General features: G+C 38.6%; 2 protein-coding genes across 3 annotated transcripts; both read left to right on the top strand.

Moving 5' to 3' along the window:
• Nucleotides 1-6,163: 6,163 nt before the first annotated feature.
• PEX7 (peroxisomal biogenesis factor 7) lies at nucleotides 6,164-74,295 on the top strand. 2 transcript variants are annotated; one of them, XR_012919270.1, is made up of 10 exons: nucleotides 6,164-6,398; nucleotides 7,920-7,977; nucleotides 8,886-9,036; nucleotides 21,101-21,178; nucleotides 21,750-21,858; nucleotides 33,145-33,251; nucleotides 35,738-35,851; nucleotides 37,324-37,374; nucleotides 57,600-57,699; nucleotides 74,145-74,295. XR_012919270.1 is itself a non-coding variant. In XM_012739432.3 (10 exons), exons 1-10 carry the CDS (start codon nucleotides 6,269-6,271, stop codon nucleotides 74,211-74,213), a joined length of 972 nt encoding a protein of 323 aa, XP_012594886.1. In that variant the 5' UTR covers nucleotides 6,165-6,268; the 3' UTR covers nucleotides 74,214-74,295. The 2 variants fall into 2 exon arrangements, 1 of the variants encoding a protein (XP_012594886.1); XM_012739432.3 differs by having other exon boundaries at nucleotides 6,165-6,398; nucleotides 37,324-37,379.
• Nucleotides 74,296-80,751: 6,456 nt separating this feature from the next.
• SLC35D3 (solute carrier family 35 member D3) lies at nucleotides 80,752-83,928 on the top strand. Its single transcript, XM_012739430.2, has 2 exons — nucleotides 80,752-81,190; nucleotides 82,210-83,928. The coding sequence occupies exons 1-2, from the start codon at nucleotides 80,752-80,754 to the stop codon at nucleotides 83,019-83,021; spliced, it is 1,251 nt and encodes a 416-aa protein (XP_012594884.2). The 3' UTR covers nucleotides 83,022-83,928.
• The last annotated feature ends 37,968 nt before the right edge of the window (nucleotides 83,929-121,896 follow it).

The raw sequence follows: 121,896 nt of genomic DNA, 5'->3' as shown, positions 1-121,896 counted from the left end.
AGTTGTGTTTTTCCCTGTGCATCACATTGGCAGGCATAGTATGTTGATTTGTCCCTTTATTGGTGATGTTTAATCTCTTGGTGAAGGTGGTGTTGCGCAGGTTTCTTCATTATAAAGTTAGTGTTTTTCCCTTTGTAACTAATAAGAATCTTGTGGGGAGACACTTAGAGACTATGTAAATTATAAACAGCCAGTTTCTTTTTATACCTCCTCCCACTAGTTTTCTTCTTTCTTCTTCTTGTCCTCCTCCTCTCCCTCTCCATTCTCCTTCTCCTTCTTCTACTTATTTATTTATTTTTTTAAGACAGAGTCTTGCTCTGTCACCCAGGCTTGAGTGCAGTGTCATGATCATAGGTCACTGCAGCCTCAAACTCCTGGGCTCAAGTGACCCTCCTGCCTCAGCCTCCTGAGTAGCTAGAACTACAGACATGCACCACCACAACTAATTTTTGTGTTTTTTATGGAGATGGGGTTTTGCTGTGTTGCCCAGGCTGCTCTTGAACTCCTGGGTCAAGTGATCCTCCTGTCTCAAAGTACTGGGATTAAGGGCATGAGCCACCGTGCTGGACCCCTCCCACTAGTTTTAACAACTACTGATGATTTTTGCCTGACACAATTATTACTATGGTGATTGCCAAATGATCATCTTGTAATTTCATTGTTTCTTCTGCTTTTATTAACATGAATTCTACTATAAGGAAAAATTTGCCTTCTCTCTCATTATTCATTTCAGTAGGGTCTCAGACTCTTATTTTACTTAGTAGATTATAATCTGTAACTATCAATGCTAGCATTTTCCCAGGGAGAGCCCCCTCCAACAGGTTCCTGTGTCCTTTTGACAGTCTGTTATTTTGTGTGTGTGTGTGTGTGTGTGTGTGTGTGTGTGTGTGTGTGTGTGTGTGCACTTTCTTACTTTCTGGCACAGATATTCCAGGCTCTGTCATTATGTGTTAACATCTTTAAATGAAATGAGAACTTTTCTTAAGCTTATAAAGTACTTATTTAACTCCAATGTTGAAGATTTCATTATGATTAAAACATTTTTTAAAAATGGTCACATCTTGGAGAGGTGCATCCATCCCAAGGCTTTTCCTTTGTAGTGCCTATTCCTAGAAAGACAGTTGGGGATCAGTTTATTAGTTACCTTTTCATTTGCAAGTGTAGGTGCTTGTGGTGGGCCAGCTATTTGCTGCTGTGGTCTTGCTCTGATACTATGAGCTCAAAGAATGTGGGTGCTCCTGCTCTGCCTTTATTTAGCCAGGATAATGTCATTTCAATTGGAATTTAACTTGCCTGTGTCTGCAAAACTGAGTGACTGCAGCCTTCGTGCTGACACTGATTCAGGGGCTCATGAGCCATCTTGTATCATCTTTGAAAACACAACACATGGAGGATGTAAGTGAAGTGACATCAAGTGCAAAGGACCTGAAGGAAAACAAAAAACAAACAAACAAGCAAGCATACATACAAACTGCCCCCTGTGAATAAAAATTCCTAGGATGGTCGAAGTAAGTCTTGCCTTCTTAATATTTACAGGCTAATAAAAAAAAAGAGTATATAACTGAAAGTCAATTCTCAGCCTTAATCTATAGAGTTGGAGGTAAGAACTAAACATGAGCCTGGTACAGAGTCTGTACTCTTGACCACATTGCCACGTAATTCAGTTCTGCTAGTCTCCTCTGGGTTCAGGAGGAAGACGTCATGCAATTCGTAGGTCTTCCTAGAAGGTGTCAATACTGCACAAATGATACCCCTCTTTGAACATGTTGAGAATCCCAGCTTGCTCGGCCTGGAGCATATTCTTTCTCCCTTTAGCCACCAGTGTTTGTTTTTGGCTTCCATTGCCCAGGTCCTTGTTGGTGCTAAGCACTTTCTCCCGAAGTGTTTTTTTTTTTTTCTCTCTCTGTGCTTTAGCCAGCATGTGAGAATCACTCAGAGGAGCTTGTTAAAATACAGATTTCTAGGCCCACCCCCAGGGATTTTGAATATGTCTACAGTGTGCCCTAAGAATCTATATTATTATAATCATCACCCTATGAGTTTCTGAGGCAGGGGTTGGAAATATGAGGAATGCTGCCTGGGTGATGAGACACATATGTCATGTCTCAGGTTCACAGGGGAGGTAAGAACTTGGGGCTTGTGTGGTTTGGGGGTGAGGGGAGGCATACGTACCATTCTGTCTGCTTCTACACGTTGATGTTGTTACTGCCAATTGTTATTAATTAATGCTATTAATGGTTGATACCATTTATTTTTTATTTTTATTTATTTTTAATTTTTTTTCTATTTTTTATTTCAGGGTATTATGAGGGTACAAACATTTTGGTTATATTTTATGTCTTTGCCTTACCCAAGTGAAGGTTAGAGGCATGCCCTTCCCCTCTACAATGCTCACCATGACCTTTAGTTGTGAGTTTACCCCCCATGACTCCCTAATCCCTGGAGAATTACTACCATGTGAGCACCATAGTGATAATCAGTCAGTACCAATTTGATGGTGAGTACAAGTGGAGTCTATTTTTCCGATCTTGTGATACCTCACTTCGGATAATGGGCTCAAGCTCAATCCAGGAATATATAAGAGGCACTAGATCACTGTCATTTCTTACAATTGAGTAATATTCCATTGTATACATATACCAAATTTTAATAATCCACTCATGAACTGATGGGCACTTGGGTTGTTTCCACATCCTTGCAATAGTAAATTGTGCTGCCATAATTGTGCTGCACATTCAGGTGCAGATGTCTTTATTATAGAGTATCTTTTGCTCTTTTGGGTAGATGCCTAATAGTGCTATTGCTGGATTGAATGATATTTCTATTTTTAGCCCTTTGAAGTATCTCCAATTCTTTTCCACAGAGGTTGCACTAATTTGCAGCCCCACCAGCAGTGTAAGAGTGTTCCTGTCTCTCCGCATCCTCATCAGCATTTGTTGTTTTGGGATTTTTTGATAGAGGCCAATCTCACTGGAGCTAGGTGATATCTCACTGTGGTTTTGATTTGCATTTCTGTAATGATTAGAGATGTTGAGCATTTTTTATATGTTTGCTGGTCATTATTCTGTCTTCTTTGATGCCATTTATTATTGATCATTTGTTTTATTAAGGTATTAATTTGTGTTTTGCTATAGTTTTTTTTCTTTCCGCCATTCCAGTTAGATAGCCAGACCCTTTGTGATCCCTGGCCTTAGGGCACTTAAAGGACAGCATAGAAGCGATTCATAATCTTTGATGAAAGCCTGAACTCACTGACCAGAGTTTTGATGTGTCTTTCAGGAAGGAGAGGCAAGAGCTGACTGTGTGGTGGCAGTGAGGGAGCAGAGGTTGACAGGGGACATTCCGAGGTATGGAGAAGTGATAGTGATATGGCCCCATTCCCTGGCAGGAATGGTTTCATGGGGCCATCAGGAAAGTGGTTGCTCAACTCTGAAAGGAAGCTTGGGCCACACCTGTATTCAAGCATGGCATGGAAATGCACATTCATATACCCATTCAGACTTTTGCAGGGAGCTATCTAAAGATTAGAGACTTTTCACCATTTGCCAGGCACTGTTTCAGGCGCTGGAGATACACAGGTTAATAAAACAATCATCCTGCCTTTATGGACTTTACATTCTAGTGTTAGATTCTAATATGGCCCTAGGGAGTTCTAGGAAGCCCCAAATATAATGGGATTAAATATTCTAACAGCATGGGGAGATGGAGATTTAAGTTAGCTGAAGAAAATAAATGCTGTCTTTCCAGCATACTTGAGTTTGTGCTAGCAAATTCTTGTCTGCTACCATAGTAATGATTGCTTCCCCCCTTCATGTTTACTTGTGCTAGGCACTGTAACAGATGTTTTATTTCCTTCAATACTCTTAGAGAACTGTGTTGAGTCATTTTCATCATAGAGGGTCAACCCACTAATCCATCCACCTAAGTATGCATCAGATGGTAGTGTGCAAATCCTCCCAACTTGAGTTATATTCTTAAACAGATTAATTAATTACTAGGATCAATTTAGTGGGTCTCTCCCTACCTCCTCTTCCTCTGCCAAGCCTTACATCCTGATGTTTCCCCCCAAATTCTATCTTAGGCCTTCTTCTCTTTTTATAGCACTATCTTTCTGAGTGAAGGTAATCATTCCCATGGCTTAAATATTATCTGCATGTAAATAAGAAAACTTGCCTGAGTCCCAACTGGTGTGCCCAACAGCCCATAAAAATTTCACACTCAACATGTTAAAACTGGAGCTCGTTGTCTTTCCAAATTTTCTCTTCCTTCCATAGTCCCTATTTCAGTGAATAATCCCTGCATCCATGCAAGTACCCAAGTCAGAAACTTGTAAGTCATTTTGACTCCTCCCTCAAGAACCAGATATTATGAGTTATTGCCTTACAATTTTATCTGACCCTTATTCTCCATTTCCATTACCATAATCTTGGTTCAAAATTTTATCTATTGCTTGAACTATTGCTAAAGTCTTTTTAACTAGCCTCCCCATCTCCAATCTCTAGCCTCCAGATTAGTGTCACCAGATCTTTTAAAATGAAAACTTGGCCATTTAATTTTTCACACTAGAAACTTCTACCCTTGTCTATTGTTTAAACCACAGTAGAATTCCAATTTCCTTGGTATGGCATACAAGTTTCTTCATGATCCAGCCCCAGTACAACACTCTAGTTCCTCCACCCAATATGCCTTCATCATATGCCTTCCATCTGGCCAGGCTGGAAGCCACAGTGCCCTAAGGATCATGCTAGTTTACGCCTCTTGGGTTGCCCATGTTATTCCTCCTCCTTCAATGACCTCCACCCCTTTGTCTACTTAAAGAAAACCTACTCATCTGTGAGCACTCACCACAATCACTACCTCCTTTCTGAAGCTTTTCTTGCCATCTCCTCACCTCTAGCACTGACAATATCCTTTTGAAAATATTATATTTCTATATTTATATTTCTCATATTTCCCATAGATATTTCCCATCTATATTTCTCATAGCCCTACAGTATTTTGATTACACTTAATTTTCCATGTCTTCTCTTTACTAGATTCTAATCTCTTGAGGCTGTGGAGCATATCTTACTGCTTTGAATCCCAAGTGCCTAGCACTGTGCTTGGTGTATAGTTAAGGTGATAATATGACTAGGTTTGTGCCTGTTGACCTGGCTTAATTATTATATTAACTACACCCTCTTCCACTTTCAAAAGTGTCTTGGTTTGGCAAATAAATTATATATGCTCATCCTCCACACAGTACATGCTTGGCAAATGTTTGAATGAATAAGCCTTAGTTTTCCTTAATTAGCCCTGGGGGAGCACTTATTACTATACAATATGTATAGCGATTTTTTAAAAAGGCCAGAGCATGGTGGCTCATGCCTGTAATCCCAGCACTTTGGGAGGTTGAAGTGGGAGCATCACTTGAAGCCAGGAGTTCAAAACCAGCCTCGGCAGCGTAGGAAGATCCCATCTTAAAAAAAAAAAAAAAAAAAAAAAATTAGCCAGGAGTCCCAGCTACTCGAGAGGCTGAGGCAAGAGGATCATTTGAGCGCCCCGGAGTTCCAGGCTGCAGTGAGATATGATGGCGTCACTTCACTCCAGCCTGGTCGACAGAGAAAGACTTCAAGCCTTAAAAAAAGACAAAGTTGCTTTAGTTGCTTATGATGATATCTTTTTTTCTTAGCTTCACTAGAACTAGCCAGCTCCCCTTTCCTCGTTTGGCAAGCGTGGGGAGTTGGTCTGGAAATGATGTCCCACCTTTTCCAGTTATAATGTGTAAGTAGACTAATAGCGCACACCCTTGCTTCTTAAGACCGCACTGACTCCACTGGCTTAGGTTAACATTTCTCCAAGTTACCTTGTGCAACACAGCACTGAGTTGGACTCGCTGCATGGATTCACAGTTTGCCATAACTTGTCTAATTTTGCAATCATCAGAAAAATTTCCTGATGCCAGTCTTTCAAAGCTAATAAAAACCAGGTGGTCCAGAAGAGGAGGCTGAGATGCAACAACAAAAGTCGTCAGAATTACCACTTAACCTAGCTCGCTTGCCTGTTGAGAAGTCAGTTTTGTTTTGCCCAAAACAAAAATGGCCTATTTCGGAGTCAATGCCCTTTCTCCCCTGGACCAATCAGGATCTACAGTTCGGGACATAGGCGCCTCACTTCCGCCTGGTCTTCCTGGGTATCTCTAACTTTTCTCTCGGAGTCGTGGTCACAGGCTTCTGACTTGGAACTGCTTCCGCGGCCAGGGCGGCGAGGCGCGGCGGCGGCGGGTGGGATGAGCACGGCGCGCGGTGGAGCGGCGCGGACGCTGCGGGTGCCGGGCCGCCACGGCTACGCCGCCGAGTTCTCCCCGTACCTGCCGGGCCGCCTGGCCTGCGCCGCCTCGCAGCACTACGGCATCGCGGGTGAGGCCGGGCCGGGCCGCGCCGCCGGGGCGGGGACGGGGGCCAGCCGAGCCTCAGCTTCTCTAGCTCTTGGGAAAGCACTTCCGAGAGCAGACGGTGCCGCTAGTCAACGCCAGGGGGAAGCAGAGGCACTGGCCGGCTGCGCTTTCCTCTGCCAAGCGTGGGAAGTTGGTGTGGAGATGGTGCCAATCATCTTTTCCATTCACTTGTGGGAGTAGCATGTGGATGTAGCCTAGTAGCCCATGTCCTTGTTCCTTGAGGCCCTATGGTCTCCACCGCCGCCTCTCTCTCTCTCAGACACACCCAGGTACATGCCCGCGTGGCCGGTCCGACCGGCGGAACAGCACTTGGAGGACGGTCTGCAGAGTCACTCCATGCCCTGCTAACTGGTCCAGGTGTATCCCACAGTCTGCATTCGAGCCCTGAGCCAAAACATGTGGGCTGTCCCTCGTAAGAAGGATGCTCCTGAGCAGACTTCTTAGAGTTTCCCCACGATGGCCGTCATGAAATGTGGTCATGAAATGTGTCAAGTTCTGTCCTCACCTTTTGTCGTCTCTTGGAGAATACATATATTTGCAAGCACTTGTTAGAGGTTCAAGTTAATTGTCTCTGGCGGTAGACTAGATGGAAAGGCATGGGTCCATTCTAGATTTTGCTTTCTTTTAATGCATATCCTAGCGATTTACACACTGAAGCAATATGCAACAAATCATTGCATGATGTCAGTGCTCTGTTGTATTTGGGCCTACAGCAGAAAAAAAAAACAATGTGATTTCTAAAACTTGGAGAGAAATACTTTCTGTATTTTCACCATTAGCACTTAGCGATTCCACATTCAGATTTACAGTACTTGCCCACCAGTTAGGTTGAAGACTCATGAGTCTGTAATGATACTTTGGTATTAAAAAAACAATCAGTCATGTTTAGATAGAATTTTCCCCTTGGTCTTTATAAAAATAAATATGACTTTTTAAAAACATTGATCTTTTAGTAAAATAATTCACCTTTTGTAGATAACTGATGCTAATACTGTTTTCAGCACTTCACTGTCAAGTATGTGGTAAATTCTAGGTATTTCCACATTCATATGTTTTAAAATTCTGTGTTAGATGTATTTTAGATTTATTTGGAGAGGCAAGGTGTTTTAGACGGAGCACAGTTCCTGGTGTCTGTGAGCTTGCAGTTTGTCATCTGTCAATAGGGGTGGTAACACCAACTTAGAAGGTTTGTGTCCCTGGTGACTAGCCCTAGCCGCAGAGTAGGCCTTTAAGTATCTCTACCCTCCGTTAGGTCTGTATGTGGATTTCAGTCATAGGTGAGATGGTAAGTTGAATATTTAATGATTGAAGCACAATATGGAAAAACAAAAACAGAGAACACAATCCTGATCATTTTGTATTCATGGTTCCAATAACTTTTGTGGTAGTAAAATCAGGTACTCAGTTCTTGATTCTACCTTGACCTTAGATGTTACCCTGGTAGGTTCAACTGCATGATTTTGATTTTTTTTTCTCTCTTTAGGCGGTGGAACCCTGCTAATCGTGGATCAAATTGAATCTGGGCTTAGGCTTTTTAGAAGGTAAAGTGTCTCTAATTATTAAACTTACATATATTCTGTTACTACTAAAGCCTTAATAGAATTAGGTTTTGACTTTTTGATGAATAAGTTGTTTTAATTTGCAATGTAAAAGGAACTTCAGCATTTGCATAGTTTAGAATTTATTTTTGCTATTAAGTTATGATTATACTACTTTTCTTTTAAAGCATACTTCTCAGTGTCTTCTCTTACTGTCTTTTCTAAAGCATACCTCTTAGTGTCCATTTATAAATTATAAAACTTAAAAGATGTGAACTGGTATAATATGTGATGTTGCCTCTCTTTGCTTTCTTCTTAATATAGTTTAGCTTTATACATGCAGGAGCTTATTATCCATTTTGTGAATTATCCAGCACCTGCTATCCTTTCCATCCATTCCTGTCTTGCCTGTGAGACTGTTGGTCTTATTAACACTCCCATCAGTGTTAGTCAAAGGTAGAGAAAATTCTATTAGAAAATAACTACCTGTTCATGGCTCAGGTGACAGATGTAAAAGACAAGTTGAAATTATTGTCCTAAATTGGTATTTTGAAGTACGTGCTGGCCCATCCTAAAAACCACAAAAAACAGTGAGCAGCCAGGTATGGCATCATGCCCTCTTGTAAATAGTTCCATTTTTGTCATTGGGAGGCCTAATATTAATCCAGGTGGGCAGTTTTCTACCTGTATGATATAAGCTGTTTGCTTAACCTTTCTGAATTTGTTTCTCTATATGTTAAGTGCCTGCTCTATTTATCTCCTATAGTTGTGAAGATTACACCAGATAATGTGTGTTAAAATGTGTGACAAACTATAAGAAAAAAACTCCATAACTGTAAAATTGTGATGGCTATTCTTTTTTGTTTAGCTGCCTATGTAAGTGCTTTTGTTTTTTTGTTTTCCTGGTGTAGCTTTGACTGGAATGATGGTTTATTTGATGTGACGTGGAGTGAGAACAATGAACATGTCCTTGTCACCGGTAGTGGTGATGGGTCACTGCAGCTCTGGGATACAGCCAAAGCTGCAGGGCCACTACAGGTCTATAAAGAACACACTCAGGAGGTAGGAGGGGAATCTTTCTGGGCTGACCATTTTTCTTTTTTAAGTTTGGTTGAAATCCATTTGGGGATGGACACGTGGAGAAATGTCTTCAGGGGACAAGTTTAAACTTTAGTGTTCCTTATACATATTAGATGTCATTTATTATTTGATTATTCAAACATAAAGTACCTCTTGGCCTAAGGAGCTAGGAAAGAAAAGAAAAGGTCAAGCTTCTCATTAGTCAGAAAAAAATGCCTCCAGTAGTGTGCTATGGCATCATTTCCTCTAGAAAGTCCCATCACTTTCTTCATGCTATAAGAATATGCCTGTCATGCAGTGCCTCAAGATAGACGTAGGTGGACTTTTCACAAAGACTTCACAAGATTGCCTTTAGGGCTTCAGTAAGATTCTTGAGGATTTGCAAAATATAATATATTGGAGCAAGAGCATTAAATACTGATTATGAGGTAGAGCTTACTGAAGGATTTTTATATCTAAATCTGATTCATGTGTCTAGATTTGGTGTGTATGTATAGTATAGAAAATAGTTTGGACTTTAGTCATACTAAAATATATATATTTTTTTTAATGAACATGATGGTAAAGACATTCTTGTTTGGTATTTTACCTTAAATGTTTTAAAATTTTCCTCAAGGTAGCAGTAGATTCTTCAAATGAAAACTTGGAAATTTACTTTTATTTTTTTATTTTTTGAGACAGAATCTTGCTTTGTTGCCCAGGCGAGAGTGAGTGCCATGGCGTCAGCCTAGCTCCCAGCAACCTCAAACTCCTGGGCTCAAACAATCCTGCTGCCTCAGCTTCCCGCATAGCTGGGATTACAGGCATGTGCCACCATGCCTGGCTAATTTTTCCTATATATAGTATTTGGCCAATTAATTTCTTTCTATTTATAGTATAGACGGGTCTCGCCCTTGCTCAGGCTAGTTTTTGAACTCCTGACCTCGAGCAATCCGCCCGCCTTGGCCTCCCAGAATGCTAGGATTACAGGTGTGAGCCACCGCGCCCGGCCACAAATTTACTTTTAAATTTGTATCTACTGCAGTGCCTGGCCCATAGAAGGCCCTCAGTAAATGCTTATTAGATGCAAGAATATTAGTCTTTTGTAATAAAAGATTAGTTATATGAGAAGTCCAGACTTTTTATAGCTACAGCTATTAACAATCAAGATTTCTAAGATTAGAAGTGAGATAATGAAAAATTTTAATTCTCATTTTATTGTGATTGCTCTTTGAATAAATGTCGTTGTAAATTACCATGTTTTCAGAGAATCTGTGAATACTAAGATAACTTTAGTAAAGGAGGAACTTTAGTTTCAGGTTGTTCAATGCAAGAATGTTAAAAATTCAGACATTTTTGTGGTACTTCATGATTTTTGACATTTTTTATACTACTTATATAATAATAATTATTATTATAATAATTAATAATTATAACTAACTTAATGGTTTTCTTTATTTTTTTAAAAATATTTTTTTTAGAGAAGTTTTTCCCCTTAAATATTTGGTGCCTTTTATTGCTTATCTATATAAATTCTAGGGCAGTAACTAACATCATATAATAATATATTAATATCTAGTTAAGTTAAATGGGATATATTGATTTAATGTTTTTCTTTAAGTCAACTTTAAATTGTTACTTCATTTATCCTCAAACAGTAAGATTCATGAAACCATGAGATTAATGGCTACTTAGAATGTACATTTTGAATCTGCATGTTAAAATAAATACCTAATAAATAAAATAAGTGTATGTGCCAGTTGAAACCATCTCTTGTACAACCAGTGGTGTAAGTACTGCTCTCTGGGAAATACTGCTCTAGTGTCTCTGACAGATGGTCACTTAGTCTTCATCTCAGTGAGAGTGAATTTCACTATCTCACAAGATAACGTATTTGAGTTTTAGATTGCTCTAATAATTAGAAAATTGCTTTTCTTAAGCTCGAATCTACCTTCTATAGCAACCAGCTGTTGTTCTAATGCTTTTCTCTGCAGTGGTGAGACTAAGTCCAGTCCTTTTTTTCCAGGAGAATCCTTGAAAATAGCCATCATATCCTATTCAGTCTTCCCTCTTCCACACTGTGCACCTGTCATTTCTTCAGCCTGTCTTCAGATTACGTGGTCTCTACATCTTTCACGCACCTGGAAACCCTCTTTTGATAACTCTTCTGTTTTTCAATGTCCCTTTTAATGTAGTATACCTAATTTATTCCAGAAATAATATGATCAGTGCTGAACTTTGTAAGATTTTGCCACCATAAACTTGAGCAGCTACCTCTAATAAGGTTACCTAAAATGGCTTTACATTGTCCTCAGCCATGTTGTGGTGTTAGGTTACTTTGTGTCCACTAGTTAAGCACTTAGATCTTTGGTGTTTGAACTGCTGTTAACCCAGGTTTACTTCATTTTATAATTCTGCAACTAGTTTTTTAAACTGAAGACTCATTATGGGTTTTTTTTCTTTATTTGTTTGCAGACTATTATTCTAGATTTTCCTTTCTCGTTTTCTTTTCAAGTGCTACTGTTGGTAAGCATTTATATTAGTTAGGATGCCTTGGATGTTAGTGTAATAGAAAACCCAACTAAAAGTGGCTTCAGTAATCAGTTTATCATGTCACATATTTTACTTGGTTATGTGAAATAACAAATGAAAATAACCTTTTTTGGTATTTGTTAAAGCATCACCCTCACTTCGTGGCATCAATTTCTTTATTTTTTTCGAGACAGTCTCACTTTGTTGCCCAGGCTAACGTGAGTGCCGTGGCGTCAGCCTAGCTCACAGCAACCTCGAACTCCTGGGCTCAAGCGATCCTACTGCCTCAGCCTCCCGAGTAGCTGGGACTACAGGCATGTGCCACCATGCCCGGCTAATTTTTTCTATATATATTAGTTGGCCAATGCATTTCTTTGTATTTATAGTAGAGACAGGGTCTCGTTCTTGCTCAGGCTTGTTTTGAACTCCTGACTTTGAGCAATCCGCCTGCCTCGGCCTCCCAGAGTGCTAAGATTACAGGCGTGAGCCACCGCGCCCGGCCCTTGGCACCAATTTCTGTCTTGGTCTGTTTGGGCTGCTATAACAAAGTAGCATAGACTGGTGGCTTATAAACAATAGAAATTTATTTCTCACATTTCTGGAGGCTGGAAGTCCAAGATCAGGGTACCAAGTGTTTCTTATACTTTAAGAAACACTTAAAAAGATTTAAGGTCAAATGAGAGTTTTGAGGAGCTAATAAATATTTGTTGAATAAATTAATAAGTGAATGAACATGGCCAATTTCTATGTTTTTTCACCAGTATGTTCAGAGAAGCTATATCATGACATAGAATAGAAAATAATTGGTCATTTTCTCCCATGAAAGAGAGTATACAATTAGAATACACTGCATGGTTCCAGTTGACCTTGGGTTTGAATTCAGCTTTGTCACTTACACCTGCCGTGAGACCTTGAATAAGTTATTTATTTTTCCTAAACCTTAGTTTTTTCATTTGCAAACTGAGGGTATGTCATAGGGTTGTTGTAAGTGCTTGGACCAGAGCCGACACTGAAAAAATATGAGCTATTTATATTATATTGTTCTTATTATAATAGGGTTAGAAAAACATAAAACAGGGTAGAATTCCTCTAGTTACCCATTTTACCCTTTGATCACTATGTGAGAAATGTCCAACAATCAATTTTCAGATTGTCAGATGAAGCAAAAAAGAGAAATCCAACATTTAGATATATTTTAGGCCTTGAGGAATGAAGGTCTCGGTGAAATGAAAAGACATAAAAACATGGTTATTATCTCTGTGCATGGCTGCTAAACTTAGCATCAAAGCAGGAATCAGAGTCTTCTCTATGTTGTTCAACTGGTGTCTGCAGGGGCCATTATGTCTTTCGAGCCCCATAAAATGCCATTGGCTTAGCCCATAGCCGAATATATAATAGAAAGGGGAGAATATAAACATTTTTAAAAATTCAGTGAAAAGGAGAAAAAAAAGAGAGGGTGAGTTGAGAATTTTGTTTCTCTACTTTGTGACTTACAACTCTGTGCTACTAACAGTGAGTTATAGTGACTTTAAAGATGACATAGAATCAATTTAATATTTCAGTTTCTAATTTTTAGTTTATTCACAATTTTTAAAAATAGTTAAAATTTGTTCTTATTTTTCAAATAGCAAGGCTTATCAATGCTGAATTTTTAATAAGATATTTGATCTGTTAAAGTTTTTGAGCATTGCTTATAAAAACTTATTTTTTGAATTAAGTAGGCAGCTATTAGTATCTTGTTGGGGAGAAAATGTATTTAATTACATATTTTATAGTAAAGATGTGCCATATGGTTAAAATCTTGTTTAATTTACAAAATGAATCAATTGTTTACATTTTGATAATGATAGAAGCTGAGAAGTCTGTAATGATGGGTACCAATAAAAAATATTAATGCAGAATGACAACCAGTCTTGCATGTAACACCAGTGTGAGACTTCAGAAATGCATTTATTTTTAAAACTCCACAACAGATTTGTCAACTAAAGGAATTATTTTGTCTTTCATTTTTTTTTAAAGTGAGGAAACAATTGGACTTTATATATTTCCTTTTGCATATTTAGTCATGCTCATTCATTTTTATTATAATTTAAAATAGCAGTTTAAAGCTTTCCCTCCTAAAAATTGTGATTGTAGAAAAAAATAGTTTATAATTAGGTGTCAGTTGAATCAATTCTTTATTTTTGGATTTATCTGCCAATAAGATGTAGTATTTGTCATCACTTTTCAATCCTATGTTTTCAAAGCATTGACTTTGGGTCAGTTGTGGTGGCTCACACCTGTAATCCTAGCACTTTGGGAGGCTAAGGTGGGAGGATAACCTGAGCTCAGAAGTTCAAGACCAGCCTGAGAAAGAGTAAGACCCCATCTCTACAAAAAATAGAAAAATTAGCCAGGCATAATGGTGTGTACCTGTAGTCCCAGCTACTTGGGAAGCTGAGGCAGGAGGATCACTTGAGCCCAGGAGTTTGAGGTTGCCGTGAGCTAGGCTGATGCCATGGCAGTCTATCGAGACTCTGTATCCAAAAAAAAAAAAAAAAAATTTAAAAAGTGTGCAAATGCTTGTCTTAACTCAGTGGCTCTTAAACTTTACAACACATTAGCATCACCTTGGGAGCTTTTAAAAATCTTCACGCCCAGGTCACGATGTCTGGGGGATGTAGCTAGGCATCAATATTATTCAAAGATTCCCAGATAATTCCAATGTGCAACAGTATTTGGAAGCCACTCTCTTTTCTTAATAAGCATTTGGTTCTAATGACCTTGATATCTGTACTATGTAATATTTTTTGAAATATAGATTTAAAAAATATTTAATAAAAGGAGTGATTTGATTGACCTTGCAAAGTCATTATTCACAGTCCATTTATCTAACCCTCAAAGATTTCAAAAATTTTTTAAAGAAGGGAAAATATACTTTTACGTAGATGGAAACTGTAATAGAATGTGTTCAGATAGAGAAGAACTTTGAAGCACAACTACTGCTACTATATCTGTAGTTTCTCTTGTATACTCAGTGTAGGAGTTGCCACTATGCCTGTCTCCAAAGTGAGTTAGTGAGTGAATTGTAGCTAGAAATTAGAACCTCTTACCTCCTATTATAGAATCTATTAGGAAAGATATGTAGGAGAATTATGCAATCTTATTTGATAATTTTAAATTATATGAAACTAGAAATTATTTCTAGTTTTGCTGCAAGCTAATATGAAGGGAAATTAGTGGCGGAGCTGTTTAAATATATGTAAAATTTATATTTTTATGTAAACAGATGAATACAAGCATATATATTTAAATATATTTATATTACATATGTTTTATATATATAAATTCTACAAAGAAACAATGAAAAAATAATTTAAAAACTAATAAAAATGATTGCCTTTAAAGGGGGTGGGGAAAAAAGTAAGGGAGAGAAAACAAGGATGGAAATAAGATTTCTCCAAATATAACTTATAGTTTTGACCTTGGAACCATTGAATTCTATAATTAAACTTCATAAGTTAATTCAGAAAGAAAAAGTAATCTCTAAAAATTAAAAACAACAAAAACAAATTAGTGGCCTGTCAAATTGGTGCCATAATGAGATACTCAAAATAATTATTTCAAGTGGCTTTAAAAACATAGTAATTAGCCAGGCATGCAGTGGCTCAGCCTGTAATCCCAGCACTTTGGGAGGCCAAAGCAGGAGGAGTGCTTGAGGCAGAGTTCAAGACCAGCCTGGGCAATGTAGTGAGACCTCATCTCTACAAAAGATTAAAAAAAAATTAGCTGGACATATAGTCCTAGCTACTGGGGAGTTGGGGGCTGGGGGTTGAGGCAGGAGTTTGAGGTTGCAGTGAGCTATGATTACACCACTGCACTCTGTATCCAGGGTGACAGAGCAGCGAGACTGTCTCAAAGAAGCAAAATGAGAATAATGAATTGAAACAACACACACACAAACATATATTTTCACTCTGTACATGGAACTGTGATGATTAGAAAATAAAACGGTAAAGATTCAAGGCATTGATTCTGCCTTTCCTGTATGTATTTTATTATGGAGTAATCAAACAGTTGATAAGGAAAATTATTTATAACAGAATTATAGCTAATAAATGCAGAAGGAGTAACAGAATTCAGTAGCCCCTAATGAAATAATGACTCTTGGCAAGGATCATCTGCGGATGCTAAAACCATTAATTTAAAATTGAAACTTTTTCTTAACAATCATAGGACTGCTAAAAGTGGGTCAACCAAAAATTATATGCCTCCTAATACAATAGGAAGCTAAAAAAAATTGAATAGAATCTCATTAAGCCTCCCGATCTAACTTCCAATTTAAAGGAAATAGGAATGGTAGAAGAAAAAGTTAAATACCACCATGAGAAAACAATTAGCCTAATCCAGAATGTGGGACATTCTATAGGACCAATAGTTTAGTTTCTTCAGTAAATGGATGTAATGGAAAAGGGGGCAGGAAAAACAGATTTGGGGAGGATGAAGATTGTCTTAGATTAGAAGAGACTTAAGAGCCATAACACCTAAATATAATATGTGGGTCTTGCTTGAATACCAGTTCAAATAAACCAACTGTAAAAAGACATTTTTGTGACAATCAGGGAAATATGAGTATGGACTGAATATTAGATGTTATTAAGTAGCTGTTGTTTATCTTGTTAGGGGTAAAAATGGCCTTGTGCTTCTATGAAAAAGACTAACCTTTCTTATCTGCTGAAGTATTTATGAGTGCAATGGTCTGACGTTAAAATACTCCAGCAGTCAGTCATTCAGTCAATAATGGGACAGATTAAATAAGAAGGGCAAAATGCTGATAATTATAAAAGGTGTGTAATGGGTGCCTGGGGATTTATTACACTATTCTTTCTACTTTTATGCATGTTTCAAAATTTCCATAATGAAAAAAATTTTGAAAATTTTAAGTTTCACCTTAAAAAGAAATATGTAGCCCTTTCTAATCGCTCTGTAATTAAAAGTCACTGTCCCTTTCCTTTGTATTGATATAAGTAGAATTCTGGACATAGTTTTTATTTGACAATTTTTAATTAAATAGACCAACTTAAAAAGGGCAATACTTTACAGTAGATTAAAAATGAGCTCTTTGGGAATTGGTTCCGGTAATAAAATCTGTCCTCTCAAACTGTGGTTTTGATAAGGTTCAGATTTCATAAAGCAGCATAAAACATTGTTCAGTGGGGTTTTTTTTTTTCTTTTTCCATTTCCCCAATTAATTTTCTTCACCACTGCCAGGAGTAATTTTATAAGATAGGTCTTTAGAGGACCCTGCTTTTAAAGCATAAAGGCAGGTACTGCATATCTCTCTTCCTTTTTTTATTTAACTTGACTATTTGTCGTGTCCACTGTTTGAGTGGGAGTGGAGGAGGAAATTGGGAATAGGGAAGGGAAGGAAGGGTACACTAATATGAGATGTGCTTTCCATTCAGATTCGTTTTTCTGTCCCTTCATGCATTCCAAAAACTTTTATTAACTCTACTGTGTGCAATAGTACTATACTAGACCTAGCTGGAAAAATGAACATATCAGGCATGTTCTTGCCCTTCTGATGTCCTTGCACTCTCTCAGGAGAGAGATTTAGGATGCTGGTGATCCAGTTTATAATGTGATAAGTGTTGTGAATGTATAAAATGCTCCAAGAGGGGAGAGTCTTGCCTGGGGAAGGGGCAAGGAGGCCATCCTTGAGTCTACAGGGAGAGTCAGAATGAACTATTCAGATGGAGAGGCCAGAGTAGTAATGTCAGAGGTATAGGGAAGAACACACTTGAAGGGTAAGGATAGAGCCTGTGGGCCTAGAGCAGTCAATGTTTGGCCATTGTGCTAAGATCAGTGGAAAGACATTGCAGATTTTTAAAAAAATCTGTGAAATATTTCATACATATAAAATATACAAAGATACAAAAATGATGTATTGAACACTTACATGTTTACCATCTAGCTTAAGAAATGAAACATTACCTGGTACCATTGGAAGTCCTGTGGTTACTCCTTTCCATTCCTAGCCTTCCTTTCCCTCCTTTTTTCCTTCCCCCCTTCTTCTCAGGAGTAACCACTATTCTGAATTTTCTATTCATATATTTTTAAATTGTATTTCTATTTATGCGGCATATGTATGCATCCCTAAATCATGCATAGTTTTGCACAGTTTTGACTGTTGGGTAATAAGAATCAACATGGAGGAATCTCACATAGTGTTGAGTGAAGATAGTTAAGTTGCAGGAGCCACATGGTATGAAACCGTTGAAAGGCTTTGTGCAGAGGAGTGACATTTAATGTGTATTTTATACAGATTATTTTTTATGCAGTGTGGATAATGGATTGGAAGTGAATAAGAGTGGAGGGGGAGAGCAGTTAGAAGGATGTTATAATCTAAGTGGCAGCTTATGGTTGATGGTTGTAACCTCTTAAGGGAAATTATACACAGACTCTTTGCCATGGCCTTTTAGGGTCTTATCCCTCCTAACTCTTGACTTTGCTGTTCCTCAGACATGGCCAGCTTGGTTACTGTTTCAGGGTCTTTCCCTGTTCTCTCTGACGTGTACCTATCCTCTCAGACCTGCAGAGTTCACTCTTACTGCACTCAAGTCTCTGCTCAGAAAGGTCTTCCCCGACCATTCTATTGAAAAGTGACCTTCCCTTGTCATTGTTTTCTAGTCTCCTTTCTCTGCTTTATTTTTCTTTGTATTTCTTTTTAATCACAACCTGGAATTACACATTTATTTATAGCTTGTCTTCCTCTGCTAAAATATAAGATCCATGGGGGCTCGTCTTGTCTAACATTGTAACCTCCTGCTCCCCAATGCCTTTTTTATAGTGAATGCTTACTATTTGTTGAGTAGCCAGGTGAATTGAGTTGAGGTTGACATAATGAAATCTAGTCTTCTCTTTTCAGCTGTCTCCAAAACATCTCTCTGGCTGTGTCCTTTTTTCAGAGCTTTAGGTTGATGCCCAGACCCTGTTCATACTAGACATTTGATCTTGGCTGTCTTACTGTCACCTTAAACTTAGTATATGTAAAATTATACATTATCTCCCTTCCTCCAGTCTTCCACTTTTTTAAACGCCACCATCACTAACAATCCTCAGGCACAAAACTTTGCGTTATCTTGTAGTGGTCAGTAGCCCTGATCCCTAGGGTGCTTGCTGTATGGCCCCGTTTATGTCGTTAGGGGAGTTCTTGGTTACTGTTTCACCTCTGCTTTCTGCCTGTTGACATTTTAGCCAGCCCTCAAGGTCCTGCTTGGATCTTTCTTTTCTGGACATCAGAGCAGGCCAGATTTGGTCCTAGCCCACAAGTTATAATTTGCCAACCCCTGCTCTAGGTTGTCCTAAAGAGTCAAATATAACAATAGCAAACCTTTATTGAATTCTCTGTGTGCTAGATATGGTCATAACCACTTAATGTATTTTATCTCAATTTCTTTGAAGTAAATACTATGCCAAGGCCCAGAGAGGTTTCTGATCTGGCTATAAATTAATAATTAGCTTAGCATTGATTATTTTGGCTCCTTAGATACCATCTTGCTTTATAGAAAAATAGATCTTAAAAATCCTTATTTTATATATATATATATACATTTTATTTTATATACATATATATATGGCCTGCTATTTGATTTGTAAGTAAAGTTTTATTGGAACACAATCATGCCCATTTATTAACTGTTGACTATGACTCCTTTTGTGTGCTACAAGGGCTTAGTTTAGTAGCTGTGACAGTGACTAAATGACCTATAATAGCCCCTTATAGAAGAACCTTTATTGAAGAAATTTATCATTTAGTATGATCCTTTGCAGGAAAAATTTAGAGGATAAAGTCAGACTCTTTAGCTTTCAAGATCTTCAGTGACTACTTCCAAACCTATCTTTTTCCATCCATAACTAACAGACGGCCGCAGCAGCTCTTTGGTATTTGCTGCCCCTTCCTCTTTACTTCTTTGCTGCTCTCTGTTGCTGGATTGTGGTTCCTTTAGTTTTCCAACTGCTCTTCTCTCTTTGTATGAATATGGCAGTCCCAGGGCCAGGACTGGGTGTGCGTGTGTGAGGCGCTTACCTTGGGTACACAACTTAAGGAACCCCCCCAAAAAAAACTTGGTATTCAAGATAAATAATCTGTTAATGCATTATTTTTTAAAACAAAAATTAATGCAAAAAAGTCCATGATGAACAAAATATTAATATTTATTTTATTTTGGTTTCTTCTTTTTTTGGAATCTTAATATAACATTAAAAATAAATAGGTCTGATTGACAAAAAAATTATATGTACTATAGAACATAGTGGTTTCTTTTAAGCCTACAGAACTGTAGTGTTTTGGTACAAGTTTACCTTGAGTAATGATTCCCACAATCAAATTAACATATCCATCACCTGATACGGTTACAATTTTTTATGTGTGAGATGAGAACATTTAATATCTACTCTTTTAGCAAATTCCAAGTATATGTTACATTATTACTAATCATAGTTACCATGCTGTATATTGGATTGCTAGAATTTATTCATATTAAAACTGAAAGTTTGTACCCTTTGACCAAAATCTCCCCCAGCCCCTGGCAACCATAATTCTACTCTGTTTCTCTAAGTTTAACTTTTTTAGATTACACATATAAGTGACAAAACATCAAAATTTTAAATAAAGACAAGACCAGTATTACTGATTTTTTTCCCTACAGGCTCCAACATAGCTCAGCATAGTCCTGGTCAGCAGAGAACAAGTAACCTGTGCGTAAGCTCCAGCAAACCCCAGACACTCACGCTTCCTACAGAGAGCAGGAGTTAGGGTTGTAAGATGGAGGCTAACCTGCTGCCTGATGACATTTAATGGCGTTCACCAAGGTCCATGTCAGGACACTCTCACAAGGGATAATTATGCTCATATTTTGTTGAACTTAGCTTGCAGTAGTGATCTGTGTATAATCTGTTGTATAAAATGACAGAATGAAAAATATTTCCATAAAGTTTTCAAATGATTCATTTGAAATTGTTCACTGAGAGCAGTGAAGCGTAAATTAGATTAGCCAGCATCGGATAACTAAAGCTGTTTACCAAGAGATCTGAAAGGATCACCTGGTTCCTGTAAGCTTTTTCTAAAGAAAGGCCAGATAGGAATATTAATTGAATTTTAGTGCTTTATGATAAACATTGACCCGGCAAGGTTTTTTTTTTTTAGATGACTAACTTTCTAATCTGCTTTGACATTTCTTCATGGTGCTGCAAACAGTGATTTGTTGGTAGGTTTAAAAATATGTAAAATTTGTTTTAGTGAAGAAGGTTTGGAAATATTCTGTAGAATCTATTAAAGCAGAATGGAGTCTTATCTGTAAGGAATGAGTCTGGAGGAATGCACAAGATCACCTCTCCATTTCTCAGATACCTTATTGAGATGAGTAGGGCTTTATTTGATGTATTTCACACAGTAAAATAGTTTTTCTAACTGGCTATGACTGTTATAAAGAGATAAAATATAATATTTAGCTTGATACTCATTTCCTTTCTAAACTCTTTAAAATATTTTTAGGTGTATAGTGTTGATTGGAGCCAAACCAGAGGTGAACAGCTTGTGGTATCTGGTTCATGGGATCAAACTGTCAAATTGGTATGTCAGCATTACTATATTTAAAAACAAGACAAATACTCCCTTCTCTAGAGCAGGGGTCCTCAAACTTTTTAAACAGGGGGTCAGTTCACTGTCCCTCAGACCATTGGAGGGCCGGACTATAGTTTAAAAAAAACTATGAACAAATTCCTATGCACACCACACATATCTTATTTTGAAGTAAAAAAACAAATGGGCAAAACATTGCATGTGTCCCGAGGGCCATAGTTTAAGGACGCCTGCTCTAGAGTTTCCACTGAATTTTTTTTTCTTTTCTAAAACATACTTCTGTAGCTTTACAATTGAACAGTTAATTTTCTTTTTGAAAAATATATTAAAACACTTATTAGGATTTAAAAATTTTTGATCTGGCTATAAATGAATAATTAGCTTAGTGTTGATTATTTTGGATCCTTAGATACCATCTTGCTTTATAGAAAAATAGATCTTAAAAATCCTTATTATATATGTATATATAAATATATAGTTTATTGATGTATATAGAGTATATATAAAAGCATATATTTGAATTTAGTTCTGTTAAGTAATTGATCTATTCATTTATTTGTAGTGGGATCCAACTGTTGGAAAATCTCTGTGCACCTTTAGAGGCCATGAAAGTGTCATTTATAGCACAATCTGGTCCCCCCACATCCCTGGTTGTTTTGCTTCAGCCTCAGGTAAATAATTCTATATTTACCAAAAGCCTTACTTGTAGTGAATGGTGGCCTTGTTTTCCCCATTAGGTGGCACTGTGTCCCCTACATTCCAAGAGAAAATGGGAGTATATTACTATTCTTTTGTGCTCTTGAGACAGTTTCATTCTTTACCAGCCTCTTGGCAAGAATTAGCTGGGTCCCAGATTACTGATTTTCAATGATTTGAACTCCTAAAAAATAACTCCTAGTTTCCTGGCAAGGACAAATTCACAGATAGTATCACTGGAGGTAGAAATTATGTTTGAAAGAAAAGATCTTGAGTTTTGTTTTAGAATACTGTTGAACCTATAAGACATACTTGTGGGCTTGCCAATGGGCAGATTGAGTTTGGAGTTGAGAAGTCTGGCCTTGTGAATAAAAATCATATCATTGGCTTATAATTGGAAGCCATTGCAGTAAATCAGAGCACCCAAGAAAGAAAGAAACCTGGAATAGAGCACTGGTTGGCACACTAGTACCCTCAGATCAAAATGACCCACTGACAGGTTTTGTAAATAAAGTTTTATTGGAACACAGTCACATCCATTCATTTAGATATTGTCTGTGGCTGCTTTCTTACCATAGTGGTGGAGTTGAGTAGTTGTGACAGAGACTGTATGGCCCTTTCCAGAAAATGTTTGCTGACTCCTTGTATAAAGCCTGGAGGGGAGATAAAGAAATAGGTCTTTTGCACAGTTGTTTAGGGAAGGAGAAAGACAATGGCTAGAGAATGCAGTATACTTCTAGTATTGTCTCATCGTTTAATTATTCACATTCCAAAGATAGGCAATAGGTAGAATAATTGTTCCTTTCTTGCTAATAAACTATATCAATGCCCTGAGTTGTTGAATCATGGTTAGTGGCTTCCATAGGAAATATAATGTCACAAATCTTTTCTATTAGCTTATTTTCTTATTATGTTTTAATTCTAAAAATTAAAAATGACCAAATTTCCCTGAATTCTGTAAGTATTATTAGGTTGAAAACACTCAGAAATGGAAACCTTCAGTTAAATTGTATATAGACAAATACATCCATTTAGATAATATAATTTTTTTACACTAATAGTGAATAATAGTAACATCTATGTATAGAGGCATTATTAATTTAAGAAAAGTAGTATTTTTCTCAGGGAAAAATGAATAGCATTTTCTAGAATGAAGAGCAGTACACCATGTCAACTTATAAAATTATTACTCTAGGGGGCATGGTGGCTTACCCCTATAATCCCAGCACTTTGGGAGGCCGAGGTGGGAGGACTGCTTGAGGCCAGGAGTTCAAGACTAACCTGGGCAACAGAGAGACCCTGTCTCTACAAAAAATAAAAATATTAGCTGGGTGTAGCAGTGCACACCTTTAGTCCCAGCTACTTTGGAGGCTGAGGCAGGAGGATCACTTGAGCCCAGGAGTTTGAGGCAGCAGTGAGCTATGAGCACACCACTGCATTCCAGCCTAGGGCTACAGAGTGAGCCCCTGTCTCTTTATTAAATAAATAAATAGAAATTTAAAAAAATTATTACCATTATTTTTTTAAGTGTCTAAGTTGTCTAAGCTTTCCCTGTCCATAGTCTGAATTTAATCTTTTTCAACATGTCGAGTCTTTTGAGATGAGACCAGTAATATATTATTCCTTGTCTTGGTTCCTTTTCCAGGCCTGAATTTCTTCTTTGATCTTTTATCTTTCTGTAACGCAGCTAACCATAAAACTGGGTGTGTATTAAGTAAATTGTAGCAATATTAATACATTTAATTTGAATTAACCCTTTAACCTATATATATAACTTGAATCAATCATCTTTTATGATTTTAATTTAGTATAAATGGTAATGAGTGTCATGCTTACAGTAAATCAGATCCACAAGATGACCACAGTTTGTTCAGTTTAATGGTTATAATTTTACCATTTTGTAATTTTACCTTTGGTGAAAGGCTCTAACACAGAGAGTATTAGTCCATGTTGAATTAAAGTTCTTGTAAAGATGTGAATTAGGTTTACATTACCATTATTTTCTTAGGGGAGGGATGCCCTTTGGCCTTATATCCTACAGTTTCAAAGGAGTCATTTCAAACTCTGGATTGAATTAGTGGTGTAGAGTAGATCCACCTCAGAAATGAACTGAAACATGCTTCTCTTTCAGTGAAGCAGTGAAGATTTCAGTGGAGGGAGCTCTAATTGGCAATATTTACAGTAAACTAGAATTAATAATGAGTATGTAATTTTACATATTTAGAAAAGTATTAATAAAATTCCTTGAACAACTGATAGGTTTTTAAAATTTTTTTACCCTACTGTCGTATGCAGTCTTATTAGTCTGTATTATTAAGGTTCTAAAATTGCCTTCATTTGTTTTTAATCATTGTTCTTTTTATGCCCATGACCAAATGCAGATCTACAGGGACAGAATCGTGAACTAATACAGCTGCATTTGTTTAGATAGAATTGTGTGTAATTAGCCCTTCATTTGGGCTGAGTCACACACACATCTTCCTTTTACACTGGTCTTTGTGTAGCATGGTATATATATGATTGACTCTGGATATGGCATGTAGAATATTCAGTGTATGAGTCTGAATAGCAGAAGAAAATTAATTATTTATAGCAAGTTAGCAGCATAATCACAATGCTTTTTAAGCTATTTGTACAGTATAAATGGGTTTTACTGAATACAAAAACCATCTTTTATCAACAGAATGACCATTTGGTTTCATAGAAGAGAATACTAGCTGTTTAAATACATCACCTTCATGTATTATGTTAGAAATTAATATAAATAGTGGTCATGTCAGCCAGGACTTCTTTGGTTGAAAGTGAAAAATTTCCAATCCAAACTGCCTTAAAGAAGAGGATGATTTATTTGCTCACATAGGTGAAAAGTCCAGAATTAGATCTGGTTTTATAGGCATGGCTGGATGCAGTGCTCTGTCTTCTATTGTGTTGGTTTCAATATCAGGTACCACATGATGGCAAGATGGTAGTAGTTCCAACCCCTACATCCTTTCTGGTTTCTGTCTAGTAGAAAAAAGAAAAAGATTCCTACTCATACATCCAGGAAGTTTCATTTGCTGTCATTGGCTCTGATGGGTCCATTCGAATATTCCTGAACTAATAACTGTGCCTGGGATAAGGGGATGTAATGTGTTGATTGGCTTAGGTTTAGCCTCTGAAGTCGGGAATGGAAAATGCAAGACGCTGGTACCAAAACTACATACAAGGAGGATGGAAAGAGTGAATCCAGATTAGGTGGATAGATTCTAAGAGGCCAGTATTCACTAAATTGGCTACACATCTAAAGCTTAAGATAAATCAGGGGATTTGATGAAAATCAGCTACTGGACCCATAAGGTATAAAATATGTTCCTTAAAACAAAACAACCTTTAAAAACTTCTCCTGGGAAATGGATACAGTAAAGCTGTTTTCTGCCAGCTTTTATGATCTTGGGAACTCACTGGAAGGCTGATATATCAAAAGTTTGCCATTTTCCTGAAATAATCCTTTGTGATGATTTACAAATATTAGCCTATTTAGTAAATTTAAAAAGAATTAAAGTTTCTCTTCCACTTTGCAAAAATATTGGAAGTGTTGTGGTATAGTAAAAAGTTAGGGCAAACTCTAAAACTCTCATTGTGCCTTAGCCATTTCAGGGGAGACAAGCAGGTTTGCCTACTGAGCTATGTACAATGCAGTAGTAGGCAAGTGAACTACTTAGCAGATTTTCCTTGCTTCGCTTGTTTTCATACATTTCCTATGGTACTTATTTATTCTTTTACATAGCTGGATGCCTTACACAGCCAAATACTAAAATATTTTTGAGTATTATTATATAAGATATTAGAGTAACCATCTTATTGGAATTTTTAATCATATCTAAGTTTCATTTGGTTGTTGAAAGGAACCTTGCCAGTGAGTGAGATATTTATTGAATATCCACCATTTGCTGGGCACTGGAGATTCAGTGAGGAAGCGGACAGACAGGGTTCCTGCCCGCATAGAGCATATAGTCAAGTGGGAATGAGATGCCAAGACAAATAATAATAATAAAGACTGAAATTCTTTGAAGGAGAGGTGATACAGCACAGTAGTCAGGAACAACGTGGATTCTAGAGTGCCTGGGAATTCTCCTTTCCCTGCTGTTGTGAGACTTTGGTTGTGCTATTTATCCTCTGTCTCCTCATTCCTCATTTCTAAAATAAGGGTGATAGTAGTACCCACATCAGGGAGTTTTGAGGAGGATTGAGTACACAAAAGGCTTAGTTAGAACAGTGCCCAGCACAGAATAAGAGCTCTATAAATGGTACCTCTTATTATTAACACATGTGCCCAGAATTTTGTGAAAACATATAAATGGATTCCTGAGCTTGTCAGGGTTTGCTGGTCAGGGATGCTCCCCTGAGGTAATAGTGTCTAAGCTGCTATGAACAAGTAAGAGTTGGAGAATGAGAAGTGGGAGGCAAAGTATGGGATGTGGGGAAAACAGAGCATATTTGAGGACCGTCAGAATGGCCTTTGCAGCGCATATGTGCTGTAAGAATGAACAGTCAGTACTTATCTGAGAACTAAAACTGAGAGCAGAGCTCTAAAGTAACTTGCTCTAGGTAGAATCTGGAAGGCATGGGTGTGTTGTAACATACTAGTCTAGTGATTCTGGCTAATCATCAGACTCATTGGGGAAGCTTTATAAAACAGCAACAGAATTCTGGGCTCTATATTAGTCCTACTGAATCAAAATACCTCTTGGAGGTGTATTTTTTAATCTCAGCTGAATCTAGTGATCAGCCCAATTTGGGAAGCACTGTACTAGTCTATGGACTAACTCTATTTGAAATGCCAAATTAATAGCTTATTTTTGTTGAGGTAATGGGAATTGCATGTTTGTTTTCAAAAGTACATACTCAACTCTTTTTTAAAAAAAAAAACCTATAGAATGCTTCAGTGCTGAATTCACAGAGGAATGGTTCTTTTAGTTTGAGAACTCCTTAGTTTTTTCTTAGTTTTGTTAATGAGTTATGTTATGGTCCTTAACAATTAATTCTCTTGCTTTATCTTCTTGCTTACAGATGAGCACTTGCTATAAAACATATTATCTTTCTATAAAAATATCTTAACTGCAAAGTTTGTGGTATGAAACCTAAAGTTGTAAAACACTTGTTTTTAATGGTAGAAGCTTATGCGATAGGCAGTCAAGATGTATTTTTATGTCTCATCCTGTCACACACATGCAGTTAATTGTATCATTCAACTGCTTACAACAATTTATATTGTAAGATAATATATGAGAATATAACATTTAGGCTACTCCAAGAATTTAGTCACCTTCGAGGTTGTATAGTATTTATAAATCTAGAATCAAATTTGTTGTCATTAGCTAGCTAAAACAGGTCAAAAAAGGGGCAGCGATTCTACAGCTCTTGACTGAGGAAAAAGAATAAAAAAAAAAAAAAAAAAAAGGGGCAGCTTTTAAAGACTTAGATTTACCTTCCATAGCAGAGTTCTCTAAGGACATTGTATTTTGTCTAGTTCATGATAGTTGTGTTAGTACAGAATTCACATTTCTCAATTACATGAGATAGAAGGGAAGAATATTTGAGCTCTGTACATAAAGAGGATTAATATGAAGTACACTTTCTTTTGAATTATGAAAACTAAATTATTGCTGTTACAGATTCCATATAATTATATAAGTCATAGCCATGCCTAAATATGTGGAGTTCCATAGTTAAAACAAACCTCATTCTACTGTAAGAAAAAGTCAGATGACATCTGATAGGCATCTGGCATTTCAATTAAATTATTTGGGCCTGAAAGTACCCTTTGCTATTCAGCTCACTTCATAGTTTTAGACTCTATCTTTACACTTTTTTTTACTCAACTTCCTCTTACCTGCTGCAGTTTGAAATTAGGCATAGTAACAGTCAGCACTTTCATTCCATTTTGTGCATTTAAACTCACTTATTCTGCTGCCAGTGGCAGGTCTGCAACTGATAAGAGACACTGGTAATTCAGGTAGGTCTATGGCACCATCACAGGGACCTGACAAACGTCTGGCTGACAATGAAAGCCAGTTGTCTGGAAAATTTAATTAAAAAAAACAACATAAATTCAGATGTCCTGATGGCTAAAGAGTTGAGTGAGTCATTGTACCATTTGGCCAGAAGGTCTCTTTCCTACCTGGAAGGCAAAGTGACAAGGACAAAGTGCCAAATATGTACAGCAGGAGACTGTCAAGGAGGTAGGATTCTTAGCTCCTGCTCAACAATCTTCACATTTTTGTGTCCCTTAAGTTAACTGTAAGATGGAGCAGCCTAAGCCATGGCTTTTTTAAAAAAAGTTGCTTGAATGTCATAGTGCAGATCCAAACTCTTGTGCCAAACTTTTTCTAGGAATAGCCAGAGGAATACGGAATAATCATTCACCCAACCTTTACTGTTGCTGTGTTGTGTAATCTTTTATTGAAGAATACACAATACACATAAGAATACACATAAGAACAATACATACTCTTAAGTGTACAATTTGATGAATTTTTACAGTGAACTTGTCTGTGTAACCAGCACCCAGATCAAGAAGTAAATTGTTACTAGAGGGCTCCCTTCCCCGCCCCCCACTCCCTCATGTGCCCAGGGTGACAACTGTCTTACCTTCTAAGACTGTAGATTATTGTTGCCTATTTTTATACCTTTGGGTCTGGTTTCTTTTGCTAACCATATTTTGTAAGACTCAAACATATTATTGCTAAAATAACAGTTACTTCTTAATCTCCAGTCCACATTAATTGTAGTGTTTTGGTACTTTAAATCAGTTCACATACTCATGTAATTATTAGGGTGAACACAAGCTCATTGAACTTTAGACAATGTTTTACTTATGGCTATAGCAGAATTTATAATTTCAGACCTAGTATTAAATATAAGTTTTTGAAAGCTAGTGTACATCATTTAGCCATTTCATGTTTTAGTGGAAGCCTTGTGCCAAGTCAAATGTTCTTCTTTGAGTCTACACTTTTGTTTAGGGGACTGTAGCTTCAGGAGAATACCATTTACTCCCTCCATGATGGTAAGTCATTTCCTTTGCCTGCCAGTGATAGAATTGAAACTCTCTTAGTTCTTTGTGAATGTTATTGAAAAGCATACCCTAGAAAGAGAAGGGGTGCTTGAATGATCCAGGGTGCATTCTCTCTCATCTGGACTTTTTCCTGCCTGTTGACTCGTCTCTGTAGACTGGCTTTCACAGACACATGGCTGCTAATAGCTCCTGACTTTTATAACTTGTAAATTCTACCATGAGAGAGGACTGATTATTTTTTCAGTTATAGTTCAGAAAAATCCCAGTACCTACCTTTTACCTGTCAGCTATAGTCAGAGCAGGGAATGAGGGACTGTGGCTGGCTGTGCTTGGGCCTGCCCCTGGTTGGTCAGCTGTGTTGAGCTGTAGGTCTTCTTATGATCACTTGGTGAGAAGGCGATGTGCTATTCCTAGAAAAAGGGTGGTGTTGCTGGGCAGACCAAACACTAGACGTCCACATCACCCTGCTTCATACACTGGAGGCTGGGAAAGTCATGAAAGATTGTTTCATCAAAGCTGTTTGGAATTCTGGAAACAAATTCTACTGACCAGTGGCTAGACCACAGACAGTGATTATAATCAGTGTCCCTGAAGATATTTGAAGCTCTAACCTGTACCAATTCTGAACAATTTCCATTTGATACTTTCGAACTTATCATTCCCTTTCATCCTTACCCATCCTTAACTAGATCCAAAAAGGTTATTCTCGTCCATCAGAGTGGTTTTCAACCTTTTTTAAAGTGGCAGGACAGTATTTTTAAATTAAAAAAGAAAAAAATCACACACACAAAGCAAAAGTTCATATTTATGGATTCATGAAAATGTAATAACAGTATTACCAAAACCCAGACTAAATGGCTGCATACCAAATTCACATTTGTGGTGGTCTCTGAGCAGGGACGATGGGAAATCGGATTGGAGATACAATAAAGATTTCAACTTTATCTGTAGTGTTTTATTTTATTTCTAAAATAAGTAGGGCAAAATGACAAAATGTCATGCATGTGTGTGTGTGTAAGAGAGAGAATATTTTTTCTCCAATTTATAGAAAAAGTAACAGAAATAAAAGAATAATTCCTCAAGAATCAGCCAACATGGGCTGTATGTCATTTGTCCTCCAGCACCTTCAGGAGGCAGCAGCATGGTGTCGTTGTGCAGTGTACATACTGGGGACCCAGGCTACCAGGGTTCTGGTCCTGTCATTTACCATCCTGGGCAAGTTATTTATCTCCATTCGCTTGCGTTTCCTCATTTGCAAAGGACTATAGAAATTATTTTTTATGTTATCAAAATTCCTACTTTATAGTGTTGTCGTGTTGTTTTTTTTGAAAGTTAGTAGATATCAAATGCCTTAGATCAGCATCTGGCACATTGGAAACACTCAATAAATATTAGTTATTGTTCATGTTATTATTAGTAGTAGGAATAGAAATAACCTCTATGCATGGGTATTTTTTCTCATTTTATTTTTCTGAACATTTTTGGGGGGCTTACACCATATTTGGCACCATAATAAGCCCCACTACCTTATCTCATTTCAACCTTATAAGGCAGGTAATTTTATTATAGGTAAGGAAACTGAGGATTAGTAACTTGATTAAACCTCTTATAGCTACCAAGTTATTGAGCTGGTTTAGAACTAAGTTCTGGAAATCCAAAGTCTCTATTCTTAACCTTAACATTTTATTACTGCCAGGAAACTTATTATTTTTCTTAAGCAACTTTCAAGGAATGGAGGGAAAAAAAAGTTGTCTAAAATAGCTAAATTTAGCTCAATTGACATGTGATTTAGAATTGGGAATATAGGAAAATTTATGTAGGTGAGTGTCTTAGTCCATTTTTATGTTGCTGTAGAGGTATACCTGAGGCTGGGTAATTTATAAAGAAAAGAAGTTTATTTAGTTCACAGTTCTGCAGGCTGTACAAGAAGCATGGTAGTGGCACCTGCTTCTGGGGAGAGCTTCAGGCTACTTCCACTAATGACAGAAGGGGAAGGGGAGCCAGCACGCGCAGATCACATGATGAGAGTAAGCAAGAGAGAGGGAAAGGAGGTGCCGGGCTGTTTTTAACAACCAGCTCTCATTACCATGAGGACAGTACTAAGCCATTCACTAGCGATCTGCCCTCATTACTCACCAGGGCTGACCTCCAACATTGGGGATCAGATTTCAACATGAGGTTTGGAGGGTCAAACGTCCAAAGTATAGCAGTTAGTAAAGAATACTTTTAAATGTAGCATTTTTAGATAACATTTGTGATAGTGTCTGCTAGATGCTAGAGACCATGCCTGGAGTTTTATAGACCTAAAAGCTTTATAGACCTATAGCTTTATAAACCTTGTGTTAAATTCTTGGACAGCCCTGCCTGGTAGGCATTCTGTTCTTTTTTAGAAATGAGGTATCAATTTCAGAGGTATTACACACCCTGTAAAGGGTCATGCAATGACAAAATGGGATTTAAGACCCTGCCTGTCATCATACCAGAGAGCACATGCTTTTCATCGCGGGGAACTTGCTTTCTCCCTCTATCAGTTGTTTGTATTTTTTTTGTTTTATTTTTTATTTTTAATTATTATGGGTATATAATAGTTGCATATCTTTATAGGGTGCATGTAATGTTTCGATACAGGCATACAATGTGAATTAATCAAATCAAGGTAACTGGGGTATCTATCACCTCAGGCATTTAACATTTTTGTGTTAGGAACATTCCAATTCTACTCTTTTAGTCATTTTAAAGTATACCCTAACTTATTGATGATTATAGTCACTTTGTTGTGCTGTCAAATATTGTTCATTCTATCTAAGTATATTTTTGTTCCCATTAGCCATCCCCACTTTATCCCCCTCTACCCGATACCCTTTATAGCCTTTGGTAACCATTATTCTACTCTCTGTCTCCATAAGATCTATTGTTTTAATGTTTAGCTCCCTCATGTGAGAGAGAACATGCAAGACTTGTCTTTCTGTGCTTGGCTTATTTCACTTAACATGTTCTCTAGTTCCATCCATGTTGCTGCAAATGGCAGGATTTCATTCTTCTTTATGGCTATATAGTGTTTCATTGTGTATATGTACCACAAGTTCTTTATTCATCCACTGATGGACACTAAGCTTGATCTGATCCCATTTGTCCAATTTTGCTTTGATTGCCTATGCTTTGGGGGTATTACTGAAGAGACCTTTGCCCAGACCAATGTCTTGAAGCATTTCCCCAATGTTTTCTTTTAGTGATTTCATAGTTTCAGGTCTTAGATTTAAGTCTTTAATCCATTTTGATTTGATTTTTGTATATGGTGAGAGATACGGGTCTAGTTTCACTCTTTTGCTTATGGATATCCAGTTTTCCCATCAGCATTTATGGAAGAGACTGTCCTTTCCCCACTGTACATTCTTGGCACGTTTGTCGAAGATAAGTTCACTATAGTTGTGTAGATTTATTTCTGGGTTCTCTCTTCTGTTCCATTGTTCTATGTGTCTGTTTTTATGCCGGTACCATGCTGTTTTGGTTACTATAGCTTGTATTTTACTTTTGAGGTAGATGTATATATTCTAGATTTTATTCATTATATTATTTTTTAAATTTCCTCATAGTTTAGAAAAATTAGAAGCAAACAGCATATAAGCCATTTAATCAGGGATGACTTTGTGCAGTTAAGCAATGCAGATTATTTTTTTAATAATGTAAAATATAATCCTTAAATTTTTTTAGCTTGTTTTTTCCAAGGAGAACAATATGCATCTAGCTAGCCCATTAAAATGTAGTGTACATAAAAACTAAAAGTAAAAACTTCTCCATTTTGGCTTAGAGAGTAAAACTGCTACCATATTGTTTCTTTCTTATAGAATATCCTGGTACAGAGTGCTAGCTTTATTTCCTAGACATGAGAATTTCCAGGTCCTTTTCCTGCCCTAAATAAAAACATACTGGGTGTGTATTTAGTCATATTGTGCTTGTCTCAGTGTGAGATTGAAATTTTCCTCTTTAAGTAGATCTAAAAGTATTAACTTGGTACATACAGCATTACTTCTGGTATTACTTCACTTTGAGTAGTTATTATGCATTATTATGGTTTAAAAAATATATAAAGATGATAGCAGTAAAAAGCATTTGATTTATCATTTATTTGATTTATCATTATGAGTACATTGTCACTGAGCATATAAGTGGTGTGATGGAAAGTGATCAAGTCTTCGTTTCTTACCAGGTGATCAGACTCTGAGAATTTGGGATGCGAAGGCAACAGGAGTCAGAATTGTGATTCCAGCGCATCAGGCAGAGATTTTGAGTTGTGACTGGTGTAAATACAATGAGGTATAGTGTATGGCTCTACCCTGAGCTATTGTCCTTCCTAATGTTAAAATGTTCTAGATTTTATTTATCTTTGTTTATGTGGATTTGGGTGGTGTTCCTGGACCATTAAGTTAAATTCAGTCCCTTTCATTTCTAATTAATAATTGTGACTGACCTGCATGAGCATTAATTGGATTTAAGTGGTCGTAAAACAGGCAGAATAACAAACAGAAATCCTCAAAGTTCAACAGTGCAACCTTACTTGTTTGTTTTGGGAAATTGCTTCACAATTTATGTAATTTTTTTTTCTCTATTGCTCTTAACCCTGCCACTTTGTATCATCTTTTGCTTTCAGTTCTTTTTCACTTTGCTAGTCAGGCTGCTGAACTATTTGTAACTTCATTTTTAATTTGACAGTCCATCAGTTTTTAAAATTTTCTGTTTCATCCTCCTTTTTAAGCTTAACCAATTTTCATGCTTCTATAAGATAGCAATGTGCATGTGGAACTTTTTTAAAAGCTTCATCTAACCACATGAGCATATGAATTAGAGATAGAAATGGATTAAATATGTGCTAATATACTACAGTCATGCTCCACATAATGATGCTTTGGTCAGTGACCACCAAATGTATAAGTGGGTTTCATAAGATTATAATGGAGCTAAAAAAAATCCTATTGTCCGTGAGGACTTTTCAGTGGGAAAACACTTTTCAGTGTTTTCAGTGGGGTGGAAAACAGTGATATTGGTGATTCTGACCGTGTGTAAGGTTAGGCTAATGTGTGTGTCCATGTCTTAGTTTTTAACCAAAAAGTTGAAAAAGTAAAAAAAAAAAAAAAAAAAAATTACAAATAGAAAAAACCTTATTAGAGTAAGAATATAAAGAAATAAATTTTTGTACAGCTGTACATTGTGTTTGTGTTTTAAGATAAGTGCTATTATAAGAGTCAAAAGTTAAAAAAATAAAAAAGTTAATAAGGCAAAAACATTACAGTAATCTAAGGTTAATTTATTATTGAGGAAAGAATTTTTTTTAATAAATTTAGTGTTGCCTAAGTGTACGGTGTTTATAAAGTCTGCAGTAGTGTACAGTAATAGCCTAGACCTTCACATTCATTCACCACTCACTCACCCACAGCAACTTCCAGTCTTGTAAGCCCCATGCATGTGTAAGTGTCCTACATAGGTGTACCATTTTTTATCTTTTATACCGTATTTTTATGGTACCTTTTCTGTTTCTATATTTTTAGATACACTACTACTTATTACCATTGTGTTACAGTTGCCTAAAGTATTTGGTTCACCTGCTGTACAGGTTTGTAGCGTAGGTGCAATATGCTATAGCCTAGGTATAGACTGGGCTATATCATCTAGGTTTGTGTAGGTACATTGTATGATGTATACACAACAATGAAATCACCTAATGCTGCATTCCTCAGAACATATTCCCATTATTAAATGATGCATGACTATTTATGTGTCTGAAGTAGTCTGTTGCCTGTGACAAATAGGTAAAATGTATGCCTTTTCTTTTCTCAGCTTTAAATTAATTAATGAAAATAAAGAGAACCTTGTATTGGCAGAGTTCTTTAAATAAAAAGAAAATAAAAGAAAATATAGTACATATTCAATAATAATTCTTAATGTAAATAAAAAATTCAATGCTAATGACTGCAGTTTCAGTCTCTCTCACCATAAATGAATTATCCATATTGGAAAATTAAATCGTGACTTATATGTTTTACATTTGGGAATTCTAAAAAGAGGTGCTGATATGCATTTGAGAGTGGCTTTAAAAATTATCTAATCATTGAAACTCTTCTCCAGAGGAGCTTATACTAAAGCCCAACATGTTCAGACAATGAGTTACTGCTGTGGTTGGTATGGGGTGGACTGAGTGTGGACTCATCTCTCAGGGACTCTGGTTTCACTTAGAGCTCTAGATAGCAGAATTTGTAAAGCCTGACTAGGTAGGAGGCTCATCACTATTTGCACAAATGCTCAGATATGATTAAATATTATATTAAGACTTGGTCCAAGAGAGTTGGGAACAGTGATTGATTTAGATTTAGAAAAACGTAAAAATTTAGTTTATACCCTTTGCTTTTTCAAGTATTACTGAATTAACAGGCTTCTTGCCTTTCAATGCTTGGTAAAAGCTCAGAGTGTGTTAAAACCCTTTTGAAGAGAAAGCTGGGCTCATTTGTCATATATAATTTTTAATCGTTTGTGACTAATTTGGAGCTATATGCCTTTTTCTGTTGTGTGTAATGTTCCATCATGTACATAAAGCATGTTGAGTTCCTTTTTTCTCAAGTCATATTAATTTTTGCCATTTAATGTCTATTTTGATTCCTGTTTATACTTGTTATACAGTTTCTCAAGAATGACTCCTGGGTTTGGTATTAAACTATTATCAGAAAATACATATCATTTCTAGTAGGAAAGCCTGTGTACTGCTTAATTGCAAAGATGTCACAGTTTACTTTTTTCTAAATTGTTTTTAGAATTTGCTGGTGACAGGGGCAGTTGACTGTAGTTTGAGAGGCTGGGACTTAAGAAATGTACGACAACCAGTGTTTGAACTTCTTGGTCACACCTATGCTATTAGGAGGGTGAAAGTAAGTTTTTTTCTTTTCTTTTTATATGTAGCATAAAAATTTAAATATAATCAATGAAACATATATAAAAGAATGTTTTGATGTTTATGGATTGGAGTTGTTGATCCTTTTTTATGTGTGTTTTTGTTATCCAATTAATGATAATGAATATTGAAAGCTAAACTTAGGAAAAATATTTGAATAATTATTAAATGAATTGGGACAATGTAGACATTCAGTATGTAAGGTTAAGTAAAAATATTTTTCTCGTTGTTTCAACCCCAATCTATTATTTCTTTTAATGTTATTTTTTAACTACAATAATTTACTTTTAGTTTTATATTCATCATAATTTCCATTTAGTGAGAGTCTCTTTACTTTGTTAACACCAGTATAAAGAGATGGTTAATTCTTTCTTTTCCCTAACATGATAATATAGATGAATGTTCACGAATGTTTGGGATATAGAAAGTTTTCTACTCTGTAAGCAACAGAAGATGAGGTAGCTTTTTGTGTTGTTTCCAAGAAATTTGTCTGTGTTATAAGGTGACCTAAATTAGTTTCCTAGCTTTTGTTTAGGCAGGTCCTGCTAAATTACTGTGGAATGCATCTTATTAAATGCATCTCCCAATTTCATTCTTTGGTTTTTATATTAAAAGAATACTTTATTGATTTTTTAAGAAGATAATTACATGTCATTTCTATTTTTAAAATTCTAAATTTTCAGTTAAATGCCCTATTTTATTTTTTATTAGTGATCATATGTGAACAGGTTTTAGTAGTTGAAAAATATTCTCTATGTATATTTCAGAGTGCTTCTGAGAATGAAATAAGGTATTGTAGTGAAAGTACTTTACAAAATGAAGTGCTGTTCAAATGTAGTTATATATGTATATATAGCTATTAAAGTGCTGTCAAGACAAACACTGAAGAAATATTGCAAAGGGCAGCCTATTAAACTGTGTTTATTACTTATATAGGAGGCATTACTTACTTTAAATTTGCAGTTTTTATCCTTGGTATCATTTTTCATTAGCTTTAATATACAAATAACATAAAAATTCTTTTAAAAGTAGTTAACATTAAATGTTTATTTTGGTATGTGTGATTATAGAAATCATAATACGTATTTGTAAAATTGGTAAATTATATGATTACATATTTATTCTGTCATGCACTTAAATCCATTATATTTTTAAGATTCATTTTTGAGTAGCCAATATGAAATTGTGTTTAATTTTTCCAGAATAGCAACAGAGATGACTTTGCTGATGATTTTCTTTGAAGAATGTAAAAATAAATATTTTTCCTATAGATGGATACTTAGGGGCCAAATTTTTGCCTCAAATTAAAGCATGTAAGGTTTGGGACAGCATAATTTTAAGTGATGCCTCTGATTAACTTAAATTTATTATAATGTTTATGGAATGACTATAGGAACTATGTTATAATTGCAGCTAACCTCCAAAAGGTTTTTTGTTTTTTTTTTGTAGTTTTCGCCATTTCATGCTTCTGTGCTGGCCTCTTGCTCCTATGATTTTACTGTAAGGTACAGTGATTTTTGACATGTTTCATTGTGAAATACCAAGTGGCATTTGCATATTTACAATTTTTGTGAAAGATAATGTGTTTCTCTTACTAATATGAAAATAATCTGAGGTAGGCACATTTAAATATTTACCACTAGGATTAATATTATATTTTATATTTTTCATCAAGTAATGTTTTCATGATCTAGCCAATATATGAGTGAATTCTTTCTATTCAAAAATTAGCCTGGCTGTTCTGCTTAAAAGCCTTTTTTTCCTTATAGTTGTTCTTATTGGTAACACTCTTCTACTCTATAGATTGCATAGCCAGTATCTTTTAAATTTAGGTTTAGAAATTGGGAAATTTTATTTCTTCAGGTGTAATTATATGACTCTTACAGCTGAGATTGTTTACATGGGAAAACACTCAGCATGAGAATATGTATGTTTGTGAATGTACATATATAATTTGTGTGTTTGTGTGTGTGCATGTGTATCTAGGTATGAGAATGTGTGTGTTTGTGTGTGTGTGTGTATGTCCATCCATTTACAATTCCACACCATACAAGGGTTCATTCTCTCTTTCCTAATTGTAACTCCTGACTTTTGTTATCCACAATATATTCACTTATGTGCTAAACCCTAGAATGTTGACAAAGTAATTCGAGAATTTCAAAGCCATGCCTTTGCTTGAAAGAATCTTACTAATTAGAGCTCAGCATTTGTTTAGAGTTGGCTTTTTTGTCTTTAGTCCAAATACTGTTTTCAAAAGATACTTGGGTTGATTAGCCTCTTCTCTTTTAGAGTGTGGTTATGTTATTTATTTGAAACATTGTTTGATTCATTTGTTTCTGTTTATATTCAATTTTAGGATTTTCCTCCCATCCTTGTTGGTTTTGTCTATTTTTCTAAACAGACAAAACATTAACATGGTTCCAAAAGTTAATATTTATATATAAAGATATATTCAGAAGGGTATCATTTCCCCCCTTCTATTTCCTCTTTCTATTGCATTCTGTCCCATAACCTGTAGGTAACCAATCTTTTTGAAACACATGTATATTTTCTTAGTTCCCCCTTTTTTATGCAAAGAGTGGAGTACTCTCTAAAATTTTGCTTTTTTCACTTAAAATACATCCCAGTAATCTCTCTATATCTGAGAGGTCATTCTTATTATGTGGAGGTACTGTAGTTTATTCAGTTACTCTCCTATGTATGAGCATTTAGCTTGTTTTCAATGTTTTGTAAATAGACAATGCCACAATGAATAATAGCCTTATGTGTATGTATGGTCACATTATGAGGGAATTAATGTCAAGGTATATTCCTGGAATTGGGATTGCTAGATTAAAATGTAAACACATGTACTTTTGTTGGATATTACCAAGTTTCCATCCATAAGGAATATACCAATTTCCATATTAGCAGCACTATTTGAAAGTGCCTGTTTCTCTGCCATTTAAAGATAATTGATTCTTTAGGGTTTTCCAGGTGAGTGATCATGTCATCTGCAAATAAAGATAGTTCTACATCTTCATTTCCAATTCTGCTGCCTTTAATTGATTTTTCTTGTAAAATAGCCTTGGCAAATACCTCTAATATACTGTTAGATAGTTTATAGAGAATGTTTGATTTCTGATATTAGCGAAAATACCTCTGGTGTTTCTTTGTTAAAAATAAGATTCTGGCTCTAAGACAAAATATGTATGTTTGTCATGCTAAGAAAGTAAGTATCAATTCCTATTTCTTGAGTTTTTTAAAATCAGGAATGGGTCTTAAGTTTTGTTGAAGACTTTTTTCCAGCATTTTTGGAGATATTCATGATTTTTGTTCTTAGAGCTATGGGTGTGATGTATTATATTAATGGGTTGAACCCACCTTGCATTGCTGGACTAAATCCCACGTGTTCTTTGTGTTTCATTTCTTACTATGGTGTTGGATTCCATTTGCTAATATTTTATTTAAAGCTTCTGTGTCAGTATTCATAGGTGATATTAGTCTGTCATTTTCTTTCTCTCTTTTTATTTATGCTTTATGTGTAAATGTTTTACTTGCTTCATAAGAAAGAATTAAATTGTCCTTCATTTTCAAGGCTCTGGAACGATTTATACTGCATCTAGGCTATTTGGTCTTTCAAGCCTTGGTAGAATTACCTTGTAAAACTATCTGGGCATAGTGCTTTTTGTGGAGTACTTTCTTGATAACTTTATTCTTTTATTTCTTTTATGGGAATTAGATTGTTTAAACTTTCTATCTCTAGTTGGATCAATTTTAGAAATTATCCCTTGCATGTAGTTTTTCAAATTTATTTGTAGACATGTCTGTAAAGTAATGTCTTAGAATTTCTTCTGTTTCAATGGTTATTTCACTCTTGTCATCTCTGATTTTGTATCTTTGTAAGTTCCCCTTAAGTTATCTAGTGGTATGGTTATTTTGTTATTTTTCTTCAGCAAGTAGGATTTTGATTTATTAATTAGAACTACTGTTTTTCAGTCCTCTACCATATTAATTGCTGCTTTTATCTTTATCATTTCCTTCTTGGTACTTTCTTTTGGTTTACTTTGTTATTGCTGGGTTTCTTTTCAGTTTTTTGGTTGTATTCCTTGTCTTCAATGCCCTTATGTTTCTGTGTGAATCTTTTCTTCTCTGGGCACCACCTAATTTTGTCTTTATTTGTGATATGATTTTGCCTTTTTTCTTCTGTTTCTTTCTTGAGTTCATTCAGTTCTGTTTCACTTTTTTCTGTTTTTGTCTACTACTTTGTTTTTGAATTCCTGATCAAATTGGTTTTTTTTTTTTTTCATGTCTCCAAATGCTTGCTTGAAGATATTTGATTCAATTTAGAATGATATGTTACTGGTTTCCACTTTGCTATCTGTTTTTTTGAGGAAAATATTTGTTAGATGAGTTGTTTGAATTCTTGTAACCATGTATTTTGGTGGTGTTTTTTTGTTTCTGTTTTTAATAAATGAGGACTTTGTGTATCTCTGCATATACATAGACAGGGTTGATGGTTTGAGGTTAGTACCTTTCCTTCCTTTTAATCCTCTTCCCTCCACCTCCCATATTGACTTTATAAACCCCCTCTTTGTATACTATGTACTTGAAAATTCATACTCTAATCTGTATTATGCTTTTCCATTATTAACACTTACAGGATAGACTTTCTCTTTCTGGAGGTAGTTTTAGATCAGTGTTAGATATGATCTTAACTCCTCTCTTCTCTGTTCCATTCAGTGTTTCCTAAACTGCCCTCGCTGTTTGCAAAGGCTTACAGCTGGAACATGGGAGCTAGCTCATAGGGATTCTGTTTTGATTTTTCTCCTTGCAGTTCATTTGTAGTTTGAATGTGTTGAAGACATAGGTTTGTATCATTTTATTTGTTCTCCTTATTGTTCTGTATTGGTTTTTCTGAGGATACACCAAATGTTTTAGATTTATATGGCCTTATTGCCTGGTCTACCCAAATCTCCTCTCTTTACTGCTGAGTCACTATTTTATATAGCACAATCTATATAACTTTGTGTAAAATGTACTTCTAATAGAATAAATTACAACAATGCCTTGAAAGAAATCACATGTCCTAACTTGATTTTCTTGAGCGATTCAGGACAAACAGACAGACAGACTGGGAAACATAATCACACTGAGGCTTCTGGCTCTCAAAAAGATACTGTAACTAGGCTTTTTGTTTGTTTTTAATATTATATAAAATATAATATTTATATTATATAAATTATAAATATATAAAATATATTATAATAAATATATTTTATATATTTATATATAAATAACATATATAAATATAATATTAATACTATATAAAATATAATATTAATATAAAATAGTAAGGAGTAATTATAGACTTTTTAGCTTGGGAGCCAAAAAGTGGCAACAGGACAGACAGGAAGAAAACTTGCCAGTTGCTCACCATCCACCCCAAACGTTTCCAGACTGGAACTGTGGAGCTAGATTATTGGCTGGAGGCTAGAGCTGTGCATGCGGATTTGAATTCCATTAACTTACGGATCCAGTCATAAGGATGAATAAGCCAAAGGAGATAAATAAGCGTAGAGAAAGAAGAGCAAAAAGACAGTGTCTTCAGGAGGGAATTCATGTCAGAAGGAAGAAAGGAAGAGCTCACCAGAAAAAGGAGGAAACCCTGGAGCATGCAGTATTTCACAGACACTGTGGGAGGAGAGGCTTTCAACAAGCTGGGGATGGCCAGTAACATCAGATCCTCCAGAGTGGTTGAGCAGGACGAAGAGGGAAGTTTGAATCTTCTCTCTCACATGGGGTCATTTGTGGGATTTCCAGATATAGAATCTAGTTCTTAGAATTCAAAGATTCTTTTTGGTATTTGAAATAGGAAGGCATAACCAACTGAAATGAGGCATTAATCATTTGATGATCTTGTATTTTGTATCCTTAACAGTTTTAATTGGGTTTTTCTAACTTTTAGACCCTATCAGTCAAGGACTATCTTAAATCAATTTTAATGTTTTGTTTCTGATTAAAGGAGGAGACTTAATAACTACTGATATTTTCTTTTTAGAATTGTCATTATGATCTTAATCCTACTGACCACTAACTCCCTGTTTTTTCCATATATTTAAGTACCCCTAAACACCCAGTTGGGAAAAACCTTACTTTTTTAGATGTAGATTTGTCTCAGGAATATTTGTTATGATAATTCTTAATCACTCATCCCAACCTTTGCCTCTCTTCTCAAGCCATCTTCCCAACCCTGTTCCCTGCACTTTCAGCAAAAGACCTTACCTGAAAAAAGAAAAAAAAAGAAAAAAAAATTGTAGGGCTCAAGCACAAATTATCTCAATTTCCAACCCAAGCCTGCAAATTTATCTAAATCCCTACCCCCTCATTCCTCCTCTTATTTGGAACCCATAGACATGAGCACTTTTGATCCTTTTTACTTGTTTCCTTCAGGACTTCACCGTATGAAATGAACTCTTCTCCCTCCTGTACCAGCAGTCTTCAGCTCTACTGACTTTCTCTACTACTGACTTTTAGCCTATAATTTCTTCCTTTATCCTGTATTTTCCTTGAACTCCTCTCTTACATTTCTCTTTCTTTTTTTTTTTTTTTTTTTATTTTCTTTTTTTTTTTTTTACCTCCAAGGTTCTGCTTGAAACATTTCTCTTTCTTAGCCAAGCTTTTAGTGTCCCTTTAAGCTTCCACTCACCAGGGCCATTTTAAGCCTTCACAGTCCCAGGGTACTGTACTTCGAGGGTCTTACCCCATGTCATTTAAACCTAGAAAAAGGATCCACATCATTGATTAAACAGGGTTAATTATATTGAAAAGATTTTTGTGCTTTTGCTTTTGAAGTGATTTGGCAACGAGTGACGCACTTAAGATTGATTGTGATTTCCTAGCAATTGTTATGCTTACTAAGGAACTCATATGAAATAAAAACTCTAACCTAGAAATTGTTTCCAAATGGAATGAAATGTCTCTGAATACCAGATTTATCAGTTAATAATGTCAATTATTAATTTTAAATTTAATTAATTTAAAAGTTAATTTAAATTTTCAGCTCTCAAGCATTTTTGTATACCCTTAAAAGCTTGTAGGTAGAGGCACCTATGACTATATGTTTATTTCTTCTTATACCCACAACTGCCTTCAGCCTCTACTGCTTTACTGAAATTGCTCTGGGAAAAGCCACTAGTGACCTCTATAATACCAACCAGATCAGTGCACTTGTCAGCACTTGTCATGCTGAACTTGGCTGCTGTATTTTACACTGTTGAGCAGACCTTCCTTCTGGAAGCTCCTTTTCCTAGAGTTTCCATGGTCTGTTTTGTTTGTTTTTCTTACTCTCCTCTGACCCTTCTTTTTAATGCGTCATCATCAAACCTCCATCTCTCCCCCTTACACTTTGTAGTCTACCTTTGGCTTAGTATTCTTTTTATGTATCCACTCCACTGTTTTTTAAATTATTTTTTTCTTTTTTCTCAGATTCTGGTTTTGAAGAAACATATCCATTCTAAATAATAATTCTTAACCCCCTTATGCTAGATCTGCTGTCTCTTGAGAGTGTTAGGCCTGCATATTCAGCTGTTATCTGGACATGGGCACCTGAGTATCCAAACAGGCATCTCGCACTGAACTCTATTTCTTCCTCTCCTTCCCTCTGCTGCTCTTGCTTATCTACATTATTTGTCTCCGTTAATAAGAACATTATCCCTAGTTAAACCCGAAGCCTGAAATTCTCCTTTTTCTTGAAAAATCAGTAAATGTTTTCCCACAGTGAAGTGGAATAAATAACTTAAACCTGTGGTCCCCTACCCCCAGCCTGTGGACTGGTACCAGTCTGTGGCCTTAGGGACCAGGCCACAGCACTCTTTCTGTACCCCTCCACCACCACCCATCCCCGGCTATGGAAAAATTGTCTTCCATGAAACTTAGGAAATGGAGTGTGAGTCTAGTCTGTCATTATTTGTGTATGGTGACCACTCATTGGAAAGGTCAGAAAAGGTGCATTTTTTGGGTAGATTTTCACTTCATGTGATAAGAATTAAATTTATCCTCTGAAGAATTTTAAATTTGATTGGATAGATGATATTTTTAGGGCCATAAAAATCATTTTAACAAGAAGAAAAAGATTTAAGATATAAGACCAGCAGTAACCTGTTTAATCTTTAGCACTAATAACTATACAGATGCCACCTCTAGATTCGAGATGGCTAATCCTTGTAACATAAACTCTTCAAATATATGTTTTTATTTAAGTTGCTTACTGTTATATTTTGTTTAGTTTTTTAAACTTTTAAAATAGTTCATATAGTAGGTGTTATATCAAAACTGATGATATGATGGGTATCTTAGTATTATGAAATGTAAAGTTTCATATTTTGTTTTCTGTTGCTGTATATCATATCTAATAGAAGTTAAAGTAGTTCACTATGTTTCACTGAATAACTAATAAAGATCTAAAAAGTAATATATAACAATGTTTTAAATTATTTATTATGGTTTAGGTTAAATAAAAACTTCAACCTTTATGAAAACTATCAGAACTCCCTTCAGCTAATGGGCAATATACTCTATAAAAATGCACATTGGTTCTTTCTAAACTTCATTCAAGATAACACTAAATTTAAAATGTTTCATAGTAAGTTATTTCCATTCTGCTATGAATGTTATCATCATAGATTTTAGCATATTATCTTTCTCCTGGTATACTTTTCCTTAAGTTACTTTTTTTCCTGCCAAGCCATGTTTGCTATGCCAACAATGCATAAGCACTATTTGAGCTCTGAATGCTTGTTTTTGGTTTCATACCAAGTAGATCATTTCATGAACAATTAGAAATCAGCAAACCAGGTATATGTAACAACAAAAGTTAAAAGTTGCTGTAATTATGTTTTCTTCCTTCTACATTATAGCGAATTCTTCTCAGATATGTGAAGATGTAACTTTCATAAATTGATAAAGCTAAAATGATCAGTTTAGCTTCAGAAAACATTTTTCATCAGTGGTCTTTGATAATAATAAACCAAACCAAGCACTTATTTTGATGTATGGATTTTTGGGCAAGAAATATATTTAGTGAATTTTAATTTCAATGTTATCAAACTGTATTCATGTACAATTTGTGTGATATGATCCTCTTTCTGTCTATACCAGCAACATTAATGTTTCCAACTCAGCTATTAAACTACTTTTCAGTTACAAAATTGTGCAGCTGTATTCTGATTTGAAATTCAGGCATGTATATAGAATGTTTGTTGTCTGCCAGCCATTGTAATAGACAGTTTGGAATATCTTGCTGAGGAGATCATAAAAATGAAGGTTTAGAGAGAAGTAGAAGCACACTTATGGGAACCTTAAGCTTGTCAGTTTTGTTGGTGTAATGGGAGATATATAGTCACAAATATAGTCACAAATGGAAGATACATACTCACTGGAGTAATTACGAGTTGGCACATTCCCGTAATGCAGTACTTAGCACTATAGGCTGTGGAGCCAGACTGCCTTCTCCTAGCTATATATTTTAAAACTTTATGGCTCAATTTCCTCATCTGTAAAATGGAGATAATAATAGAACCTACCACATAGGAATGTTGTGATGATTAGAAGAGTTAATATACACAAATGTTGGGCACATGGTATATGCTACTTTTCTCATTATTAATGCTGGAATGGATAGTGACAAAAGACTATCTCATTGTGCTTAAGGACTGTTTCAGCTCTAGTCTTCAAGGGTGAGATAATTTTTATTTTACAGAAGTGAAAGCAAGCAGCATTAACCAGGCCTTTTGTTGTCCTCTGTTACCTGGAGGTGGAAGAGAAGTACAAAGTGGGGATAGGAGGTTATCTGAAATTAGCCTGTCCCTCCACATCCATTGCTCTTTGGAGACACTTAGGAAAGTTCTGTGGGTTAGACATGTTACTGTGTGTTAACGTGAACATGTGGACCTTTGAGTGAGTCAGAGCTGAGGTGGAAAGCTGACACTTTCATTTACTAGCTATAAAATATGGGAAATGATACTCTTATCTACCTTGCTGGGATGTTCAGAGGATTAAATGAGGTTGTATCAGTAAATGCTATTGGCACATATAAGAGCTCAAAAAAAAAAAACTGATATTTTTAAATGAAAATAGTAATAATGTTTCCTATTTTAATATGTAAGTACCTTAGGGAGAGTTAAGGTATTAATCATTCATACCTTACCTATTATATAATAATTATATTATTATATAATAATACTTGTTATATTAACAAGATAATTGTATTGCTTAAAACCACAGAGGAGCTTTGTGAATAGGAATTTTTATTGCACTGTGAAGGTGAGGTAGGAGAAGTGAACCTAGTGAAAATGGTGCAGCGTGAACCAAAACAATGGTTACACTGTACAAAGTTGAATATGTATGGGACATTTGAGTCAAATCCATAGCCAGGTGACCACTTCTATTTCTACCTATTAAAATATTTGCCCCTAAATTACTATATATTATCTACATATTTGTTTAAAAATTATTTCATAGGGAGGCAGCATGATATAATAGAAAAAGACATATAATTTAAAATCCTAGATTTGCCATTAGCTATATTATATAATATATAATTTAATTTAGTTATATTTAATCTCTTTTAACTTGAACCTTCCTTAGCTTTTGTTTCCTCAGTCATAAAATGTATTATTATGTGATTTAAATATCAATATATGCAAAGCTGTTTGCATTCTGCCTGGCCCATATCTGGCACTCAGTGAATTCCAATTTTTTTTCTTGTTTCATTCCTATATATATTCTTCAAACTTTGTACTTAGTACCATATCACTATGAATATATGTTCTGAAGTTTCTGATCAAAATTTTTAAAAACCAGCAAAATCAGAAAAACGGTTAAGTCATGATATCTGCAATTTATATTTAAATAGTTCATCAAAATATTGTGTTATATGTGTATATGTACACATATACACATATAAGATAAGAGAAATGTGGCAAAATTTTAACAGTTGATGAACCATGAGTGTTCATTATATTAATATTATTCTTTGACTTTTTCTGTGGGTTAGTAATTTTCAAAACAAAAACATTCGAGAAAAAAGGCAAACGGTATTTACTCATGCAAAATAAGACACTGAAATGCCTTCTAATAAATGTGATTATTAATGATATTTGTTTAATTTTAAGACAAGATAAATAGCTCTGTTATATTGCATAAACATGAAAGTGATCTTTAATTTGGATTGTAGTAAACTTAGAATCTTGACAAAGCAGCAGATACAGAAATACCTTTTATCTTTGTCACATTTACTCTCATGAGATTTGCCTTTATATAGTAAGTGTCTTAACTTTGGTATGGTTGATGGGCTTTTTTGATCCTTGTGTTTATTAGCACAGAGATTTCCACAGGCAGATACTTCTCTTTCTTCCCCTTCCCCATAAAAAAAAGGTCAGCTAAAGTAAACAGATAGTATAGCTGAATATGTACTCTGTCTCACAAACCTTTCCTTTCAACTTTACCTAGTCCCCCTTACCCACAAAAAAGGTCAGTCAAAGCAAACAGATAAGAAATGTGGCTGAATGTGAGCTGCCATGCAGCTTCAAATGATCATTTTACCTCATCTTTTAAGATAGTTGTTTTTAATTCCTTTACATTTGTTCATCAAACAACAAGAAATCATGTGGCTAATGATATGATACTAATTGTTAACATTTGTAAGAACTACAATTGAATTCTTAGGATGATCAAAGATTTTTTTAATGTTCTATGCCTTTCAGATATTCCTAAATATAAATGTCTTTGTAGCCCTGTCACAGTTTTTGCTTTGTGGCAAAGGTTCACCAGACCTTACTACTGACATTCGGAAAGCATCTCAATATAGTTGTCTTTGGTTTCCTTTTTAAGAATGGGAATATTTGCATTCTGATATTTGTGTAATTCTTGGAAGGAAATTTTAGTGTTGAATATATTTTGTGTTAATAAAGCATTGCCTGATTACAAGGTAGGACTGGTTTATTTTATTGTTTTGTCTCTAGCACATGGCGTGTGGATATGCTAAATAAATGTTTACAAATGCAAATTAAATTATGTGAAAAATTATTATAACTTTTGGTCACACTTGGACTATAAAAGCTTGCAAACAATTGTATTTTAATATGGTTTTCACTTAAATTTTTTTTGAAGTGGTCATTAAAATACTGAATTTAAAGTGGAAAGCCCTGTTTGGAGGAGAAATATTTTCCAAGGAGAAAGCTTGCTGTTCTATTGTGTTTAAGTCAGTACTAACTAGATTGAGACTGTTAACTATTTTTAACAAATTTCGAACCATCATATTGGTATCCTGAAGTGATAGATAAGTCAGACATGGTGGCTTATTCTTGTAATCCCAGCACTCTGGGAGGCTGAGGCAGGAGAATCACTTGCAGCCAGGAGTTCGAGACCAGCCTGGGCAATGCAATGAAACCTCGTCTCTACATTCAAACAATCAATCAATAAATAGTGACATATGAATATTTTCATTTTTTTCTACAAGCAGTTGTAATATGCAGTACACTGATAAATTTCTGAGCTTTTATATACCTCAGGGTTAAGATGCATATTTTTATGTATGAAGCAACAACTCCTAAGTTTGTTAATATATTGGTTTTTTTTATATGTACCAAAGAGTTTTTCTATTTGACTTATTTAAATTAGAAAATTCTTGTGTTAATTGTTGTCAGACTGGAAAGATCTCTTCATGAAGTGAAGTATAATTTTTTAGGCTAAATGCCAGGTAAAAAATGAAAATAATTTACTATAAAATGAAACAACATATATAAATTAGAAAGGAACTTGTAAGACTTTTGATTTTAAATAGCGTGATTTATAACTGCAGACCATTTTCAGAATTATTTATTTCTAACATTTTTCTTTAGGAATCAAACCAAATCCATGTCTAATTCATAACCTAATGCAAGCACATGAATAAATAGATAGATCTAAAAGGAGTGAGGAATGTTAAGCCTTAGCTTAATGCAGTGTAAGTCACTGCTTTGAACTTTGAATTGTGCTGATTAGTTCCAACAGAAAATTTATGGATTTTTGTCAGTTAATTTGCACTATAATTTTTTAAAAATCCTATTGGGCAGTTTCAGTAAGGTAACTGAATAGATTTTGTTGCATATATTTGTATTTTTTAATGTAGACATTGCTTTGCCTAATTTTCTGTAGTAGAAAGTCAAAAGATATTATCTGAAAATGAAAAACCAGTGAATTTTGTGAGCATATTATTTGGAAATATGAGAAGAAACAACTAAAAGAATTTAGAGTGATTGCCTTTGAGGTAAAAGATTGACAGGGTGCAGCAGGAAGCTACTGTTTTTGTTATAAACCTTGTAGGATGAGTTGACTCTAATCTGTGCAATTACAGCTTTTAAGAAAAAGATAATCAAGCAGAAAACCTGAGTCTTTCCCTCGTAGTTGTTTGCACACATGGTAAGCTTGTTTATTTAGATCAGCTGGGTACTACCAGTCAGCTGATGGTAGATTTACTCTGTTCCCAAAGAACTCAGGGATAAATAATTCAACCTTGAAGTCTGTGCTGAAATCCCAACTTAGGATGTGACACCACTTAATTTTCTAATATTAAATTTTTAGAGATTCGACCATACAGAGAATTGAAAAACAGTAATTATTCATCTGTTTTCATCTTAAATAAAATTCAGCAGAGTCCCTTATCTTTCTCCACTGTATCATTTGGGGGAGAGGTGTGCTTGTGTCGCACATGCACATGTGTGTAAAACAGAAACCATCCTTAGCTGGCTGAAATAGAAAGGGGGAAATGTTTCTCAGAATATGGGGTCCCTCAGAACCCAAGGCAGAAGTGTGCAGCAGGGCCCAATGAAGGTACTGAAACTCCTGTCCTCTGAGTGCCCACTTCATTATTCATCTTCTTCCTGCAGACTGATTTCCCCCCCTTTTTCCCTCAAGTCTTCATGTCCAGTCACCAGAAAATGAACAGTTATTTGATCAGCTCTGTCTCCATTTTTCTCTGTCCATCTTTGTCAGTATCTGTCTCCTCCCCACCCACCCCAGCATCACTCTAGCCATCATTTGCTGAGGGAAGAGTTGTTAAATAAAGGAGGTCATTGTAGGCAGTGTAGATATTCCACAACCTGATAGCTTGAGTGGGTTTATTCATAAATGCTTAGCTGCAGAGATGAGGGCATTGAGTATCTCATGGTGATATAACTAATAAATGAGCAAAGCACAGACAGACAGCTGCTATAAGTTTAATGATTTTCAACATTTAGGTGTGGAGTGACATTCTAATGCAACCTCACCTATTGCATTAGCCATCTGTACTTCTGTGAAATGTTCCTTTGCCCTAGGTAGCCATATTTTGGTGCTACAGATTGCACTTCAAATGTACACATGTAGATTGCTCTTATCCCTGAGATATTAATACTATTTCATGAGTTCTTACAATTTTATTTCTTTTTAAGTCAAATATTTATTTGAAACTATATTGCAAAAAAAATATTTCATGATTATTTGATTTATACTCGTAAGCAATAAACAAATCCTATAGGAATTTTTCTCTTTTTCCTTCATCTCCTCTTATTGAGTTGTGGCATCTTCAGAAAGTCATCCTGCTTCCCTGTGGGTTTCGGCCGTAAATACTCTCAGAGCAAGCCTTCTATCAGCCTAAAGGTTTTCTTTAATTTGTCAAAGTACTCTAGGCTTTATGGTATGTGGTTCCTGGGCTTAATGTTTATTGTGATGAAGTGGACTCTGCCCCTCTAAAATACTGATCTGATTAAAATTTTAATTGCAATGTAATTAATTTATTTTGGTAGGGAAGCTTAAGTCTAGAATTTTATCATTTTTAATGTTCAGAGTTTGTAAATATGTGGTTTCTGGATATTAGTGATTGAGTATTCTAAAAGTCATCTTTGAATATTGTTCAGTAATTTTTTTAAATTAATCATATATTCTTCACTTAGCAATTAGTTTTTTTCTATTTTAAGATTTTAGTTTTGTTATTACAAGTTCCAAAAATGAGAAAACCCAAACAACTCTTCAGTCTAATCATACAAAGAAATGAAGGTTAGCACTCAGTATTTTTGAGTTGAATAAAAATTTAGCTCTTTACAAAATTGTTTTGCTAGCCAACAACTTCTATTTTTTAATCCTCTTCAAAAGTGATACAGATAATAAAACAATAGGCCTATGATTCCATGTGTTCTACTCGGGGAAGATTCTCTACAAAAGAATGGGAATCAGGGTGGTTACAGAAAGGGATGGGTATACAAACACAATGAATAAGATGTGCAACGCTTGGGGGATGGACACACTTGAAGCTCTTACTCGAGGGGGAGAGGGGGCATGGGCAACATACGTAACTTTAACAATTGTACCCCCATAATATGCTAAAATTAAAAAAAAGTATTTTTAGTATCAAGTTTTTAGTATAGCGAAAATATGTTATAGAAATGTGTAAAAATGAAGCTGTGGATCCATAAGTCATGGTGTATACATACAGTGAAATTTTGTGCAGCTACTAAAATGATTCTTTCCAAGTTTTCAATGATAAATGGAGGTGCCTAAGTAGAAAACAAGTGCTATATACGTGATATATCCAACTAAAAGAATGTGATCAATATATATGTGTTGATATGGACCCATCTTCAAGACCGATGATGTCACAGATTTTTATTGTCACAAGGTTTGTTGAGCAAAAATACAATTTTATTTTTTTATTAAAAAAAATGAAAGGGCTGATAGTTGAGTGATACCTAAGTTAGAAAGAGACAGCAAAGTAGTTTAGAGGATGAAGTGCATATAAAAATAGTAGAAGAGAGAAAAGAAAATTTCTAAACTCCTTGCCTTGGTAGTTCAGATGTATATTGGCTCGCAATTTCCTTCTGGTCTTGGTTTTGAATGTAGGTCTGCTGACTAATGGATACCTGGCATAGGCTTTGGCTTATGGAATTTTTTATGCACTTTGAGGAGTTTGGGGGAAACCTGACTTGGTCCAGGCCCATTTAAACTTTCAGGATGTTAATCAAAACTGCCTGAAGTATTCCAGATCCTGCCCCTCTGTATTCAAAATTCCCTGGCATGGCCCAGGCCTAGAGAAAAAGTGAATAGCAGTATTTTTTAGTAGAAAAAGTACTGGGCATGGTGTCAAGAGAATGCTGTGCTTTGGGGCTGCCATTTATTAGCTACATAACTATGGATTGCTTAATTTCTTTGAGCCTATTCTCATTTCTGAAATGAGAATAATTACACCTCTTATATATTTATTTGTTAATTCATTGACAAGTATCTGTAAATTTTTTGAGTGTCCTTGTGTCAGACACTTTTATACATGTAAGAGAAATGAAGAATAAGACACTGTTTCTGAATTCAAGGAGCTTAGGGGCCGTTAAAGGAAGATAAATCTGTAAATAAATAAATACATGGAAGTATTATAAGTCCTGTGAAAGAAGCCAGGAACATAGGAATCCTTTTTTATTTCTTCTGTTCCACTATTCACCAGGTCCTGTTAATTCTTCTTTGTAAATAATCTCCAGTCCATCAGCCTTTCTTCATCATCACTGTCACCACCTTAAGTCCAAGACGTTGTCATCTTGTTTTGGACCATTGATGTCCCCACACCCACTCTTGAGCCCTCGAGTCTATTCTTCTCACAGTGGTCAGAGACACCTGCAAAGGCAAAGCTGACCACACTAAGATATTAACAGTAGGGAAACTGGCTGTTTAGGTGTGCAGGGCTCCTCTGTACTAGCTTCACAATTTTTCTGTAAATCTAAAACTTTTCTAAAAGAAAAAAGTTTATTAAAAAAATATTAAATCAGGCAAACTGACCATATGAATTTAAATTGCTGCTTAAAATCCATCAGTTGTTTGTAGTTTTTTAACTTGTAAGAGAAAATTCCAAATTCTCCAAATGGCCTACAAGACCTGTGTGACCTGGTTCTGCTTACCTCCTGGAACATTATTCCCTTCCCTGCCTCAGCCTCATGGACCTTCTCAGTCATACTGTCAGACTCCTCTGACAAGGGCAAGCTGCTCCTCTGCTCTCCACCTGGCTCATCCCCCAACCTTCACATTGCAGCTCAGTGTCACTTCCTCAGGTTGTCCTCTTACATCATCCTGTGTTGCCTTTTGTGCACTTGTCAATTGTAAATTCATTTGTGTTTGGTGGTTTTTGAAAACTTATGTAACTTTTGAAAACTTATGTAACTTTTGAAAACTGGTCCCTCTGAACTATGAGCCAGAGGAATGCTGAGGCCATGTCTCTCTTACTTATGGTGCTTATCGCTATACTTGCCACATAGCAGGGCTCATAAGTTGTTGGATGAATGAGTAATTCAATGAAGAGAAAAGAAATGTGACATTTTTGCTCATTGCTCTAGAGACTACTAGATCCAAGCAATGCAAATGGAGGAGATTATAATTGTGTAGTTTGCTTAAAATTATAAAAACACAACTAAAATTAATGTACATGTAAAGCATCATAAAAAAGCCAAAACAGGCCAGGCGTGGTGGCTCACGCCTGTAATCCTAGCACTCTGGGAGGCCGAGGTGGGAGGATTGTTTGAGGTCAAGAGTTTGAAACCAGCCTGAGCGAGACCCTGTCTCTACTAAAAATAGAAAGAAATTAATTGGCCAACTAAAAATATATATACAAAAAATTAGTCAGGCATGGTGGCACATGCCTGTAGTCCCAGCTACTCAGGAGGCTGAGGCAGCAGGATTGCGTAAGCCCAGGAGTTTGAGGTTGCTGTGAGCTAGGCTGACACCATGGCACTCACTCTAGCCTAGGCAACAAAATGAGACTCTGGCTCCATAAATAAATAAATAAATAAATAAAATTAAAAAGCCAAAACATTGACCCTTTTTCATAATTAGGAAAAACTCAAAGAATTAATGACTAACTTGTAAGTTGAGAACAAGAAAGAAAAAGAAAGAACTTTTTAAAATATTTTAAACCTGCTGAATTCATTTATTGGCTAAATTTCAAAAGTATTAGTATAGACATTTCAAATTTTATTGTATTAAAGTAGAAAGTAGTTTCAGCTTAAATTTTGACGTAGTTTTAATATTTTATTTAATATAGTACTGCATACTTGCTTTGTTAAAGAATTATAGAGTCAGAAGGCAAAAAGTAACTCAACCAAGATGCATTGTGATATACAATTTAAATGAAAAATGTCCCTACAGTTCTGTAATATTTTTAATCACTGGAGGCCTGTCCAGTATATTTACTTCCCATGAGGGAGCTTAAGTAGTCAGTGATTTAATCAGCAAAGAGACAAAAAGGCACCAAGTAGTATGTATGCTGGATCAAAACAAACATTTTACTTAAAAATAATGTGCCTTATTTGACCACTTAATGATCTATCATAATAATACAGCCTGACTTCTTCTAGTAAAAAGAAGCTCATTTTATTTGTGTGATAGGTACAAGAAGACCTTCAGATATATAGCTCTTATGGGACCCTTGAATCCAAGAGAAGTTTGCAGGGAGAGACCTTGCCCATTTCTTTAATTGCAAACATGAGATAACTTGGAGAAATGTTCACTTTCTTCCTGTCAGCTCCTCCTCACAATTCACCCCTTCCTGGTGGAACTTAATAGAGGTACAAGAAAAAATTCTGGAAGGGTGCATACTCATGGAACTGTTACTGGTGGTTGTCATTACAGAGTGGGAATATGAAAAGAAATACATGTATTTCTTTTGTTATTAAAAAGCCATTAGCAATTTAAAAATAAATTACATCAACATACTACTTGCTTTTGGTTTTATCAGCTTATTTAACATATAATTTAGTGTATTTAACAATATTTTTGATAAGATATTTTAGTGAAAATAATTTTTAAATTATGCATATTAATATTGATTTTTTTTTTAATTTTCTTGACTCCTGATATCCATGAGATTAAGAAATTTCAAGCTTAGGTTCTCTTCGTTTAGCAAATTCTCTCAAGGCAAAAGCTGTCTTCATTATTCTATTTTTTCCTCTGTGTTCTAGTCTTCACTTAGTTTTTACCTTGGTGTTACTTTATAAAGTTTTTGTGGTGATTGTCATTTGTTTGTTTTTATGTTTTATCTAGGATTTTTAGTTGTTTAAAAATGTTGGTCTAATACCTAGTCAGCTATTCTGCTGGAAGTGAACCTCTCATAATTTTTGTACCAAAATGTATAAACTTTTCATATTACATAATTTCTGTCAGAGCTGTGAAATGGTATAATTGCCAGTAGTGCTTTTATGCTATTTGGTAGACTAACCCTTCCTCCACCAGAGTATCCTTAGAGTTTTAGCATGCATTTTGCATTTTGTTTGATTATTTTTTTGCAAAATGCCGATAAATACTTGTTAGTTTTTCCCAGGTTAGAATTGTGATGTTTGTGACTGTGGGGTGTAGAACTCTATGAGGCCTTAACTGCCTATTTAGCTGCATTATTAGAGAAAATTTAGGTGGATTTTTTAATAGAATCTCAGTCCTCCCTAATGTGTAACTCCTCTCATCACACTTTCAGGCTGACGTTGGATGGCTTCACACATGTATCTATGTTAGGCTTTTTTTTTTTTTTTTTAAGAGAAGGTGGTCTAGCTGTGTTGCCTATACTGGACTCAAATTCCTGGACTTGAGGATCTTCCTGCCTCAGCCTCTGGAGTAGCTGGGACTACAGACACATGCCACTGTGCCTGGCTTAGGCATCTTAATTTTCATAAGACTCGCCTGTCTTTATCTCAGTGCAGCTTTGTGTCCTTAACTGGCCCAAAACAACAACAATAACAACAGAAACTCTATTCCAGGAACTTATCAGAAGGGTATAAATGAATTCTTGTTGCTGTTTATTATTCTTAAAAAGTCCTGAAAGAAACCAATTTTTTTTATGGTTTACCTAAAGAATATTTAGCCTGTTCATTCTATTGAGATAAAATTTAAATTTCAAATGAAGTCAGAGAACTAAATACCTAAATTATATCAAATTGACCTTCTCATGGAACAATTTCATGAAACCGCCCTTTAGGGTGATGCCATTGACTCATAAGTAGCAGCTGGTGAAACATCTCTGTGTTTACGTAAGAGGTGTTGAGGATGTTCTTCATTATATAAGCACAGGATTTCTTGTCTAAGGGAGAATTTTCTTCTAAACTTTCCAGGAGCAATTTGGTTGTGGATGCCTAGAGTTTGGTGTCTCCCTTTTTCCTTTGGCTGCTGGAAAGTTTAATGTCTTGAGGTCCTTCCCTGTCAAGCACATACCACTTCATGGGAGGCATTTTTATTTACCAGTCTCATTGCAGCTTCTAACTTACTTTAAGTCATTTTTTTGCCATATTAAATACATATTTTAAAAACCATTTTGAGTATTTTTTGGAATATAGTGGGTATATGCAAAATCATTTGATTATTGTTTCAGATAATGCAAATCAGTGAATAACCATGTTTTAGAAATGAAATTACACAATTATATGTTTACTTTTGCTTTTATAAATATTATCAAGATCCAGAAAATTAGGTTTCAGTACAGTTCACTGTCTCTAATTCCGAAGGAACAAATATGCAAAGATAGTGGAGACCACTATTAAGGTCTCTGAGAAGGTTGCTCCCTCATTTGAACAGGCAAATTTTCAAAAGTAAAATCACTCTCCCTAAATATTTTGTAGATTGCAGTAACCTGATAAATGACTTGTTTATTCATTGTCTCTCTAGTACCCACACAGTGGATTATCCATAGCAACAATCCTTTTCAAAACTTATTAGGGCCAACTCTATATTTATTGGGGAAATAAAACCACCAGCTTAAACAAACTGCCGGTTGGTTTTGTGTATTTACTCTCTTTCAAAGGGATCTGTTAAACCTTCAGTGTTCCATGTTGTATAGATCATTAGAGAAGCTGAATTAGGGTATGACTCTATGATTCTGAATGTACCATTTTTGTTGTATGTTTAAAGTCAAATAAAAAAGATGATGAGCAAATAAAGCTTTAGAAATAAAGTACTATTTTGTGTATTGAAAATAGGGCCAAATTCTCTGCACAGAAGAAATCAGAGCTATATTCTGGTAAATATTGTCACTCCTAGTCTATAGAGGTTAAATAGAATACATAACATTGGCCCAGTAAAACACATTTTCTGTTTTACTTGGCTCTAGAAATTACATTGATGTAGAATCTATAAGAAGGGCTGTGCCTCAAAAAAATATGTAGTTTCAAAATTATAGAGATTTTCATAAGAGAACAGACTTTTCAAAGAATTTGAATTGCTGTTGAAATGTAAATTAAACCTAAGATCTTTTCATGTCATTTGTTGAGAAATTAAGTACTATTTAAAAATCACAAAATGTTAGAGTTCATCTAACCAAGATTCTTATTTTACAGCCGTGAATGCTTTTAGAAATTGCTACAAAAGCACAGTGTCTCTCATCGCAAATGTCCTTGTACAATATAAAAAAATTTTTTTTAACTAAAACTTGTTAAGCTTTCACTCTATAAAGTATACTAATGGGAATACAGTAATCTTTTACAAGGGTAGATTGATGAATAATTCTGTTTTGGTTTTTGATATAATAGGATGAAGTATATTTTTTCCTTCTTAGATTTTTGAATGTAGATCAATAGTGGGGCTCTGCATTTATGAATTGGTTGAGCTGGTTTTGGTAAAACCTTTGCTATGTCAAACATATTAGTTTTTCTTGCTATAAGTTTTTTTTGGGGGGGGTAGTTTTAGCATTTATTTTCTTTTGTTTATCTTCACAGATTCTGGAACTTTTCAAAGCCTGACCCTCTTCTTGAAACAGTGGAGCATCACACAGAGTTCACTTGTGGTTTGGATTTAAGTCTTCAGAGCCCTACTCAGGTAATGGTGTGTGACCTCATGTTGTTTTATTCTACCTGTACAGTTCATAGCTAACTGTGTGGCATGTGTTGCTTGTACGAATAAAATTGTTGCCTTTAGGTAGAACTAAGTACATTTACTTAATTAACCTGATCACTTTTGCTGTACAACTTGAGTATTTGAGCATTGAACTGCTAGGGAATAAGAGGTATCCAGAAACCTGGCATACCTCTCTCCTATTAAAAGACTGATTTCTCTGAGAGGAAAAGGAACTTTTCCAATAGATACTGTGCCTAACATGTTGAAGGCTTTGACTAGGCCTCTGCTGCTGGAAAGAGTGACAAGAGAAAGATTGGAGTAGGGCAGGCTTGTTCCCAGAGGTTGGTGGAAATCAGAAGCATGTGGTCCCTGGCTCAGCGGTCCCACTAATCAGTTGAGACCATGAGCAGGTCATTTCCCACTCAGGACTGTCACCCTGGTCTCCATGTCCCATGTTGAATGGGAGGCTGGCTTGCTTGCTTGCTTTCTTTCTTTCTTTCTTTCTTTCTTTCTTTCTTTCTTTCTTTCTTTCTTTCTTTCTTTCTTTCTGTCTGTCTGTCTGTCTGTCTTTCTGTCTGTCTTTCTGTCTGTCTTTCTGTCTGTCTTTCTGTCTGTCTTTCTTTCTGTCTTTCTGTCTTTCTTTCTGTCTTTCTTTCTGTCTTTCTGTCTTTCTTTCTTGTCCGTCTCACTTTGTTGCCCAGGCTAGAGTGCCATAGCATCAGCCTAGCTCATAGCAACCTCAAACTCCTGGGCTCAGGCAATCCTGCTGCCTCAGCCTCCTGAGTACCTGGGACTACAGGCATGAGCCACCATGCCCGGCTAATTTTTTCTATATATATTTAGTTGGCCAATTAATTTCTTTCTATTTTTAATAGAGACGGGGTCTCGCTCTTGCTCAGGATGGTTTCAAACTCCTGACCTTGAGCGATCCGCTTGCCGCAGCCTTCCAGAGTGCTAGGATTACAGGTGTGAGCCACCGAGCCACCGCGCCTGGCCAAATGGGAGGCATTAGGTGGGGAACAAAGTAAAGGAGAATGTCTAGTGTTTTAATTACTAAATATTATATTTTCCTTTTATTGTTCGCTTGAGACTTGAGAGTGAATATTTTGGACTTCACATATTCTTCAGGGTGTTTTTTAGGAATTTTTTTTTTTTTTTTTTTTTTTTTTTTTTTTTTTTTTTTTTTTTTTTTTTTGAGACAGAGTCTCGCTTTCTTGCCTAGGCTAGAGTGAGTGCCGTGGCGTCAGCCTAGCTCACAGCAACCTCAAACTCCTGGGCTCAAGCGATCCTTCTGCCTCAGCCTCCCGAATAGCTGGGACTACAGGCACGCGCCACCATGCCCGGCTGATTTTTATATTATATATATTAGTTGGCCAATTAATTTCTTTCTATTTTTATGGTAGAGACGGGGTCTCGCTCAGGCTGGTTTCGAACTCCTGACCTTGAGCAATCCGCCCGCCTCGGCCTCCCAGAGTGCTAGGATTACAGGCGTGAGCCACCGCGCCCGGCCTCTTCAGGGTGTTTTTGAAAGCTGTTTCAGTTTCAGATATTGTAAAGTCAGGTTAGAAACACTACAGTCTGTTGAGTGATAAGGCACTTTATAATACAGGCTGTGAAAGAACCAACATATCAAAGAAACACAATATGTAGAAGTTCTAGAGTATGACTAAGGAATTATGCTTTTATGATAATTTTAGAAGTTAAACAAAATGAAAATTCTACTTTACATTACTCTGTTCTTAAAGTTAAATAAACACACAGATTTCATTTTAAGAATTTAAGACATAATTCTGAGTTAGAAATATTCTCATTAAAATTATACTGTTCGCATTAATATTAGCATAATTATTTTTAAATGATGTAAGAAGAGAAGAAACCGAAATAGTGATGAGTGAAATGGCATTATCTTTTATGTAAATACAATGTGCTTCAAATAAACTAGTTCCTTTTCTGAGAAATACATTTATTATAGATGATTTTTAATAAAACAATTGTACCTGTTTTCTTAGTTTAAAATATTATAATGTGCATATTGAAACATTGTACTACCAAACAAAGCATCCTAAGTAAATATTCATTAAATATTCATTCTTACATATTTCTGTTAACTGTATCCTGTGAGACCCAGACTAGACCTGTGGCTCCTCCATTTCCTTGGTTATGGCAGTTCCTCACCCAGGTCTGAAGAATACCAAATGTTTTCTGAGTCTTCCACACATAGGCCCACCTTATTAAAGGGAACTTTGTGATCAGAGGACTTATTAATCAGATGATATACATCCTTAAATAATAAGAGATTTTATTGCAAGGCCATATATCTTGTTTGTAGCCTGGCGACTGCCACCTTTCTCTTCCTGTTAACTAACCAAATTCCATTTGTACTAAGGAAGTAGTTGCTGGTGAGAGCAAGTAAGAGTGGGGAAGCAGGCGTCTTCAAGCTCTAATAAGCAGCGGGGTTCAATGGTACGATGCACCCCTGAGTTAATTCATCGTGGGACGAAATTCTGGGATTGGGGAGGACCTTACAGTACTTGTCAGATGTGGTGGCTCATGTCTGTAGTCCCAGCATTTTGGGGGGCAGAGGCAGGAGGATTGCTTGAGGAGTTCAAGACCGGCCTGGGCAACATAGTGAGACCCCATCTCTACAAAAAAATAAAAAATAAAAAAATTAGCTGAGTGTGGTGGCTTGCACCTATAGTCCCAGCTACTCAAGAGATTAAGGCAGGAGGATTGCTTGACCCAGGAGTTCAAGGTTGTAGTGAGCTATGATCACACCACTGCACTCCAGCCTGGGTTAGACAGAGTAAGACCTCATCTCTTGAAAAAAAAGAAAAAAGAAAAGGAAGAAATAAGAGTACTCCCTCTCATTAATTTATTCTTTCCACAAATACTTTCATATGACAGACTTTGTGCTAAGTATAGGGGATTCAGTGGGGAACAAAGATAAACATGGCCCCTGCCTTCATAAATCACTTATTCCAGTGTTACATCACACCATCTCACAATGCATGTAAATGGACAGCTCTGGAAACTTCTATGAAGAAGTGCATTGTGCCCCAAAAGTTTGTCATCTGGATAGGTATTTGACCTATTTAAGCAATCCATAAGGAAGTGAGGCTCATCTGAGACCTGACAAATGAGCAGGTATTCAGTGTGAAGTGAGAGAAGGAAGATCATGAGTTGGCAAAAGTAACAAGGGTATGCCAAAACCCTGTGACAGGAGGGAGCACGGCCGGTGCTTGAGGGAAAGAATTTATTTCTTCCTTAGTTATGATTTATTAGTCAACATTAGAATTTTTTAAATATATATTGTTCTGTTTTTAAAAATTGAGTATTGAAATTATTAACTAAATTTTATGTTTCTCCCTATAGTAGTCTACTCAGGCTAGCCATAACAACATACCACAGAATGGGTGGCTTAAGCAACAGAAATTTATTTTCTCATACTTCTAGAACAGTCGTCCTCAAACTACGGCCCGAGGGCCACATGCTGCCCATCGAGGACATTTATCCGGCCCTCCGGGTGTTTTTGCCACCGCTGCCTGTCCTGCTTAGCAGCTGACTTGTCCCGGGCCCACAGTGCGCACTCTCTAACAGTCTGAGGGACACTGAATTGGCCCCCTGTTTAAAAAGTTTGAGCACCCCTGTCCTAGAGGCTAGAAATCTCAGATCAAGGTCGAACAGAGTCAGTTTCTGGTAAGAGCTCTCTTCCTGGCTTGTAGATAAAGGCCCTCTTGCTGGGTCTTTACATGGCAGATAGAGAGAATTCTGGTTTCTCTTCTTATGAGGACACTAATCCTATGGGATCTGGGCCCCACCCATATGACCTCATTTAATCTTAACCGTCTCCTTATAGGCCTTATCTCCAAATACAGTCACATTGAGAGTTAGGGATTCAACATAAGAATTTTTAGAGAGGCACAATTCAGTTCATAGCATTTCATATTTTTCAGTGTTAATCAGTTTTTCTTTATATAATTTTTGCTATACATTACAGGTCATTTAATAAATGAAATGTTGAAGGGTTTTTATTATTAAATACATCTTTTATTGATATATTTTTAATCTTTTAAAAATATTATTACATAGTGACTGTTTCTCTTAATGCTTTTTTTGTTTTTTAAGAGACTGGGTCTCACTCTGTCACCAAGGCTAGCTGGAGTGCAGTGGTGCAATCATAGCTCACTGTAACCTTGAACTCCTGGGCTCAAGCAATCCTCCTGCCTCACCCTGCCATGCAGCTGGGACTATAGGCATGTGCCACTATGCCCAGCTATTTTTTAATTTTTTTTTTTCTTCGTAGAGATGGGGTCTTTCTATGTTGCTGAGGCTGGTCTTGAACTCCTGACCTCAAGCAGTTCTCCTGCCTCAGCCTCCTACAGTTCTGGGATTACAGGCATGAGCCACCATGCCAGGCTTTAATGCTTTTTCAACATTCATTGATTCACTCTTTCATTCTGTCATATTTATTGAGCATCTACTACAACTGAATAGGACAGGTAATTACAGTATAGTATAACAAATTCTAAAATATAGGGAAGCAAAGGATGCTTGGGAAAACATTCATTTAATAAATATTTGTCAAGTGCATACTAAGTGCTGAGTACTGTCTTAGACACTTAGGGAAAAAACAGCGAACAAAACAGACTAGATTCCAGCTCTCATGGAGCTTGCATATTATGACAGAAACATAAAAGCAAATAAATAAGATGATTTCATGTGTAGTTAGTAGGAAGTGCTATTTAGAACTGGGGCAGTTTGTTAGAGAATGATATGGGAGGGATACTTTTGCTTGAATGGTCTGTCAAAGGGTCTCTGAGAAAGTGAAATTTGAGCTGAAAACTGACTAATGAAATGGATCCAACATCCAAAAATCTAAGGGAAGAATGTTTTTCACAGAAGTAACAGTAGATGTCAAGTCCTTGAGATGATATAAGTTTGGTATGATTAAGGGACTGGAAGAAGGTCATTGTGGTTGAAACCTAGAGAATGAGGGGAAGAGTGATAAAAATGAGGTCAGGGTCAGGTTGCGAAGGGCCTTGTAGGCCATACTATGTTTGATTTTCACTGTAATTGTAAAAGTAATTACATAATTAATTAAAATCTGATTTTTCTCTTTAAAAGACCATTCTGGTAGTTATGGAAGAACATCGGTAAGAGTAGAAACTAGGATGCCAGTTTGGAGCCTCTTGAAGTAATCCAGGCAAAGGAAGATGGTGACTTAACGTAGAGTCCTAGAGATAGAAAGATGGAATCATTCAGAATGTATTAGGTTGAACTATATGTGATTGCTGGAATTTTCAATGGTTCAGTCTAGCATTTTGAAGATAGCAACACTAGAATTTAGTGATGGATTGAAAGTGGGCTATGAAAGTAGCAAAAGAATCAAGTTTTGCTTCTAGTATTTGGACCTAGGAGACAAGGTGGACAGTGGTTTAATTTACTGAGGTGTAGGGGAAGAGGAGGAGGTTTGGGACAGGAGCAATCAAGAGTTAATGTTTGAGGCCGGGCGCGGTGGCTCACGCCTGTAATCCTAGCACTCTGGGAGGCCGAGGCGGGCGGATTGCTCAAGGTCAGGAGTTCGAAACCACCCTGAGCAAGAGCGAGACCCCGTCTCTACTATAAATAGAAAGAAATTAATTGGCCAACTAATATATATACAAAAAATTAGCTGGGCATGGTGGCGCATGCCTGTAGTCCCAGCTACATGGGAGGCTGAGGCAGGAGGATTGCTTGAGCCCAGGAGTTTGAGGTTGCTGTGAGCTAGGCTGACGCCATGGCACTCACTCTAGCCTGGGCAACAAAGCGAGACTCTGTCTCAAAAAAAAAAAAAAAAAAAAAAGAGTTAATGTTTGCAGTATCTCCTGTTAAACATGTAAATGGAGATGTCTGGTAGGCAGTTCGATATAGGCTTGACACTTTAGAGGACAGTTTATATGCAGAAGTAAAGTATGACAGAAATAGAATAAGGAAGTAAAGGAAAAATTGGAAGTATAGTTGACCCTTGAAAAACACAGGGTAGAGGTGCCAGCAGAGTTGCAAAGCCACATATAACCTTTGATCCCCAAAGACTTAACTACTAATAGCCTACTGTTGACCAGTAGCCTTACCAAACACATAAACAGTCAATTAACACATATTTTATATATGTATTATATGTCATATTCCTGTAATAAAGTAAGCTAGAGAAAAGAAAATGTTATTGGGAAAATCATAAGGAAGAGAAAATATATTTCCTGTTCATTAAGTAGAAGAGGATCATCATAAAGTTCTTTATCCTCGTCATGTGCAGTCTGAGTCTGTCTGAGGAGGAGGAGGAAGAGGAGGAGGGGTTGGTCTTGTTTTCTCAAGTGGCAGAAGCAGAGGAGGTAGAAGGGAGAGGCAGGAAAGGCAAACACACTTGGCTTAATTTTTATTGAAAAAAATCCACATATAAGTGGATGTGTACAGTTCAAACCCATGTTGTTCAAGGGTCAATTGTATACTGTTATAAAGTTCTTATTGTCACATGTTGAGTAATATAGTATTATTTGAGGGTAGATTGTGATAAATTCAATGTGTGTATTATAAACTTTATGGTAACCTTTAAGAAGTTTTAGAAAAAGAGGTATAATGAATAAGCCAGTAGTGGAGATAAAATGGAATTATAAAAAGCAATCAATTACCTCATAAATGCCATATATGAAAAACCCCCAGCCAAACATCACACTCAGTGGTCAAAGACTGAAAGCTTTTCCTCTAAGATTACGAATAAGACAAGGATGTATACCTTTGCCACTTCTATTCAACATAATGCTGGAAGTTTTAGCCAGAGCAGTTAGGCCAGAAAAAGAAATAAGGCATAGAAATTGGCAAGGAAGAAGTAAAATTACCTCTGTTCACAGATGACATCATCTTATATATAGAAACCCTTTAAACCTGGGTTCACTCATGTGGGTCCAGGCATTTGGTGGCATAACTAGGGCTAGACGGTCTTAGATGGCCTCGTTCACATGCCTGGTGGGTAGAGCTGGCTGTCTTCTGCCCTCTGTGCCTCCAAGTGAGCCCAGGCTTCTTCACTTAGCAGTTATATGTTTCCAAGAGGGCAAGAGCAAAAGCTTCAAGCCATCCTGAGGACAAGATTTGGAAGTCACATATTTCTTCTTTTGCAAAACAAGTGATAAGGCCAGCCCAGATTCAAAGAGTGGGAAATAGACTCCACCTCTTGATGGGAGAACCTGTGAAGAATTTGTAGTTGTTTAAAATTTTATCATGCAGTTTAAAAACTCGGCTCATGTTTTGGTTCAAATCTCTGCTCCCACCATCTTTAATATCAGGTTTAAAGGTTGACAGTAGATAAAAATATTTTTAAATTCTCAATAGGAGTGTGTTGGTGCAGTTAGTGGTTTAAATTATTTCTAACATATTATACTTATTCTTGATTCTCACAATACATGTCAAGTTTATTGACTACCAGTTAATTTGATTTTATCCTTTGTTCATATTTCATTCTCTTAGAAAGTATCTTTCTCTTGCCTTAGTATCTTTCCATCTGCTTTCAGAAACCTGTTGTCTCTTATGATCTTAGCAGCTGTAGGACCTTGCTGACGTTACTTTAGTGCTCTGTGTTTTGCTATATTCTCTGTCATAAAAGAGATTTATACGAGTTCTTATATGTATAATTCTTTTTCTTTTTAGCTTCTCCCTTCTTAGAGATCTGAAAAATGAGGTCCAAAGGCATTCTTATATTATACCACCTTTCTTTTTGACAGAATGTAAGATCTTATCTTTAAAGGTTTAAAACTTGACAAATAAGTGTCTGGGGTCATTCTTTAAGGATAATTGCTGAGACATACTCCACGCCCTCTCTTGTTAACCAGGCTGAAGTTATTTTTTACTTGAGAAAATTTTGTCTTTGATTTTTTTTCTCTCTGATCATGATTTATACAGTTCTAGCATTTTCTCTTTTCTTTTTTATCCTTATTATTTCTAAATTGGATATTCTTTTTCTGTTTTTACATTTGTGATTCTAGACCTGTAATATGATTTATATCATTAGAATTTCTGTATCAATTTATCTTTAGAACTCCTGACTTTGTCCTCTCAGTATCAATTCTGCTCTTTTGAATGCTCAATGATATTTAATTTAGTATTTATAAGCTGGGTGCGGGTTTACATATCTTTACACATTCCTTTTATAGTATAGTTATTTCTCTCTTTAATCTCTTTTTAAGTAGACATTATCCATTTATTCCAAGATGTCACCTCTATAAGCTTAATAAAGTTTAACTTTTTTCTCATGATGAAATGTGGGAAATTACATTTAGAAGAAAGAGGAAAGATTACCCATGGTCCCCTCACTCCTGAAAGAATCTCTGTTATACCATATTATTATGTTTCTTTGCAGTACTTTTTCATTAAAAAAAACAGCTTTTTAATTGAAGTGTAACATTCATATTAAAAGATGCCCATATTTCAAAATCTTCCTCCCTCTTTGCTAATGGTAACGACTCTTCCAGTCTCTTTCTTTATGTGTGCCTTCTGGGACTCACAAAATGCTTGGTAAGCATTATCTTTAATGACTGAACATCCTGATCTATGCTAGGAACATGTAGTCCTATAAAGACTCTTCCTTAAAATATGATAGAAGTTTTATATATTTTTGTTTTATTTCAATAGAAGATGTTTAGATTTGGTTCTGATTTAAACTAGGTCTTGAGATGTATTTTTCAAAGCATCTTTGGCTTTGTTGGGTTTTTAACTTAAAAAAATGAGGTAACATTTAAAAACTCGGCTCATGTTTTGGTTCAAATCTCTGCTCCCACCATCTTTAATATCAGGTTTAAAGGCTGACAGTAGATAAAAATATTTTTAAATTCTCAATAGGAGTTTGGAAAATTGGATTTTAGAAGAGGGCTAACATTACTGGTAGTTAGGATATCTGTGTCCTGTTCACCTTTTATCTCAGGTGATATTTTCTGCATCTGTCACAGACTAGCTTTAGAGTTGAAAAGAACATGTGCCAGAAGCATTCATTGTCCTCAGGCATTAGTCTCTGCTGTTTCCTTGTTGATGCTTTCATAATTGTGTAATTTTGTAGCTTGCAATGATGTAACAAGGGCTTGTTTTCTCCCCCAGCCAAAGAACATTTCCCAGGCCCAGCTCCGTAGGGTCTCAGTGTGCTCGTAGGATGGATGGTGTTGGGCTGTGTCTGCTGCTCTCTGCACTCCGTAGACAGCCCTTGCCATGACAGCTTCCAGATCGTTGACACCTTAGTCTCTGCTGCCCCAGCCTCTGGGTTCCCATTCCTGAATCATCCACTTTCCGCTTCATTTTCCTTTCTCTAGACTACAGAGGATTGTTTCTAAAAACCCAGCAAACATACTGACTGGTCACACTGTAAATTACCTTTTTAAAGAACTTCATTTGGGCTCTTGGTCCTACTCAATTTACCTTTGAAGTCTTTTTGATTTTTTTTTAGCCCATTCTGCACAGTATCTTTTCTCAACCTTTTTTTTTTTTTTAGCATCAGTATCTGAACATTTGACCTTATGTTCTACTTTACTGTAAAAAGAGAGTTTCCAGGAATGGGCATCTTCTTCCATCTCTATCACCTCATTCTGTCTCTGTCTTTTCCCCTTCCTTCCAGTGCGTTCCTAATTTTCTCACTGGCTCCCTTATCCAGGTCTTTGCTTCCTCAATTATCTGCTGGTTTTAGATCTTCAGTCAGCTCTTTTTTCCATTTTCAAAGCTCTCTGGGGCTTACCATCACTTGACCCCACTGCTCTGTCTCACTACCAGTAAATGTCATTTCTCTTCTGTTATCAAACATCTAGAATTAGTAGATTTACCTGTCTCTTTTACTTTCTCAAAATGCATATTCTCTTTTAACCCCCTGTACCTGTTTTCCTTTCATCATTTAATCAAAGTGAAACCCAAAACGTTCACCAGTAAACTCGTGAAAACCAATTAGCCTTTCCTCATACTAAACTTCTTGGTTAGCTATGTAATTTTGAGATTTAAAAAAATCTTCTCTCCTGTTGTTTTAATGCTACCATACCGACCTCTTTTTCTTTACCTCCTTGCTAAATGTCTTCATCTCCTTTGCCAGCAGTTTCTTCCTTACCATCCTTTCAAAAGTTAGATGTTCTCCAGTATTCAATCTTAGTCCTCTCTTGTGCAACTTCCCCTTGAAGCTGGCATTTAATTTTGTACTAACAATGCTTGCCCCATTTATCCAATTGACTTTACTGTGTGATCTGAGTGGAGGTTTTGCTTTTCCTCCAGTATTCCTAACCTGGTCAATTGCTTGCATATGGGGCCAGACTAGAGACCTGGGAAGTCATCCTAGTTTTATCCCTCTCCATCCTCTAAATGCAGCTGGGCATCAGCTGAATTCTTTCTACCTTCACTGCCATAGATAAGCACTTGTTTGTATCTCTGCCATGGATTACTGTAATAGTCTCTGGTCTCTAAAGGTTTTCCATCATCCTGTTGATTCTCCATGCTGCTTCCAGGGAGAGGTTTCCATAATGCAAATATGATTTTGTTAGTTCTTTACCTGAAATATATCAGGTCCTGTTAAAAGCAGCAGCAAGATGAAAATTACCACTATCACTACTGTTAATCAACATGGTTCTAAAACTTATAACCAGTTATTAATAGGAGAAAACAAAATGTAATATAAATATTTTTAAAGGTAGAATATTTTATCATTTGTACTTCATACGATTGTCAAATTGAATAATCCAAGTATATCAACTTTAAGCCTATTAAAATTCAATAAGAAGGGTAGTTAATATAAACATACAAAATTGAATACCTTATAGATACCAGCAATCATCAGTTAGAAAATAAAATGGGAAAAATTGCTTTCACATGCCAACAACTGCTGTGTGTGTGCGCGCGCGCATATGCGTGTGTGAGCGTGTGTGTGTGATACATAGAGGAATAAAAATAAAAAATGTGCAGGACACTAGATGAAGAAAATTACATAATTTTACTAAGGGATCTTTTTTAAAAGACTGGAATAAATGAACAGACATATCAGAATACATTTTTCTTCTTATTGCTCCCACTTTTTTAGACTTTTGTCATCTCACATAGATACTACCATATTTGCCCCCTAACGGGTCTTTCTCATTTTGGAATTCACAGTCATTCACTCCTGTGATACTTTTAAACCACTCTGACCATTAACCTCCGGCCATACTCATTACATACCAATTTTAATTTGCAAATCAACACAAGTTATTTTTTCATTTGTATCATGTTATCTTTGCTCAGAAGCCTTCAAGAGGAAGCCCATTCCCTTCAGGCTGGAGTCTGAACTTTAAATTTTGCTTTCAAGATTCAGTATAATCTCATTCCTTTTCAATTTTAGTTTTCACCATCTTATATAATCCTCTCTTGCAGGCCAGTTACATTTTATTATTTCTCCATGGTTTTGCCACTGCTTCTCTTGCTTTCTTCCACCTCTGCCTATACAAAGTATTTCCACCTTTCAAAGTCCAGGATAACTTCTCTTCCTTTTCTCCTCCTCCTCCTTTTTCCGTCTTTGCTTTAGTAAATATTTTATGTGCCAGGAGATACATAGTGGATTAATAGAAACTACCAGATATATATATGTGTGAAATAAATATTGCATGAATGAATGAATGAAAATAATTTTTTTTAGTGTATTGGTCTCAGCTCTTTCTTTACTTTTCCATTAACTCCATAATGATTAACACAATAAACCAGATTCTCTCTTGTAGTCACTTCCTAATTTAAGCTAGTTTAGTAAGTAAAACATGTTTCTTTCTTTAGCCCAAATTTCATATATTGCTAACATAATGGATAGGCTGCTTTTTTGGAAGTTAGAGTTGACTGTTAGTGATGTTTCTCATTCTCTTTGCATCTTTCTGCCTGTTTCTCTTGTTCATTTTTGCTAAAGAGGCCATATGTCATACAGATAATTACAGTAGATTGAACACGTTTCCCAAGGGCAAAAGCAATTGTCCACAGAATTGAGAGAAAAGAGTATAATGATAAATAGAAAATGGAAAACTTGCCAATAATGTAAATCTCTTAATGGTTCAGTTGGAATTCTTGGTTATTATTAATAACCATATTAAATCATTTGAGATAAGTTACCTTATCAGTAGCATGTGTGGTAAACATTTTAGTAAAGTAGAGGGATTGATAAAATTAAGGAATATAAATTCATTTTCTATATTTCACGTGTATTTAACGTATTATATTTTCATTATAATATTTCTTTCTCTAAAGTCTGCATTTATAGGACAGATATTAAAGAGATATAATGTATCTTATTTAATCAACCAATGATAAATTTTCATTATAAACTCCTTACTGAATGCATATTTCTTTACTTTCTCGGGGTCTGTGTAGCATCTAGTCTAGTATTTTACACATAGGAAATTCTGAAATAGTAGTTTAATATAATTGATTTCTGGCATTCCATCTATTTAGAATTTAAAAATTAATTTGCTATATTGATAGAAAATAAATTTGTATTCAGTTTTCAAGAAGGATTATGTTTTAAAGAAATTGACATATTAGGTTAGTAGCAAGTAATTCATATTTCTGATTAACTTAGAAATATCCATTTTCTTGTATTAAAGTGAAAGTGAAATGATTAAAAATAGAACTTATATGGAATCTTACCCTATTCGTTTAGTTATTTTTTACTATGCTAAAAGATAACAGGTTTAAAAAATAATAATGAAGAAGATCAATTCACTCTTCCAATTTTTCATTAAGTAAAGAAATATAACATTTTGACAAACCATTTTTTTCTGTAATGTTGATAATTTTAATTCTGAGTTTTGATGAAAAGATTTGCATTTTGTTCTCAGGGGAAAGGAAATTCAGAAGGGCATAGGGATGAAATGTACCACGGTGAGGGCCTGCAAGTTAAGGAATAAATTTTCCACTTGTTTATCCTTGGGCAGAAGCAGCAGAGCCTGGAGGCCCCTACCCTTCATGCCCACATGCACACTCATGCTGTGAGGGAGGAGAGGGTCACGCGAGATATGCCTTGGCAGCCAGCCATCAAGAAACCCTAGACGGGACTCAGAAAAAAGCCTCCTCTCAAAAGATTAAGAGTTTCATTAGAGGAGTTTGTAATACAATTTAGTTGCCTTAAAACTAGAACTTTTAGTTCTTCATTTATTCTTATGTATCCCACTGCCTAGAGCATTTTTCTGTTCTCCATCATGCCCCTGCCCTACAAACAACAACAAATGTTCTCTGGCAGACTCCTGGTTTAATCCTCATCTGAGATAATACTTCTTCCAGAAAGCATCCACTTTCCTCAAATTTGGTTATAGTGGCCCCTCGCCTGCTTTTCCGGGATGCCTGATTCCTCCATCATTGTTTGTATTACTCTGCATTATGGATGTCTCTTTATGTCCCTCTTTCCACTGGACTCAAGGTCTGTGGGGACAGAGACCAGGACTATTGTGTTTATTGTCATAGCCTGCATACTTTTGACACAGAGGAGGTTCTTATTAAATCTTGGTTGAATCAATGGATGAATATACATATATATGAATTATCATTAGCTTTGTAATACTGAGGAATATTTGGCTAACAGTTCTTAAGACATAAAGGAAAGCTCCTTGTGAATCTTCTCTAAATAATATTCATGATAATCAGATATTCAATATATCCCCCAAATCCCATAAAACTTGTTGCTTTTACCCAAGTCTCTGACCTCATGCCTGATTAGGTGCTCTTGATCATGTGAGCCTCTCTCTACTCAGCAAAATCTTGCAGAAAACCACAGCTCATGCAGGGATTCATTTATTCAGCAAATATCTATCAAAGATTTACTGTATACAAATTCAAGAAATACAGATTTACAGATTTGATCGAGATATAGTCTCCGACTATAAAAAAAATCTGTTAAGGTTTAGTTTACATTCATATGTGAATTTTGTTAGAAAACAGAAACTATATAACCCAGCATGCTTTCGTTTTCTCTTTAGCTGTCATAAAGCACAGAACCTAAGTTATTGTGCCAGTATTGTGGTGTGCTCAGCTCTGATGCCTGAAAGCTTTTGCTCCATTTGTTCCCTTTAGAACAGATTCTGTTTTTGGGGGTTTTTGAAAATCTTTATTTGGACCTATGGATTAATCTGTAAACTACCTGAGCCCATTTAGAACTCAACAGGGTGCAAATCTCAAATAAATAAAAATATTATTAGCCATAGCTTAAATGATTAATAAAATTTTCCTATATCTTTATAAATAGAAATTCTGGATACTGACTTATGTAGAATAGGACCAGGAAGCTACATACACTTTGGTTTAGGAACACTTCAGGGAAGACTCAGGTTTTTGTTTAAAGATAGTTGGTCATGTTTCCTCTTTCTTAGTCATCCTCCCAGTTCTCTCTCTTCCTGCCACATATTAACCTACTAGATTTGAAACTTAGATTTGAAATAAGAATGTGAAAATGTGGCAACAAGGTGTTTTCCATTATATTAGTGGCATGTTAATCTCTTCTTTCTCCTCAGGAAAGAGAATTCTTCTTTAAGAAGAGTATTTTAACCCTGCCCAATTTTGAATTGTTTTTAGTCAACAACAAAACATTTCTGCTCATAAAGTAATCCCAAAGAACTCCATCTTAGTTCACATGACAAAAACCCAGTTAAGAAAATTGATATGCATTATGCTCCGAACGTTCTCTATTCTAGCTGCACATTAGAAAGTTCCCTAGGTAATTATAATGCACAACTAGAGAATGCTCTGGATTAGTGTTTTGGGGGTCAGGAGTTGAGAATCTGACAAAAATTATGGATTCTCTCTCCTCTTCCCACTCAATACACACACACACACACACACACACACACACACACAATGTTGCATTTATGGACTTCCTGAAACCCATCTGTAGACCTTGGTTTAAAGACCCCAGGCTGTGTATCATCCTTAAGTGATACCAATGATGCTGATCCTAGGACCACAGTTTGAAAATTAAGGCTATGAGGCTGGGGACCATCCAGGTGATTCTAATGCACACTAAAGCTTGAGAACCACTGCCTTCTAGAAGTGCCTCCAGGAAATTGCAGTTAATAGCGCGCTTTTGGCCTATTGGAGGGTTGAGATTTTTTTTTTTTAATAGCCATATGAAGAAAGACATTGTATCTTCTGTAAAACTATTCTTTTGGCATTGAATGCTTTTTGTAATGGAGGCATATTGTATATTTCTCTTATAGTGAACTTTTACATCCCCTGATGAACTGGTAAATTGATCATGATATCTGTGTATCATATTGTTTGCCTTTAATTTCATGCCCAATTTTAGCAAATATTCTCAGCCTTTTTTGTTTGTTTGTTTGAGATGAAGTCTCTGTTTCCTGGGCTAGGGTGCAGTGGCATCACCAGAGCTTACCTGCAACCTCAGACTCCTGGATTCAAGCGATCCTTTCTCATCAGCCTCCAAAGTAGCTGGGACTACAGGCGTGTGCTACCACACCTGGCTAATTTTTTATTTTTTGTAGAGATGGGGTCTCACTATGTTGCTCAGGCAGGTATTGAATTCCTGGGCTCAAGTCATCCTCCCACTTTGACCTTCAGCCTCTTTTTTTAGTATAATTATCTACCTCCTTTTCACCATTTCGTAATGTTTGTTCTTTTAATGAAATAGTTTTTCCATTACTCACTGTATGTGTTCTGTAAGAAAGCAAGGGTTATGTTTCATAGAAATAATGTTTACCCCATTGAGGGCACTAAACTCATATCCTGTGTGTGGCCATGTTAAAGGATAATTTTCAAAATAGTAATCATTAGTCTCACATCATATGAACATGTATTGAAGATTTTATTTAACTCATTTATATAACTCATATAAGATTTTACAGCTAGTTCAAAGGAACCAAAGAACACACACATGCAGGCAATCACTGCATGTTGAAATGAATTTACTAATAGGTGCAAAATTGGTCACTATCCACAGAACAAAAAAATGTAAGGTTTGGAATCATCTGTTGAGGGGTAGTCATCAGTTGCATGGCCAGAGGACAACATTTACTTGCACAGTTATTGACAGCCAAGAAATTAATCAAAACTGGGGGTTCCCTTGTATAAATTTCATCCTTTGTAACCATGAAAGTTTGGGAAATAGAGTACAAATACCTTTAGTCAAAATATCTCTCTTGCTACTTCATCCTTCATATTATTGCCTACATTTTTCCTTTTCTTCTTTTTATTGTGGAAAATCACCTTGTAGGCATCCTCAATCAATTGGAAACGATACCTGAAGTATATCTTAAAAAGAGAAAATAGACTCTTTATCAAAACTTTATCCCTGTGTTTTTCCTATTTAAAAATATGTTTACTAGTGAATGACCAACTGTACTCTATATGATTAGGATTTTACTGCCAATTTTGAATTTTTGTTCATCTAAATATGTTTCTTCTTCATTTTTGTTTTATAGGTGGCTGACTGTTCTTGGGATGAAACGATAAAGATATATGATCCTGCTTGTCTTACTGTTCCTGCATGAAATACACCGTTCTCATCAGAAACAGAGGATGTTGGCTAAAGAATTACATAACAGCAAATAAATAAACTGTTGAAAACATAAACATTAGACATTTATATCCTATTCAGATTTCAAATTTTTGAAATTTACCCAAGAATCAGTTTTGAGGCAGCTGATAAAGACTTTGGCTCACTCTTTAAGCCTGGTACATAAGCCATATTTCTTAAAATCCTAAGGAATAATTAATGTTATGGTATATCTCATAATATCTATTAAAATGTAGTATCTATTGTAAAATATATTAAAATATGAGAAATCTGTAGATTATATTGATAGTGATATATTTCATTTTTAATTTATTTCATTTTGATGTAAAATATAACACTGCTGTTGATAAAGATCAAAATAAACTCCATCTCTTGACCATTTATCATTTATGACATTCCCAACAAGACTGCTTTTTCTACAACATTATATATATAAATACTATATATAATGTCAATATATCTATGGTTCAGTAACAGGTATCAGATATATCTTCAATGTAGATTTAATTTATTCATTTATTTAGTGGTTATTAGTGAGCATCTATCATGTGCTTGACACATAGACTGAATGGGATTCTTTCAATAACTGGTGCCATGCTTTAAGAACATGGAATGCTATAAGTTAAGAGCTCACTTTTGTTACATTTATTCAAATCTTAGATATTGTACCCATGACTCTATATTCTCTCTTCCTACATCTCTACTATCAAAAAATTTTAAAACTTCTTTTTTTAAGCAAAAAGTCTTAGGTCCTACTACAGCTTCTAGCTCTTACCCTTGAAACTAGCCTTAATAATGCTATAAACTCTCTTAGCTACCTCCCTAAGTCTCCTTGAAAAATCTCTAGGTGCTGATGAACTGAAAAAAAAAAAAAAAAAAAAAAATAGGTTCACTGAGTGTGGTAGTTCATGTGGCAGGAGGATCAGTTGAGAGCAGCCTGAGCACCACAGTCAGATCCCCTTTCTACAAAAAATAGAAAAATTAGCCAGGTGTAGTGGTTCCCATCTGTAGTCCTAGGTACTTGGGAGGCTGAGGCAGAATGATTGCTTGAGCCTTGGAGTTCAGGGCTGTAGTGAGCTATGATGGCACCACTGCACTCCAGCTTGTGCAATAGAGGGAGACCCTGTCACAAAAAAAATTAGGTTAAAAAAGAAAAATTAATAAACTACTTTGCATAAAATTTATATTTTATATAACATTAAAACATGTTATAAATGGCAAAAATGATAAATTCTTAAGTGTTTGAGAATATTTAAAGAATGAAATATATTTGTAATAATCACAGTAAAAATAAACTAAAATATAGGTGTATTGTCTTCCTTATATATGTCTTTGTTACTTGGTCCAGAAAAATTTAAGATAGCTTAACATATAAAACAGCATAAATTAAAAGGTAGAACAAAAGACATAAAGTGGAGCCAGGAGTGGGGCTGGAAAGCACATACCTCAGTCCTATAAAGTTGCTACAAAGTGGGTTGAAGATTTGCTACTAAGGTTTCTAGCCTCCTAAATGGGAAATCTGGTGAGTTACACAACTGAGTGCGTATGATCTGGAGGGCATAGACTCTCTTCTAGTGCCAGGCTTGGCCCTAGCACCATACCTGGCACACAGAAGGTGCTCAATAGATATTTGTTAAATGAATGACTCTCAGGGAAAGTACAACTCTTTTTGGTTCTTAGATCAGCAATATTGTTTTCAAGAGGACACTGCTCAACATAAGTGTATTGTAATGAACAAAGTATTCAGCTACATCTTTTGAACTGTCACAATGATTAGTTTCATAGAACTTTTTCTCGTTACTGTTTTCCATATGATCCAATACATCACACCAAGGTGCAGTTCAATAAAAGCAGGTCCACAGTAGGTGTTCTCTCTGTCAGCAGAAGTTATGATAGACCTTTAGAAATACCCAAACCAGATCATTCTTACAATGAAATTATTGTTCCCTTTAGAATGAAGGAGATTTTATTAACAGAATAATCTGTCCTTGGAGCTACAATTGGAAAACTAATGAGCAGAGCTCTCCTAAAAGAGAATGTGCAAGATTTTTTAATTCGTGGTATCTCACAAGCTAAGCAGCTTCTGGACTTTGGAGGACAACCAGTAATTCCTTCTAGATTAGGAAATCAGTATTTGTCTCCTGGCTACCAAGCTTTCTCTTTGATTTCGTCCAGCTTGCCTCCCCAGGCTCCTGTACCTGCAGTGACTGAACAGCACTAAAGAGTTAGATGAAAGAGGCTGGGCATGGTGGCTCACTGTTGTAACCGTAGCACTCTGGAAGGCCAAGGAAGGAGGATCCCTTGAGCTCAGAAGTTTGAGACCAGCCAGTGTAAGAGTGAGACCCATCCCTACTAAAAATACAAAAATCAGCCAGGTGTGGTGGTATGCACCTGTAATCCCAGCTACTTGGGAGGCTGAGACAGGAGAATTGCTTGAGCCCAGGAGTTTGATGTTGCAGTGAGCTTAGGCCAAAGTCATGGCACTCAGGTGACAGAGCAAGACTCCAAGAGTAGGAAGAGGGAACTCACTATCACTGATCTGGGATGGGGGCACTATGTGAGATGCTTTTTATATATTATCCCTTTTAATCTTTATAACATCTCTGCAAGGTGGCCCCCCCTGTTTTCCAGACAAAGAAGCCAAAGTTCTCAGTAGTTATGATAGCCAGAAAATAATGAAACTGGAATTTGAAGTCTGGAATAATTGAATCCAAACCCATGGTCCTGCCACATAGCCTCTTAGGAATAACAGAAATTGGCCTGCTAAGAAATAGTCAAGATGTGGATCTCTGGTTACTAGATCCTGATCATTCCTGAGAGAACTGACAAAATTGAGTTTCCAAGTCTAAAGAGTTAAGAAGCTAACTTGAGTCTGGGGTTACCCCTACCAAGATCCATTATGCTCAGGGAGATCCAGGCTGAGAGCCAGCTGTCCCTTCTGCCTTTGGCTGGCACTTCTTAACTGTGTATCTTAGCAATAATTTGCCTCTTCCAAAAATGAACTCTCGTTAATTTTGAACTTAATAGGCCTCTCCTTGGATGTGCTAGTCCAGTTTTTCACTTTTATGTATATACTGAATACTCCCATATCTGTACCTCCTGCCTTCCCCACCTGGGTTTCCCACAAGCCTGCGTACTCACTTTGTTCCAGGAACCAGATTGCTGGGGACTATCTTGAAGGCTGATTATCACAATATGCTTTTTAAAGTAGCACATTATAGACAAATGTGTATGATATCCTAATTTTATGTTTTAAAAAGGGGGATGTGTGTATAAATACATATATGAAAAAGACCGAAAGGCTCTACACCAAACAGCAAGCTCTGTGTGGTGGGGTGGGGGATGGTGAACACTGAAGATAGCTTATTCACTTACATATAAAAGTTATTTTCCTTTAATATACTACAATGATCATGTGTTACTTTTACAATAAAAAATAACAAAGTAAATAAAAATTTCAAAAAGACCATATTTCCTTCTCCAGGAAGCTTTCTCGGCCATCCCTCTCAAGCTGATTAACTTGCTCTCCTGGGCAAATGCCCTGTTTCCTGCCACAAGACCCCACTGTTGCATTGGCATTAGCTTCATTGTGTTCCCTCACTCCCACCTGTGAATCCCTAAGAACTAAGGTGAGTCTTTGAGTCCTTTCTGTCCTCTCTGGCTAACAGACTACCTAGCACAAAATAGTCGCTCTATATGTTTGTTGAATGAAGGAACTAAAGCACTCAGTTAATGCCATTCATATTTATTGAGTAGCTCCAAAGATAATGAGCTAGAGTACCTTGGTACCTTGATACCAATAGGTCCATAGCTATTTGATGTTCTGATCTACATTCTTGTTCAATTTAACCTTGCTAAACATAGTACTCTTATTTTTTCCCAGTTTTCTGGAGGAGCTTATCTAGTAACTGGTTTTGTGGGAGATGGGGTTAAGATATCTTTAAAAAAAGAAAAGCCGTAATGGAAAAAAACATTATATGCAATAAAGTGGAGAGAATATGCTCTGTTTCATGCCACTGTAGGTTTCAAATATTAAGCTAAATTGTCTTTCCTAAATGAGATGGGTAAGATAGCTGAATCAGCCCCAAATCTTTTACCTAAAGTTAATATCACAAATGGAAGCAATTATAATTGCAAGGCAGAAATGAATCATTCCAAAAGTAGGTCTGTGCAGCCACTTCTTTATAATATTCGCTTAGGATGGCTTAAAGCGGCCATCTTTTAATTGGAATGGTCCCCAGAAGCAGAAATCTGCAATTTGCTGATGTCTTTAAAAAGTTAATTTTCAAAGTTTTTAATCTGAATATATTTGGGGTATACACTTACACCACACACATACACACCATGTGAACTGCTGCTTCAGACTGCATTATTTCCTGAAGGAATAACATCAACTCTTGAAAAACAGTCCCTTAAACAGCCCATAGCGTGTAACCACAACTTTTAGCAACAAAAACCCAGAAGCTCCCCAGGGAACCGGAAGCACGTGTTTTCTGCGGAACGCTTTCCAGTGTTATTCCTGGAAAGCTGGCGCTGTGGGCCATTCACCAACATTTTCTTGAGTGCCCCCGTGTCGGGGACAGGGAGGTGGCCCTACTAGGCGCTCACACAGAGCTGGCGCACTGGCTGAGCCCGCGCTCTCCCGCCCAAGTGGGCACTCACACCACGGAAAGCTGGCGGGGATGAAGGGCTGCGGTGACACCGCCCATCCCTGCCGCGGTGACAATAATCACAGTGTCACCACCCGAGCTGAAGTGTCGAGTTCAGCGCAGAGGTGGCAGAGGCAAAAAACAGAAGAATCGCGAGAGTCGTGGATCCCGTGTATTAAGGCAATGGGGTGCAGCGTGGTGAGGAGGTTGCGAAGCCCGGGGCTAGGAGAAGGGAACGGCGGGCCGGCGGGGAACGAAAAGGGTGGCGGAGCGCAGCAGTCTCCAACTCTGTCCTCCCAACCCAGCCCCGGCCGAGGCCACACATTCCAAGTGAGCGAAGACACCTCGGGTGAGCGAATCCCTCTGCGGCTGCTGCTGCTGATTTAACTACGGGTCCGGGTGCTACTTTCCAGGGAATTGAATTCTGATCAAAGACTCACCGAAGTCTCGTGCCCGAAAAAAATAAGAATTTCCTTTTTCTCTTAGCCACATGGGAAGCACACAGTTCACAAGTCCTGCGGGGCGGAGGCACACCCTGGCCCAGGGCGGTGGTGCCCCCGCCCCCGGTCGTCCTGCCCCCCGCCCCAGGCAGCCCGCGACGGCCCCACAGGCTGACCAGTTTCCTGGGATCTGGAGAGAGCTACCCGGAGTCTGCCCGCGGGATGAAGGGCCCCGGGTTCCCGCCCCCGCCGCGCCCTCCCTCTCCCCGCCCTCCCCCTCGCCCCCTTCTCTTCCCCTCCCCCTCGCCCCCTCCCCCTCGCCCCTTCCCCTCCCCTCCTCCTTCCCCTCCCCCTCGCCCCCTCCCCCTCGCCCCTTCCCCTCCCCTCCCGCCCCTGGGGCAGCGTCGCCCCTGCTCTCCTCCGGAACTGGTAGTGGCTACTCGCACCAGTGACTTCGTCTCTGCTGTTTTGCTTTGTATCTGTGCTTCACTTCGAAGGTGTGGCCCTCGCCCCAGCCTCTGCCGCCCCGCGAGGCCGCCGCGCCCCCTGAAGCGCCCCCGGAGCCGCGCGCGTCGCCCCGACCCTCCCTGGAAGGCGCGCGGACAGCCGTGCGCACCGCCCGGCGCCACGGCCGCAGCTCCCGGGGCCATGAGGTCCTTTGAGCCGGGCGTCGCGCCCGGATCCCGGGCATCAGGGGCCCCGCCGCCGCCAGCACCGACGGCTTTCGCTGCCCGGGCGGCAGCCGGACGGAGTCCCGCAGCTGCGCGGGGAGGCGCCGTGGGTGGAAAAACCGCTGCGGCGGGGGGAAGGGCGTTGGGGGCGCCGTCACTTGTTGCGACCAATAAAGGGTGCTCGATCCTGGAGCGCTGGTGGTTGTAAAATCTCTGGTCGTGCCCGGATCCCCCCACCCAGGCCCCTCGGCCGGGAGCAAGGGGCAAGCGAGGGCAGCGGCCCTGTGGGGGAGACGGGGCCGCGCCCCGAGAGCCCGCCCGGGTGGGCGCCGCCGCCGAGGGGTGCGGGCACGTCCCGCCCCGGCGCGCCCAGCCGCCCGGCTTCCCTCCGCAGAGCGTCTTCCCTGACGGCGGAACCGCGCGGGACACGACCCGTCACGGCTCGTCACCTACTTACAAATCGCTGTCGCTAGGATTCCCGCCACTCCTCTCAGACCGGCCCCCCCACCCTTGCCACTTTTCGGAGTCCCCCGCCCTCGTCACTGTCTCCCTGGAGCTGCGGGGCAGTCGGACGCGGAGTCGCCGAAGCGCGAGGACGCCTGGCCGGAGCTGCCCCCTGCAGCCCAGCGGGCGTCCCCAGCCCTTCGCCGCGGCGCTGGGCCGGCGCCCCCGCCGCCCCCGCAGCGCTCCCGGCGCTCGCCTCCCGCAGGGCGCGGAGCTCCGCCGCCGCCGGGTGCAGCGGGGCCGGCGCGATGCGGCAGCTGTGCCGGGGCCGCGTGCTGGGCATCTCGGTGGCCATCGCGCACGGGGTCTTCTCGGGCTCCCTCAACATCCTGCTCAAGTTCCTCATCAGCCGCTACCAGTTCTCCTTCCTGACCCTGGTGCAGTGCCTGACCAGCTCCACCGCGGCGCTGAGCCTGGAGCTGCTGCGGCGCCTCGGGCTCATCGCGGTGCCCCCCTTCGGCCTGAGCCTGGCGCGCTCCTTCGCGGGGGTCGCAGTGCTCTCCACGCTGCAGTCCAGCCTCACGCTCTGGTCCCTGCGCGGCCTCAGCCTGCCCATGTACGTGGTCTTCAAGCGCTGCCTGCCCCTGGTCACCATGCTCATCGGCGTCCTGGTGCTCAAGAACGGCGCGCCCTCGCCGGGGGTGCTCGCGGCCGTGCTCATCACCACCTGCGGCGCCGCCCTTGCAGGTGAGCGGGCCCCGCGCAGACCCCCAGCCCAGCCCGGCCCACCCCGCCGGGCAGAGACCGCGAGGATCACTCAATGCAACGCCCTTACTTCCAGATGGGGAGACTGAGGCAGAGAGAGGCGGAGAGCTTTGAAAGTGGTCGCTCCGCTCGCGAAAGGGACTTCCCCATTGCTCCAGTCTCCTCCCTGAGACACCGCTAGCCCAGTGTCCTGGCTCCTGACCCCCGCCCCTGCTTCACCTCCTATCGCTCTGCCCGCCACCCCCGACCCCGGTCTTCCCCGACCCGGTCTTCCCCTTGCACCCCTTCCTCCGGCAGAGGTGGGAGGGCCGCCTGAGCCTGGCAGCTGGAGTCCTCCAACCCTGGGCCGAGCCGGAAGGAGGGGGGCCGTGAACTTCCTTGGGTCACCAGGGGCTGGAATGATTGTGGGGGATGGGAGGCGAAGCTCGGGCTCCCAGGGCTACTCTGGGGTGTCGGGCGCCGCGTGGGGGGCTGTGGGCGCGAGGCAGAGGGGCTGGACCGGGACCCAGCTACGGGCCGGGCTGGGCAGACTGAGCGAGACGAGAGCCTGGGGCAGCGGGAAACCTTCTCTCGCGGCCACGCCTGGCCCGCTCCGGGTGAGAGGCCACCAGCTGGGGCTCCCTCTCTCTTCTGTTGCTCCACCGTACCCGGACTGGGTAGAGGCACCACGCGCCTGAGTGACCTCGGTGCCAATGCGGGGAAGGCATCTGCGCTTTCTGGAACCTTTGTCGTAGACCGAGGAAGCGGGGTGACGCGGGGGCATGGCAGAAAGGCGCCTCTCCTTATGCATGGCCCGGGGCATTGACTGAGCTTGGCTGTCGCATTTTACACTAGTAGCCAGCCTAGGCATGGCGAGGCTCCGTTGGTCACTCAGGAGTTCTGCAGGCAGAGCTGGGCGCGAACCCCGTCTACTTTCCAACCCGACACCCCCCAGCGCCAACCTGCTGTCTTCTCTCTTTTCCCTCCTGCCCTGGCTCGGCTGTCCTGGTGGTGCGCTGCAGGAGCCGGCGACCTGACTGGCGACCCCATCGGGTACGTAACTGGCGTGCTGGCGGTGCTGGTGCACGCCGCCTACCTGGTGCTCATCCAGAAGGCGAGCGCAGACACCGAGCACGGGCCGCTCACCGCGCAGTACGTCATCGCCGTCTCCGCCACCCCGCTCCTGGTAGTCTTCTCCTTCGCCAGCACCGACTCCATCCACGCCTGGGCCTTCCCAGGCTGGAAGGACCCGGCCATGGTCTGCATCTTCGTGGCCTGCGTCCTGATCGGCTGCGCCATGAACTTCACCACGCTGCACTGCACCTACATCAACTCGGCCGTGACCACCAGCTTCGTGGGCGTGGTGAAGAGCATCGCCACCATCACGGTGGGCATGGTGGCCTTCAGCGACGTGGAGCCCACCTCTCTGTTCATTGCTGGCGTCGTGGTGAACACCCTGGGCTCCATCATTTACTGCGTGGCCAAATTCATGGAGACCAGAAAGCAAAGCAACTACGAGGACCTGGAGTCGCAGCCCGGGGGAGAGGAGGCGCTGCCAAGTGGAGACCAGATGCCGTTCGTTATGGAAGAGCTGCCCCAGGAGGGAGGAAATGGCCTGTCAGGAGGTGGCGAGGCAGCAGGTGGCCCTGCTCAGCAGAGTGGGCAAGAGGCGAGGGGCAGTCCTGGAGGAGCCCCGCTGGTGGCTAGGAGCTCTGAGGAAGGGAGCAAGAGGTCATTAAAAGATGCTTATCTGGAAGTGTGGAGGTTGGTTAGGGGAACCAAGTATATGAAGAAGGATTATTTGATAGAAAACGAAGAGTTACCCAGTCCTTGAAAAGGAAATGCATGTATGTACATATGTACATACACTTATTTTGTATGTTAGAAATAACATGTTTTTAATGAGGGGCCTTCAGTTTTATTATTTGAGGAGTGGGAAAGGGAAGCCAAGAAAGAAGCTGAAAGGTACTGACAGAGCAACAGAATTAGCACCTGTGTGAATTATTAAGCGTGAATGCCTGCGGCATCATAATAGACAAAAGAATGTGAAGGTGCTTAATAAAGTCAGGCAGTGGTTTCTGAGTCAGACTCCTGACACATTTATTTTTTTGTCATTATAACCACAACCAAATATCTGCATGTACCAAGAGTCCCTAAACCACCCCCTTCAAAGATGGAATGTAGAAATGATGACAGCACTTACTAAGTTCAAAGATTCAGGGGCACATTTTTGATGATAGTTAGAACTACAGTTTTTATCGACAGTCGGCAAAGAGTACATTGTTGAAATGACATATATAAATATACTGAATTGATGTTTACTGTTTATAGTCATCTGAAATGTTTACTCTAATTTTTCTTGTTTTTTAAAATAAGTGCTCTATTATTCTATTATATATTGGTAGAAAATGTTAAAGCTATTTTGAGAATATGAGTTCTTAGCTTTATGAAGTCTAAAGTTTGCTTTTAGTAATTATAAAAATATTCTAAAAGTTGTTTTGGTTCGTTGCTTTGTAATATTTATTATTGAATGCCATGACCTTTCTTAAAACCAGTTTTACTGTGTCCAATATTCTTTCAAGCAAATGCTATGGCTGAAATATAATTCAGGATTAACTAAAGCCCAGCCAGAAAAGGGGCCATCCTGTTAAGCAACCCTTTCCAGTCGCACTGCATATCCCAAACCATGTTACCAAACCATGTTACAAAAAGAGCAACTGCTATAGTCACATTATGATATTTTTCTATCTTAAATTTGTCAAAATAAAGTATAAGTCTATCTATTAAAAGATACGTTGTTAGAGATTTATTTTAGACACCTTTATGTTCTATTGTCACTATATGGTTTGCTTTTACCTTCAATGTATGATGTATAATGTCTAATATGTAGGGGCCATGCCATCAAGAATTTCCTAAATTAAGAAGGCAATTTGGTTTAAAACAAAACCAAACAAAAAAAAAATGAAAACACATTCTCTAGTGGAGGAAACTATTACAAAATAAGATAAAATACTGCCTTACACTGAGGTACGTATGAAAGCCATCCACGCCAGACTTCAGTTAACATGGAGTTTGAAAAGTAATAAACAGTAGAGTCCACCAAGGAGGAAACCTCCTGTCAACCCCTGGCAGGAGAGGTACTTTGAGAGTGAGGACATGGACATGTCTGCCAGCATGTTTCTGAGGTTCTCAGGTGGTATTAACAGTATCTTGTATTTTCCTTTCCTTTCCAAAAATCAAAGCAAAACAAAAAGCAAAAGCAATAATGAAGTCTCAGCTTCATCCGTTTAGCTCCACAAGCGGGTGAACAAGTGTAATAGTGATTTGTGATTGGTCCTGGTTTGCTGGTTTTCACGGGCAATTGATTGCTTGCATAGTTAGCTCCACAAGCCATTTAAGATGCAGGAGCCCTCCTATGCTGCAGTTAGAAATGCTTCGCCAGGGTTCTAATGACTTCTTTAAAAATAAGCATTAATTTTAATGTCAACATGCCAGAGGGCAACATCTTGTTGCAACTATGTGAAGCTGAGAATGAATGACAATCAGCAAAGATGAATGAAGTATATACTTTCTGTTAATATCACTGCCAGATAAATGGATAGAATGATTGTTTTTCACTGAAAAAAATTCCCCTTTGGTTAAAAATGTCATCTTGCATTTATAGCAAAACGGTGAATTCTTTTCCTGTCGACAAACTTGTAGAGTCACTGTATTTGAGTTCTCCAGACAAACAGAACTCATGAGAGAGGGATTTTTAAGGAATTGGTGCTCATGCAGTCTGAAATCTGTAGAGCAGGGTGGCAGGCGGAAAACACCAGCAGGGGTTCTATATTGCAGTCTTGAGGCAGAACTGCATCTTCTTCTGGAAACCTCACTCTTTTCCTCTTGAGGCCTTTAACTATTTGGATGAGGATAATCTCGTTATTGAGGATAATCTACTTTACTCAAAGTCCACTGATTATAAATATTATTCACATCTTACAAATGTATTCACAGCAACAACTAGACTGCTATCTGACCCAATAACTGGGTACCACGGCATAGCCAAGTTGACACATGAAAGTAACCATCACGGACACCTATGGTGGAGGCCATGATTCAAGGGGAGGGGGACATGATAGGATAAGAAAAACTCAGAAGATTAAAAGTGGAAGTTCTGTCACTCATTTGCTTTTGAGCAAAGCTTGGAAATCTCTACATGGAGTAAGAAAATAAGCCACAGGGCAGGGCAGGCTGTGAGGCAGTGCCTGGAGCTCAACCTCAGAAGGCAGGAACAGGTGGCAGGCCTTGCCTGGCTTCTCAATCCTTCCTCCACTGTTGGCAGCACGGGAGCCCATGCACAGACTCAGGTCCCCCTGACCTTCAGCTCCAGTAAGGCCTTGGGTCAGGTGGGAAGGAAGCTTCTGAGGAGGTCCAGGACATCGCCGTGGGTGGGACTCTACTAGAAGTTACTCGCCACTATTGCTTGACTGACTCATTTCTTGTACCCCATTCTGATAACTTGGATTCTCCCCTCTTTCTGAGATTACACCCCCACCTTGTACCCAGCTGGGTTCCTGCCTTGACAATCTGTTTCTATATCAATTCTTTATGGTTGAAGCCCTGCCTCATGCTCACCTGTCAGTTCTCAGCTGGAATCTGTCTCTGAAACACAGCATGATGTCAGACAGACTTTCTCAACACCAGTCCTATTGCTGGCCCCCTCCCCATAAATGCTGTCTAGCCTTTTATTATTAATTGAGGCATAGATGAATCAGAAACACTGGGACAATGATTGCCCATTGTGTGTGCAGGGGCATGGGTGTGTGCATGTTTCTGGGGATGGCTGAGCTGAGCTGAGCAGTGACCTAAACTCCTGCAAGACCAGCAGTCCTACAAAAGCAGTCACTTCTTTCTTTCTTTCTTTCTTTCTTTCTTTCTTTCTTTCTTTCTTTCTTTCTTTCTTTCTTTCTTTCTTTCTTTCTTTCTTTCTTTTTCTTTCTTTTTTTTTTTTGAGACAGAGTCTCACTTTGTTGCCCAGGTTAGAGTGAGTGCCGTGGCGTCAGCCTGGCTCACAGCAACCTCAAACTCCTGGGCTCAAGCAATCCTTTTGCCTCAGCCTCCTGAGTACCTGGGACTACAGGCATGCGCCACCATGCCCGGCTAATTTTTTCTATATATTTTTAGTTGGTCAATTAACTTCTTTCTATTTTTGGTAGAGACGGGGTCTCGCTCTTGCTCAGGTGGGTCTCGAACTCCTGAGCTCAAATGATCCACCCGCCTTGGCCTCCCAGAGTGCTAGGATTACAGGCGTGAGCCACCGCACCTGGCCAAGCAGTCACTTCTTGTCAGAGGGTCTAATGGTCTAACTAATAGCACTACTTCAGGAACACAAAACTGGGTGAAACTCCTAAATCCTTAACTGACCAAAGACATTCTTGCATTTAAGTTTGGGAATTTTCCATTGATCTATCTTCAAGCTCACTGATTCTTTCTTTGGATGTGTCATCTGCTGGTGAGCCCATCAAAGGAATTCTTCATTTCTGTCACAGTGGTCTTTTCTTTCTTTTAACTTCTAGCATTTCTTTCATTCTTTCTTAGAGTTGGCACCTCTCCATTTAAATTACCAACCTGCTCTTGTATGTTGTCTACTTTTCCCATTAGAACGCTTAGCATATAGATCATAGTTATTTTAAATTCCCTGTCTGATAATTCCAAAACCTGGGTCATATCTGAGTCTAGTTCTGACACTTGCTTTGTCTCTCTAGACATATTCTTTTCCTTGCCTATATAGCATTATATATATACATACACACACACACACACACATATATATATATATATATTTGAAAGCCAGATGATGTATTAGATAATAGAAACTGAGACAAATAGATTAGCGTGAGGTTTCATGTTAATCTGGCTAGAAGTTGGGCTGTTTAATGTTTGCTGCAACTATAGGTGCCAGAGGCTGCAAATTCCTGTAGTATCCTTGTTCATGTCTCCCTGTTCTTGGGCTTCCCTAAGAACTACTCCTTACATAGAGTCCGGCACATTGCCACTCTTTCAGCTTTAATCTACTGTTATTAAACTGGAGCCTGGTGGGTTTGATGGTAAAGTGTGGGGGAGGGGAAGTGTTTGCAATCTCATTAAATCTGAGTTTTTTAGTGGCCCATGTCCCTGAGCTATGTCCTTCATGAATATTTATTAGCTTTTTTTTTTACTCTGTTTAGATGAGGCAGGAAGGTTAGAGGGGCCTAGAGTGGGAGAAATGCCCTTCCCCCAGCTGGGATCAGGTTCAGTCTTTGCCTCTGACAGTGGGTCCTTGTTACAGAGATGCTCTGGGAATATTTCAGAGTGGTTACTCTTACCCTGTCATAGGGCAAAGGAATCTTTCTCAGCTCTTCATCACTGTGGGGTTCCTGGAGGTCAAACCCATGAAAATGTGAGTTTTCTCTTAAGACTGTGACCCCCAGGAATTTCTCACTCTTGATAGTTCATATTCAGCCTCCAGACCTTTATCAAAATTACCATTTGTTTCTACAAATGGTTTTATAGCTCCGGTGGCTTCTGCTCCAAGTAAGGAGATCTTAGCTATAGGTTTCTGGATTCTCAGGTGTCTGGTGATTCTCAGGTATCAGCTTGTCTGGTGACCTCAGTTCTCTGATGGTGCCAAGAAAAGTTATTGATTTTCAGTTTGTTCATCTTTTTTCTTGTTGTAAGGATGGGAGTAACAACTTCCATGCTTTTCACATGTTGGAGCTGAAACTAGAAATCCTGGGTGAACAAAAGAAATCCTTTTGAACAAAAGTCTGCTCAATTTCTGTGATAATGGAAGTCGTGAAGGAAAGCTAGACATTCCTAAGGAAGGTTCCAAAAGAAACAAAAGTGTCCACACTGGCCCTTTTTGTACCTCTGCTCTCCCACACCCATACTGTTAAGCATTAGCCATTCAGCAGTGTTGGTATGTGCATATGGGTGTGGGTACCATTCAAATCCAAGTGCAACGTGAGCAAGAGTGAACGCGTACTAAGATTGGTGTGCCACAGCAGTTGTAAGCAGTATCAATTCCCCCTCTTCCTTCTTGGGGTGCTTCGCTTCTGCATGATATAAGTCTCTGCCCCTTCTGGATTTTCTCTTACCACGTTCCAACTACCTGCTATGACACCTGTAATTTTTTTAATTAATTTTTTTAAAGACAGGGTCTTGCTATGTTGCCAGGTTGGATTCGAACTTTTGGGTTCAAGTGAGCCTCCCCCCTCAGCCTCCCCAATAGTTGGGACTATAGGCACAGGCCACCGTGCCCAGCTAACACCTGTTATTTTCATATTAACCCCCCAGTGATGACTGTCAGCCCGACTCCTCTGTTGCCTTAGTCTCTAGACACCATGTTATGTCTGCCAGGCTGGACTTCATCCTAGCACCTACTGAAACTGTACCACCTCCTGGCTGCTCACTCCGCCTTTCATGCATAATAAGTACTTCTAATTCTGGACATACTTCTTGCTCTGTCTGCTTTGTCCTGTTCCTATGAAAAAACAGCAGGGTTTGGAAGTGAGCCTGTGAGCCAAACAGAGTATAAAAGAATGGCAGGACACACAGCCAGCAAAATGGAACCCCACACTTCTCCTGGGAAAGGATCACTTGCCCACTCGGAGCTCATGTGGTTCATATGGTGTTGACTCCACCCCTCCACCCTCAGGATGTGACTCTAGCCCATTTAATCAAAGACTTTTCTCCACTTGGCTTCCAAGGTTAGTTCAGTGATGGTCTTGGAATCTGGTCAGAGCCAATGAGGTGCAAGGATACTTTTGGCAAGACTTAAGTTGCGTATTTTTTTCTCAATGGATTTGAACCTGGGAAGATGGAGTAGGGTTGCCCTCTTGTCACCAGGAAAAGATGTACTAATAGTAGAAAGGAAACCAAACAGAGAGGTGGATCAGGAAAAAGCAGGGGGGAGAGAGAGGGAGTGGGGGGGGAGTGGAAGAAGGAGGAGAGAGAGAGAGAGAGAGAGAGAGAGACTGACTGAGTCTTGGTGATCTTATTTGGCCCTGGTATTAAGCTGACTTTCATCTTGAGTTTGAGTTTGCACTACCCCTTGGATTGTCAGTTACATAAGACAAAGTCTTTTGTTATTGCTGTTATTTGCTTGAGCTGTTTTAAGTTGGGATTTCTGCCATTTGCAACCCAAAGAGTCCCAAGTGACACAAGTACAAATAAAGGATTCTCATCCAGCAGAATGGGGTGCAGGACCAAAAGAGGGTTATCGTTTATTTCTTTTTGGTTTTGATTTTCACCTTGCAAGCTGGCTCCCTGTTATGTCTTACTCCCACCTAAGGATTAGATATGCCTCCCTGGGCTCTTGCAAATTACCATCTAGCATGTATCACCCATAGTCTTAAACAACTTATGGTTTTACCTACTCTCTTTCTCATCTATTTACAAGTCAGTTGATTCCTATATTCATGCTTCATAAATTCACTAGGGATTGGGGGATGAATTGCATGTTAACTATACATAGTAACACCTAAAGCTTATTATTATTATGCTTGCTATTTGCTAGGTACAATTCTAAGTGTTTTACAGGTATTAATTCATTTCATTCTTGCAACATTTGTATAGGCTGCCATTGATGTTATTCCAATCATACAAAGGGTAAACGGAGGCATGAGGAGGCTGAGCAACTTGCTCTACGTCTCACATCTGATACCTTGTGAGCTTGGGATTTGATGTGATCCTAGGAAGTTTGGCTCCAGTGCCCGTATGTTTCCCCACAGTGCTATTCCACCTCTCTATGAGAAGCACTGGGTCTGACTTCACAAAGCTGGAGAGGCTGTCAGTGGTGGAGGGCAGTTCCAGTGCTTGTTTAGTTGCTCAGCTCCATGAGGACCCAGGCTGTATCTATCCCTCACTCCTTCCAGCTGTCCTCAGAAAGGAAGAGGTTACACTGTTATTTATAGAAGCAACCCCTGTGTATGTGTGTGCATGTCTGTGTGTGTAGTTTTCTGTCTGTGAGAGCTACTGAGAGAGGGACTGAGGTACCATGAAAATCGGAGTAGAAGCCAAGCGTGGTGGCTCACGCCTGTAATCCTAGCACTCTGGGAGGCCAAGGCGGGAGGATCGCTCAAGGTCAGGAGTTCGAAACCAGCCTGAGCAAGAGTGAGACTCCATCTCTACTAAAAACAGAAAGAAATTAATTGGCCAACTAAAAATATATAGAAAAAAATTAGCTGGTCATGGTGGTGCATGCCTGTAGTCCCAGATACTCAAGAGACTGAGGCAGGAGGATTGCTTGAGCCCAGGAGTTTGAGGTTGCTGTGAGCTAGGCTGATGCCCTCTAGCCCAGGCAACAGAGTGAGACTCTGTCTCAAAAAAAAAAAAAAAAAAAAAAAGCAGAGTAGAGAAGGGACTCAATTGCTATTATAGCCACATATCCCCAAGCTACCAAACTTTTGGCTCAATATCTCCCCCTATATAACCTTGGAAAGTACAGACCTTTGCTAGTATTTCTAAGAATTCATTGAGCAAGCCCCCTCTCACTGCCACCACCATTGTTCCATGCTGCTGTTACTTCCTGCTCCAGGCTGAAAAAAACCTAGCTTTACTGAAATATAATTTAGAAACCATAAAATCCTCCCATTTTAGATGTACAATTAACGGTCTTTATGGCTTCTTCTAGTCATCTATCTTTAAAAACAAAATTAATGGGCTTTCGTATATTTACAGAGTTGTGCAACCATCACCACTGTCTAATTTTAGAACATTTTCATCACTCCCAAAAGAAATCCTAAACCTGTTAGAAGTCATTACCCATTTTTCTCCCCAATCCCCCAGCCCCTGGAAATCACTAATCCACTTCCTCTCCATGGATTTGCCTATTTGGACTGATCATTTCATGCTATCCTGAAATTGCTTTTACAGACTGCTCTTCCAAACCTACTCCTGCACTCCCCTTTTCACTCAAGGCACTGCTGATCCAAAGCTAGCACTGGGATGCAGTTGCCAAGACTTACTGAACACTTGAGCCATTTATTATAAGGACATCTCAATGCAGAAAGAGAAAACATGAAAGTCAACATCAGAAGTCCTGTTCTGGGAGTTTCTGAGTGGTGCTCTTAAATCAGAACAGACCCCTTTCTCATTGTTACCTTTACCCTACACTCAAGCCCCTCCCTGACCCCATTCCTCCTTTTCTCAATATTTTTCTCAAGAAGGAACCAGAAGGGCTATAACAGTGTTCTCTAAAACCAAAGAGCAGACATTCTCCCATAAAATTCTTCACCATTTCCCAGAATGTGAAAGAGTCATTGTTATTTAAATATCACCTCTTTTCTATCCCACTGCACAAAACTCATAAGGAAAGTTATCCTGGAAAATTTTGCAATATCAAGTTGGTCGTCTGCCCACAATTACTCCCTCCACTGCCACCACCACCGCCAATTCTTCTTTGCACACAGAACTCTAAATTTGTTCCCGTGCAAGCAGCCATGCGTCCAGTGGATGAATCGTCATTTTTTAAACCAATCATGGTGGATGTTTATCTTTCCACCAGGGACTGGTTTGGAGTGGGCCGGGGGGCTATAGCCCTCCTGGCTGAGATGCAGGGTGAGCGGTGCTGGGAAAGTTCTTTTCTACCATAAGAAGAAAATCCTTAGAAGAAACTCCCTATATCCTGTCTGTGGATGCAGTTGGTGAGGCTTTGATGTCTGACACTGTAGTAGTCATTTTGGTGCCATGAGGGGGTGATCCGGAGGAGGCGACAACAGCGGCAGGGAAAGAGCCTGACTCCCCGAAGCCTTCGTTGTGCTGCTGAATGAACCACCCTGGAGCTGCCGACTTCCAGACCACTTGTTAGATGAGAGAATATATTCCTGCCTTTAAAGTCATTTTTAGTTGGGCGTTTTTTTCTTCCCATTGAAAGTTTCCCAACTGATATCATCTAAATTTGGTAATTTTGCTTCAAAAAGAAACTATGGCTGAAAAGCAACGCCAGTTCCATTGCAACACTAGCTTTCGTCCTTCCACCCATCATATCCATTATTCATTCAGTGATTCAACAAACATTTATTAAGAACATGTTATATACCAATTTCTGAACAGTTTGTTTCTGTGGTTTATTTTTAATATCTCGTTACAGTAAATGTAATTAGTGGTTTTATATACATGAAAGATTACGTCCAAAGGGCTGGTTTAATGGTAAATGCTGGTCAAATGCTCTTTGAAAGGGCAACACAAACCCTGAGGCTTATCTTCTAAAGTTTATATGAAAGACCAAGCTGGATAATGTTTCCCATATTCACCAAAAGTTTAAAAAAGGAACCAGAAATCCTACAAAAAAATGGGCAAAAGATATGAATAGAAAGTTTTTATCAAAGGAATCAAATGGCTTTTATACACATGAAAAGATTCTTAACCTCATTTATTTATTTATTTATTTTTTAAGTTTAAAAATTTTTTTGAGACAGAGTCTCACTCTATCACCCGGGCTAGAGTACCATGGCATCAGCCTAGCTCACAGCAACCTCAAACTCCTGGGCTTAAGCAATCCTACTGCCTCAGCCTCCCTGGTAGCTGGGACTAAAGGCATGTGCCACCACACCTGGCTACTTTTTCTATTTTTAGTGGAGATAGGGTCTTGCTCTTGCTCAGGTTGGTCTCGAACTCCTGAGCTCGACGGATCCTCCCACCTTGGCCTCCCAGAGTGCTAGGATTACAGGTGTGAGCCACTGTGACCAGCCTTAACCTCATTAAAATAGGAAAAAAGCAAATTAAACTACAATGAAAACTGTCATGTCAGAGAGGTTGCAGGAACTGGACACGCTCACAGGTTGCTCATGAGTGCATGTGGGTATGACCTTTATAGGAAAAATAATCTATAACAAACTTGCCTCTGTGCGTTTCTCATACCTGTAGTCCTAGCTACTGGGAAGGCTAAAACAGGAAGATCCCTTGAGCCTAGGAGTCAAGGTTACAGTGAGCTATGATAAGGCCACTGCACTCCAGCCTAGGTGACAAAGTGAGACCTTGTCTCTAAAACAACAAAAAAAATGATAACACACAATGTGCCTATTATTTGGTCTGGTGATTGATTCTAGGAATTTTTCTGAGAAATAATTGCATGAGTGGCCAGGCATGGTGGCTCACACCTGTAATCCTATCACTCTGGGAGGCCGAAGTGGGAGGATTGCATGTCATCAAGCGTTTGAGACCAGCCTTGGCAAAAGCAGGGCAACTAAAAATAGAAAAAATTAGCCAGATGTGGTGGCACGTGCCTGTAGTCCCAGCTACTTGGGAGGCTGAGGCAGGAGGATTGCTTGAGCCCAGGAGTTTGAGGTTGCTGTGAGCTAGGCTGATGCCAAGGCACTCTAGCCCAGGCAACAGAGTGAGACTCTGTCTCAAAAAAAGAAAAAATAATTGCACATGAGCAAAGGAATACATGTACACAGACTAAGCCATTGTTTGCCATAGCAAAAATTATAAAAATCCTAAATTTTTATTTAAAAGGTACAGGTTAAATAATTTATGATGTAGCCAAACAATAGAATACCTGCAGCCTTTTACAGACAACATTCTGTTTGGGGATGAGATCCAAGATATGTTAAGGAAAAGAGTGTGGTCTAGAAAAGTGTGTATCATATACTACATCGTGTCTACAAAAAGGGATGATATGATTTTGCATGCATAAATTATCTCTGGAAGACTACACAAGAAACTGGCAATAATGGTTGTCACTGGGAAAGGGAATCTGGTGGCTGTAATACAGGGGTCAGAGGGACACATTGTGTACCCTCTGGTGCCTTTTGGATTCTGTGCCCTGTAAATTATCTACTCAAAATCAAAATAGTGATTTAAAAAGATGCTTACATTCTATTATGAGAAGAACAAAGCCTGTTTCTCTCCCAAATTTCCCTTCCATGGGTTCTTGATAAAATATTGGTGCTGGTTTGCTGCTGTCAAATATAAATGACAACCTGGCTGGGTGCGGTGGCTCATGCTTATACTCCCAGTGACTTGGGAGACTGGGGCAGGAGAATCAGTTAAGCCCAGGACTTCGAGGTTGCATGAGCTGATTGTGACACTGTACTCCAGCGTGGGTGGCAGAGGGGGACCTTTTCAGTTCTGGAGTGTCCTGTGCTTTGGCTGGGTACCTACCTGGCTGCCAACCACAGACCACTCTCCCAGGTTCCCCTGCGGCTGGCTGCAGCCACGTGACTAATCTCGCCAAGGGAAAGTGAATGGAAGGAACGTGGGCAACGTCCTAGTGCTTGTTTAAAAGAAACTTGGTTGTTGATGAAAACGTTTTGTAGATTGTAGTGGTGGTCACTTCGCATAGTGAATATAATTAGTGCCATTGGATTATATGCTTCAAAATGGTTAAAATGGCAAATACTATGTTATATATATTTTATCACAATTTAAAATACTAATAATGTGATATGCCAAAATCCATTGACTTGTACACTTTAAATGGGTGAATTGTATAGTATGTGAATTATGTCTTAATAAAACCACTTAAAAAAAAAAAAGAAAGAGACCTGCTTGTCCTTCCTTTCTTTCTAGTTCACGGCTCAACTTGTGGCTGTGGCACAGTGGGCCCAAGTGTGACAAAGCCTTAAGAGACATCAGAGCCCAGACAGAAGAAAACAGGGCCCTGAACAGTCCTGCAAACGAGGCTTTCTGCCATCCTACAGCCATCCCTACTTTCAGGCTATTGTGAGAGAAAACGCACTTTTGTGTTTTGAGCTTTTGTATTTAGAGTTCTCTTTAGTTCAGCAGCGTAGCCGGGATTCTAACAAATCCATGTCCCCTCACCTCTCACAATAAGTGAGACAACGACTTTGGAAAACAGGAGTCGGTGAACGAGGGCTTCTCCTGCCCTCTTTTTCTTCCCTCCCTCATCCTGACCGCCCCTCAGCTCCTAACAAGGATTCCACACTGCCCACACTCTCTGCATAATTTTACTTTTAATTGACTGAGCTGCTGAAGGCATAGTACTGCATATAAGGGTAATCGACAACTATTTAACTTTTTTCATTGATTTCATTAATAGCTGATAGTTTTGTTGAGTACCATATGCTATAGGATAACTCAAATAAGAATTAGTTCATGGTTTATGCCAACATAAAGTCAATTCAGTACATTAGGTATGTTCAAAAAGCCATCAGAGTGATGTCTATTTGTAATTTATTCTCTTTATCTCATCATCCAAAAGATTTTAGAGCATGAGAGCAAAAGGATAGAAGCCATCATTGTTCTCAAATCCCTCCTTTGTTGCAAACTAATTTGTTAAATCTTCGAAGCTTGCAAGAACCTAACAATGGATTAACCTTAGTGAAACATTTTGAAAATAATCCATAAAAAGAACTCCATGCCACAGAAAGAACAATTACTTGTTAGTAAAGAGCACATCTTTGGTTTTAGCCGTTCTTATGATATTATTCCAAACGTGTTTGATTCCTTCTGCCTCTGAGTCCACCTTCTCCTTGGGTGTGATGGAAGAAAGTTTGATTCTAATCATTTGCCAAATAACCAAGTTGAAAAAAATATAAAAATCCATTCATCTCTATATTTTTGGTATTTGTTGCAGAGCACCAAATTTAGGGATACTGGGAGAGTGGACCACATCTGTTGCTTTATGTTTGGCTAGCTGGCATCATGTAGACTCTGTGTTTGTGTATGTGTGCGCCAGTGCATGCACATGCTGTTGGTCTTGGGGTTAGCTTTCTAGACAATCATGGTGTGACTAGAATGCTAATCCATGTGTGATTTAGTATAACACTGCCATTGTAAATCTCTGCTAGGTACCACCCCTGCCTTGGATTAGTGAGAGTTAACATAGATTGTAACTGAAAAGCAAAAGCCCTGCCTGTATGTAGGGTGCTTCCACACTGATCGCCCCACTCTCTGAAGGACTACTATTCTTTCTCAACTATTCTTTCTCATCAATAATTGCTGTGCCCAGTTACCCTTAAAATAGTCCATAATAAGCAACCCAGTTCAACTGGCTAGTTCCTGTTTCTCCTTAAGGAATAATGCTCAATTTTCAGATGAATTGGGTAGGCAAAGAGGGAAAAGTTTTATATTTTGCAATGCACCTAGTGGCTATCTTCCAAAATCTGCACTATATTTTATAAGCATTATTACTTACTTGGTAAGCAGCCATTTCTGTAGGCACTTACAGTCATTGCAATGGTATAAAGGGAAATTCACTTTGCTTAATATTACCTAAGCCTTCCAGAATACTGCTGTAGTCATAGGATGGCACTGCCTTTTTCATTTGCTGAATGACTTTGGAGGCAGATACTGTCCTCTTTAATTCCATACCTATATGGAGAGATGATTGTAGAAAGGGAGGCAGAGGCCAGACAGAGCACCTCACAAAGACAGGCATTCCTGCTGTCTTATCTGCTCTAATACTTCCTGGTGCCCAATTCTGAGCTTGGAACTGAGTTTAGCACCCAATAAATATTGGTTGACTGACAAAAGAAATCAAAGCCAAGCAATCAAAGCACAACTTAAGTTTTCTTATTCAATTGGAAACTATAGTGGATTATAAGCTCCTTTTAAGATGGATTGATAGGTAAACTTGAATTGCCTATAGTGCCGTTGTTGGAAAATCAAATGCTATAAATTGAATCTGCTGGATAAGGACTAGGCTGGGTAGTGTCTGCATTAACGGCAGAGGAGCAGGAAGGCTCGGTGCATGTGTTTGGAGGTCTGCCCTCACCTAGCACTCCTGGCTCCCTGGGCCTCCCTGCAGGCAAGTTTTAGGAGATTTGCCTGGCTCAATCCAATAAAAATGTTCATAAATAGTTTTTTTTTTTTTTTTTTTTTTTTGGCTAGGATGCTTGTCTTGAAAAATAATATAGAACATTTTTAACAATTCAGACAGGGAAAGTAGAAATAGGTCAGACAAAAAAATGAAGGGTGAAGTTGTCCTGGCCTTTCTTTAATCTTTTGAACAGTGTTTGAAATAGCTCTTGGCAGATGAAATTTGTTCTGTGTTTTGGAGTTAATATCTGTGCCAGGATTTCTGTCATTCCTCTGTGGGTGGTGATCGATACAACTAATAAATAGCAAATGACTAGACTGAGCCCACTGGAGGCCAGCAGTCTCCCTAACAGAGCCGTACAGCAGAAGATATGCTGGGAAGCAGGTCAGTCACGTCCAAGTTTGGAGAAACGTGGGTCTTGACAGAGCAGTTAGCAGCTACAAAGTTAGTGCTGAGTTATCTTAGCAGAGCTAAGCAATGTCTAAGGAAGATGATAAGGAAAAAGAGATAGCAAGATAGTAAACCAAGTGAGTGAGGGAAGTAGAAGCCAGAGAAGAGGGTGAATGAGTAGAAAACAAAAGTCTTTTTTAAGGACAGCAGAAGGGTTTGCTGGTGTTGCGTGCGAGACAGTGACCCTAATGATGGTCTGTGATCTTTTAGAGGCACCAGTGCTGTGGGGTGTGCATTTCAGCACCAACACAATCTAAATTACACTCAAGAGAATCACTGATTAAAAAACAATGATAAAGAAAAAAAAAAAAAAACGTAGTCACTGACTCAAATGCAAAGGGAAAAGGTGCATATAGTCAGAGGTATTCTTGGATAATCCAGTAAAAGTTCTGGGTCCAGGAGGATGTTTAAGTTGAATGGTTCCAGAAAAAAAGTTAAGGAATTCTTCTCCTTTAGAAGACTGCTGACTAATTGCTGCTAGAGGAACAAAGTACAATTATCAAGTCCTCAGTTATGTCGGCAGGAAGTTGTATGAAGAAGTGGGAGCCAGGAGTCTATGCAGCAGGTTCCCATTTCTACCGTGGGTGGCCTCAGTTTCCCTCTTCGAAAATTGGGATGATTGAAGAGCTTTAGCAATAGTTTTTTTAAAAAATGATGTGTGCACCTCAGTTTCTTTTTAAGCTTAATATGTGAAAATCTAACAAGAGGACAAACGATTTGCTTTACGGAAGTGTTCTAAACACAGTTCCTTTCAGTAGGGCGTTATGATGTCTGAAGTGCCTAGACAACCTCTTCAAGCTCACCGAAAGCTCATCAAGAAGGGTCTATTCAACACCTGTTATAGTACTTACGTCCTGTGTTGTATTTTTATCTATGTTTGTGCATTTGTGTCGCCATTAGACTGAGCTGCCACAGAGCAGGGCTCGAGTTTGTTCATCTTTGCGTTCCTTATGATTCTGATTTCTAGCACTTAGAAGGCATTTAGTAAGTGCCTACTCAAAGCATAAATTCCATCTGGTGCCTGAAAACATGTTTTGACATATTGAAACTATTTCTCTAAACTAAACTAGATTTCCAAAACACAGTCATCATAAAAATGAATGAAATACTTGCAATTAGGGGACTCACAGACCCTTCAATGGCAGACCTTGAAAAAATGCAACTCACTGAACATCCTTTCTGAATTTCCTGCCATTGGATTATTGTCAAAATATTAAAACCAAATTATGGCACAGACATCTAGTTTCTTTTTTTCTTTTTATTAAGTTAACTATTAATCTCTTACTGGCAAATTAGGTTATCCTCAAACCTGGGGAAGACATTGTTATATAAGCTGGGCAGTTAGGGCCAAAATCCTTTTTTTTTGGCTTTGTTTTGTTTTCAGATTCAGTAATGGAAAAAGATCCTTGGGGAGACCAGCAAAGCTGGAGGAGCAGAAAGAGTCTAGCTATGGGAGGATAGCAAAGGTGGCATTCTAGAAGTGGCCTATTCAATGGAGCTACTTCTTTGTGGCTGAGGATGTGTTCAGATGCCTTCCAGAGAATGTTGTTAGTTCCAGATGAAGAGGAAAAGCTGCAATTTTTATTGACTTAACTTTGAGGATTCTCCCAAAGCTAGAGGGACTCCATTTAAATCTACAAATGTTTTAATTAACAAAGATTTCTAAGCAGGCTACTAGAGTTTCTCTTGACTGAACACTCTTAATACACAACATAGAAGAGCAATATACTAGATATTTATTTAAATGAGATGCCAAATACTTGGTTGCAGACATCTTAATTAGCAGAAAAGATATATTCATATTTTGCATTTGAAATACTTAATAATACCACTGTTCGGGTTTTATAAAGACTGTCTTCCCTGAGAAGGTCCATGAAGTCCCTACATTGTTCATTTACATGTACACTGAAGTATCTTTCTTATTTCCTTCTATTCATGTCACTCTAACAGATTGCTTAAGAGGGGTGTCACACTTCGCTGAGGGAATAATTTTCATTGTCAGATACGTAAAATGATATTTTCCTGAGATTGCACAAATTGTTAGAGCTAAGAACAGGCATATAATCTAAAATATTTTACAGGGAGGCATTGGGCTTGTTTGCGATGGTTTTGCTGGCGGTTTGTGGGCAAAAAGTCTTACCTCTTCTAAAGTGAATCAAGCAGGTTATGCTCTTCATCTGAATCTATCATTAGAATTATGAAAGGAAAGGTCTTGATCTCTCTGATACTCCACTTTGGATGGTTAATTTGTCTATTGTCTGCAAAAGTGATTAAAGTTTGAAAAACTTCAAAATCAGCATAGTCTTGAATTTTAAAAATACTAATATGGTCTATTAGGCTTTTTTTCCCTCTTGACCAACCATCCAATTAACAAATATTACTTAGCACTATCTTGTGCCAGGCACTTTGAGCATACAAAGAATAATAAGGCTTAGTTCCTACTCTTAAGGGGTTAACACCATCCTTGAGAAGATAAGATATGTACATGGCAATGATCTAAGAATCCAAGGTATTACATAAGCCAGTACCAAAAGCAAAACCAAACCAAACAATAACAATAGAGCTTTAATTTGCAAACTGTAGATGTTTGCTTCAAGACAGAGCGTAAAGTTAGCAGCTACCAAAGCTGGCCTAAATTTCACTCCCTTGGTAAGTCTCTGAGCTTGAAAGATTGGAGGCGCATGATTTGGGAATGAGAAGTATCTGTCTATAGTGAAGACAAATCTAGATGGTGAACAAGACCTTTCAGACAGATAGCAAGTGGAAGAACAATTAATTTCCCAGAGATTATGTAAAAGGACTATATTTGTCAAAATAACTATCAGAAAGGGAGCCCACCATTCTAGCAGTTCCCAGTCATGCTAGAATGACTGGACACAAACATTGTAACTAAATATTAATAACGTTAAGGAGACCCCTTTTCTTGTGGCTTAGTTTTCTTTAAATCTCCAGGGGCTGAGGGAAAGCTTCCCCTCTGCCCTCTAACGCTTTGCTGAAAATGAACATACAATAGGCAAATTAATGGGAGAAAAAGACAACCAAAATTTATGAAAGTGCATATGGACACAAAGTATGAGACTCAAAGAGGGGCCAGATGGTTGAGGCTTAAACACTCTCTTCATACAAGAAAGTCATACATGGGAGGAGGCATTGTTTGGTAAGTGATTCTCTTTGGAAGCTGGATGGGATGGACAAGTTCTAGAAAGCGGAGGAACAGAACAGCACAGGAACAAAAGTTGTCTTACTGTGCAGATAAAGTCCCCTACATAATTTCTGGCAGCTGCTCTCAGAAAAGTAGATGAAAAGTCTACTAGAGAATGGTGACAACTCCAACTCCCAGTCTCTTCTCTTTTCTGGGGTTTAATATTTCCCGGTTATTTGATGACGTTCCTAGGGAGGGAGTCTTAAGACAATTGCATTTCTTTGGGGAAGAATTATTTTCTTACATAAGGAAATTTCCAAAGACAGTCCCTCCAGGTGCTCTGGAAAGAGTTTTAGATAGACAGGAAGGTGGGGAAGGTCAGAGAGAGACCTTGAGGCTGCTCCTTTAGTTTGGCATGTGAAAGCACCATATTTTGGGATATCATTTTTCTGAGCTCCAACAGTTCACATCTTTATCCCACAATGGCTGGTGTGCTATTGACTTTTGGAAATGAAAATCATGCAAAATTTAATGAATCTTGGCCGGGCGCAGTGGCTCACACCTGTAATCCTAGCACTCTGTGAGGCCAAGGTGGGAGGATCACTCAAGGTCAAGAGTTCGAAACTAGCCTGAGCAAGAGTGAGATCCTTGTCTCTACTAAAAGTAGAATTAATTGGCCAACTAAAAATATATAGAAAAATTTAGCCGGGAATGGTGGAGCATGCCTATAGTCCCAGGTACTTGAGAGGCTGAGGCAGGAGGATCACTTGAACCCAGGAGCTTGAAGTTGCTGTGAGCTAGGCTGACACCATGGCACTTTAGCCCAAGCAACAGAGTGAGTCTCTGTCTCAAAAAAAAAAATTTAATGAAAATTTCTTCTGGATGTTCGCCATGGCACTCTCTAGATTTCACTATCAGAGTCGTGGTCACAGAGGGCTCTTTCGCTCTCCCCAGCACTGCCCAATGACGATGTGGAAGCAGAGTCCTCAAAAGAGGTCAATTGCTTCCTTGTGTCCTTCCTCCCACACCGAGATGAGCCTACTCAGGCTGTTTCAAACCTTGCCACTCTAGGTCGGAAATGACCTGGAGCAAGATCAGACTCTGAAAGGTTGTCCACGCCTGGAAGTGGTTGGAATCTGAATGTGGCTTTGTGCAAAACATTGTTAAGAATGCCTAAACACCAAGAACTGAGGCTGGACTCCAATGGTAGCCAACCACATGACCAACTCATAAGACAGGGAGGTTTTGGGGATCACTATTACTTTTTTTTTTTTTTTTTTAGAATGCTCTTTATTCAGACTGTTACTGGACAAATGTAAGGTATGCTCGTAAGTTTCTCAAGTCAGGTACAAAACATTCTCATTCAGATGCTCTCCTTCTTTGTACTTGTTGCTACAACTGAGTCACTGTGCATCTCAACATCCACAGCTCTCAATTCTTATGAACATACAGACAATGTTTTAGGGACCACCAGGGAGAATCCGTTTCCAGATAAGCACTATTACTTTCGAATGCAGAGCTTTCCATTGCCATAGAAAAGGGAATGTAGAGAAAGTTATGGGAGGGGAAGGAGGCTGACTCAGAGAACTTAAACAGGAATATTTCAGGCAACAAGCCGCCAATAATTTAAAAAATTCACAAGTCTCCATTAAATTGAATTTCAAACACATTTCTTTCGTGATCTGCTAATGAGGACAGTTTGACATTCTCCCAGGTGAAATAATTTAAGTAGAAACCATGTGACATTATAATCAATTTAGCAGCTCTCTACCTACTTCAAGTTTGTCAAAGCATTTTACATTTAAAGCTATAATTAGCTAGCCCTTCTAAATGCACTGTGAGGTAGAGAGTTGAATTACCAAGCAAGCTTTATAACTGTGGGAACAAAGAACAAATAATTTTTCAAAAAGAGTCAACCATTTGGGTGCTGGATACACTGGTGTTTTCATCTTGTGAAAATTCATCAAGCTAAATACTTAAGATGTGTTCACTATTAAAAATGTATGTTCCATATCAATGAAAAGTTAAAATTAAATATATATATATACACACACACCTGATATAAAGAGAAAGAAAAAGAGATTCCCTTACCAGCCAAGCTCTTCTGAAACTGCCTAGGAAATGCACTTGTGTTTAGCATAATGGTCCTTCAGCATGCTGAGCTAGCCACTTTTGGTGCTAAAACCAACACAATTCCTCCTATACCTAAATTGGAGTTTGAAAATAATAGAATTGTGTGCTCAGGTGTGTAGATGGAAATTAGACTGGCAAGAAGATAAACATAGATTTTCACATGGTGTGTTTACCAAATGATTTGCTTCCTCAGTGGGACACTTGGTTCTTGGTTCTTTTGTTTGTTTGTTTTTTGAGACAAAGTCTCACTTTGTTGCCCAGGCTAGAGTGCCATGGCATCAGCTCAGCTCACAGCAACCTCAAACTCCTGGGCTCAAGTGATCCTTCTGCCTCAGCCTCTGGAGTAGGGGACTACAGGCATGTGCCACCATGCCTGGCTAATTTTTTCTATATATTTTTAGTTGGCTGATTAATTTCTTCCTATTTTTTAGTAGAGACAAGGTCTTGTTCTTGCTCAGGCTGGTTTCGAACTCCTGACCTTGACTGATCCTCCCGCCTTGGCCTCCCAGAGTGCTAGGATTACAGGCGTGAGCCACCTCGCCCGGCTGTACACTTGGTTCTTGACTCCATGGTGCACTAGAGAGAGTAAGCAAGTCCCTACTGTGACCTCCCAGACCAGTGCTCTCATTTCACACATAAGGAAACAGGCCCCTAGGGGTGAATATATCAACACTAGAGAGTGGTGGCCCTTGCCTCTGATCAGTGCCTTAGATCAGATGGGCCTGGAATCAAGAAAAGCACAAGCCTTTCAGTCTCTCTCTCTCTCTCTCTCTTACACATACACACACCAATTCTCTCTTGACCTGACTCTCCTGTTTTCTGTTCCTTCCACCTACTTGCCTTTGGTGTCCAGCGTCTGCGGTGCTGTTTCTGTTTTTCCATCCACGTATAGCATTTAGTCTTTGGTTTTTGAGATCTGGGTTCCACCCAACCACTCCACTAAAACTGTGCTGCCAACAGCCTTAAGAATGTCACGCTCATAAAAGCCAAGTCCCTTTGTTAGCTTGATCATAATTACTTTTCTGTTGATCACTATTTCTAGTAGTGATCTGTTAATCACTACTTTCTTGTTGATCACTATTTCTAAAACGCAATTTTCTCCTTGGCTTTTCCACGGCTTTCATGGTTTTTATTCTGCCTATCTACCTAGTCCTCAGTCTCTTTCTCAGGGTCCTGTAAGCGCTGGTGGGCTTCATATCTCCCCTTGACCATCTCATCCCCCCATGACTGCTCCTACCCTCTATATGGCCTCCAGTTGTATCTCCCCCTCCCCCCCTTGTCTCCCAAGCTCCAGATCTCAATATCCAATCGCCTAAGGGATATTCTCATGCATTAAGCTCATCTGATCTAAGCTGTGCCCCCACTGTGTCCCACCCCACATCTTCCTCTTCTGTGAATTCCCTACTCCTGAGCCTTGAGCTGTGCAACCATCCACACTGTCGCCTGAGCTCTCCCTCGCTGCCCACATCCAGCCATCACACACTTGGCACGCCCCTTTCTTATAAATGTCACTTGAATCATATGTGTGTCCTTGTGCTCACTCTCTCTGTTCCAGCCCTGCCTTTCATCCTAGTTGGTTTCCCTGATTCCCATCATTTGGGGAGGAGATGACAGCCCATACATAACACTGATGCTGTTAATGCAAAGCAAACGATTCCCTTCTTAAATATCTTAGTCACGCTTCCCGTCTACTTCAGAATGAAGTCCAGGCTCTCAGTATGGCTGCCTGGATTCTTTGCAATGGCCCTTACTTTGTTTTCCAAACTTAACTTTTCCATGCGGTTCTTCCATCTGGGAATCACACAGCCAGGAGTGACAGAAATGTCCTTCCCTTTTCTGAACAACTCCCGTCCATCTCTCAAAACCCAGTCAGCTGTCCCCCACTCTGGGAAGACTTCCCTCGCTCTGCACACCCATCCCCAGCCCGGGTAGGCGCCTGCTCCTATCTGTAGACTTCCACTCTGTGTGTCAGTTTTTATCTACTTGTCTGACTTTCCCACTAGAGGCAAAAAATGTGTTCTGTCTTCACCAGGCATAAACATGATGCCCACAACCTCCCCGTAAGTGCAAGTTGAGTGATTTGGCGAAAGCGAGTCTGTGGACAACTTTGATGGGGCTGCTGGGGAGGAGGGAGGTGTGAGTGTGTGTGAACCGGGTGGTTTGTCAACTCCTCCGCAGTCTAGAACGAGCTCAAAAGTCATTTAAATAAAAAATGAGGAGTTCATTTTTTTTTCCTGATCCACCCACACTATAATTTCACTGTTACCTAGAAGACTAAAAACCATATAACTTTCTGTTGCTTGCATGACCGTGTCAAAAGATCTGAAACATGTCATGTATGAGCAGTCTCTCTTGTGAGTCTGCCGCCCACAGGAGCAGGTTGCCTGCAACCTTTGCTTTTTCCTCCTTAATGCTTCTGAAACGCATTATATATTCCCGGGAGCTTTTTTCATCCTGAACAATTCTCTGATGAAAACATCCCCTTCATCTTGTTCCAACCTCCCTCTCCCCCAGTAAACCTCCACAGATAGAACAAAGTTGATGGCTTTTTAAAAATTTTAATAAGGTACCTAGAGGAGTGGCATAGAGTGAGATTTTAATATTACACTTAAAAGAAAAAAAGCCAATTTGTCTGAATTTTCCTTTGGAAGTGCATCAAAGTGAAATATATGAAATTCAAATGTAAATTGTAAAACAGAAAACAGAGTGCCCATTGGAATAAAACTCCCGCTAAACAGGGGTCTAGCAACCCCACAGAAACAAAGATTTTTCTTCCTTTGAAGTAAAGTAAATGCTAGTTATCATATGCTTTTGACCTCATGTTTCCCCTTAGAAATATTAACATAGAACAGAAGATAAAAATCCAAAGGCAAATGATTAAGCTTAATCTTGTCTTTATTACTAAGTCTTCTCATTGTTATTTTACATCAAAGCTGGGATCCACTTAATTTATAAGGAAAAAAATTATTCCATGACTGTGTGATGAAGGAAAATCACTGAATTAAAAAACAGTTATTAGGGCAGGGGAAATGTGGAATAGTGGGGAAGTGTACCTCTTGTGGAAATCGGCTTCTGTAAGCAGCTACCTCACAATGATAAAAATTCATTTTGCCTAGGTGAGAGAAAGGCTCTTACAGTTAGTTCCTCCATTTTTGGTGGGTGTTTCACTAATAAATGGGAATAAAAATGTGATTATTTGAGCAAACTCTATTTCACTGTTGATCATGAAAAGCCTAATTTTTTTCTACTAAGATCTCTTCTAATTCTCTCTCTCTCTCTCTCTTTTCCCAGAAAACACAGTTATTAATACCTCAGCTGCTGTGACTAGGCCCTTAGGTACCTGCTGCTGTTGCCACTGTTATTGAGACAATTTAAAAAGAAAGAAATAATAAAGAGGGGACAATTCTGGGTTCTCTGTTCTGTTCCACTGGTCAATGTCTCTGTTCTTTTGCCAGTAAAAAGTTGTTTTAATGACTATAGCCGTGTAGTATAGTTTGAAGTCTGGTAAATTGATACCTCCTATTTTGTTTTTATTGCCTAGGATTGATTTTGCTATATGGGGTCTTCTCTAGTTCCATACGGAGCATAAAATTATTTTTTCTATATCTGTGAAAAATGATGATGGTATTTTGATAGGGATTGCATTGACTCTGTAGGTCACTTTGGGTAGTATAGACATTTTAAGAATGTTGATTCTGCCAACCCATGAGCATGGTATATTCTTCCATCTGTTTACGTCCTCTGCTATTTCCTTCTTCAGTGTTTCATAGTTCTCCCTGTAGAGGTCTTTTACCTCCTTAGTTAAATATATTCCAAGGTATTTCATTTTCTTTATTGCTATTTTGAAGGGAATTGAGTCTTTGATTTGGTTCTCACTTTTACTGTTGTTGGTGTATATGAATGCCTCTGATTTCTGTGTATTGATTTTGTATCCTGAGACATCACCAAATTCATTTATCAGATCAAGGAGTCTCTTGGTTGAATCCTTGGGGTTTTCTAGGTATAATATCATGTTATCAGCAAAGAGTGAGAGTTTGATCTCTTCTGCTCCCATTTGGATGCCCTTAAATCCGCTCTCTTGTCTGATTGCTGTAGTGAGGACTTCCAGAACTATGTTGAACAGAAGTGGAGGTAGTGGGCAACCTTGTCTTGTTCCGGTTCTAAGTGGGAATGCTTTCAATTTTTCCCCATTCAGTATGATATTGGCTGTGGGTTCATCATATATGGCTTGTATCATTTTTAGGTAAGCCCCATCTATGCCTATTTTCTTGAGCGTTCTTATCATAAAAGGGTGTTGAATTTTGTCAAATCCTTTCTCTGCGTCTATTGAGAGGATCATATGGTCTTTGTTTTTGCTTCTGTGTATATGGTGAATTACATTTATAGATTTGCATATGTTGAACCATCCCTGCATCCCTGGGATGAAGCCCACTTGGTTGTGATGAATTATTTTCTTGACAAGCACCTGGATTCGATTGGCTAGGATTTTGTTGAGAATTTTTGTGTCTATATTCATAAAGGATATTGGTCTCTAGTTTTCTTTTTTTGTTGCATCCTTTCCTGGTTTTGGTATCAGGGTTATATTTGCTTCATAAAATGTACCGGGGAGGAATCCATCCTTCTCGATGTTGTGGAATAATTTCTGCAGGATAGGCACCAGTTCTTCTTTGTAGGTGTAGTAAAATTCAGGTGTGAAACCATCTGGTCCAGGACTTTTCTTTTTAGGAAGGTTTTTTATTGCTGTTTCAATTTCAGTACTTGATATTGGTCTGTTCAGGAATTCTATTTCTTACTGGTTGAGCCTAGGGAGGCTGTGTGTTTCTAAGAAATTGTCCATTTCCTCCACATTTTCCAGTTTGTGTGCACAGAGGTTTTTGTAGTATTCATAAATTATATCTTGTATCACCATGGCATCTTCGACAATGCAGACAAAAACATACACTGGGGAAAAGAATCCTTATTCATAAATGGTGCTGGGAAAGCTGGATAGCCACATGTAGAAGACTGAAACAAGACCCACACCCTTCACCTGTCAAAAAAATCAATTCACGCTGGGTAACAGACTTGAACCTTAGGTGTGAAACTATTAAAATTCTAGAGGAAAATGTTGGAAATACTCTTCTAGACATTGGCCTAGGCAAAGAATTCATGAAGAAGACCCCAAAGGCAATCACAACAGTAACAAAAATAAACAAATGGGACCTGATCAAATTAAAAAGCTTCTGCACAGCCAAAGAAACTGTCAAGAGAGCAAATAGATAACCCACAGAATGGGAGAAAATTTTTGCAAGCTACACATCTGATAAAGGACTGATAACTAGAATCTATTTAGAACTCAGGAAAATCAGCAAGGAAAAATCAAACAACCCTGTCAAAAAATGGGCAAAGGACATGAACAGAAACTTCTCTAAAGAAGACAGAAGAATGGCCAACAAACATGAAAAAATGCTCAACATCTCTAATCATCAGGGAAATGCAAATCAAAACCACAATGAGATATCACTTAACTCCAGTGAGAATGGCCTTTATCAAAAAGTCCCCAAACAACAAATGCTGGCGTGGATGCGGAGAGAGAGGAACACTCCTACACTGCTGGTGGGACTGCAAACTAATTCAACATCTGTGGAAAGCAATATGGAGATACCTCAAAGCAATACAAGTAGATCTACCATTTAATCCAGCAATTCCACTACTGGGCATCTACCCAAAAGATCAAAAGTCACTTTATGAAAAAGACACCTGCACTCGAATGTTTATAGCAGCACAATTCACAATTGCAAAGCTGTGGAAACAACCCAAGTGCCCATCAATTCATGAGTGGATTAATAAAATGTGGTATATGTATACCATGGAATACTACTCAGCTTTAAGAAACAATGGTGATGTAGGATCTCTTGTATATTCCTGGATAGAGCTGGAACCCATTCTACTAAGTGAAGTATCTCAAGAATAGAAAAACAAGCACCACATGTACTCACCAGCAAATTGGTATTAACTGATCAACACCTAAGTGGACATATAGGAATAATATTTATCGGGTGTCGGGCAGGCAGGGGGGAGGGGATAGGTATATATACACAATAAGTGTGATTCGCACCAACTGGGGGATAGACATGCTTGAAGCTCTGACTCGAGGGGGAAGGGGGAGCATGGGCAATATATGTAACCTTGAGACTTGTACCCCCATAATATGCTAAAATAAAAAATAATAAAATAAAAAATAAAAAAAGAGGGGAAAATTGAGAGTGGCAATTGTAGCAGGGTCTCTTAGTGATACAGATTTTCCCTGTCAGTTCTTAGCCCATATTTATTTAAATCCCACCCTTTCAAAGAGACTTATCCTTTCTCTCTCTCTCCCTCCCTCTCTCTCTCTCTCTTTCTCTTTCTTGTCTTTCTCTGTTACCTAGGCTGGAATGCAGTAGCACAATCATAGACCACTGCAAACTCAGACTCCTGGGCTCAAGTGATCCTCCCACCTCAGCTTCCCAAGTACATAAGAGTATAGGTGTAAGCCACCAAGCCCAGCTAATTTTAATTTTTTTTATAGATAGGTTCTGGCTACATTGTCCAGGCTGGTCTCAAACTCCTGGGCTAAAGTGATCCTCCTGCCTCAGCCTCCCAAAGTGCTGGGATTACAGGTATAAGCCACCGTGCCCTGCCTCTGACCATACTTTCATTCTATAGCCCTCAACGACATTTATTCCTACATTTATTTATGGCCTTTTCTCATCTTGTCCTCAGATTATTGTCCACCAATAGGTTTGGTTTCCTCAGCTAATTTATATACTCTCTAGGAGGTAGGGTTTCTGAAACTGGGAGGTGATAGAACAAATTCTTTGCTACATGAAGATGATCCTTTCATTGGGGTATTATATTTATCAAGGGTTTCTATATACTGGTTTTGTAGTCTGAGCAAGGTCCTTTTATGAAGGATTAGGTCATTGATTGGGTCAGACATTGAAGGCAAAACTGCAGCACTTGATGTTCATGGAAAACCAAGAGAAAAAGTCCCAGAGGCCTGGCAAGTTATTTTGCGCATATGAACAAATCGGTTCTAAAGTTTATATGGTGAGGCAAAAGGCTCAGAATAGCCAACACAATATTAAAAGAGAAGAACAAAGTTGGAAGACTGACATTACCCAACTTCAAAACTTACTGTAAAGGCACAGTAATCAACACAGTGTGGTACTTACTGAGCTTTGACAAAAGGCTAGAAGCAAAACAATGGAGCAAAGATAATCTTTCAGTAAATGGCGTTGGAACAACCAGACATCCACAGGCAAAGAAAAATGAATCTAGACACAGACCTTACAGCGTTCACATAAATAAACTCAAATGGGTCACAGACCTAAATATAAAAACAAAACTATAAAAAGAAGATAACATAGGAGAAAATCTAGATGGCCTTGGGTTTGGCCATGACTTTTTAGATGTGACGCCAAAGATACAATCTATGAAAAAAAGGTTGGACTTCAATAAAATTAAAAATTTCTGCCCCGCAGAAGACAATGTCAAGAGACTGTAAATTCAAGCCACTGACTAGGTAAAAATATTTGCAAGAGAACATATCTAAGAAAGGACTGTTATCCCAAATATACAAAGAACTATCAACAATAAGAAACAACCTGACTAAAAAATGGGCCAAAATCTTAACAGACATCTCATCAAAGAAGATATACAGATGGCAAGTAAGCATATGAAAGGATTCTCCACATCCTATGTCACCAGGGAAATGCAAATCAAAACAACAATGAGATGCCACTATATACCTATTAGAACAGCCAAAATCGGGAACACTGACAATGCTAAGTGCTGGTAAAAATGGGAGCAACAGGAACTCTTATTCATCGCTGGTGGGAATGCAAAATGATACAGCCACTTTGAAGGGCAGTTTGGAGATTTCTTACAAAACTAAGCCTACTCCTACCATACGATCCAGTAATCACAGTCGTTGGTATTTGCCCAAATGAGTTGAATACTTATATCTACACAAAAACCTGCACACAGATGTTTATTGCAACTTCATTCATGATTGCCCAAACTTGGAAGCAACCAAGATATACTTCAGTAGGTGAATGGGTAAAGAAACTGTGGTACATCCAGATGATGAAATATTATTAAACACTAAAAAGAAATGAGGTACCAAGCCATGTAAAGACATGGAGTAAAGAAGCTTATAGGTATTTTACTAAGAGAAAGAAGCCAGTCTGAAAAGGCTACCCACTTTTGGGTATGATTCTAATTATTAATACATGACATTCTGGAAAAGGCAGCACTAATCACAGTAAAAAGATCAGTGGTTGCCAGGGGTTGGGGAGAGAGGGATGAATGGGCAGAGCACAGAGAGTTTTCGGGACAGTGACACTACTCTGCATGATACTGTAATGGTGGATGCATGTCATTTTACTTTTGTCCAAACCCATAGAATGTGCAGCATCAGGAGTGAATCCTAATATAAACCATGAACCCTGGGTGATAATGATGTGTCACTGTAGGTTCATCACTTATAACAAATGTACCACTCTGGTGAGGGAGGTTGATAATGGATGCATGTGTCAGGATGGGGGATATGGGAAATCTCTGTACCTTTCTCTTAATTTTGCTGTGAACTGAAAACTTCTCTTAAAAAAAAAAAGAGTCCCAGGAGGGCTGTGGAATGGCAGTCTATCAGGGTTGTGACGTGAGAGTCTCAAGATGTCCAGGAGGTAATTCCCAAATGTTGGACCAAGAGATGGCTGTTTCCATGTAGAATAGGCTGGCTTTGCCCTCGGGGCTGGATTAGAAGGTAGGGACTAAAGATGTCAGGAGAGAACTGAGCTGAGTCACCTATGACAGATTCAGGTACCAAAGCCTGGTGTCAGACTGTACGCCTATTCCATTCTCTGTATTCATTTCCATTTTGTTTTCCGTAAATATTTAGTGAGGTCTTTTTACACATCTGAGCCTTTTTCAGAGCTCCTTTCAGGAGCTCAGGGCAGATGCATGCTTGGGTTAGGCCTCTAGATCAGGAGCAGGTGTTTTTTCTTAAAGGACAGTAAATATTTTTGTGTTTGGAGGCCAAATGGTCTCTGTCACCACTTCTCAACTCTGCTATTGTAGTGGGAAAAGAGCCACAGACAACACATAAATGAATAATCATGGATGGGTTCCAATAAAACTTTATTTATAAAAGCAGGCAGCAAGCAGGCTTTAGTCCACTGGCCTCAGTGTGCTGCAGACAATTAAGTGGACATGGTCCTTCCCTGGGCTCCAGGGTAAATGGTGGCAGAAGTAAATAAATTGAGAGAAGCCTAAGGAGCAGGTGGCTCAGGAGAGAAACTGGGCTCTTCTTATCTGCCTAGGCCTTGAGTGATTAGGTTTTAATTTGTTAAGAGAGATACCTCCCCAACTCCATCTTAACAGTGGGAGGTGGGGTGGTGTTTGTTTTTTATATTTTGTTTCTGTTGTGTCCTCAGCACTTGCAACAGTTGCCTGACACAGACTAGGTACTCCAAGATATTTGTCGAGTGGATATTTGGCTGAGTAAAATTCTCTTACACAACAGAGTTGAATGGATATTTAGTATCTCTGTGTTTCTGGGCACATAAAACCAAAGAACAAACAAGCAAATGAAAATACCAGTTTTGGTGTCATAAAGCTATTTTAATAGAAAAGAGAAAATAGGCAGCCAGGAGAAGAAATTAACTATATCTTCTCAGTTTTAAGGTAAGTGCAGATGAGTGTTGTGTTTCCTCACCTCGACATCTTTGTATTATAAATGCTAATAGTTAATCTAAAAATAAAATTTTATTAGAATTGCACCTCTTAATGAGATAGGTGAGGCATTTAAAAAATTATTTCATAGATTCATAGATTAATATTACTTATGGTTAGAAAAAGATAGGGTTCGGCTCCAATTCTCATTATAAATTTTCTGACATAATAAAGAGAATTATCATAGACCTTTTTGAATAATTAGTGTGTGGTAGCTTTGAAATGTGCTTTCTTGGCAATATCTTGTCATCATTGGTACATTGTTAGTGTTGCTACTAAAAAAAAAAAACCCACTAGGTTTATACTTTGGGAAAAAAAAATGAGAGCTTTATTTCTCATGAAAGATTTTCAAGGCGGGCTGGGAAACATTGCTCAGGGCACAAGCCAGGAACATGTGTTTCAAGGAAAAGACAGAAGGGAGCAGGATTTTATGCTGAGCCTACTGAGCAGAGTGGCTAAATATACATATTTAACACGAAGAGTCATGAATATTTTTTAGGAGAAAATGTGCGTGCGCGATTTCTGGGAACTCAGTTCTAAGGTTTTTTTTCTGGGATCCCCTTGGCCGGCAGGGGTCTGTTCAGTTAGCAGGGGGCTTAGGATTTTATTTTTAGTTCACGGCCTATTAGTTAATAGTAAAATCAGAAAGAGAAAGGGTTCAACCCCTATTCTCACTATATTTGTCATTTTTGTGGGCGTAAGTGCTGCGGAACTGTTCACCAAACTAAGCAGATGAGAATGAGTAACGTTTTGTTATAGATAAGCCATTCACTTCTTCAAGGTATATCATAACAAAATCACATAGTGATCTATTGTGAAAAATTTTTAATGATTTATCAGCTCTTCCTTCAAAAGACTTAAAAGCCATTTGAGGTGGAAAAGGATTTGTTATTGGAGTCATTCATGATCTCAACACCAATGCCTTGATTTCAAATTGATTGTATCTTGGGTGCCTCAGAGGGTTTTAAGCCCTGAGGCCACATGCTGTGGTCAGTCCAGATAGGTGAGATGGGTGTCTTCCTTTTTTTCCAGTGGGGGAAGGGTGCCTACAAAAGGGGAGATGGGAACAGAGAACCAGCAGGACACCTGGATCGCAGGCTCTTCCTCAGGTAAAACAGTCTTAGTAAAAAGGCTGTAACGATGCTGAAGATCTGGGAACTGATTTCCATAATGATATTTGTGCTCAGTTTGCAGACTGCCAGAGTAGGACATGGTGGGCATTAATGAAGGAAGAGATAAGAACTCTTCTGAAGGACAAGATGGGTAAGGATGGGAGCAGGTGTAAGGAGGGCCATGGAGAGGAGAAGGCAGCATCAGTCAAGTAGAGAAATAAGGGAGAATGAAAGAGCACAAAAGAGTGAATTCAGTTTTGCCTGTGGCTGGCCTGCTGTGTTATAAACTGGGCATTGACTCAGCCCCACCAGCACAAGATTTAGAACTCAATGTTTTCGTCTTGCACGCAGACAAATAACCCCAAAGCAGGATAAATAATAATACATTTTTGGTTGTGCGATAGTGTGTTGGAGAGGCTGATTTTTATTCATGGGGTTTAATCAAGAAAGTGATTAAGATTACAATGAGAGGTTTACAAAACAGGTCAAGATTGGAAAATAGAAAAGGTACAATTTGGAACAAGGAGAGAGAACTTGGGAGAAAGACTGGGCAGGTTGATTCTGCGACACTGGTTTCTATCACTAGCGCTGTGTTAGCTGCAGATGTTTCTTTTTCTTTTCTTTTCTTTTCTTTCTTTTTTTTTTTTTTTTTGAGACAGAGTCTCACTTTGTTGTCCAGGCTAGAGTGAGTGCCGTGGCGTCAGCCTAGCTCACAGCAACCTCAAACTCCTGGGCTCAAGCAATCCTGCTGCCTCAGCCTCCCGAGTAGCTGGGACTACAGGCATGTGCCACCATGCCCGGCTAATTTTTTCTATATATATTAGTTTGGTCAATTAATTTCTTTCTATTTTTAGTAGAGACGGGGACTTGCTCTTGCTCAGGCTGGTTTCGAACTCCTGACCTGGAGCAATCTGCCCGCCTGGGCCTCCCAGAGATGGGAACAGAGGCCTCTCGGTTCCCATCCCCCCTTTTGCTAGGATTACAGGCGTGAGCCACCGTGCCAGGCCCAGATGTTTCTTACTTTTCCCACATTAAATTAAAACGTCCTTACAGCTAGAATAGTGCAGTTGGGGTTCTCTTTCAACCACAGTGTAATGTCTCTTAGCACGTTCAGAACTGCTAAGGGTCTTTAGTTTGTGTGTAATACACATGAACATTTCACGTGTCTCCGAAACAGGCCTGTTTATTCATCTTCTCTGGTTATTCATCTCCACACTGACAGGTCTGTATTAATCTGTTATGGAAAGTTAGAAACTTGTCCCTGCAGCCAAATAAAGAACAAAAACAACGAGGACTAGCAGCTGGCAAATAAAGAGCATGGCAGACTCTTGTCTTAAAGTACCATTGTCTTATCTATAAGCAGAAATACAGCGCTTTTAAAGGAGGGTTTTCAGCTTCAGGCTATTGCTGTTTAACTATGGTTGATGGTCCCACATGTCTTGTGATGACAATCTTGAAACCTCTGCTGGGACTATTGGTGAGCCATCTCCCGTAGTATAAAAGAACAAAGAACACTCCCTAGCCCCTCTGATTACTGGGCTGGGGCAGGGATGCAGGTTTTAATTTTCAAAAAGAGTGGTGGGTGGGGAGGTTTTAAAGAGACAACTGGTTTTCAGGCAGTTTTCTCCAGTACAAATTCAGGGAAATGTTTGCTATTGGGGTTACATTGTTACTGATATAATTCAAAATCACCCTTGTTAAGATTAGGCTCTGTAGCTGGAAAATCAATTAAGTTAAATTTTAAAAACATTTTTGAATGAGGAAGAAGTACAACAACAAAATATATTTTAAAAATCTTTGCTTGAATTCAAAGTTCATGAAACTCTTTTAACTTATTTCGAACACAATTTTAAAATTAAAAACAGTTTGAGAACTGGTTTTATATTTTTTGGTAGCTTTTAACTGGAATTGAGAAACTTGCCTGCCTATTTGCAGAAATTCCGCTTTCTAAATAGGGCTCTTCAAAGCATATGTATGTATCTCATCATTAATACATATCTTTATGAAAGCAAAAGCAGATGTTACAGTCACACAATTATAAAATAACTGGGTGTATATGATTTCTATTTAAATGTGAAGTCAAAAAAGTCCTCTAAGACAAAGCCTTCCCTTATTAAGAGATATAACTTGCTTCCGGCTGATGTCAACCAGATCAAATTCCAAACTGATAATCCAATTGTTAATTCATAAAGTAGATGGGAGAAGGTTTCTACTTTGGCTTTGACTGTCATTATTTTAACAACCTTTTTCTTTCTCTCCCAAAATACAACTCATTAGCAAATGCCACCTAAACGGTACTTCCTTTGTGACTTCTCAGCTGTCACGGGCCCGAAGTGCTCTTCTGTGTATTTTTGGAAAGCTATTCATCTGTTTTAGCTAAACAAACGGAGATGTTTAAGCTGTTAAAATACAGTACAGTGCCATCGTTATTTGTTTTTGTGTCTTCGAGTTGCATGGAAATGAAAGGTTCGGGCTAATCCGGTCTAGGAATAGTACCAAAAGCAGTCCTAGAGAATTTCTCTTGGTAATTAAGTGCAGTGCTCTCTGGGGGCTGATTGGCCTCACAGCCAAGGGCATCTTGGCTTTCCTTGTGGTGGTTTGTGTTTATCTCAAGCAGCTCAGGAGTTGTGGGTAGTGGGCTGTGGGCTGGGGTGGCGAGGAGGGGAGGCGAGAAAAGTTAATTATGGCCCAGTGCAGAGCTCAGGGAGGAGGTGCTCCGTGGGAGAAAGAGGAGCCAGGGCAGGACTGGCTGCTTGGGAGTGTGACCAGTGCTGGCATACAGCACCCGTGCCCAGAGGGCCAATGCACTCCCAATGTCTGCAGTTGCCCTCTTGCATTTCTCATTTACGTTTGAATAACTGTCTTTTAAGTGAAGTTGAATGTGACAAGGGAACAGGGGCTGGGAGCCTGGAGTCTTCCCCTCCTTGGACTCCCCTCCCCCTCCCTCTTTCCCCTTCCCTGCTTTTGGGCATCTGCAGTACCTCAGCAAGTATCTCTGTGCCCACAGGAGTGTGGCATTAAATAGCAAATGAAAACCACCAGGAAGGGGCAAGAGAGAAACCGTGGAGGGAAGAAAGGAAAAAGGCTTCTCCCTATTTTTTTTAACAAGGGGCCCCACATTTTCATTTTGCACTGGGCCCTGAAAATTAGGTAGCTATCTACAAGCCAGGGAATTGATACCCCACTAAGGCCTACTGCTCAAAAAGCCCAAAGTAAAGCAACCTCACTGACACCCAAAACACTCACACTAACCTCCAGGTGGTTGACATTGTTGGGGCTCAGAAATCGATACCCCAAAATATGCTGCATTGACACCATTGACACACTGTGACCACCCTTCCCCCACACCCCGCAAGTTGAAGTTCCTTTATCTGCCTAAGATCCAGACTCACAAAAGAGAACAATTGTTTTTTCTTTCCCTCCCTGTAAGACCAAGAATGGGAACTACCTCCTGGACACCTTGAGACTCCCATGTCACAACCCCGATAGACTGCCATTCCACAGCCCTCCTGGGACTCTTTTTTTTTTTTTTTTTTAAGAGAAGTTTTGAGTTCATAGAAATGCGAGTTCTCTCTCACATTGAGAGAAAGGTATAGAGATTTCCAATATCACCCACCCCCACACATGCATCCATTATCAACCTCCCTCACCAGAGTGGCACATTTGTTATAAGTGATGAACCTACATTGACACATCATTATCACCCAGGGTTCATGGTTTATATTAGGATTCACTCCTGATGCTGCACATTCTATGGGTTTGGACAAAAGTAAAATGACATGTATCCACCATTACAGTATCATGCACAGTAGTGTCACTGCCCTGAAGAGGGTTCTATGCTCTGCCCATTCATCCCTCCCTCCCCAACCCCTGGCAACCACTGATGTTTTTACTGTGATTAGTGTAACCACACCTGGACAGACCCTTTCGCTGTCAAAGAGAACTATTTACCACTTCTCTCTGTTCCCAGACCCATTCGTTCTCCTTAGTAATCCTTTATCTCTCCTCACCAGAATTGCTCTTCTCCCTCGTCCCATAACCTGTTTTGTCAGGATGGTATATAAGCTTCTGAACCCCACTGAGAGGTGGGCAATGTGAACTAAAAATAAAATCCTACCTCCCACCCAACTGAACAGACCCCTCTTGGCCACGGGGACCCCAGAAAGAACACTCAAAACTAAGTTCCCAGCCATGGGATGGGATGGGAGGTGTGAAACACAATTACACAAGAGGGTTTAAATATTCATGACTCCTCCTATAGCTTGTTAAATATGTATATTTAGCCACTCTGCTCAGTGTAAAATCCTGTTCCTTTTTCTTACTCCCTGGAAACTCGTGTTCCTGGCGTATGGCTGGAGTAGCGTTTCCCAGCCGGTCAGAACGGCCACTGCAGGTTGAGACCCCTTCGTGAGAAATAAAGTTCCCCCTTTTCAATAATATAAACCTTGTGGGTTTTTTCTTTTTTTTATTAACGGCAATCACTCTGTGATTCTCTGCATGTATATTTTAAATAAACGCGTATGTCTTTTCTCCAATTAATCAGCCTTTTGTCAGTTGATTTTTCAGTAAACCTTCTGAGGGCCAAGGGCTTGTGGCCCCTACGATATGCACAGGTGAATTCAAAGTTTCCATAGCCAGAGTAAGGAACAATGAGGAAATTATGGGTGTTCAAGCCAGAAACAATAAACTGAGTGAGGACAAGAATTACGCAGGTGTAGGAGTGGAAGACAAGGACTTAGATTTTCAGAGAAATTAAATGATGTCGACATGAGACTGAAGCCAGGGGGCTATGATTCAAGTCTGTTTCATCAATTACACTGTGACCCTGGCCTAGACAGTCAATTACTCTGAGCCACCAACTCCTAATCTGTGGAATCATTTTTCTATCAGTCAATTTTGCTTTTTCCCTATCTTTAAAATTATTATTATAAATTGTATAAAATTCTTTAAAAAGTGAAAATACTTCAACTTAGTAATATTTCTATCTGGTTAAGTTACAATGCCCCTTTTTCCCTCTATTGATATCAGCCATGTCTTATCTCTTAGCCATATCTATATGGTGGCTGCATAAAAATGTTTTTCTTTCTTTTTTTTTTTTTTTGAGACAGGGGTCTTACCAAGTTGTCCAGGCTAGTCTTGAACTCCTGAGCTTGAGAGATCCTCCCTGCTTCAGCCTCCCAAGAAGCTAGGATGTTAAGCATTTACTGCCCCAACTGGCTATATGAAAAAATCAAGATTTTTAAAAAGTGACTTCCTAAAAGGACTACAGCAGGTGTCCTCAAACTTTTTAAACAGGGGGCCAGTTCTCCATCCCTCAGACCGTTGGAGGGCCATTGGAGAGTGCAGGGCACATTCCACACATGTGCACTGTGGGCCCCGGTCGAGTTGGCTGCTAAGCAGGACAGGCAGCAGAGGCAAAATCCCCTGGCGGGCCAGATAAATGTCCTCAGAGGGTCGCATGTGGCCCTCACGCCATAGTTTGAGGACGCCTGGACAAGAGGAAAATATGAGTGAATATTCTTATAATCTTGGGGTTGGGAAGGCCATCTATATGTACACATGTATAACTTTTATAAGGCAAAAATCCTCTCCATCACCAAGATCATTCAAAATTGGGGAAAATATTTCAACATACTATATCAGAAAAAATATTCATATTAGTACCTAATGAAAAATTATAATCAATAAGAAAAATTTTAAAACTCCATTAGAATGGGAGAAGGCAATTCCCAAAAGAATCATAAGGGGTAATTACTTAAAAAAGAAATGTTCAACTATTAATCAATAGAAATAGATATCTGAAAAAGTTTTCACTTTTCAGTCTGACAAAAATGTTTTCAGTGTTGGCAAGGTTATGGGGGAAACAGATGTTCTCACATACTGCTGGCTCCATCTTTCCTGGAAGGCTCTTTGGGCTCTTTGGCCTCAACCATTCAAAGTATGGAAAGTAGGTGGGGCTTGGTGACTGACATCTGTAACCCCAGCACTTTGGGAGCAGAGGCCAGAGGATGGCTTGAAGCCAGAAGAAAATAAAAAAATTTAACCGAGTGTGGTGGCATAGTTTGGAGGCTGAGGGAGGAGGATCGCTAGAGTCCAGGAGTTACAGGTTACAGTGAGCTATGATGCCACCACCGCACTCCATCTTAGGCGACAGAGGGAGATGCTGTCTGCCCTGCTGCCATCAGAAAGAAAAGTGAAGAGTCTTTGATCTCGCATTTTACATGCAGATATTTATCCTGAGGAAATAAATAGACATAGATGTGTCTGTTTATTAGGATGATGGCTATTATTGTTTATAACCATGACATTTCATAACAGCCTAAATTTTCAACAATAGGGAGTTGGTTAAATATATATATTTTTATAAACACACAAATAATAAATATTATATAAATACAAACATTTGTATGTATACATATATGTGTATATACAAATGTTTATGTGTGTATATATGTATATATGAAATATTGCTAGGATTATTAAATTATACAAATAATTACATAGATGTATATATGTGTATTAAAAACCCGGGAAAAAATTTTACAATATATTTTTAGGTGAAAGATAGCATGTGTAGTTTGGAAAAACGGCAGAGCATAGTGGTTTAGTGGAAACAGAAATTAGATGGCTTGTCTTTGAATCATGGCTCCCCCATTTCCTTAATCAACACGTGAGGACAAGAGCTCCAGGGGTACAGGGATGGAAGGGGGAGCTGGGATTCAAATCCAATCTGGTCCCAGAGGCTGTATTCTTAACCTCTGGGCTAGGATGAGCAAAAAGAAACAAACAAACAAACAAACAAAAACAGAGAGAGACAAATAAATATGGGGCAGAAAGGGGTATGGAACCAACTGTTCTAAATACTTTCAAGGCAAGATTTTATCTAATTTGTCTTTGAGTTCCCTGCACTTAGCTCCACACCTGGTGCATAATAGACTCTCACAAATGAATGATCCCATAGGCTCACAGGCCTGATGCAGAGCGGAAATTCTTAGGTTCTAAATAATGGGGCCAGGCGTTGGGCACACAGATTTGTAATTTTAAAAAAGAAAGAAAGAAAAGAAAAGAATAAAGAATCTTCTAAAATGTAAAAAAGGCAGTATCAGAACGTGTAGAACACAGCACATGAAGGGGTCAGCTTCTTTTAGACCCGTAACCTCTTCTCGTTAAGGCCGCTTGAACCGTTTATTAGTGGTGCCTGGGTCTCTAATTAGAGTCCCAAGCATTTCCTTCTGTTTCCTAAAGGGCTGGAGAAATGCCCTGAGTGCTTGTCGCCAGAGGCCTTTCCCCCTTCTAATCAACCAGATGGCAGCTGCAGGAAGTGGCCGCTAAAGCTACAATCACAATGTGGTGGTGACAGTGTTGGTGTTCAACCAAGTGGGAACGTGAGGAAACATGTGCCGTGGGCTTTCTGAGCCTGGGAAGTTAGAACTAGTTTTTGTCAGTTGGGCTTTATATATTAGTAGGGGATAACTAAATAATTAAAACAACAGCTATTTAATTATATTACTCCATTAGGCCAAAATAGAAAACTGGTTTTTTAAAAGTCTTTCTAGATTAAAATTTTCTCTCAGAAACATTGATAATTCATTGCTTCTCTTAATAGTCTCACAATTTTACTAGCTTGGTAAGTGGCTTGTGTGTGGTGTTTGTGCTTGTGTATTTATTTCATTTCTTTTTTTATTTCAGAATATTACAAGGTCATTATTTGTTTTTATATATATTTTTATGTGTATTTTTATTTGTATAAAAAGAAAATATACTCTGACTCAATAGTAGCAACCTATAAATCTCATAGTCTTAAGGGAAAAGGGACCAGGGAAATGTATCCATGGAGATTTTCCTTGATACTACAAACATAAATGGTGTCACTGGCCTCCCTTTGAAAGGGTAACATACTGTTCAGATGTGTTAATAGAAAGAAAGCAGAGAGTCTAATGAAAATGCCGGTATGTCCTTTGGGAAGTTGGCAAATAGGCTATGCTGCTAATATGGACGCAAGCTGCAGACCTATTCACAGGCCTATTATTAGAACAGGGACAATGTCCAACCGTTCTTAATTGCTGAAAGACATACACCTGCCACTTGATTTCCTCATTATCACTGGTGAATTATACCTAATATTGGACAGGAAAAACATTTATTCATTCAGTTATCTGTCCATCCATCCACCAATCTAAATCATTAAGTGTGCTCATTTAAAACAATACAACAGGCTTCATCTGTTGGCATAAATATTTCTTCTTGGAAATCATGATGTGACATGGTTTATAGTTAAATGGAGCATATTTTCCTATCAAAGCAACATTATGATTGAGAGCTTACTTCTGTTCAAAATATCAGAAAAAAATTACAAATAGGGCCTCAAATA

This window comes from Microcebus murinus, chromosome 5 (assembly GCF_040939455.1).
Source record: "Microcebus murinus isolate Inina chromosome 5, M.murinus_Inina_mat1.0, whole genome shotgun sequence".
NCBI classification, from domain to species: domain Eukaryota; kingdom Metazoa; phylum Chordata; class Mammalia; order Primates; family Cheirogaleidae; genus Microcebus; species Microcebus murinus.
This window is presented reverse-complemented; position numbering and strand designations above follow the sequence as displayed.

What these genes read in the sequence shown, in the direction of transcription:
- SLC35D3 (XM_012739430.2), top strand. Translation starts at nt 80,752, where the DNA reads ATGCGGCAGCTGTGCCGGGGCCGCGTGCTGGGCATCTCGGTGGCCATC. An exon ending in CTGCGGCGCCGCCCTTGCAG is followed by an intron (nt 81,191 to 82,209) that starts GTGAGCGGGCCC and finishes GGTGCGCTGCAG; the next exon opens with GAGCCGGCGACCTGACTGGC.
- PEX7 (XM_012739432.3), top strand. Translation starts at nt 6,269, where the DNA reads ATGAGCACGGCGCGCGGTGGAGCGGCGCGGACGCTGCGGGTGCCGGGC. An exon ending in ATGCTATTAGGAGGGTGAAA is followed by an intron (nt 35,852 to 37,323) that starts GTAAGTTTTTTT and finishes TTTTTTTTGTAG; the next exon opens with TTTTCGCCATTTCATGCTTC. An exon ending in GTCTTCAGAGCCCTACTCAG is followed by an intron (nt 57,700 to 74,144) that starts GTAATGGTGTGT and finishes TTTGTTTTATAG; the next exon opens with GTGGCTGACTGTTCTTGGGA.